At 41.7% G+C, this 144,179-nt stretch overlaps 1 protein-coding gene across 1 annotated transcript; it reads right to left on the reverse strand.

The window, feature by feature from the left end:
- Positions 1 to 18,043: 18,043 nt before the first annotated feature.
- Positions 18,044 to 80,668, reverse strand: Plcl1 (phospholipase C like 1 (inactive)). The gene is made up of 5 exons (XM_059278470.1): positions 78,200 to 80,668; positions 75,297 to 75,500; positions 62,691 to 62,766; positions 60,542 to 60,651; positions 18,044 to 19,837 (listed from the first exon to the last, which is right to left on the reverse strand). The coding sequence occupies exons 1-5, from the start codon at positions 80,618 to 80,620 to the stop codon at positions 19,655 to 19,657; spliced, it is 2,994 nt and encodes a 997-aa protein (XP_059134453.1). The 5' UTR covers positions 80,621 to 80,668; the 3' UTR covers positions 18,044 to 19,654.
- Positions 80,669 to 144,179: the final 63,511 nt, after the last annotated feature.

Raw genomic sequence — 144,179 nt, forward strand, 5'->3', positions numbered from 1 at the left:
TTGCTTGCTTGTCAACTCACCCCTTCTTTCTTCTTCAGATCTCCATCTAAACAAGCTCAAAACTGTAATTTATTTTTACCTTGTATTAAAATATAATCTATCACAAAATTTATCCTTTCAGACAATTGTTACAGTAATTGTGAGCATATTCAGAAAGTAATTATAAGTGATTAGTAATGGGGCATGCGGTTTCACACGGTCTAACTTTAGAGCATTTTTATCTCCCTCCGAAAGATCCTAAATCCATTTCCCTATTGATCATGCCTCATTTCCTCCCTGCCCTATTCCCTGGCAGCCCTACTTCCCAGGTCTATGCTTTAGCCATTTCAGGGCATTTTATGGAAATAGAATCATGGAATATATGTCCTTTGGTGTCTCGCTTTTTCAATTAGAACAATGGTCTTGAGGTTGACCCATGTTGTAGAACCTGTCAGTCATTCATCCTTTATTATAGCTGAAGGAGTTCTGCAGTACTGTGTGCCATGGTTTGTTTATTCAGCAGTTACAGGTGTGTGGGCTCTCCATCTCTCTGAATATATATTTATATACATATATGTCATTAAATAATTGACTTATACGATAATGGAGGCTGACAAGTCCCACCGTCTTCAAAATGAAGCAGCAAACTGGTGATTCAGGAGGGTCAAGTGGTTAGCTCCAGAGACCAGCAACCCAGAGACCCCAGAACAAATGCATGTCTCCAGCAGAAAGAAATCTGAGGTTCCACTTAGAAAGGCATCATTCTGGAATTCTCCTTATTCAATAGAATCATCCATTTTTTTTCTATTCATGTTCTTACTTGTTGCAACACACACACACACACACACACACACACACACACACACACACACACCATGAAAGACAATCTACTTGGCTGAATCTGCCAATTTAAATGTGGATCTCATCTAAAAGCACCTTAGTAGAAACACTCAGAATATCGCTTTACTTAGTTTATGTGACATTAAGTAGTACTGGCTTAATTCCACTGTGTGTCTGTTGTGGACATTCCTGCTGTGGATGGTGTTTTGTGTGTGAACTATGCTCTCGTGTCTCTTGAGTACATATAGCCAGGAGTAGAGTTGCTGGATCACTTGGTGACCCTGTTCGACCCTTTGAGGAAGTGTCAAGCTGTTCCCAAGCAGCTGCTTCAGCTTAGTTTTCCAGTAGTGATCTCAGACAGTTCCAATTACGTCCACAACCTCACCAACACTTGTTATTTCTGTCTTCCGGGTAATGGCCCTGCTGCTGATTGCAAAGCAGTATCTCATTGTGGTTTTGGTTTTAATTTCCCTGATAGCTGATGGATAAGAGCTCTTTCTACGTGCTTCCTTGTCATTTTTTGAGATGTCGATTCAGATGTTTTGCCAACTTTTAAATTAAGTTCCTCTTTCTTTGTTGTCTTATAATAAATAGATCGCTATATATTCATAATTTCTTTATAAACCAATCCTGTAGCCAAACTCCATTTTAGGAACCTCAAGAACAAGCCCTGACCCTTCGGTCCTTCATCCTCAGGTCCTTGCCTGGGTTCTCTTTTTGTGAGATCACTTCCCAGAATTCCTCTACATTAGCTCAAAAAATACCCATGAGCTTGTTGCCATCTTGTGTTTCCTCCATCGTGACATTTAAAAATCCACTGTCGTTATCTATCATGTGCTAAATTATGACATTCATCTTATTTTCTCTGCAGGCTTGTTTTATGAATTTCAAACTCCATTTTCTAGTAAATACGGGATCTAGGATGAGAACCCAGTGAGTCTGATCTTGAGCCTGTGTCTCTTGTGTCCCACCATTTCCTTTCTTGTCTTTCACTAACATACTCTGTCAAGAAGATGTGGAGCAATTGCTGTTCTTAGCTTTCTGTCTCCCCCACCTACTTTATACTGGTCAAGGAATAATTCTTATTTGTTCAGCACTAACTTTCCAGACCTATTCTAATGCTTGTGGGATCCTAGTACCTTAATAAATCATTATTGATTAGCTAATTGATTGCTCAGATAATCAAATCGTGTCACACTCTGCTTAAAGACTCCGCGAGTGGCTTTCTTTGGAATAAGTCTATGTCATTTGCAAGGGGTAAGGTCCTATCTTACCCAAACCAGCACATTCCTGCTTTTCTTTCCCTCACGTGAATAACATGGATCGCATTTTCCAATACTCACCTATTTATCACTGTTTAGAGTTTTTGTGTTGTTTTTCATCACCATGACAAACACTCAGGCAAAACAGCTTAAATGTCAAAGATTCCTTCTCATTTGTGGTTTCCAGAGTTCCAGCCCTTGGTCATCTGTCCCCACTCCGGTGGGATGACTGTAAGACAGACGTCATGGCAGTGGGAGCATGGGACAGAGGAGATTGCTCATCTCACGGCAAATTGGCAGCCAAGAAAGAGACAGACAGGGGTCAGAGTAAGATATAACAAATACACACCCCTATTCACCCACTTCCTCTAGCCAAGCCCTGCCTTCCACAGTTCTTACCATCATGCAACAGTATATTTAATTATGAGAAATCATCAGTGAATTAATCCCCCAATTAAGTCAATGCCTTACTGGAGACCAAGCCTTAAACACTGGTCTTCACTCCTGAACTCTTAAGGGTCCTGCCCATGTCATAAAGCAAAATGCACTGAGTTCATCCCAAGAATCCCCCAAGTCTTTAGCTTCTCGGAAGTCTATGTTCTTGGATTCCTCTGAGACCAAGACAAGCTCTTCACTGTAAGCCTCAAGAAACAAACAACCAACCTTTTACACACTCCCAACACAGAGTGGCACAGGAAATAATCTTGGACTTCATGAAGTTTGAAATATTTAATCCTATATTTGTTTTACCTAAAAATCACTTTTTTGTCCGCTGGAGATAAGTGTCTTTTTCCAGGAACCTTCTCTGACACACACAGAACATTCTCACCACACACGCTATGACAAAGGCAGCCTAATGCATTAGATTTGTGTCATATTAGCTCACTTTTTACAGAGACATGTATACCTCATAGTCCTATATGTTTGTAATAGTTTACTTTTCAGTCATGGAATTAGAAATCTACAAAACTACCCCAGTAGAGATGAAAGATTTCCAGACAGGATCCTCTCGGATCAAGGACACACGCTCTTCCTGGTGCAGTTTCTCTTACTATATCATTGCTTTACCACATTCATGGAGAAGACAGGGCATTTCTTATGTCCGGGCTCTGTGCTAGAATCCAAAGGCAGAGTGATTAATTAGACAGATGAGGTCTCTGCTCTTGTGGTGCTTGTGTTTTCCAGGGAGAGGCTGGTAATAAACAAATCAATCAATAAACAAACAAAATGCTCCAAAAAAAACCAAACAATAAAGACCTGGAGAGTATTTGTGGATATTCCTGGAGAGTAAATGGTCCAGGAAGGTCCTTCTGACGAGATGGTATCTGAAATAACAACAACAACAAAATGACGCTATCAACACGTTACTCCAAGGAAAAAGACCTAGCTAGTACAGGGGCAGCAATGTGGTGATACATTGTGTATCCCAATAAACTTGCCTGGGGATCAGAGGACAAAGCCTGCCCTATATTAAACATAGAGGTCAGGCAATGGTAGCACCCGCCTTTAATCCCAGCATTCTGGAGGCAGAGACCCATGTGGCTCTCTGTGAGTTCAAGGCCATGGTGGCACGTGCCTCTAATCCCAGCGCTAGGAAGGAAGGAAGATGGCAGGCACAGGAAGGTATATAAGGCGTGAGTAGACAGGAAGTCTCACTCTCGAGACTGAGGATTTCATAGAGGTGAGAACTTGTGGCTGGCTTGCTCTGCTTCTCTGATCTTTCAGCTTTCACCCCAATGTCTGGCTCTGGGTTTTCTATTTGTAAGACCATTTAGCAATTCGTGTTACACAGTAATGAGCTTCATGGGCTGGAGGCTAGCCTGTGATTAGACTGAGATAGCAAGGGGCAGCTGAACATTAGCTGCAAGTAGGTGGGAACCAGAGCTTGTCAATCACTGCCATGTCTGAGAATGTGGATTTAAGTACAATATAGACTGTTTAGGGGGTTTCAACAGAAAAAAAAAAAGCATCCCCCATCTACAGTCATGCACACTTGTAGATAGAGAAATACACATACCTTTTAAAATCCAACTTTATTACTGCATAAAAAAATAAATGGATGCTTACTTGGAGGATATTTCAGTACTTCTAACAAGGCGAAGGGGGTATGAGGTGACAGAGCAGGGAGATTCTGGACATATTTGGGAGGAGACATTCTGAGGACTTAGTTACAGATTGGACTTTGGAGAAAACAAGGATGACTGGAAGAGCTGGTTAGGGATGGGGACTCGACCTGAGCTTCGGGGCAACTAGATTCTGTTTAGTCGGAGGCAGATTAGGGTGTGGACAGATCCTGCAGTAGGGGAGGTTAGCATTGAAGGAAGAAAACGGGCCCCTTTTGTTTGTTTGGTTGTTTGGTTGGTTGGTTGGTTGGTTGGTTTTTCGAGACAGGGTTTCTTTGTGTAACAGTCTTGGCTGTCCTGAAACTCTCTTTGCAGATCAGTTTGGCCTCGAACTCACTGAAATCCTCCTGCCTCTGCCTCCCAAGTGCTGGGGTTAAAGGTGTGCGCCAACACCACTTGGCTTTGTTTGTTTGTTTGTTTGTTTCATAATTAGGATGTAAACTTCTCCAGTTTTAAGAGCAGAATCTAGCAATGCATGTATGCGACTTATGAAACACAGCATTACTGTGTAAACAGCACCAGAGGAACTGCCATGTGCTATTGTTTACTTGAACCTCAAGGAAGAACAGAAACTACTCATCGCCTGAAAACTGAGCTCCTGGTTACTCAGGAATTAATTGCTCATGAAGTAGAGTATTAATGAATGAGTATTTTCTGACTCAGATTTATTTTAAACCTCCAAGGTGCTGAAATGTTCTCAGCAAAAAAAGGTGATAAGGAGTCTGATACTATTAACAAATGAGCAAACATATCAACTGATTTCTCAGAAAGCATTTCCTCCTACAATTTGATTTTTTAATAACAATTAACATTCCTTCAGTGACCATGTTAGAATTCTTCCTTCCAACTAAATTAAATGAATGACATAGAGCGAATCAATCAATAGTGACAAAATCCACTGTAGTATTTCCATGGAGAAATAAAGAGCTGATTTGATGTATGTGAACACACAACTTCAACATGAAACCTCTTTGTTTTCCCAGTGGACAGTGACCTACTCTGCAACATCTGGTTCACAGAACAGGCTCAGAAACAGAAACCCATCCTTATAGAAGAATTAACCAGATAAAACTTAGAGGTGGGAATGGTACCTGAGAGTCAAAATGCAATCAGACTGGTGCAAGGCCACAGCACTCTGAGATGAAGGATCATTAACTGGCCTCTGTATATGGGAACTGATAAGCAAGCTTTAGCATTTTTCCAGGGATCTTGGTGTTTGTTTGTTTGTTTGTTTGTTTAGATGAGATCTTGTGCATCCCAAGGTGGCCTCAAATTTACTATGTAACCAAGGATGGCCTAGGACTCCTGGGATTGGAAGTGTACCACCAGGCTGGTTTATGTAATACTAGGAACAAAAGTCCTGCCTTCCTGCGTAATAGGCAACTTGGCTCTAGCTGTAGCCAACTTTTGTATTTATCTTGCTTGAAATGCTGGTTGAAAACTTGAGCACCAGAAGAAATCAACGAGCTAAAGTATAGTGAGATCGGGGTAGGAAGACTGCCGTGTAAAATGAGGAAAAACATCTGAAGATATCACGGTAATTGTGAGTCTGGGTCTTTGACCACGTGTCTCCATATGCTCTGCCAAAGGGCACTGAGGCCTTCAGAGGTGCAGTGACAGGAACTAGCTCCTTGCAAATTCAGTGTATTACTCAGGCTTCTTTACCCAAGCACTATGACTGATTTACTCACCTGCCCATGTCTGACAGGATGATATTTTATGAACAATAATTCAGTTTATATGGATATAGTGAGGAAGGATACTATGTAGGCAACCTCAAATCTGGACCCTTTGTCTTGTAAGATCCAATTACTTACACTCTACATGCTGCCTGGTCATGGCGGTATCATCTCTGTGAAAAAGACAAAGAGAGCTCCGAGAATATGGGATTTTAATATCAGCTACTGAGGAAACATCTCACCACTGAGCGGGTACAATGCCCCCGAGATTGTATTTGAATAACACTCGTTTGCATCCGGCTGGGTCTCATTATCTGCTTTCGCGGTAAGAGGAGTGGCACAATATTCCTGTGGAAGCTATTGTCACCCTTTCCCTTACTGGCAGTTGGTTTTCACCCATCAAGTAATTGTGAATTCCTTGTTGAGAAATTTGTGGTTACAAACATAAAAAAAAAAAAGAAAAAAAGAAAAGACAGAGAAAAAGTCTTCACAGCAGCAATGTGCCTGGAGCTGTGTGTTTGCTCCAGCAGCCTAAAATCTAAATATTGATACGCTTTGCTTTATGAAGCAATTACACAGAGGGAATACGGGGTATGTGATGTGTTTGAAGAGATAGATGCAGGTGCAGAGTGTGTAGAACAACACCTAATAAACCCAACGATAAACAGAGTCTCCCCCATAGATTCTAGCAGGCATTTCCTGGATATTCCAACATACATAATATTTATATATGTTATTTCCAACCAGAGACTCTGGGAATTTAAGGAATTTAGAGCTTTGAAGTCCATTTATACTGAATTCCAGCAAAATACAAAAACAGGCTCATCATGATACAACATTTAAGGAGGTGTAGTGGTGCATCTTTAAAACCACCTTAAATCGAAGTTTTAATCCACTGTGACTACAACATGCTTCAGGTGACTGTTTTGGTTTCCTTATGTAGTTGACAGAATACTGATACCATTTGTCAGTTTCAGGTTCATGAGTGTAACCTCTAGGACCCATTAGATTAATATGCCTTGATTTCCCAACGGCTGAGTGGGGGGCCATAAAACCCACCTTAGAGCATAACATTGCAAAACAAAGCACTAATCAACCGCTCTTGCAGAAATGAAACCTACAAGAGCAAACAAACCATTCCCTTTTATTAGGACGCAGTTGTTGACTCTTTAATAGGAAGCGAATCACTTGAGACTTCCTGCCCCTGAGGCAGCATGATCACCAAAGGAGTAATATCAGAGTTAATCCAGGAGCATTTACTTTTTCAACTAAATTTGAAAATCAGCTTCCACAAAATTCAAGCTCACGGAGGAAAAACTAGCAAGAATAAGCTCATGAAATCCCTTGAGAAACAACAGGTTGTGATTGTTTTTAATTTTATTTTAGTACATTTTAATTGAATAGAATTACATTGATTTCCCCCTTCCCTTTCCTTCCTCGATTACCTCTCATGGCCCCCATTCTCAAATTAAGACTCTTTCTCTTTAATTTAGTGTTACACACACTTACATATATGTATGTATGTACATGCACAAGTATGTATGTATATATATATATATATATATATATATATATATATATATACAACCTGCTGAATCCATTTCTGTTATTTGTATGTTCATGGTACAAGGCTGACCACTTTGTATTGGACAACCAATAAGGGGGGGCTGAGCCCTGGGAAAGACTAACTCTCCCTGTCTCGGGAGTCATTTGTTGCCTGTAATTCTTTGTCTAGGAGTGGGACCCATAGTTTCCCCCCTTTGACATACACACATCTACTGATGTTGCCATTGTTCTGATCTTGTTTACGCAGACATTTCTATGGGAGACGTTCACAGAGTTCCCGGTATTCTGGCTCTCGATCTTCCTGCACCCTCTTCTGAGATGTTCCCTGAGCCATAGATGCAAATACAAAGACATATAGACAGACAGATACACACACACACACACACACACACACACACACACATACACACACACAAGCACATGTGTGTATCTTAAAGGAAGTTATACCATTTGAGCAGACAATGCTCCCCCTAAGACCCAAAGACAAACAAAACCCCCAGTATCAGGCATGAGAGATCTTTCAGATGGCTGGTCAGAGTAGTGCAAAGGGACTCCCCAAACAATGTAGACTACTGATGTAGCCCTTGGTTGCCTCTCAGAGGTTGAAGGCGGGACTCAGCCTCTTCCCTACCGTCTAGCTTCCATGATGCAGGAAAATATTATGCAGGCTGCCAAGGGAGGGAAGAAATTATTAGTCCTACCCAGCTTCAACACCCATGAACCACAACAGGGACCAGTATGGCAGGATATCCATGAAGTTGAAATATATGACACACATACATACTGGTAACCAGCTTGTCTAATCAGACACAGGCCCAGCTCAACAAGTGGGAAACCATGCCGAGTCCTGTAAGCCTAGCCAGCTTCCCAGGGCTAGTGAGGTCATGGACCTTAGGAGAAAATCTACTACCACCACTTTGCCAGAACAGTATAATTCCTTCCTATAGTCTCCATCTTATCCTGACACCGCAGTTAAGTGTGGTTACCATCCTCATCAAAGAAGCTTCTATATACAGCAAATGGAGACCATCACAGAACAACTAGATACAGTGTATATTTAAACTGATTCTATTCACAGCAAATGGAGACCATCACAGAACAACTAGATACAATGTATATTTAAATTGATCATATGGATCCCAGTCCCAGTGGATACATCTGCATCAAACTGGTTTTGACAAGACATTACAAGAGCAAAATGGAAAAAAAATCAGGAAGGATCTTGTGAAAATACATTGTAATATGAAGGCATATACCATGATATACCTCTCCCTATAACATAAGGAAGCACAAAAGAAATGGAAAGTCAAAATTCTAATTTAAGAAAATATTAGATAGCATCTTGCTTATAGTCAATAAAACATAAAACCTCTTTTTTATGAATAAATTCTACTTTAATTATGCAACCTCTGGAAAACTGCTTACTTTACTGATAAAACACAATGGATTCCAAAAGTGGCTAACAGTGATATTTTTGGACAATAGATTCCATATAGATGGCTAACAGTGACATTTCTGGACAATAGATTTCAAAAGTGGTTAACAGTGACATTTCTGGTTTCGAATGCTGTTCCAGAACCTTACAATTCCACATCAGGATTGAAAGAAGCGAAGTCCATCTTGTGGCTGTTTCAATGGATATACTGTGGTGGAAAAGGTATCATGTGACTAGAGGATCCTTAGGTCTCCTGGAATCTACTACCAGGCATGGGTGTGATACCAGTCTCTAGGTGGTTTCAGTCTCTAACCTTCAAATGATCCCACCTGTTGTCAGAATAGTCAGTTGAAAACCCCGTTGAGTTTCTAACTAAATAGGAGTTCTATATCATACTTATGAATAAAATAGATGGGCTTGGGTTTGGGGATGTTTGCTACTCAATAATGCCGAGATCAAATGCTCTTTCGGCCTTAGCTTCCTCTTCTAAAATGAGTGTGATTGTTTTGAGAAATAATAGATTTTTGCATTTGGTACAGCGTTGGGTACGGAGAAGACACAAAACACATTAAATGTTAAAAATGCTGCCAGGAATACTTCAAAGGTAAAAGGCAGTGAGCAGAGTGTAGAAGAAATGCTGTGAAATGAAAAAGTGCCCAAACATTTAAAATCAAAATCTACAACATATACAATTGAATTTCTATCTCAAGTAAGAGTATAAGAAAATCTCCTAGGGTATAGAGGAAGATGAAAAAAGTCACGTGAGTGGAGAAAAGAGATGGGGAAAGGCCATGGTGTTGATGATGCTGTGAACCACTGTTCCCAAGAACAGGGTAGCCATAGCAGAAGCACACAAGTCTCTACATACAAACAGATGAAAACAATAATACAAAAAAAGAAAGCTTATATAGACTTTAAAATCCTAACTCTCCACATACACTGGTGCCAAGATCAAAAAACAAACAAACAAAAAACAAAACAAAACAAAACAAAACCCTGAACTATACCGAGGTGAGATCTCCAACATCAAAGGGAAGGTGTAGATGTGCAGGCAGGAGAGATGATTACTTATGAATGAAAATATCTTGTCAACATACAGCATTACTGCTGTAGGATGGTCTCTATGTTAAATTGCTCTGATTGGTCAATAAATAAAACACTGATTGGCCAGTGGCCAGGCAGGAAGTAGGCGGGACAAGGAGAGAGGAGAATTCTGGGAAGTGGAAGGCTGAGTGACAGAGAAACTGCCAGCCACCACAATGACAAGCAGCATGTGAAGATGCTGGTAAGCCATGAGCCACGTGGCAGGTATAGATTTATAGAAATGGATTAATTTAAGATATAAGAACAGTTAGCAAGATGCCTGCCACGGCCATACAGTTTGCAAACAATATAAGTCTCTGTGTTTACTTTGTTGGGTCTGAGTGGCTGTGGGACTGGCGGGTGACAGATTTGTCCTGACTGTGGGCCAGGCAGGAAAACTCTAGCTACACATTACTATGCATTTACAGAGCTTTCTTGAGCTATAACTCCATGTAATAAACTATGCATATTTAAAATATACAATTTAAGCTTTAATGTAAATATGACATATAAAATTATCCCCAAACCAAGGTTAGAAACAGCATGATCAGCCCTTGGCATGTCCTGGGGCTGGGCTCACTCCCTCTGCTCGTCACTGTCCCCAGGCAACCACTGATTGATTGGGTTTCTGTCACTCTTCACTACTTGGCATTTCTAAAAAATGTGCAAGACCTGCAGTGTATAATTTGACTCTGCTTTCTTTATTCTTCATTACTTTTAGATTTGGTACTCTTTGTCCTTCAAGGAATTTTACTCTATTTTGTTGACGTTATGCACCGAGTCTGCATAATGCAGCCTTATTATCCTTCTAATATTAGTATAATCTAAATTGATGTCTCTTTCTCACTCAACATTGGTAATTTGCGCCTTTTCTTTTTTTCCTCATCTCTGTTCGATTAGAAGCTTATAATTCTATTGAGTTTTTCCAGAGAACTAACTTCGGGTCTCATTGGTTTGTCCCACTCAATGTCAACTCTCATTTCACCACTTTCAGTTCTGATCTTTCCTTTTCCACTAAGTTCAGTCTCCAGTTGTTGTAGTTTCTGAAAACTAGAAGCCGTTTATAAACATAATTAACTTTAACTTACCCTCAAAATAACTCCCATTTTATTCTGATTCTCCTTTAATTAATGAGATATTTATAAATAACTTGCGTGATTTGTTTCTTCTTCTTTCTTTTCCTAACTGAAATCAGGAATGTAAAAGGGCACAGCTGCAGGTTGGGGAACAGTGGGGGGGGGGGAATAGCAGCTTACAGTCCATTACTGGGGAAATGGACAAAATGGAGGCTTTCATGTGGGGGGGGAATGGAGATAAATACAGAAGAAGCAGAGTAAAATGACAGTTAGGATGTCTGGAAAGGTCATAAGGAATCATACTATTTACCATCTGCCTAAAAATATCTACAACACATGTAATTTGATATAAACATATACATCAATAGTTTAAATGAGATTTTCCCATCTGGCCTGGCAAATCTCTCTCCAAGAGGCAAGACCATCTAACAAAAACCCTAACACCAGGCATGGGAAGAAACCTTCTTGTCACTTGTTGGTCAAGGTTGTCCAAGAGATTCCCCAAAATACTACAGGCTGTTTCTATTGACCTTGGTTGGCCCCAGAGGTGGAAGGTAAGTCCCTATTTCTGGAAATACCAGGCACTTCAGACCCAGGGCCCAGATACCCCTGAGCTTGGATAGACTTGAAAGCTTCCTTCCTCCCTGAGGACTAGCTTTCGTGGACAAGAAGGAGCCGTGCAAGCTTCCAAAGGAGTGAATAAACCATTAGTCCTACCCAGCTATGATGCCTATGAACCACAACAATGACCAACATGGCATGATTGGAAGCAATCATCAACTTCTAACAGGGGTGAAGACCCATTCAACAAGAGGGAAACGCTGCCTGGTCCTGGAACCCTAGCTAACTACCCAGGGCTAGAAACATCACAGATCTTGAAGGAGAACCACAGCTGCCATGCTACTAACCCAACATAATCCCTACCTGCCTTCTAAATATTTGTCATAATACCCACAAGTAAGTGTAGACCTCACACTTCATCAAGGAAATGTGGATGAGCAAAGCCCATGAGGCTTCAACCCTTCGTAAAGAATTGCAGACAACTAAGAAATGCTGAGAGCAGGAGAAATGGGAGCACACCGGGGGGAGCACACCAATCAATTACCCATTTAACATACATAGAAGTAACATTGTACAGAATGAGCAGGTTGTGTTTATGTATTTAAGAATAAGTAAGTGTGCAAGTGTGTAAGTGTGTGTGTGTGTGTGTGTGTGTGTGTGTGTAAAACAACAATTAATGAAAAAGAGACCATGGATTTGAAAGAGAGTAAGGCGAGGTATATGGAAGGGTCTTGAGGGAGGGAAAGGGAAAGGGAAAATGATGTAATAATATCAAAACTAAGATATATAATTAAAATATATTGTATTCTGACAAAATAAATCATTCAGCTGAATGATACATGGAGATTTGATTAATAACTTACTAAAAGTACATAAAATAGTTTAAACTTTATTTCATATTTCATAATAGCATATTGAATTCACTTACTGATCCATATGCTTTGATATATATAAGGAAAATAGATGTAGCTGATAATGTATAACATACATTGTAGACTGGTGAAAATTTGATTATATATGTGTCTCTGTCATTTATGTCAGAATGGATGATATATAGTCCAAGCACAAAATAATTTAGGCTCTTTAATTTTTCTTTCTCACCCCCTCTTATTTAAAAATATCAATAATATCTATTATAACAGACTCCAAGCTATAGTTCAATATAGCAAACATATTAATGATCAAACTGATGGATACTAGAAATCTCTTTAAATTTTACCATTTCTTCATATATTCAGTATTACATGGCAATTCAGAATGTATTCCTCCTATAGCTGTCCATGTAAGTCACCATTAGTACACTCTACTCATTCCTGTGGAGCCAAAGACTTCCCATACAGAGAGCAGCTGGCACATGGGCCCTGACATTACAGAGGGCAGTGGCCCCTGGCTCTGGATCAGTGGTTATGACAATTTGCTATTTGACTTATTAGATTCAATTATCCCTCACTCTAGTCATGCAGGTGACTGGAAAGCTGAGGATCTGACCTGGATTTGTTTTAACAGTTTTCATTGTTGAGAACTTACACATGAGCATCTACATCTCTCCCACCTTACTTCTCCCATCTAATCACCCTGTGTACCCTCCCCTAATTCATCATCTCTTCTTCAACTATTATTGTTGCATGTAGAGTTAGATTTAAATAAAAATAAGAAATTTTGTTTGGGCTTGCAGTGTTTAAATGATCATCATGGAATGTATTCATTTGCCTGCTAACTGAAACACCCTACTTGCTTGTTGAAATTCCTTCTTGCATGTCTATAAAATTGAACTCCTTTTTTTCCCCTAATACCTGGAAGAGTCTGGAAGAAGGAAAGGAAGTGGGGAAAGTGATGTAATTCTATTTCAATTAAAAACATAATTTAAAAAAACTAATAAAGATCCATTAAAAGTCCATTTTATGAATACATGGTTTTTGTCTCTTATCAGTTGATATTACATACATTTTTACAGTTTCTTCTTTTTGACTATTATGGAATAACAGTGCTAAGAACATTTGTGTGTCCCTTTTTGTAGACATGTTTTCATTCTTTTAACATAAACCTATCAGTCATATGGTCAGTACATTTAATTTTTTGAGGAACTATCAAGCAGTGTTTCAAAGCAGCTGCACCATTGTCTATTCTCAGTTCAGTGCGGGATGGTCCCAGGCTCTGTACATGCTACCTAGCCCTTGTTAGGACCTTTCCCATTACAGCTCATTTGGCTGGTATGAGGTCATGTCTCACTGTGGCTTTGAGTATCCTGGGTGGTTGATGATGTTGAACATCACCCCATGTGCTCATCTGTGTATCTTCCTTGAAGTGAAGCCTTTAAAGGCGTTACACCCATTTTTAACGTTGGGTTTAGTTGTAGTAGTTCCTTAAATACTATAGATCCAACGTCTCTTATGAGATGTATAGCTTCCAAACCCAAACTGTGAGTCTTTCTGTTTGTTCTCGGTGCCCTTTGGAATACAAATCTCTATATTTTAAATTTTTGATGAGACTATAATAAATATAAAACTATAATAAAACATTTGTGTTATTAAATTTCTCTAGAAACCGAAGAGAAAAAATTTCATAATGCACTGCAGGGATAAAATTAGAAAAAGACAATATAGCATCAACAAACATTTGAGCACTCATAAAATCTTTGTAGAAACTTAAATTAGGAAGTTGTCCTAAGACTATTTGGTAACTTATCTCAAAATTGAAAATACCTTAGGTCTGAAGTATCCCTTGACCCAACCACACCACTTCTAGAAATTTTTTCTAAGGGAAAAGTTAAATAACTTTATAATAGATTTTATCACTGTAATGTTTGCATTTCAAAAAAATAAAACAAAATTAAAGAAAGTCTAACAATAGGATATTAGCTAAATATATTATGATATATCACACTCAAGATATAGTATAATAATTATAAATTATATGGGCCAAAGATCACCACTTAGATGTCCAATGTCACCAGAAATAGCATCATGAGTAATGAGGGTCTCTGACTAATGGGGCAGTATGTGTCCTTTTTAGAGAGGTATCTTCAACTGATGCCAAGCAGCACTCTGTGTGTGTGTGTGTGTGTGTGTGTGTGTGTGTGTGTGTCCCTGTGTGTGCCTCTATGTGTGTGTGTATGTGTGTGGGGTGTGTGTGTGTGTGTGTATGTGTGCATGTGTGTGTGGGGTGTGTGTCCCTGTGTTTGTCTATGGGTATGTGTGTGCATCTGTGTGTATGTGCCTGTGTGTCTCTGTGTGTGTGTATGTGTGTTTGTGTCTGTGTCTGTGTGTGTGTGTTACGGTGAGGAAGGGAAGGTGTGTTAGGTTATTAAAATAGCCAAGATTTTTTTTTTAATTTTTACTTTGCAATACAATTCAGTTCTACATATCAGCCACGGATTCCCGTGTTCTCCCCCCAGCCCGCCCCCCATTCCCATCTCCTCCAGGGCAAAGCCTTCCCTGCAGACTGAGATCAACCTGGTAGACTCAGTCCAGGTAGGTCCAGTCCCCTCCTCCCAGGCCGAGCCAAGCGACCCTGCATAGGCCCCAGGTTTCAAACAGGCAACTCATGCAATGAGCACAGGACCCGGTCCCACTGCCTAGATGCCTCCCAAACAGATCAAGCCAATCAACTGTCTTACCCATTTAGAGGGCCTGATCCAGTTGGGGACCCCTCAGCCATTGGTTCATAGTTCATGTGTTTCCATTCATTTGGCTATTTGTCCCTGTGCTTTATCCAACCTTGGTCTCAACAATTCTCGCTCATATAAACCCTCTTCTTTCTCACTAATTGGACTCCCAGAGATCCACCCGGGGCCTAGTCATGGATCTCTGCATCCAGATCCCTCAGTAGTTGGATGAGGTTTCTAGCACGACAATTAGGGTGTTTGGCCATCCCATCACCAGAGTAGGTCAGTTCAGGCTGTCTCTCGACCATTGCCAGCAGTCTGTTGTGGGGGTATCTTTGTGGATTTCTGTGGGCCTCTGCAGCACTTTGCTTCTTCCTATTCTCATGTGGTCTTCATTTACCATGGTCTCTTATTCCTTGTTCTCCCTCTCTGTTGTTAATCCAGCTGGGATCTCCCGCTCCCCCAAGCTCTCTTTCCCTCAACCCTCACCCTTCACTACCCCCACTCATGTCCAGGCTGTTCATGTAGATCTCATTCCCTTTCTCTGTCATTGGGTGATCCCCGTGTCTTTCTTGGGGTCCTGTTTTCCAGGTAGCCTCCCTGGTGATGTGAGTAGCAGTCCAGTCATCCTTGTTCCACATCTAGTATCCTACTATGAGTGAGTACATACCATGTTTGTCTTTCTGAGTCTGGGTTACCTCACTCAGGATGATTTTTTCTAGATCCATCCATTTGTCTGCAAACCTCATGATGTCATTGTTTTCCTCTGCTGAGTAGTATTCCATTGTGTATATGTACCACATTTTGTTTATCCATTCTTCAGTTGAAGGGCATCTAGGTTGTTTCCATGTTCTGGCTATTACAAACAATGCTGATATGAACATAGCTGAACAAGTGCTCTTGTGGTGTGGTTGAGCATTCCCTGGGTATATGCCCAAGAGTGGTATAGCTGGATCTTGGGGGAGATGGATTCCCAATTTTCTAAGAAAGCGCCATATTGATTTCCAAAGTGGTTGTACAAGCTTGCATTCCCACCAGCAGTGGAGGAGAGTTCCCCTAGCTCCACATCCTCTCCAGCATAAGGTGTCTTCAGTGTTTTTGATCTTAGCCCTTCTGACAGGCGTAAGGTGGTATCTCAGAGTTGTTTTGATTTGCATTTCCCTGATGATTAGGGATGTTGAGCAATTCCTTAAATGTCTTTCAGCCATTTGAGTTTCCTCTGTTGAGAATTCTCTGTTTAGTTCTATAGCCCATTTCTTAATTGGACTGTTGGGCATTTTGATGTCTAATTTCTTGAGTTCCTTATATATTCTGGATATCAGTCCTCTGTCAGATGTGGGGTTGGTGAAGATCTTTTCCCATTCTGTAGGCTGTCGCTTTGCATTGTTGACCGTATCCTTTGCTCTACAAAAGCTTCTCAGTTTCAAGAAGTCCCATTGATTGATTGTTTCTCTCAGTGTCTGTGCTACTGGTGTTCTATTTAGGAAGTTGTCTCCTATGCCAATGAGTTCAAGACTACTTCCTACTTTCTCTTCTAGCAGGTTCAGAGTAGCTGGATTTATGTTGAGGTCCTTGATCCACTTGGACTTAAGTTTTGTGCACGGTGATAGATATGGATCTATTTGCAGCCTTCTACATGTTGATATCCAGTTTTGCCAGCACCATAAAATAGCCAAGATTTTAAACAAATAAATTAAATTTAATATGAAATTTCTTCATTTCTCAAAATTCTATTCCTTACCCATTTTTGAAAGACATTCAATGACTAAATAAAATAAATCAATTTTATTAAGATGACACGTACACTTACATACAATGTCTGAGGAAATATAAGTCAAAATGCTAATTAGTGATAGTTTTTATTTTTATTTTATACACTCATCTGTTTTTGAGCTTTCATATCCATTGCTAATGTTTTCTTTTCAGAGGAAAGACTATATATCTTTTTGTGGTGACAAAAGGGTTGTGAATCCAGTTAAATATTTGAGAATAAAATTAAAATCAAAATCACTGAATAAATATTCTTGTGCATAATATCAGACAGGTATGAGTTCAAATTCAGTTTTTCCTTTGGTTACTTTAGTACCATGACTTCTCATCTACAGATGTCAGTGGCTATACTTACCATCCCTCCCTCAAACTCCATTCATGATATAAAAACAAGTAAAAAGAGAATTGATAACTAATATACTACTGGCATGCATTACCGAAAGTTAGTGGATAGAATTGGCTTTCTGTATGGTGGTTCAAGACTACGATGGAGGTAGGCATTTGTATATTGTAGAAAATGTGGCGTATGAATACCAACAAGGCTTGTCTGTCTCTGTGCATTTGCCAGTCTGTCCAAAGGCGATGCTGTCATAGGGCATTCTCTTGGCAACTCAAAAGCGCCTTCCTAAACTGTGCCCTACTTCCTGACTAGCAGAGCTGCCCAGAGAATGGATTAAAAGGTGCTAACAATTGCCAGAAGAATATAGGAGAGTGCGGAATCCCCAGCATGTTCTCCAGAAGATGTAGAAAGATACTGAGTATGAATGGAGCTTAAGGATGAATGGAATGCAGGAGAGACTACTTCTAAAGACTAGGTTTGACCCAAAGCAAAGCAAAAAAAAAAAAAAAAAAAACTATAAATATTCTCTATGCTTTTACCACCCAACTTTATTACCTGCAAGGCATGGATTGATCCAAGTGGAACTGGGGACATTGAGGAAGCCTCCAGCTGGCTGATGTACAGTAGCTCTTGTTTCTGTCGATTAGATTTATCTTTCATCATACAGAATCACAGCAACTCTCCTTCGTTACTCCTCTCCCAGTGGGTTAAGTGTAACAGAGGGCAGAGAGAGACTTCCAGGTGGCCATAGCTCGGTTGGAAATTTGTCACCTCCCCCAAGTGTCTGGTTTTAGCCCAGTGAGTAATTTTATCGTATCTGGTCTGTGGAAACAGTACATCCTCTAACATTTTTACATAACAGAAGAACTTGGTTTTTTTCAATAAATTCACAAGAAAAGAGGACAAGAAATCTGTTTTTGATATCTTTACTCTTTCAGTAATGTGCAACAGGAACAGAGCAGTATTAAGAAAAAGTCAGAAATAACACAGTCGCTATAGAGGACGTTTATATTTGCAAAATTTCAACAATTATCTTCTCTAGGCTCCCCCAAATTAGCATATTTGTTAATCAAATTAATTAAGAAGCTTTTCAAAATAAAAGCAATGTTTTAAATAAATATATTCTTTCATAACCATAGAACATTTAGTTCTGTTGGTGGCGATGAATGAACACTACATTTAAGAAGTTTGTATTAGGGTAAAATTATCTAGATATAATTATAAATGTACCCTAATTAGACATTTTCTTCATGTGTTTTACTGTATGCATTAAAATTATCCCATACATGCTGTCTACTTAGTTAGTTCTCAAGTCATCATAAAGATGTTATCTGACTTACAGAATTTATGTCAGCTCAACATGATGATATGATATTGTTTGAACGTCTTTAACTTTAAATTTCGTACCCTATACTAAATCCAATCCTTGCCAAGCACGTGTATCTGCCCACTTCTGGTAATAGAATGCCACACTCCCACCTCAGGAGAATGAGTTCTCCCTGCAAACCTTGAAATTTCACAACCGAATTCCTGTCACATCAACAGTCCAGTTACAACACACATCTGGTGTGTTTCCGAGTACCGGCTGGTGGCTACAAATGCACTGTGGTCAGCTCTTCTACTGAAGCCACACGCTTGGTAAACACTACAGAAACTAAATCCTAAATTTGATTTGATTTAATAAATATTTTTGAAGACTTTGATAAATGAAGAAATGAATTTGTTTATCTTTCCAGAATTCTGATTTGAAAATTTTTTTATTCACTTTCATGTCTACTGGAATTTTTAAATCTATATTTAAAATCTACAAAACACCTTTGCTTTGATAAATTTGGCTTTTTTTCAATAATAAGTTGTGCTAAGATCTCCAAATGAAATGGCTAAGACAGAGAGGTACAACTAACCTAGCAATGGATTACAATAAGCACTCATTAGAATTTCAGATTATCAACTGTCCCCAAATGGTCATAAAGAAAAAAGAATAACTTACTAAAACCAGTAATGTGACAGAGAATCTCTCTCCCTCTCTTTCTTACACACACACACACACACACACACACACACACACACACACACACGTGTGCACATGCGCACAGGCAGCCACATGTAGGTCTATACTCACAGCTCAGAGTTTAAACACTGCCACTGAAAGTTTTAACTTAGATAAATTAACTACAGGAAAATACTGACACTGTGAAAATATATGTTTATGTACAACACCCTAGAGAGGGCACCATTTCTGTGAACATCTAAAGAATGTAAAAACGAAACGAAAAGACAAGAATGAGAAGCCGGAGTCCTGGACGAGGGCATGCACGCTGCCTCGGCGGTCACGGTCACAGCTTCCCATTCTCTTCGCTGCTCTCCTTCTCCTCTATGGCTTCCAGGCTGCGCTTGCCCTTGGCCTCGGCACCACCGCTGGGGCCTTTACTCAGTCCACAAGACAAGCAGGCCAGCTGGATCTGCTTCATGTTCTCTATAGCTTCATTCTTGGCGTTCTTCAGCAGGTCTCCTTGTCCCTACAAACAGGTAGAAACAGCAAAGAAGAAGATTATGGCCAGGCTCACGCAGCAAGGTTGCTCTGTTTCCTGCCAGATGCTGACGAAGGATGAAACAGACCCAGACCTATGCGCTCATTTTTCCAGGGATATACCCAAAGTTATTTTCCGGCATGATTGGAGGACTTGGCTCTTCAGTTCTAGAACCTCAGACCTAGCCTCCTCAGCTCATTGCATGCTTGATGGCTGCTCCTTGTGATCCCTGGAGGGGGGAACTCATGTGGACACATTGAGGGCACTTGAACCTTCCACACTGTGGTCTGAGACTTTGCTCATTATTACAGTTCCCCGTCCAGTCAGACCAAGATTTCTAGATTCTGGAGAAGATGAGGAAAGATGTTCTTCCATAAAACTGAAAATTAAACTGGCTTGTCGGATTAAAAAGCACAAAGCTAAGCATCCTGTGATGGAAAGCAGAACCTCGTGCCTGCTGTGCTGGTTTTAACACACCGGGTTATCCCCACAAGCTTCCGTTGGTGCATTTCAGGATCCTGAGGACAATGTCCTTGTGGGGCTAATGGAGAGACATTTCTCAAGGCACCACACATCCATCAAAATAAAAAGCACAAAAGGATTGCTGGGACACACTGGCTGTCGTTGGCATCAATGTGTCAGAGAAAACCTTTCCCACTAGTTTTATTTTGGGCATGAGTTTATCATTACAGTGTTTGAGTGCGTGCACTGATACTGGCCCAGGGCCTGAGGGATTACAGAAGTGTTCAAGAGTGGGAATGAGTGTCTGGGGGGCACACATGGAAGAGGAAGTAACGCCCCCCTTCACCCCCACTTCTCACAGCAGTGGGGGCCAGTGTGACCCTGAAGTGCTGAGGGGTGATATGGGAGGATGTGGGGGCTGCTATGACTGAGGAGCATTCTCTGAAGCACAGGCTCACTCAGAGAGGGGACCATAGCCTGCTAGACGAAGTATTCCATGAAGACATGCAAACTTTCTTTAAATTTTATCAATGTCATTTTCTTAAAGTGTGGATAGACTACCTGCTAAAAGTGCCTCAGAATTTATAAAATCAGTACCTGATTCTAACCTGTTGTAGTGACAGCTAAGTCCCTCTTCAACCTCCCATGATAAGGACTGGCCACTTTGCCTACTGTTTGTGCTAAAATGGACTGTCTTCAGTCGCCCCAACCATGGTCCAGGGCTTTAGAAGCATGCTTGGAGGCTGTATAGGTGGAGCCTTCTTGTGAGGAGAAATGAGTCTGAGCATGATGAGGTTCCATGCCTGGCCCAAGGCCACAGCCATCTAGGAGCAGAGATGGATCTCAAATCTTGACTTTCCCTCTAGGCCCAGAGCCCCTTCCCACACACCATGAGATTAAGACTTCTGAAGACAGTAAGCAGAGGCTGCAGCCTGAGCCTGTCAGTCAGGGATGCATTTCCTGAGGGGAAAATATTCACAACATCCCTGGAACTGGATAATTCTCTAAACAGAATAATGGATGAAGGCCGGCCCCAGACCCTGAATATTGAAGCCACGTATAACTTGTAAAATGCAATTATTAAGTCAAGATAATAGAACACATAAAAGGCCTACTCCAGGCAGGTAATATTCTACTCTGAACATAATCATTCATTCAGTTGTCACATCATTCCAGGTGATAGGTGTTGCCATTAGACTCAGTTTACCCATTATAAAAGAGCATCAGAGTGACCACATTTCCCGGAGTCACATAGCCGCTCAGTGGTAGATCTGCACTTTGTTCAAGGGCCTGTGGTCTTCACCACTTCAAGATCTGGCCTCTTTCAAGAGCAAATGACACCCTCTTCGATTTACACAACCACACAGTGAAGCCACCTGTTCACTGTTTCCCACGCAACAACAGAGACAGGGAAGAAAATGACCGCCCACATGACACTGACTGACAGAATCTAGAGATGGATGCGGGGCCAAGGACCCAGGGTACAGTAAGAACACCCAGGCAGGGACGAATGTCAGTGTGCCTCCCACCAGTTGCACTGTGGGCCATTTTCTCATCTGTGAAGAGAATCGGAATGACTTTTGGGCTTCCACACAGTTCTAAGATTGAAGAACACAGGTTGAAAAGCTGTTTATGATTTAATGATCACAAATAAACTGCTATAAATTGATCTGCAAAGCAGGTAAGCTTTTCTACTGCCACCATAAATAACTTGCAACTGTCTTGTAATAGACTTGAGGAGCACGTTTAAAATACACCTGCAGAGTGTTTTGCAAGGGTATACATATGGATAGCATTTTTAAAAATGGAAAAATTCCCTTATAACCAAGCTATATTAATGATGTGACTATATCTAAGATCATTTCCAGAGTTCTACTTTAGACTCAGTTTTGAAATGATCATCAAACATTTTTAAAGCCAATTGGCCTATTTTGCAGTTGTAAGAGAAGAATAAAAGACAGGGTGTTATCGGCCTGGGTGGTGTGAATGCATAACACACTCTCACGCCTTTTCCTACAGCAGGTTATGAAGCGAGTTTTAATCAGCCCACTGTTACTGCATCAGTTCTGAGAAGTGGCATCCAAGCCTAAAGGCCAGACTGTGCCAGTTCTGGTGAACAGAAGCCAGTCTCTCTGGAAAACAATGGCCAATCGGAGTGAACAGTTTGTACCAGCACACAAGAACAGAGCTACCTCATCTCCCGATAACCCAGGCGACGGCACACCCTGGCAGAAGAAAACAAGTTAAACCACTAACTAATGAAGGAGGAAAAAGAAAGCTCTGAAGATCTTACATAGAAAGCGTGGGTTTAACTGTTTACAGAAGCTGGAATTAGGGTTCCTTTCCATTCTGTGCTTTAAGGAACCACACACTGTCTTTCCTTTGGATCTTCCCATTTAAGACACCGGAACCCGAAGAGAAATTCAGTTTCTTATTCTAGAAAATTGCACAGAGCTGATGTGCATTACTAAGGACCCCTCCCCACCCCCATTCAGGCATGCCTCCTTAGTGATTTTTCCCATTTTGTGCTCAGCAATTTCCCCTAACCAGCTGGCTGCCCCTCTCTCCACTCTGTCAAAAACACTAACCAGCTCAACCAGATCTCCTTGCTTCCAACATCTCTGTCCTTGGGGCATCTCCTTCAAAGGGTATCAGGCAAAAGAGTCTTGTATAGTGTGTATTTAAGGCACATCCAAAAAAAAAAAAAAGCATTTAAAAGAATGTTTTGATGCTATTCTCTTCAAACAGGGGTCTCAGAGGAGGAAGAGAGCGTGAAGCCTAGCGAATTTTATTTTCTCAGTGGCATATAAATTGAAACGCTTCTTGTACACTAAAATTATCTGGGGTTGTCATGGTATATAATGCAAAATTAATGCACAATTTGACCACAGAGTACTCAACTTGAAAGAAATGTCAAGTGGCCACTCCTTTTCTGTCAGAAAGCCTGTGGGAATTCACAGCTCAGAGGGGAAAATGGAGACACTTTAGTCCAAAGGAACGGAAGAGTACCCCAGAGTACCCCAGCACACTGATGCTGATGGGACACGGAGAACAGCTGTGAGAGGCGCGCACCGCTCACCCTTCATGGTTATTTGGCTCCTGTCTATAAGGTCGCATAGCAATTCCAACACATTGAGAAAGTAACAGTTGGAAACGTGGATAATCATAATAGATCATTATAAGAAGTGGAAGCTAAAAAATAATGACAGTTAATGCATATCTAAAGACAAAAGATAAATATTCCTTGCCAAATGAATACCTTTAACTATATTAATTGAAGTTAAAGTACATTGCCTCTAAATAAGGAAATACCCAACAGGATTCGGACTGTAAACATGGCTGCTGTCTCACAGCGTTACCACTTTGATTAATTCTAAGAAGTTAGTCCATATGACGTCTTCCTGATCTTTCATACGCTAATATCTCAGAAGTTTGGGGCTCGCAAGCTGATTACTGTCAATAAAATACTATCAGGATATCAATATGACTGAGTATACTAAGCATGAAGTGTTGTCTCATTATCTCATGATACCATATACACGAAAGAAATCAGAATTCTAAATACAAATCGTCAACTAGTCTGTTTTATAATCTATCAGAAGATACTTAGGATTTTTGTTTTTTCTACCTCTCTTACCAAAACATGCAGTCTCCTCCAAAGTTTGAGAATAGTTTTTGGCTGCGATGTGGCAGTCACCCTCAGGAGGCATCCATGGTTCTTTCACACCCGCCTTGCCCATGAGTATCCTCCCTTCCAGTTAGGAAAAGAGAGTGGCCTGTGTCTTTGTCACATGGGAAGGAAATGTGTGGGCTGTCCCAGAGCACACCACATATATGTAAAGCAGCTAATTGGTATTCTGGGAATGGAAAGACCTTTACATGTATACACAATCACACATATACACAGCGACGCTTATCTCTAAGCTGTATGACGATCTCTGAGTGTACACTCAGTTGCAGGCAGATTGAATCTCCTGGTGTTCTGTCCACGGAGGAGTACACATGCACAACTAGGGTTCCCCTACCCCCCAGATAACACTGGTGAAAAAGCTGGCCATAGAGACCAAGGTAGCATGAACAATACTTTTTATTTCATCTCCTGTGTGGTGGCTAGATCATGGTGGGCTTGTATAGCCATTACTAATTCAAAATTCATAGATCAGGGAGTCTCCATATTACTTTAAAAAAAGGTTAAAAGATCAGGAGATGGGAGGAATTCTCTGAGTTAATGGTTTAAATGAGGATCCAGGGACTCTCCCTGTGGGCCAACTCATAGTGCCTGAAGGTGCTAACTGTGCCACGGGGGAAGAAAAGATATCGGCGGTCTTGCCAAGTGTTGGCCGCTGCATACTACAATACTGACCTACCTGCAAGATGGGCCTGCAGATACAACAGTGGCGTGGTAGTTATGAGTGTAACCTGATTTCTGCTTGGACAGGAGGCCTGCTCTACAGGGGTGATTTCATGTCTGGTTCTATATACCTGGTCAGAAGCCCAGGGCCGAGGAGACCACAAGCCCTAGAGACTAACCTGCTGTTGCTAGTTTACTAAATGCTCTTGCTTGTCAAGCTGTAGTTATGTTTCTGCCCACAGATTTGTGCTGCTCTCAACCTTGGTCAAAGGAGCTTCTTTGTGTAGTGGGTCATGGTTAATGCAGAGATTAATAACGGGTCAAAGTATGAAGTGTAAATAACTCTCAGTGCTCAACAGCTGGTGCATCATCCATATCAACATCTCCCATCCAAGGTTCAGATAGGAAGAATATGAGAGCTGGCAGATGGGGAGGAGAGTGAGGAAATGCAGATGTCTGAACATGACATGGATGTTGCATACATCAACTCACAGCAGCGGTAGTTACCTGCACATGAGCTGCCCAGGATAAACCCTGTCAAAACCCCAGCATGACTAGAAGAGGAGCTACTGGCATCTGATGGCTCCTGAATGAACAAGAGTCAACTCTCCTTGGGAGACATGGCTGCTCGGTGGTTTCTCATGTACCAGTGGATGGTCCCACACCCGTGTGCATACGGACAGCACTAATTGGACTCAAGGGGTTATTAATAACATGAAAAAGGAGGACATGAGGTTGGGAGAGGAGAGAGATGGAGCACTAGGAAGTCAGAGGGAGGTAATGGTGGATGTATACAATCAAAATATATTATAAAATGTATGAACTTCACAAAGAATGAAAGCTACTATTAAAAGTAAGCCAATTTATCAATTTATCAATGACCTTCATGTGAGAAACTAAAACAGCATATAAAAATGTTTTGATATCAGAATAGAGGTTTTTCTCTTGATGGCACACTCCTAGTATGTTGCTGTATTTGGAATATTGCATGAAACTATTCAAACATGACCTGGGACTGTTGTTCCCTGGAATGAAATCTTAACTGTGTAGGGAATGAAGAAGATGTTTACAATAGCTACAGGGCACAAAGGTCTGATTATTAGAATATGTATAAAATAACTTAATTGCACTACAAATTCAAGTTTTTATTTAATTAAGTTATCAATGTTCAGGTTACTTTTCAGCACCATGGTAGCATAATATCTTAGGGGCATTCTACTTGCCACTGGAAAAGTTGAAATATGTGTGAGTCCCTGGTTCCATATGTATCAGTGTGATGACAAGAAGGTTGAAGTTTTAACTCAGTGAGCGCTGGAGAACTACAGGCCGGTCATAGTAGAGAAGGTGTGTGATCAGTTTCAGCTTAACACAGCTTTGACTGTTTTCTTCTGAACTCTGAGCCCCAAACAAATAAAACATTGATTTTTAAAACCATTATGCTAAAATGTAATTTATATACTTATAAAAAACAAAAAGATAATTACATGTTTAGTGACCCATTAGAGTTTTAGATATTTTTTAATTTAATTTGTTCTTTGACAATTTCACGTGTGTATAATACATACTGATTACTCGCCATCACATGGCTTCTTTTATCTCTCTACTCCTCATCTTGCCCCCTTCTCTATAAATCTTTTCCTCGTAGTCCTGTCCATTTGTTTTGTTTTGTGACCGACTGAAGGCTATCTGTGCGGCCGTAGATCTGAAGCTGTAACATTGGACCCTAATGGGCCCCGCAGAAGACATACAATTGAAGACAACTTCCCCTTTCTTGGAGTGAACAGCCAACAGTTTAGCAGTCAGGAACAGGATCCCATGAGCTCTTGCCCCATCCATGACTAGTTGTTGACCAGTCTTGCCCGGGCCCACTGCAAGTAACCACAGCTACTTTGAGTTTATGATCAGAATGCTTGTGTTGTGCCTAGATGGTGGCATTTCGCAGTTATTATCCCCATATTCTAGCTCTCACATTCCTTCTACCCCTATTCACAATGTTCTTTGAACCTTAGGCCATCTTATTTAGCCACAGTCTCTATATTTACTACCATTCACTAAAAAGAGAAGAATCCCTGATTAGGGACGAGAGTAGCTTTTGTCTACAGGTATAAACATAGAGACACACAAAGGGAAATTTTGTGCTGTGTCAATTTTGTTAAACAACAGTAGCAAGCTCTCCACCTCCTCCATAACCTCCTCAGGCACGGGTTGTTGACTGCATTTACAATACTACTCATAGGATTCCTTCCATAGTTAGGGCCTCAAATGCAATTAGAAGATGTTGGCTGCACTCATAATAGTTATGCTACTCTTTTACATATGGGCACATCATGCCTGGAAGGTTGGTTCCATAACTCACAATGCTCATAGCTGGGTAAGACCATTAATGTCCTTTCTCTTCGACCTGCCTGTATCGAATCTTCTCACACTTGGAAAGTTAACCAGCAGAGAGGACATTTCCTGCTCAGGTCCAGCCCGCTTCCTCTGTATCTTGCAACTGAGCTGTGCAGTGTCCTTAGCAGTGGGGTCTGTCCTCCAGTTCTTGCTGAGAGCAAGAGAACTGGCCAGAGCCTGCATTGTTTGGGGGCCTCTGAAGTCTCCCTGACCAGCAACTCCCATGGAGGAATCCCACATCCAGCAGCACGAGGTTGTTTGTTTAATAGCCCGCTGCTCTAGACACAGGACCATGTATCCACTGAGGACCCCCTCTATCTCTGTTTCCGTAGTTTGGTAAGTGATGCAATGTTTTGTTGTTAACAATAACAGTGCCACCCACTTCCTAAAATGTGAGGAAACCGAGGACTCTGACACGGGGCATTATGTCATCATGTCACAATCCTTTTCACAGTAAAGGACTTCCAGCATTTCTGCTGCTTCCCATTCAATGTTTCCCCATTTTTCCAAAGCTCCCCTGAGGGGGCAGTACTGTGCTTTGGGAGAACACCCAGACCAGACTTGGTGGGGGGATCGGTGACAGTGACCGCAGATGCTGTTTCTGTCCCTACAGAACTTAAGTTTAATGAGAGACGCAGGCATGTATCAAATAACCACCAAGGCTAAGGTGTGCACAGTGCTGACGGAAAGCGATGCACGGCTGTGCTACAGGGGACCAGACAAAGCCACCAGAGAAGGTGACGGCTCAGGAGCGGTCTGGAGACTAGCAGAGTCTGCTCTTCTTTCCTGACATCAGTGAAAAATAGTCTAAGGGGCTTCTGATGTGTGCCTGGGGTCCTCAGTCTGTACAGTCTGTGGACACACAGATGCACGGCACAGGAGAAAGTTCTGGAAGGATGCAATCTCTATGCCACAGAACCAAACTTGCCCAACACATCCCATTGTCCTTATATTTTCTCTATTTAGAATTGATTTTATTTCCTTGGAATTTATAACGGAAAGGCTAAAAGTAGAAAAAGAGTAAGTAACATGACATTTAGTGACAATATCACTTAGTTCTTTCAAATGTTTGAGACTTTGGAAGTCTGCCTTCATGATTTAAGAAATAGACCAAAGAAAACAAACACGCACGCGCACGCGCGCGCACACACACACACACACACACACACACACACACACACACACACATTTTCCAGACTTACACAGGAACTAACTGAAAAAAGAAAACAACATTTCCTGGTTCCCAGGCTTATAGGCATTTTTCACTGCTGTATTGTATTTCTATTAAGATTCTGCTATGGTTTCAATATGGGTTGAACTTGTAACCAAAAGTGTTGTGTGGTGATATTGTGTTCCCCAAAATATTGTGTACCCTAGTAAACTTATCTGGGGTCAGAGAACAGAACAGCCACTGGATATAGAGGCCAGAAAATGGTGGCACACATGCCTTTAATCCTAGCATTCCAGAGGCAGAGATCCGCCTGAATCTCTGTGAGTTCAAGGCCACACTGGAAACAGCCAGGAGTGGTAACAAGAGCCTTTAATCCCAGGAAGTGATGGAAGAAAGCTGAAAGGTATTTAAGGCAGGCGTGAGGACCAGGAACTAGCCTGGTTAAACTTTTAAGCTTTTGAGAAGCAGTTCAGCTGGGATCCATTTGGAAAGAACACAGAGGCCTCCAGTCTGAGGAAACAGGATCAGCTGAGGAATTGGCAAGGTGAGGTGGCTGTGGCTTGTTCTGCTTCTCTGATCTTCCAGCATTCATCCCAATACCTGGCTCCGGGTTTGATTTTATTAATAAGACCTTTTAGGATTCATGCTACAGTGTTGTATATTGGAAGTTTGGTCCCTAGCAGCAATGTTAAAGACATGGCTGGTGCTTTAAGAAGTGAGGGCTAGCAGGAAGATGCTAAGTTATTAAGGAATAAACCTTGGGAGGAATTAATACAGTTCTTGTGGGACCTCATTTAATTTGCAAAAGAGAATTGCTATAAAAGGTCAAGACAAGGGGCTGGATGAAAAGATGGCTCAGTGGTTAAGAGCACTGGCTGCTCTTCCAGAGGTCCTGAGTTCAAGTCCCAGCAACACATGGTGGCTCACAACCATCTATGATAAGATCTGATGCCCTCTTCTGGCATGCAGGTGTATATACACAACACTCATAAATAAATAAAAACTTAAAATTTTAAAAAAAGGTCAAGACAAGCTAGCTCCCCCTCCCCCATCTCTATGGCTTCCTGTCTTGCTATGTGATATCACTGGCTCCTGCCAATGCTGAATGTCATGTCCTGAAGCAGTCATACTAGAACTATGCCCATGAATTTTCAAGATCATAAACTAAATGGACTTGTTTTCTTTGTACAATACTTTGCCTTGGGTATTTTGTTAAGGCAATGGAACACAGACCAATATAGACAGAGTATATGATATTAAGCACATGTCATGTAATAAGACTTAGCAATGCACAGAAGAAAAAAATAGCTTAAGAGAGCCTTTTAGTTTATACAAGAAAAAAATTGGCAGATTTCCATGACATTCATACTATCTTTATGCTTATACTTTAAGTTCTGACCTTTCTTTCCAATATAGGTATGGAGTTTGGAAGGATTTATTAATTTTTTGAAACAAGGACTTGCTATAAAGCCCAGTGTGGCCTTAAATTTGCTATACAGTTCAGAATAGCCTCAAACTCACAATCTTTCATCCTCAGACCCCAGAGTCCTAGAACTGCAGGCACCATGCACCACAACACATGGTATACTTATTAATTTTAATCTCAGCTAATTTTACAGGAAACTGAAATATGAAAGTAACGGTACTAAACTTACAAATCAGGAATATGTTAGAGAAAATTACTGGTCTTAAATTAATGGGGTGTCAGGGCTCAAGAGAAGGCTTGTGGCTAAGAGTATTTGTTGCTCTTGCAGAAGAGCTGGGTTCAGTTCCTAGTACCCACAGACAGTTAACAACCGTTTCTAAATTTCAGTTCCAGGAGGTCCAACACCCTCTTCTAGCCTCTACATGCACTGCTACACACGGCGCACAGACATACGTGCAGGTAAAACACTCCAAACATAAAATAAAAATAAATCTCAGAAAAAGATGCCATCATACACCCTAATAGATCAGTTCCAAAGAGATCATTAAAGAATTTGATTCATGATGGAGCTCAGCTAAAGACTTGGAAGGATGCTATTAATGTGAAGACTCATCACTTAATTCTCAGATGGGATTCCTCCTTGCAGTAGCAATGAGCCCAAATTACCTGCCCCCCACCATGCGAGTTGATCACCAAAAATGGCAGCTAACATAATTTGAGAAGAACCAGAACTCAAAGAATGATGAACCTTGAAACTTGAAGACCTTTTGGCAGTGATACACAGAATTCAGGGGGGATTGGGAATAAGATGTTCCTAAGAAACAAGCCAGGATTTCAACACTTCTTCATCCTGGAAAGGACACACACTGTTTTTAAGATGTACCTGCACTAATGTGGAAATTTTCCTTGGATCCCCAGGATGAGTCACCATCCCCCACCTCCACCAGCCGATTATCTTGTCACTTCAAGGCTGTAGAATTGTGTAATACACAGAAGGGTTGCTCAATCATGGAATAAACATTTTTAAACAGCTGCTTCTTTTAAAACAGAGGAGAAAGTACAAATGAACCTGAGTTGTCTGTCGGCGGCAAAAGAAGTCAATGGTGAACACTGTCTTCTGTGACAGAACTATTATCATTCTCTAAATTCCCTGCCAGGGGCTCCTTCAAGGGTGCAGCATTTGAAAGGCCATCTGTCTGCCATGGGCAATGATTGCAAGCCTAATCCACTTACAGAAAATGTCAACAAAATTGCTTCAACACCAGTGAGCTGAATAATAGAAAACCTTGAGCTAAACTTGAAAAATATGACTCTGAAAGCCTTATGAATTTCAGTTCCTCTGAGGATCTGTGTCCTGAGAATCCTTGCCACTGTTTTGACAAAGGAGCCATTCAACATGACAACCAAAACCACGGCTTGTTGACTCCCTGCTCCCTACCCTGCCTCACATGCTTACACTCCTCGCCTCTTTGTTAACAGATCTAAGAAAAGACGGAAGATTGATATTCACCTCTGCTGTGTTGCTCATGTAAGTAACTGCTTTTCAAATAAAACTTGGACAAAGAAGCATTATTTAAAAGATTACCTTCCACTGCAAAAAAAAAAAGTGACCTTGAAATCTAAGTTCATACAATCCTTACAGTTGTCATCTGACATCACAAGAAGACCTGGAGAAACCCCTATTACAGAAGACTCTAGCAGCTCAGACCATTTCCATCTCCAAGGGCTCACTTACAACAACTTCAAAGATGGAGGATGCTCCAAAGGCCAGAGAAGACATAAGCTGGGAAGGTCATTACCTTAGAAGAGTATATTTTAGTATCACCATCCCTGATTTCAAGCTCTACTACAGAGCTATAGTAATAAAAAACCAATGGTAGTGGCATTAAAACAAACAGATGAATGGAATCAAATCAAAGACCCAGACATAAATCCACATACCTATGGACACCTGATAATTAGACAAAAAAAGCCAAAATTATATAAGAGAATAAAGAAAACATCTTCAACAAATGGTGCTGGTATAACTGGATGTCAACATGTAGAAGAATGCAAATAGATCTATATCTATCACCCTGCACAAAACTCAAGTCCAAGAGGATCAAAGACCTCAACATAAAACCAGATACACGGAACCTGATAGAAGAGAAAGTATGAATAGCCTTGAGCACATGGGCAAAGGAGACAACTTCTTAAACAGGACAGCGATAGTGCAGGCACTAAGATCAACACTTAGTAAATGGGACCTCATGATACTGAAAAGCTTCTGTAAGACAAAGGACACCATCAATAGGACAAAACGGCAGCCTACAGAATAGAAAAAGATCTTCACCAACTCCACATCTGACAGAGGACTGATCTCCAAATTATATAAAGAGCCCAAGAAACTAGACATCAACAATCCAAATAATCCAACTGAAAAATGGAGTACAGATCTAAACAGAGAATTTGCAACAGAAGAATCTCAAACGGCTGAGAAACATTTAAGAAAATATTAAATGTCCTTAGCCATCAGGGAAATGAAAATCAAAATGACTCTGAGATTCCATCTTATACCTTTCAGAATGGCTAAGATCCAAACCACAAGTAACAGCTCATGCTGTGAAGCAAGAGGAACACTCCTCCATTGCTGGTGGGAGTACAAATTTGTAGAGCTACTACGGAAGTCAGTGCAGTGGTTCTTCAGAAAACTGGGAATCAATCTTCCTCAAGACCCAGGTACACCACTCTTGGGCATATACCCAAAGGACGCTCAATCATACAACAAGGACACATGTTCAACAATGTCCATAGCAGCATTATTCATAATAGCCAGAACCTGGAAACAACCTAGATGCCCCTCAACCAAGGAATGGATAAAGAAAATGTGGTTCATTTACACAATGGAGTATTACCCAGCTGTTTAAAACTAGGACACCAGGATATTTGAAGTCAAATGCATAGAACTAGAAAAAAAATCATCCTGAGTGAGGCAACCCAGACCAAGGAAGACAAACATGGTATGTACTCACTCATATGTGGATATTAGCTGTAAAATAAAGAATAACTGTGCTACAATCCACAGACACAGAGACTAGGTAACAAGGAAGGTTCAAGGGGGGACATCTGGATCTCCCTGGGAAGGGGAAATAGAAGAAATTTTGTGAGTGGACTGAGGGCAGGTGGGCATAGGAACATGAGTGATCAGGTTGGAAGGGACAGAGGCGGAGAGTACTGAAAGAGACTACTGGAAAGGGGGTATTTTGGGGTCAGGTAAAAACCTGGTACAAGAGAATCCCCCAGAAATATACAAGGATGACCCCAGCTAAGAATCCTAGCAATAGTGGATACATAGCCAGAACTGGCCATCTCCTATGACTAGGCAAGTAGAAGGAGTGGGAAACCAACCCAGCCACACAACCTTCAACCTATAGTCTTTCCTGCCCATGGGATGTGCTGGGGTAAGGGTGGCCGAGAGATTGAATGAGTGACTGTTTTAGCCTAAAACTCATGCCAGGAGAGTAAACCTACCCCTGATACTGCGTGAAGCACCAGGACCCACAGGCTGGATGACCCAGAGACCTAGAATAGAATCAAACATGACTGGAGGGGGAAAATGTCAATGTAATGATACCTAATGATATTCTGCTATACACATGGCTGGTACCTAGCCCTTGTCATCAGAGAGGCTTCATCCAGAAACTGATGGAAACAGATGCAGACCCACAGCCAAACACTAGGAGGAACTTGGGTAATCCTGCTGAAGAGGGGGAGGAAGGACTGTAGGAGCCAGAGGAGTCAAGGATACCACCAGAAAACTCACAGAATCAACTAACCTGGGCTCATGGGGGCTCACAGAGAGTGAACCAACAACCAGGGAGCCTGCCTGGGACTGACCTAGGCCCTCCGAATATATGTTACAGTTGTGTAGCTTGGTCCTCTTTGGGACTCCTAACAGCGGGAACAGGGGCTGTCTCAGACTCTTTTACTGGCTTTTGGGATGCCGTTCCTCTTACTGGATTGTCTTGCCCAACCTTAATACATGGGGAGGTGCTTAGTCTTACTACAATTTTTATGCCATGTTTTGTTGATACTTATGGGAGACCTGCCTTTTCCTGAACAGAAATGAAGGAGGAGTGAATTGGTGGACGGAAATGGGACAGGGGGGGGGGTATTGGGAGGAGAGGAGGGAGGGGAAACTGCAGCTGGGCTGTAAAATAAATAAATAAATTTATTTTTAAAAAGAGTAGATTTTAAAAATGCAATCTGATATTTTCTGGGTAAGGTTTCTTTTTACGAAGTTTCTGATTACAGGGCTCCAATGATTGGTTACATGACTGGTCATCAAAAAGCAATTTTGCAAAAGTGCTAGAATAAATGGAAATAAAACTGACACTCCCAACCAAGGGGACCTGACCTCAAAACAGCTTCCGCCGCTTCACCCCAGCACAGCACCATAGCTTCCAACAGCAAATGGGTTTTTGTAATACCCGGTCCCTTGTTCTACAACTCCAAAGACATGTCCCGTGCCACTTTCCAGGGCTGGCATCCTAGAGCCCTAGTGGCACTACTGTGCCTGGTGTAAACATGTCCTTTCACCATGTCGTTCATCCTTCAGTCTCTACAACTGATGTTTAAGTACACTCAATGGAGCACATCTAGCCCGGGCCTATTCCCAGAGCTGATAGGCACCTGGGCCTATTCCCAGAGCTGGTAAGCACCCCTTCGTGCTGGCCTGAGTCCCAGTTATGTATAAATCGGAGAGAATAGCTGCCAGGAAGACTTGTCTGAGGGATGACTGCAATGTCCTGTCCACCCAAGGAGCGAGGCCAGTGCAGCTCCTGGTGAGTGTTCTGCTTCTTCCTGATGATGGCCAACTTGTCTTCCATATCCATGGCTGGTTGGAGGTCCACATTGTGAGTGTTTATTCTGCTGTCTCAGCCCCACTAGAGCATTTGGTTAAACACCAAACCAATGGCTACTCCAAGGAACAGCCTCTACCTACTCTCTATAATCCGAGACCTATTCAAGTTACAAATCTGACACTCAAGGTGTGTTCCACACAAACTGATATCACACAGACAACATGTGTGTACATTAAATCAACCCTATACAAACGTGGGGAGTCCAGCAAGTTTCCTTTCCAGTTGTCCATTCAGGGCCACCCTGGCTTGATAATTCATCTATCCCTACGTGTGTTTATACCACTCAACATTTCTCTATATGAACACAATACTTTTACTAATTAATACTGGTGAGTAGATTCTACTATTCATTTCGTGTTAATATCTCCTCTACAGCATATATTGAACTGGACGAAGTTTCCAGTAACAACTTTCACTGTTATTTTTTAAATCTAGAACCCAAATCAAAGTTCACATATCACTAACACCTTTGAAGAGAATGTCTTCATCCTGCGGACTTGGCAAAAGTAAAAGTGACAGATAGTGTCATGGGAAACAGGGAGGTCACAGCAGTGAGTGCCATCTCTGAGGAGACTTACATTTCCCCAGCCTTGCTCCTGCAGACTTTATGGAATTCCACCACTAACTCATCTATATGTGTCAAAACACTTCTTCCAAATGTCAAATACCATCATTCTTACCTTTTTATTTTTAAACCAACTTATAAATATATATGACTGGAGGGGAAACTACCATACATTCACAAAACCTACTCAGTTCTGTGTCGTGCCAACGCCTCCCTAATCCTTCTTTCTCTCTGGGCCTCAGATTTCTTCCCAGAATAGATTGCTGTGAAAATGAAGTTAGCAGCATGCAGTGGAAGAATGTTAACATCCGACTCTTTAATACGACAATAGTTGATATTCCTTAGAACTTAGATGTTTGAACTAAGAAAACAAAGCGAAAGGTAAGAGGAACTTTCAGTTAGCCCTGTTGAAAACTGGGAACTATCTGACAAGGCTAGATGACATTTTCTGTAGCCAAGGATCAATAATAAAAAAAGAGACCCATGACTCCTCTTCCTCCTCCTCTTCTACATACTCAGGAGCATCAATGCTAAGGATGTTTGAAAAGCCATATGAAATCATCCAATTTTATATTTACCTAAAATTACACATAATATACGTAAGTGCATGAATATATATGGTTTAAATATATCTGTTTATAGTTTAAATGAAGTTAGATCACTTGGGGTCATAACATTCCCCTCAAAAGCCATAGACTAAGAAAACTCCAGTACCAAGCATGAGAATCCCCCTTTCCAGTATTTGTCCAGGGAGTCCAAAAACTCCAAAAATAATAGACTCAATTGATGTTGCTCTTGACCTCCCAGAAGACCCTATTGCTGAAGACACCAGAGACTTTAGACCCAGGATTCAGAGGAATTAAGCTGAATATGACCAGAAACTCCCTCCATGAGGACTAGCCTTCACGGTATTAAAAAGTGCTGTTGTAAGCTGCCAAGGGAGGACAGTACCTAACTAACAGTCCTATCCAACTGTGATGCCTGTGAATCACAACAATGACCAGCACAGCAAGCTATCCTTTAGGATGCACCAGGGGCATTTCTATCTTGTCAGTAACCAACAACTATTTCACTGGGCTTAGAGCATACTCAACAGGAGGGAAATCGTGTCTGGCCCTGTAAATCTAGCCAACCACCCTTGGCTGGTGAGGTCACAGATTTCAAAGGAGAACCTATCATCGCCAATTTCCTAAGCCAGTATAAGACCTAACTGCATTCTAAACACTTATCCTTATGCCCACAGTTAAGCGCACCTCCCGCCCCCTCATCAAAGAACACTCTTTTCTCAGCAGACAGAGACCATTACTGAAAGCCACAACTAGTGAAAATGCAGAGGACAACCGACCGTGAGTACCCAACTCCAATGGATGCATCCACAACACATCTCCTACACTGAAAGCCCAGGGAACATGGAGGAAGACGGGCAGAAAGATTGTAAGAGCCAGAGAACCAGAAAGTCTGCTACAAGATTGTCTTTTAGACATTTCAGGGAAGCCTCACTCATGCAGTCTCAGTAATATGGCTGCCTAGACAAGACCTAAACAAGATTCCAACACCAGGTGACATCCCAGGGGAGGATGCCCCGCCCCTGGATCGAGAGCTGTAATCAATTAACAACAGCTGAGAGAGGGAGAATTAGTCTTCCCTAGAGATGAGTCCCCTAAATGGCCACCCAATCTCAAGTGGTTAGCAACACTGAACAGAGTCCCCAGGTTGCATTTATATATTTCTTTGCACAAATATCTGGAGCTGTATGTAAAAATAATTAGAGGATAAGAGACCATGAATTTGAAAAGGAGTGTGGGAGTTAACATGGGAGGCATAGGATGGGGGGAAAGGGGGAAATCATGTAATTCTATTTTAATTAAATAAAAATCAGAAAAAAGCAACACAAAGTGACCTTCAGCTGGGCTGGAGCTGTGCCCCATGAGCAGAGCCTCTCTGGACACATTCACAGGCGGCCAATCAGTACCTGGCCAGTGACCTATGAGATGGTCTCACAGCAGCCAGGGATTGGAAAAACCAATCCGATGAGCCCTTTCAGAGACTGGAAGTGGGAAGTTTCCAGAACCGTCGCCAGTTGTGGAGTGACAGAGTCACACAGAATTGAAGGAAAGAGAGAAGCGTGGAGCTGAGTCCTCTCAAGGCCAGAGACCCAGAGAGAAACCCACTGGCTTCCCCTCCCAAGGGAGAGGAAAAGAGCAGTATGAGGTCTCCAGGCTCCACCCAGGAGATGGGCTCCGTGCATTGCCATGGTGTCTACGCAAAGAAGCTGGGTTCCGTGCTCCTATAACTCAAGCAGAAATGTTTTAGGAGAGAAAGGACACGCCTTTTTGCTCACACCCCTTAAATAGTCTATAACAAAGGGAAAATAGGCTTTTAACTATGCTGCTGCCACGTTGTAAGCCTTCCTAGGCTTCTTGCGGGGAAAAAATCAACATACTGAACAGGACGGAAAGAATGGAGAAGGACCTGCTGGCAGCTCTGGGAAGAACCGTTAATACTTTCTGAATAGGCTCAGTGACCTCAGGAATGCCACTCACTCCCCTTCTCTGGGAAACATGGGATTGAATAAAAGCTTCAGTTTATTAATTAGAGCTTGGTTCAAATGGACTGTGTTAAAATTCACTTAATTGTGTGAAATAGGAAGGCATACAGGACAGAGAAGGAGATAAGAAAGTAATTAAGTGGGAAAGAACAGGATCCTGTGGGAACACACAGTGAGGACACCTGACTGAGTGTGGACGGATGGTAGGAGGGAGATGCCCGTGAAAGCATCCTGAAGACATGTGTGTGACAACTGAAGCTCGGAGGAGGAGGGTAGAGGGTAGGGTGGGCTTCTCAGGTGTAGAAATATAAGATCGTGTGTGTGCTCACACGCATGCTTGCTCACATTGTGCAGAAGTGTCTCTCTCACTTATCTGGTTAAATTGGCAACTGATAAGTCCTATGGATTCTCTTATCACCTCAGTACTGGGATTACGGATGCCCACTTCCAGGTCTGGGGTTTTACAGATCCTCATGCAATTTCCTGGCTGAGTCATCTCCCCAGCTCCACAGACACACTAGAGGCATCGAGGACAGCATGATCACATGTCCATGGCCTGGATGAACAGGAAGAGGTTCAGTGTAACTATAGCAGAGCCTGGAAGAAATGATGAGAGAAGGAACTGGAAAGGAGGTGGAGGGGATGGCAGGCCCCAGGCTTGTACAGAGGAACTCTGGGAACAATAGGGAGGGCCGAAAGAGTTTGTAGAGGCTGTAAGGTGCTCATGGCCATTTTTATAACAAAAATGTCGCCCCATCTGCTGTGCTATAAAAGAGGCAGGCGCATGTAAAGAGAATTAACAAGCATGTAGTAAAGAAAGGCAACCACAATGGTGGGAGCCAAGAGAAGAGACGGTTCTCAAAGAGATGACCAGGAGACTGGTCCAACAGAATGGGGATCAGAAAAAGATCTCCCTCCCAGAATCCCAGCTGCCTACCTGGGATAATTCAGGCTTCATTTTTTCATCCAGGTGGGGATCTCCCTAGGGCAGGTGGGAGATGCACTGGCTTGGCTGTAGCGTGGAGTCCATTGGGTATCGGGACATATGAAGTGTGTGGGAGTGAGTAGGGATCATCGCAAGATAAGAAGCGATACTTCAGCAACAGAGACACGTGAGGCATCAAAACCATCTCAACAGATAGTCACCATCCAGATAGCCAAGAGAGGGGCTGAGAACCTACCTCCAACCCACAGAAACACCAGCATTTAACAGGAGGGAAGCGGGAAGGAGACGCGCAAAGGCTTCTGGGAGAAGGGCTGGAGACCCGAGCAGCGTGCAACAATGCGAACTGGGGGATGCTCCCGAGAGAGTCAAGCCAGAGAAAAGCTGAAAAGTCTTCACAGTATTGCACAGTGGGTTTCTGGTGACCCTGAAGAGGATGATTTAATGGAGCATCGCGGGAGAAAAACAGGTAAAGTTGGCTAAGGGTGAGTGGGAGGCAAGGAGGTGGATGCAGCGCGTATAAACAACTGTGTTAAGTTTGGACGTGGCTGAGGACAGGGAGGAAGTGCGCTGGAGGGGCCAAATTTATTTCTAAGAGCTTTTTATGTGCCTAAGAAATACACATATAAATTCAGTTAAGCCGAACAATGAGTAACTGAACAATGAATTGTGAAAGGAAAAAGGCAAAATGAGAAACGGAATAGACAAGCCTCAACTTGAGGGTTGTTTCTCAAGCGGGATTTATCCCAGTAGCCTAACGTTCTTTTTCTCCTTATTTCAGAGCCCCATATTTGTGTGAAGTGGAAAATCTATTCAAGACATAAAGATATGAGTCACATTAATGTGAGTATACGTACATCTACCTAAAGTTAAAAGTAAAAGCGGAGATTTCACATGCTCCATGCAGGTCTAGCGCCGTACAATGGGAAATTCTCACATTGTCCAGCAGGGGGCACCCCTGCTTTGGGCTTGGGTAGAGAGAGTGCATCAATCCACACACATCACTTGTGCTCCAGGGGTGAGAAACATCCTGGGGAAGCCATTTGGTTCTTTCTGCTTCAGTGTAGAGCTGCAAGTAAATTCTGATAGCTTCCAAAGTCATCCAACACACGGATATGTCACTAACCTGTATGAATCATCATTGCTATTCTAAGTGAACACGCCAGTCACAGATTTCAGGTGGAAAATAACCTTAGAGAATCCTAAAACTGTCCTGTGTCTCCAAGGGCCTACCATTTATACTGCTACTTATTTCCCACAATGATGCAACACACACACACACACACACACACACACACACACACACACACACACACACACACTTTTTTTTTTCCAATACAAGTTAAAACCAGTTTTCTCATCCGCCAGTCAGCTCAGGAAATGGTTCCATATTTTTAACTTGTTAACAGTGTAAAATGAAGGTTAGCAGTCCAAGTTTATAAGCCAACAGAGAGAACAAGACCAATGAATGATAGAGATGCCAAGGGCCTTTCCCCAAGGTCAAGGACAACAATATGTTTGATCTCTTACTCGCCTATGGTTCCTTGCTTTCTTAAAATTTATAATTCTGGGTACAATTCCTTTTTGAGGATACATCTGGAGCTGAGCCTTATAGACTGTGGAGAGGTTGTGATAAGGAGCCAAAGGGCAAAGGCATGGGCAGGCGTACAAACAGCTCCCTGCAGAACTACAAAGGGACAGCCATGGATGGCACACACAGTGAAAATGGAAATGACCAGGAGAAAAAAAGGAAGGGTGTCATTAAGTGAAATTCCCTTCTGATCGAGAGGCAGCAACCTTTCTAGAAACAAATTTAAGGTACTATGTACACCTCCTACACAGGATTCTGTAACTGTGTTATCTAGAGACTCAGGAAGCTGTATGCATTCGTGAACATGTAAGTTTATGAACATGTATGTACTCCATGGGGTCATGTTTGTGATACTGCCACAGCGAACGTTGATAGAGCACCCTAAACAGTGTATAGTGGGGTCCCTTGAGCCACTCAACTCTGACTTTCCAACTTACTCAGACAGGCTGACACCTGCCAGAGGACATCTCAATATTAGCAAGCAATCAGTGGATCCTTGAACAGCTCAGCTCTCTTCAAGGTGACCTTGAGATGCGGTAGAAAAAATGGCCCTTTATCCCCGACACAGTCTTTTTCATAATCCGTGGCTTCTGAGTGTACCTTTTAATAAATGAATGTTAACCTCAAGGGCACTGAGCGATCACAACCAGACTCCTTATTCCACACCATATAGTGTTTACTTTTCATTTTTGTTTGTTTTGTTTTTTTTCTTTCTTGTGCTTGGAAAAAAAATACAGATTGGCCCACACTGCATTTGTATTCAGTGCTAAACCACTTTACAATAAAGGTCAAAAGCTCCTCCTCTGTACATTCACATGATGTTTATTGTATGGGGTCAGGAAAATGTAAAGAAGTCCTTAGTAGGAATAAATCCCTTACACACATACAAAGAACAAACTCAGAATAAGAAAAACTCAACATTCAGAATACTAAGAGAAGAGGAAATCCATCTCAATTTTAAGATCAAACCTCACCCATCATTCTGAAGGCCAGATGAAAGTGAGATTTATACTGGGACCTGCTGACAAAAACATGTCATTTAAGTAGGTGTGCCCATCTCCACTCTCCCAAGAATTAACAGTCCAGGGTTCTCTCATTTTGCTTTATAATTCTGGTGTGACTCAACAGCCAAGACAGTGTTCTCAATGAAAATCATGCGAGACACCAGGCACGTGTGGCCACTGAGCACTCATAATACCACTCGTCCCACTGAGGAACAGAATGAGAACTTCATTTAATTTTAATGACACACTGCACGCTTTAATAGGCTAGCATTTCCACGGGGCAGCATAGAGGGAGTTGGTGCCAACGTCCAGCAATATTGTGAATGAAGAGACATTATTTTCACTCCAGCCTCTTTCCTGTTGGCAACTGCCACAGCTACAACCCAATAGCCAATCACACTGCACTCTGATAACCTGCCTCTCCCACGTGAACATAAGCCACTGTGTGCGGCCGCTGCTTCTGTCCTGGTGGCCATGGGTGTAGCCCAGCGGTTAGCACAGGGCTTTGTCCAAAGCAAGGCTCCACAGCATTTGTTGAGTGAAAGAATAAAGTGGATGACACGACGCATCTTCCAGTCAGCCTAGAGTTTTTCAGGACTACTGCAGCCACCTCCACTCTCATTTTCCAGCTTCTCAGTTCCAACCTAGAATGGTTGGCTCATTCAAAATGGAGCCTATCTGCTTATCACGACTATGCTGCCCCTTGCCTGTTACTTGGGCAGTTTGTAGGATAATCTTTTGAAGAAAATTATCGAGGGACTGACCACCATGCTCGCTGGCAATATCAACACTGGGTGAAGTAACAGGTATTCCTCGGAGGACCCTGGGGCCAGCAACGTAACAAGAGGAAGATGAGCACATGGGATCGATCTTATGACTCTACTGGCCTGTCTGCTCGCCCTGAAAGCCGGTCAGAAGACCAAAGCGCCCTCTTTAGCACAAAAATGCATTGGAGTTAAATTACATTTTTATCCAAAGATCAAGATAAGATGATGGGGTTTTAATTTTTTGTCCTGATGGTTTTATATCAAAACTTAGTCTTGTCCTTGTTCTTTCTCCTCCTGGGTCGACATCCTAATGTAAAGGTTGCCATAGCGAAGGACCATTGATGGAGTGGCTTAGACAGCATCAAACCATTATCTCACAGTTCAGAAGGCTGGAAGTCTCACATCAAGATGCCAAACAGAGCTGCTTTGCCTGAAGCCTCTCTCCTTAGCCTACAAATGTCACCTTCCTGGTTTCTCCTCACACAGTCTTTCCTCTGTAAGGCAATATTCCAGAGGTCGGCATGTCCAGATATCTCCTTAGAAGGACACAGCACACACTATATTTTGGGGCCCACTTTATGACTTTAAGGAAACTTAACTATCTCTTTAAGGGTCCCGCCTCCAAAACCAGTTAAAATCTGAGGTACTTGGGACTGTACTGCAACACATGAATCTATGGGCGACAGCACCCGGTCTATAACATCACTCCCTGTCCTCCAGTCGAACACTAACTTACTCTCTCCATTCAACCACACTAGACTCCTCTGTGTTTAAAGCATGGTTGCCTACTTGACTATGAGGAGCAAGCCCTGCCTGTCCCTCTGAACACGGGGCTTATTCTCTGTGTTTGCACGCCTGCTGAGGAGCTCCATCTGATCATACGGTGCAGCTTTCCAGTGGAAAAGCTGGTCTGCTTTTTCACGTGCTGGGTTGGAAATGGCCAGGTAGCAGGTGGGGAGCCTTGTCAGGCTATATCAAAGACCCAGGTCTCGATGGCTTGGCTCTCAGTCATGGTCTAACCTTCATGACTAGATGAAAATGATGATTTGGGTTCTTCTAGAAGCGTAGGAGAGAGGAAGCAGGGAGGATGGCCAGCTTGGAGTCTAGGTGAACTCTGGGAAAGGGTGCATTACCTGTAAGCATCCTTATGTATTTTACACACTGTGTATGGGGAGCTCTGGGTAAATATTTAAGGAGTAACAGTGATAGAGATGGTGATAATTCACAAAGGGGGAAGAAATTCAAAGAAAAAAAGTCACCCAGGCATTTAAAAAGATTATGTGAAAGCACCTGATGTATTATTAATAATGGGACCTTACTGTAATAAGCCAAAAATCTGAAGAGGGTTGGAGTATCCTTCCCAATCCTCTTACCAGCAACCAATGACAACAGCTTCTAAAGTCTCCTTGCACTGGGGCAATGCTCTATATTCTTTTATAGGTTTATATCCACATAAGTCAATTCAACAAACACATCACGAAGACATATCCCTCATTCCCTCGTTTGTAACATGAAAAATGCAATATGAACATTAGAATGATAAAATAAGGACTAAAGTCAACAAGAAAATCCTTATAAAGTACAGTCTGCTCAACTGGGTACTCTGCATACACCAGGAAAAATGGGTGCAGGGAGACAGAGCGCTCGCTGCTGGGGGGAACTGTGGGGCCATCAGCAATCACCCCAAGAACAGTGACAGGTGCCACCAGGCAAGAGGCAACCACCACCCCACCAAGAGGAAAAGAAAACTAAAGCTGGGCTCTGGGCCTACTGCAAAACATTAAGACCAAATTACCAGTCCAGTGTGTAAGGGAGCCTATCTGTAGTCTACAAAGATAGGATACCGTGGGGGAAAGGATTGACTTACACAGAGGTGAAAGAAGGAACGTTCCAAAAAGTGCAGAAACAGCTGGATTCCCCAAGAGACACAGAGGCTTTGAGTCGGTGGATGTTAAGGACAGGTTCGGCCCAGTAGTGTCACACTGGGATGATGACACCCTGAATGAGGTTGTGAACAGACTTTGCAGTCACACAGAACAAGGGTTTTAACCCTTCTGCTAACTACTTTGTCATGTTGTCTGGAGCCCACCTACCGGCCTCTGTACACCAGTTCTCCTCAAGTTCATCTCTATGCTCACCTTCAGGCCTGCCCCTAAGGGGCTGACTCCGAATTTTCAAAGGAACAAACCGTGACAGGACAGCGACTGAGCAGAACTCGGGGATGACACTGTGTAAGCCACAAATATTTTTCATGAGAAGGGGTGTGAATGTTGGGGGTCTAGAAGCTTCCCAGGAATGTGAAAAGAGGGGCTTGTGTAGGTTTGAGTGGCACAGCAGCTGAGTCAGGGGACAAGGGGAGGGCAGGAGTGTACCCAGAAGGGAGTGGTCCTGAAGCTGCAGGGACCTGGGAATAGGGGAGGTCCTCTGTGAGCTGGAACTCTGGAACTCTGGGCAGGTGCAGGTAGACAAGATGACAGCTGAGCCCAGTGAAGGTCTCCTGACAGTGGACATTTCCAAGCCAAGAACATGAAAGTTTTTTCTTCCATTTGAAAGACAAACAGCAAATCATTGCTCCCATACAAGTATCCTTGGATTATTTATAAAGGTGTTTTTATTTTAATGTCCTTAAATAAATTCAGAGCCTTCGTTTATTCAGGAGATGAAGGTCTTTTCTTTGAGTTTTCGCTTAGCAGGACATTATCCTAGACTTGAAAAGAGGACTGAATGTCCTAAAAATATGAGCTTTAGCAAAAAATTCTAATTTTCCTTCATTGTAGAGTTAGATATTAAACCATGTTCACTGGTCAAGTTCACCTAAGGTTAAGGTCTAGCTGAACAGCAACTGAAATTTCCTCATCTGACATTCTTCGGTCTTTACGCTTCTCTATTGTGCTTCGATGCACGATAAACAAACAAGTAAATAAACAAAGCAGTTCCACAAGGGTACATTTGAACCCTTATGAAATGATGAAAGTTCCCTCCGAGTATAATCTTCATAAGGAAAAAAAATCACTATATTCTACAGTAATTACAATGAACATGAATGAATGTTAACGGCACTCAAAACTTCACAGTGAACAGAAACCAGAGGGGAAAAAAATGTAGACTGACAGCTTCATATCCACTATACGACAAATGTACAAAGCACCATTCACACAGATCCCATGTAAATGGTATCCCAAGGGTTTACTCAGTACAAAACTCACATAGTGGAATGTACAAGTCTGCCCAGCTCCAGGGTTAGCTGGTAGACCTCTTGTGCAAGAAAGGGAGACGGCACTGTAATGGACATTTCCAACAAGATAATTCTGGTTGTACTAATGTTTCACTCCACTGAAATTCATGAACTCTCATGTGACTAATTGTCAAGGCCAGCCCAGGTCAAGGATCGCTCTGCAAACAGCTACTGGGTATCCTTGACGAAGAATTCAGAGGAACTGACTTTCCCAGGAGCAGCTGTCCAAACATTAAAGACATTTAAAAAGGAAGGACAGTATTAATCTTCTCACTTTTTGCTCTCCCTTTCTGACCAGAGAAGAATTACTAGAACAGAATGACACTTATTGGGATGAAACCAACACTTTCCAAGTAGTAATCACTAAGTATTGCAGAAATGATTGCATCCAGTTGCCGCCACCGTGATTTAGAGGTGAAGAAAACATTTTTCTGGAGTCGGGGATGAGAAAGAGCACGTGGGTGGTGCTTGTAGTTGTTGTACTAATTCTCCAATCTCTTGTTTGTCCTGGGGACACACTGACACAGCCCAGAGGATGCTGTCACTCCGCTAGCACCTGCCACCACTACCCCCATTTATTCTGGCACAGCTTACGTGAGCGGGATCAGTAAGTGACTCGGTAAAGAACCAGAGACACCCCACGTACACAAAGTACATATGTTCCTGCAATCCATAGTTCTTTCCAATGGGATCCAGTCTCTCCCAGGCTAAGTGGTATGATTACCTACAGGAGAACAGGAAGGAAGTTGCTGTCTTTCCCCCATTCTGATTTCAGCTCACAAGGACTCACAATGAGTCAGGACACACCATGTCCATTGTCAAGAGGCTTTAGTTCCACTAACTCACTGCGGTTACTGCTAATGTATACTTTCTTCATATACAAGAATTCACAGGCTGGCTTCATTTTTAGCAATCACAGGCAGCTGCTTCTTGACTATATCAAGGCCACAATAAGCATGAGCCGGTTTCCTGCGACACGTGTAGTAAGAGCACGAGGACACTGTGTAAACACCATGTTCTCACCAGCAGGTAAGCAATTATTTCAGCATAAATTCAAATTACAAGCTCTTCAGCAGATTGGGAGAATAAAATGCCAGTTTGGTAATGTGCTCCCATAGGCCGCGAGTTATTCTAAAGCAGTTAAATTTCTTTATCTGTGGATTTTTCTCTTAAGACAAAAAGAAAAAAGCCTGATTTAATCAGGGGTTGTGGGGGTGGGGACAAATTTAGAGTAAACCAGACCCCTATCTCTGACTCAAAGCAACTGGGGTTTCTGCTGAAGTTCATACTTTTAGTCCATACAGTTTGTGTTCTGTCACAAAGCCAGAGAGCAATGACTTTTTACAAAAGAAAAATGCATTTGCCCTTATGACTTCTGAGGCTTTAGTCCATGAACACTGGACCGGGCCTTGTTACTTCTGGGCCTTTGGCAGCAGTGGGAGCCCCAGGAAGGAAAATGCTCTCACCTGATGGGGAGGAAGAATCAAAGAAAGAAAAAGGAGGGGGCAGTCTCCATAGCCCCCTTAAGGCCAATGTCAATGAAGTAACCACACACACACACACACACACACACACACACTCGCAGTGACTCCACAGGCTGACAGCCGAGCCTTAAGCACTGCTGGAGACGCATTAAGAGCCACCAATGCCAGGCAGTGTGGTAGCACACGCCTTTAATACCAGCACTCGGATCTCTGTGAGGCCAGCCTGGTCTACAGAGCAAGATCCAGGAAAGGCGCAAAGCTATACAGAGAAACCCTGTCTCGAAAAACCAAAAAAAAAAAAAAAAAAAAAAAGCCATCTTTGATGGTCATAAGTTTTACATGTGTGTGAGAAATATATTGTTTAGCAAAGGCAGTTCAACCTTCTAATACGGAAGTCATTTTCATTGATTAGGAACTCCCAGACAAAAGGACTCATAAACCACTTTTGTTCTAGGTGATTCCTGGTAGAACTGCTAGTAGAACACAACAGTTGATTAAGGGATACTTATGAAAGATTTGGGTGGCAATCTTTTTATTCATGAGTGAATTGTATAAGTCTTCCATCCGGAGAACAATTAAATCAGAAGTCCATTGAGAATAGTGTTCTTAAAATAAAAGAGTTTCAGTATTTTTAGGACAAATAACTTTATCCTGGCCAGCTTACAAATTATGAGGTGTTAATGTGTTTACCTCCACAGAAAGGACTCACTGCAGCTACAAAGAGCCTATACATCATCTGTGAAAGCCTGCAACATGACTGCTTAATAAGCTTTCTACAGAATCATCTTGCAAAATTCAAGCCTATGACTCAGCCATCAATATTTTGTGGTGTCCTGCTTAGATTTTTGTCAAATTGATATAAGCTGGGGTTGTATGGGAAGAAGGGACATCAATTGAGAGAAGCCTGTCTTACAAGAAAGTTGCTGCCCTTTTGCCAAGGTCAAATACTTTGACAAAAGGAGCTTAAGGAAGAAAATGTTTATTTCATTCAGCTCACAGTTGATACATCACAGGGATGCGGTCCATTGTGGTTGGGAAGACCCAGGAAGGGGAGAAAAGGAAGTTCATCTGAGCTCTAAAACCCCAGGGTCCATTCCCAGTGACCCGCTTCCGCAGAGGCTCTGATTCCTGAAGGTTCCACAACTGCCTAAGCAACATCCCCAGCAGAGAAGTGTTCAAACAAGCTGGAACACTTCACATTCAGACCCCAACACCACCTGACCTTCAAGATGCTTGAGGAACATATGATGGGAGAGTCATTTCACAACAGCTCCTGCCACATTAGCCCTTAGCGCTCTGTGCAATAATCCCTCCTTCAAGTTAAGTCCTCAGAGTGCTTTACATCTAGATTTGGCTTGTTTGAGTGTGTATGTGTGTGTATACATGTGTGTTACCTATGTTATATATACAGTACACATATTTATTAATTCAGAGATGTGAGCTCATTTTGCATCCATTTTTTTCCTCCAGTGACTAACAAGGTCAGAGGAGATCCTCATCCATAAAACTTAAAATGAAAATCATTTTATTACTGACGTTCTTTCTCCTTAGGTCACTGTAGGGAATAGTTACATTACCTCTAACTTACCTTAGCTACAACTCAGCACTATCTGCCTGTGTGTAAAAGTAGGTTTCTATAAAGAAAGTTTAACAGTGAGGAAAGAGACCTTCAATAACCTCACAAGCTGGAGCTGAACCCTTTGGTCTGTGATGCATGTATTCATTAGGATCATGCCACTTCTGAATTATTCAGAATCATTATAAAATGCAGCTTTCATTTGAAAAAAAAAAGTGTACCTCTGAGAGACTAAATTTAGTTCTACTAGAGATAAAGTAAAGCAGTGTGCTCTTCCATAATCATGTCAACAGCCCAGCTTTTATCTCCACTAAACTCCAGAGCAGCGCAGCTGGGATGCAGCCACCCAAGGCAGAAATCCGGACACCATGTAACCAGCCTGCTTAATGCTAAGAAGCATTAATATTCTATCTTATCTGAACTGGCCTACATTGTTGGTGAGCTGTTTAAAATAAAACAATGTTTTAAATATGTGACTTTAAAAAGTATTTGCCCCTTTTTATGATATAAATATATATATAAATATATATATATATATATATATATATATATATAATGAAGTCCCCTTCTCCTTTATCAGCTTTAAATGATGTAAGTCTCTCAAAAAAGAACTGTACAATATCTCCCTCCACAATTAAAAGGTGTCAATAAATTTTATGACTTGAGAATATAAAATTTTTCCATAGATCACTTCCAAGAAGGTAGGTGATTGACAATAAGACTCGTGACCAGATTTCCTCCAATAACAGATTAACTGTGAGGCTAATGAATGCCGATTAAAGGATCAGGCAGAAGTTTTAGAACACCTCACGACACACTGAGACATCCCGCCATATCTTCATTTTTGGATTTGTTTTCTCTCTACTATTTTTCATGTTAGCAACCACTGTCCAGTATTAAGACATAAGTGGGTTCTGGAACCCTTGAAAACTTAAGATGCTTACTCTGGGCTTCCAACGGAAGTCTTCCCTGACCTCTCCAATAAAGTCAAATCTCACAGTATATTCTCTCTTCCTTTTAGTTTTCTTTTTTCTTTTTTTGTTTAAGACAAGGTATATAGCCCAAATGGGCCTGAAATTTACCATGCAGCCCAGACTGGCCTCAGACTCAGGCAATTCTTTTTCCTCAGCCTCTCAAAGGCTAGGATTACAGCTGTGCACTGCCAGACCCTCTTCTACTAGCACATTCTCACAGCGTCCCACCGTCCTCCTGCAAGGCACTCCCAATGGTGGCAAAGTCAGCATTCACTTCATGCCTAGGAACTGCCACCACACTATCAGCTCCGTGAGACTAAAGGGCTAGGTTGGATTTCCTACCACATTCCCAGTTGCAAGCATAGTTCCCACAAGACTTAAAAACACACTCACTGAATGGGTAGATTTGGTTTCCCCAACAAAACCAGACAAAAAGCCTAGTTCTCAGTCCCTGTTTGCTCTCTGGGCATCAGTGGGGCACACTGATAGCAGGACACTCGAGAGGCAGAGGGAAGAGACTTGCAACCTCGAGACATAACAGACTATTCAGCAAGATCATCTCAAAAAATTTGCTAACGTGTGGATTAGAAGCCACTATTATGCCTAGCACTGCCTTGTCTATACATGTTGAAATAGAAGTAAATCAATATCTTGAGGTGTGAGACAGAGATTTTTATTTTATATTGATAAGCCAAACACTAACCAGGTTTTAAGCATCTGTGAGGGAGTGACTTTTTAAACACTGAGTCTGAGGATAACTACACCAGGCCCACATTTGCCTTTTAGATGGACACTCTTTACTTTCTGAAGCTTAAAAATATTTTCTTTGCTATATAATGAAAATGGTACTGGTACATGAGATTCAGTTGTTGTTGTTGTTGTTGTTGTTGTTGTTGTGTGTGTGTGTGTGTATGTATGCACACGTGAGTATATATGTATGTGAGTGTGTGTATGTGTGTGCATGTAAGTGTGTGTGTGTGTTTTCCTAGAAGTATCTATCCATTCTCTCTCTTACTACCCATCTACTTCCTGGTGGTCAGTGGCATGCTTTAGGAGGCAGCTGGCTGAGATCCCATGAGCCTGAGATTATTAGGTTGAATGAGACTGAGCCAGCTACCCCTAGACTCAGACCTTTAACTCCAGCCTAGGGATTGCTTGGCTGCAGTCACTAAAAACTTCCAACATGACAAAAATTACAACCACCAAAACTCAAACATTACCTTTAAAACTGGTGAATGTCAAAAATCTAATTTTATTTAAAATGAGAAGAATGTAAGTAAATGTAGCACAGAGAAGATACAGACCAATATACAACATTACTTCTACTAGCTATTAACCCCATTCGACCTATAAAATCTGAAGCTATTTAGGTTGGTAGGTGAATTTTTGAGCAGCTAGGTGGCCAGTATAGGTGAGTAGATAAGCAGAAATGTTCTATGGTGGTTGTTATTCTCGTGTTCTGTTCTGAACAAATTGTTCTCACTGTAGAGCACTTAGCCCATAGAGTTTAGTTCACTGTTGTCTGTATTTCCAGGGTAGAAGGCTGTGAGCTGTAAGCTGACTTCAACTACCAGAACTACTACAGTGTCATGTAAGTGTCTTCAGTGTAATTCAGCCTTGTAGGAGGAACACATAGACATCAGTTTGTTTGCAAGATTCCCAGTAGGGTAGAATGGCAACCACAGACCATGTTCACACTTAGAAATTGCAATCTGGAAAAGACAGTAATGGGGACCACAATGGAAGACTGTCAACAGTTGACCTTAATGCTTGTTAGTGCCTTGTGGTGCTGTGGGAAAGGAAATAAAATGGCAGATGCCAGAAGTAAAAGAAAGAATTGATAAGTAGAGAGATCTACACAATTGATGAATTTAGTGATAAGAAGTCTAATGTATTTAAGAAAGGAAATGGAGTTAAATCATAGAAAGAAGTCTAATGTATTTAAGAAAGGAAATGGATTTAAATCATAGAAAAGGGTTGAAAATAAAGTATTTTATGCTATCATAAAATATAAAAAGTTATAAGGATGTTAGCAATCATAAAGAGTGATCTTGGTTTGAGTTAAGAAAACCCAGCCCCAAAGAGGCAAGAGAGTTTGAACTCCCCCTGAATATGGCAAGTTGTAGATGTATAGACTCATGGCCCCAGGGATGTATTATATGGCCTCTCATGTGTCTAAAATTTTAGATAATCCTAGATAAGGCAGAAGGGAACTTGGGGCCCAGGACTTCATTCTGCATGTATATTGGGAAATGTTTCCTTCAGACATAGTGGGATTCAAAGCTTTGTTTAAACCCTCTTAATGTTCACCTGTCAAGGCCAGTGACTTAAGGGCTCATCAACCGTAATCCTAAGAAGGCTCCTTTCTTCTCATGAGCCTGCTGAGGGACGCCTGGGAAACTCACTCACCTCTCATTTATAAACCAGCTCAGGTTTGCTATTCAAAGGAAAAGATCCCAGGATTCTGCTCTAAGAGCTTAGGTCATAGAGGACACCTTAGGTCTCTGAGCCACAGAATGGAAGCTATGGAAGGATGAGTCTGAAGGAGAGACCCCAAAGCAACTATGGCTTGGAAAGCTTGTGCTTGAGACACAGCTCTGGAACTTCCTATGTTTCTTCAAGAAGTGGCAGCTGGCAGGGCTGGAGAGATGGCTCCGTGGATATAGCACTGGCTCTCAAACAGGAAGACTCAAGTTTGAATCCTCAGAACCCCTGGAGGCTGTCTCTGCAGCAGTGAGCATCTGTGACCCCGTTTTCTAGAGTGAGATGGGAAGCTGAGACAGAAGAGTTCCCAGAATCTAGCCAGCTAGCTAGCCTGGTATACACAACACCAAACAACAAAAAGAGACCCTGTCTCAAGCTGAAGGACAACATCCAAAGCTGTCCACTGACTTCCACATGTGCAATGGTGACCTGTGCAGGTCTGTATTCACACACATGCATGTACAAGCCACAGTGTGGAGTATTATTTTAAGATGTGTTACATTTGTTTATGCTATGGACCATTTACTTTAATGATGCAAAGATGTGTTGCATTCTTTTATGTTGCATTTGTTTAACTCTGTGAAGCTGTGTTACTTTGTCGATCTAAAACACCTGATGGTCTAGTAAAGAGCTGAATGGCCAATAGTGAGGCAGGAGAAAGAATAGACAGGGCTGGCAGGCAGAGAGAATAAATGGGAGGAGAAATCTGGGAGGAGAGGAAGGAGAAGTGAGAGAACAAGGAGAGAAGGATGCTAGGGGCCAGCCACCCAGCCACCCAGCCACCCAGCCAGCCATGAAGTAAGAGTGAAGGTAAGATACACAGAAGCAAGAAAAGAAAAAAGCCCAGAGGCAAAAGGCAGATGGGATAATTTAAAGTTAAGGAAAGCTGGCTAGAAATAAGCCAAACTAAGGCTGGGCATTTATAAGTAATGATTTATTTGGGAGCTGAGTAGTGAGCCCCCAAAGAGTAAAGAGTAATAAAACAGCCAACAACAGGTCACATGCATCAGATACATATCATACACAAATGCAACACACACATATTACAGACAAACACAACAGATACACACTCACATACATGCACCTGGTTGCACAATCTTGGCTGGCCATGCATGGTTGCTCACGCCTATAATCCTAATCCCAGCTACTGGTGAGGCTAAGGCAGAATATTACCAAGTTTGAGGTCAACTTGTACAACAGGGGTGAGATTTTTGTCTTAAAATAAAATTTACTAAGAGCCAAGGCTTGCCTAACATAATGTAAGGTTATGGTTTGATTCCCAAAGCCATAAAATAATAATAACAATAATGATAATGGTAGTAATAATAATTTTTATTAATAAAATGACAACTTGTGGCTGGGAACATGGACTAAAAGCCAGTGAAGAACAACACTGGCCAAGAGACACAGAAGGAGCTGGCCGTGCGCTCAAGGACCTGGGGTCTGGCCCTTCATTTTTTAATGTTTTTATTGTTTTCTTGACTTCCTCATTTTGAGGGCATCTTTCCGAAAGTTCAGCTGCATCCATTCACTCACATGTGAGGACAGGGAGGTGATGTGTACTCATAGGGGTGGCTATGGAGGTAGACCATTAAAAGACAAAGTAACTACCCCACTTATAAGAGAAATGTGACCACTGGGCCGATGGGATTGGTCATGTCACTTGACCTCTGCATCCTATTTCCACTAGAGGATATACTTGTGAAAACAGGGTGAGTGAGCTCCTTGGCACAGATAGTGTTAGATGAGAGTGATGGGTGGTCTGTGGTCTTTGTACACTGTAGGAATATGCTGTCGCGGTATAGGGACTACTCCCTTGATGCAGAAAGAACTCAGTTAGCACAAGCTTTTATTACTAGAGTGCTGCTCTGATGATACAGCACAGTTACTGGCTGTGTGGGCTTTGGGGTGAAATCCTTACTCCATCACTTAACTAGTGCGATGCCAATGTGAAAAGTACTTAGCCTTGTGATCCCCAGTCCCTCTAGCTGTAAAGTGACAGTAATAGCAAGACCTTTGTGGAATTATTCTTAAAATTAGTTAGGATGCAATGTGAAAACCATCTCTTCACTGTAAGCACTCGATGCCCAGTACCAACTGCAAGAGAAATGTGTACCCCACTTCACACACAACCAACACCACTTTAAATATACTAACTCATTCAGTTCTTAGACCACAGGTGTGTGATGGCTATTCTTGGTTGTCAACTTGACTACATCTGGAATTAACTAAAAACCCAAGCTGCTGGGCACAGCTGGGAGGGATGTTTAGTTAACTGCTCCACTAGAAGACCTACCATAAGTCTGGATCATTGTCGACCAGAAGACTCACCCTGAATCTGGGTCCACCTTTGGGTGGAAGCCTATATAAAGGAACTAGAAGGAAGAAGAAAGGTTTTGCATTTTGTCTGCTTGCCCTGGCAAGTTCATCTATCCTGATATTGAGGTATTCCTTCACTGGTATTAGAGCCTACTTCTTTGGGGGTTTGATGTATACCAAAGACCAGCTAAGACATCCAGCCTCATGGATTGAATGACTAGCAAATAACACATCCCCCATATGTATAAATGGCTTCCATAGGAGTCCAGAACCCTCCCCTGTCTAACACCCTTTACATACATACACATATGTATGTATATGCATACCTACCTACCTACATACATACATATAGTATTTTATGGAATGATGTGAAGTACCTGTACTTCTCACCCTCACTCAATCTTTCAGAAGTAGATCAATCCTCCCCTCCAACTTCTTTTCCATTAACCTACCATCTTGTTTCCCTTCTTTTACTTCTCAACAATGACCAAAAACCTTTACTCTATTTTCTGGATCTGTTAAAAAGCATCTTACAATACTGATATCCATGTAGTCTCCCTCATGTAGGGAGATTCTCCAGAGCTTTGAGGGCCTGAAATCCTGGGACTCTAAGTAAGAGAATCTGTCTGAGTTAGGAGCCAAGTAGCCACGCTGAAGGCAGGAGAGACATCAGCTCCTACTCTTCCCAAGCAAAAGTGAAAATGCTGTTAAGACCATGTAGGAGCTCACTGTGACAAAACCAGGAAGCTGGGCCGAAAGATGAGTCACACCTCCTTAACCGGAATCTATAAAACAGGCCCACTTTATGGTGCACACTGACATGCGTTAAAACATAGGATGGAAATCTATTCAGAGAAAAATAAATGTGTAAGAGGAGACCCAACTAACAAGGCTACAGTTTGATTTATTTTTTTTTTTTTTTATTTCCCACCACTCATTCAACTAGAGGCCAATGGAATTTACGGCTAGGAAGGCAGCCGCTTTCTAGCCCTTCCCTTCTCCTGCCACTGATTTTCTTTTATGATAAAATATTTGTCTTAGGTTTAGACAGCTCTACTTTATCCTTCCCAGCCTGATAAAAAATTCATAGATGGTTTAAAATGAAAACATAGTAAAATTTAGTTTCTTAAAGGAACTAGCAGCCCAGCAGCAACAACAAACAGATACTGGAAAGGCTCAGTCTGGTTCCCGTTTAGGCCTCTGATTTTAGTGTTCTAGCCTGTGAGTCTCTGATTTTAGTGTTCTAGCCTGTGAGTCTCTAATTTTAGTGTTCTAGACTGTGAGTCTCTGATTTTAGTGTTCTAGCCTGTGAGTCTCTGATTTTAGTGTTCTAGCCTGTAAGCCTCTGATTTTAGTGTTCTAGCCTGTAAGCCTCTGATTTTAGTGTTCTAGACTGTAAGCCTCTGATTTTAGTGTTCTAGACTGTGAGTCTCTGATTTTAGTGTTCTAGACTGTAAGTCTCTGATTTTAGTGTTCTAGACTGTGAGTCTCTGATTTTGGTGTTCTAGGCATGACATGAATTTGAAGAAGACATTTTCATTTTCAAGAGTCAGATCACTCTGAATGGAGTCCAGGCCTTTGACTCAATTCTACCCCATAGCAAACTTCCCTTATGGATGATAAGAACTTTTGTGATTGACAGTCTTCCAAAATTCAGAACAGTATGCTGGCTCTGTAAGTAAAACTATATTTGACTTTGGGAAATCTTAAGGAACAACAGAAAAGTTCCCACTGTGATAGTTTAATATTCCACTGATAACGAGAGTGCTGTGGTTAGAATGCTTGTCTCGCCTCCCAAACCGATGCTGACAAGTTGGTTCCCGATACAATATTAAGATGTGAGGCTTTAGAAGCTGGCTAGGTCATGAGGACTTGACTCTCCCGGACAGGATCAGTGCCTTGTAAAGGGTCTGAGGGACTAGCTGTAACTTTCTGTCCATCCTGCCTGCCTGCCATTTAACACAGCATTTACCACTACCTGGCCAGAGGACACAATAGCCAAATACCACCTCGGAATCCCATACAGGGCTCTGACCAGATCCCAAACCTGATGGTGCCTTAATCTTGGACTACATGGCCTCCAGAACTAAAATAAAAAAATAGCATTTATAATATAAATTATCCAGTCTCAGGTATTTTAATACAGCAGTACAAACTAAGACACAAAACTTATTTCCAAAGGACACCAAGGAGAAGTGACAGATGGAAGAGACTGCTAACGTGTGAGGGGAGAACAGGACAGAGTCACTGTGGTCCACTGGTTATCATGAGGATAAGTCAGGGCTGAAACACGGGACACTCATCATTGTATCATCGCAATGAACACAGTCCTGGTTAAGGAATTCAGTGTTGTGTACAAATAGTAAGGGGAAAAAAGAGGAAGTTGACTTTTGGTTTCATATATGCACGTTATAAAAGTGTCGGGAAATGTATAGAAACGTAGGTCAGACAGGCAGGCCCCTCCTCTAGGTTCATGTGTGGTGCCAGAAACAGGAATTAAGAATGTGTATATGAATTTTCAGGGCCATCTTGATTTCAGCTCCATGTTAGTTAGAGTCTAAGTATGATATCTGAGCAAATTTGATCATTGTAATTATAATCCATTTATTATATTGTAGAGCTTCTCTCTGTGTGTAAATTACTATTTAACTTTCTTATCATTTATTATTAAATTATATATATATACTGAAATACAGAAAACATAAACTCAGGAATTTATTTTTTTTTTAGTCCAAAATCAATTTTCTCTAAAGCCAATGTCCCAATCCACCACTCCATGTTGGCAACCCACCATCACTGGGCAGATTTCTCATTTTCTCCTGTTTTACTCTGACTTGGTAATGACACTGAGATTAAGTGTCCTTAGAAACATGAACCCACATATGGAACTGGTATTGATAAAGTCCCACCCCATCCCCTAGATACTGGAGAGGACCTGACCTAAAGAAGTAGAAGGAATTTTATAGGTGAGCCCCACCCACCACTGATAAATGATTATCAATGATTATGATTATGTCTTGTCGAGGTGCTTATTACTGATTTACCCAAGTAAACTGACTGAAATGAACTCCAATATAAAACAATAATTTATTAAAACTTAGAGAATTTATAACAAGACTGGAAAGCCGTCAGCAGCTAAGCTCTGTGTGTGTGTGTATACGAGAGCTCAAGAAAGGTTTCCAGGGAATGCTGCCTGCCCAGAGCAGAGCCAATGGGAAAACATCTCCTCCAGAGCCCAGGCTTCCTTTTCTTACCCAATAATTCACATTCCTGAGACCTAACTTTTCTAGCTCTAGGACATGTGATTAATAAGCTCACTAAGCCCAATGGGAGACATTCTGAAATATTTCCAATGCAATAATTGACCACTCGGAAAACTCCACCATTCTTGCATAGGATTCTGATCTCAGGCTGCAACGCTAGCAGCCAGTGCACAAGCTGTAATTACAGAAGATCAATTCTGTTTTAAAAGATCTGTCTCAGAGTGATTTACACAACATTTGCTTGGTCACATCTAGAAATCGGCTCCTGTCATTAACGCAAACAAACACACAAGTAAACCTTAGAAAACTAGGTGGGCCCAAGACAGAAGTTAATAACAAAACAAAAATAACCACCGCAAGCCTGCTCTGCGAGGAGAAGTCTCACCTAGAGTAATGGTGACAGCTGAAACACAATACCATCCAGTTTTGTGCACTGAGAATCGGCTCTTTTCATATATTATTTCACCTAACTCCTCATGGAATCACAGTCATAGGCATTATTACCACCGTGCTTAGAGAAACTGAAATCTCACCACTATCCAGCAGTCCACACATATATGTGCTCATCCCCGCATGAGGCTACCTGGAAACATGGATGGACTTTTATAGGAGGTAGTTCAAGGTTACAGTCAAGATTATGGGTAACCAGTTAAAAATCTCCACTTTGCCATTTGCTAGCTAAATGACTCAGTAATAAATGTATACCTCCCTCAGCCTCAATTTCTTCATCTACAAGATATAGAAAGTCTATCAAGGTGACATGGGATGTTGCCAGACCACACAGCTGGTATAGGGCAATGGAGGAGATATATACATATATATGCATATACATCACTTTTGTATCATATATATGCACATATGTGTTATAAATATGTGCATTCATTATATATATACTAGAGTACCTAGCTGTGAGAGCTGGTCTCAAATGCTGAATCATTAAGTGTACATTATAACCATTAGTAGTTCTATGACCATCTACCCTTTGCAGCCTAGTAGTCCTGGAGGCCCAGGTGATACATTCTTGATTTGCAGATCTCTAAGCAACTTTCGTGATGACTGGCCCTTCAACGAACCAAAAGAAACATCTGCTGCTCAAAAATAGTTAATATTAAACTTGGGGTTCTGTGTTATGCCCTGGAGCCCAATTTGTTCAACTTTGGGTCACAATGTTTGTGTAAGGCTACCTAATGGTATGTGGGCATTGCAATCTGAGTGAACAACAACCAAAGATGAATAAAAACCTCAAACCCATAACGGACTGATGTGTTTCTGGCAGCACCTGGCTGTGTCACCTGGCTTCCTAGCAGCCTTGGTTCTGAACACAGGACATGCATGCTTGCACTGTGCATGCCGTCACATTAGCAAACACTGCCTAAAGACCTCAGCCTTTATGTGAGGCTATATTGTTTTTACTGTAGGCACCAAATGTTCTATCCTTATGGAAACAGACAGCCTACATAGCAAAAACAAAGACTGGGTGTTTCTATTGTCTTTCTTCAGCGTGTAAATAGCAAATCAGTACACTTTGGGATCGTTTTGTTTTAGAATTGTTGATTTTTAAAATTGCTGTTTGAATTGATAACTTGGATTCATAAAACAATCATTACATGAATTATAGCTTGGGATTAGAACAGAGTTTTCTACAGCTTCTGAAATGGCCCGAATCATGCTTCCACCTTTTGTACAAAACAAAGCGTCTGCCTTAGCGTTGGTGATAATAAAATCAAAATATCAGAAACACTGAAGATGCTCAGATCCTCAGCCAAGATTTGATTCTTTATGTAAAGGCAAATAAGGACACCCACCTCAGTAGTGTGAACATTTGGTTTTGTCTTTAATAAATGGTGCAATTATATGTTTTGTAATCATTTTAAAATAAACACCTTTAGGTTTATTATCAGTAAATGGTTTATATGCCTATTTCACATACCTATATGCCTGGGGTTGCATAAAAATTTTCCCTGAGAAAACATACAAGTGGAAAAGGCTTAAGAATCTTATGCTAAAGTTCTAGTATCCTCTTCTTCTAATGCTGCAGCCCAAGCCCACCCCCTGGGCAAACGATGCCCATCTCTACCACAGCCGCAGGCTGCTAACTTAATGAGGCCTAAGTCTATAACTTGTATTATCTGTGTTCTGTCAGTGCCTACCACTCATCTCACACAGTCGGAGCTAAAAAGCACATATGGACTGAATTTTTAAGAGACACGCGGAATATGTCTTCCAGCTCACTTCACACTTTCACAGAGATATGCAGCAGCTCTGTCGAACAGGTGGGACCCTGGGTTCAAACTTCAGCTGGACCATTAACTGCTGAGGGACCTTAGATAATATATAAGATCTCAGTGCCTCTATCTCCTTGCCTGTAAAGTGATAGTGATAGGGTGTTGTACTAAAGTAGTATTCCATCTAACTGCCATTAAATGACACCGGCCACAATAGGCATTCTCTAACTGTGAGCAATTATTAACTTTTGTTAACAGTTGTCTTTTCCCAACACAATTCCAGAGTAAGTTTTTCTAATCACCTAAGTTGTTTCTCCTTTCATGTAAGAAAACATAAAACATGGCATCCTCACTTCAAAGTCCAAAACTAATTTGCAGCAGAAAGCAAATTACAATCTCAAAAAACTGACTTCCAAAACATTTTCAAGAGAGATGTATTTATAGTGAATATTCTTACAATAAAAATCCAGAGTGGCCCAGATATTCTGTAGTACAAGAATGTTCCAAATGTCTTACAATAAAAATCCAGAGTGGCCCAGATATTCTGTGGTATAAGAATGTTCCAAATGTCTTACAATAAAAATCCAGAGTGGCCCAGATATTCTGTAGTATAAATGTTCCAAATGTCTTACGTTGGAACTCTTCCTGTGGCATTAGGCATGGCTTTACACAAATGAGAACAGCCATACTGACTTGCAGAAGTGTTCTCATAACACACACACACACACACACACACACACACACACACACACACACACACGGCAATAAAATCAGGTCTCACTCATGTGATGCCCTCAGCGTCCATCATAAACCTCATTGCTCAATTAAGAAAAAATAAAAGCAAATTCTACCCAGGCTTTGCCTTCCCCTCACTTAGAGCTGAGCCTGACAATTAGGCCCCTGTGGCTTAAAATTCCAATCACTGGCTTTAGCTGATGATGCTTCCCTCTCTGCTGGAGAGGAGAGGACAGAAATACAGGGAAACGGGGCAGCGAGGGAGCTCATGTACCTTCAGCACTGTAATGTTCCAAGCAAAGCTCTCAATTGCCTTGTTGAGCTTCCTTCCTTTCAAGCCTTCCTTGGCCCCCAGATTGTGAAGTTCTTCGTGGAACTCCATCCCTTTGAAAAGAACACACATTAAAAAGTGTTATAGTAGATTTCAGGAAAACATGCGTTTTTTACCATGAAAATATTGTCAGCAAAATACAAATTCGCATTCTTGTTCCCTCTCGTAATTTCTAAACCCCTAAACTGAATTCTTTCCATTTTATTCATCCCATGGAGAAGGCATCTAAGAGTAGTAAGTGATACAGGGGCAAAATTTCATTTTAAGCAGCATGGATGCATAGATAAACACAAGAGGAAATAAGCAAACTTCCTAGCAGATGTTACTGACCTTACGTGTCCTTTTCCAGGTTTTGTGCGGAAGGGTATGGAGTGCAGAGGTAACCTCAGGTGAGTGTGTACATCTCTTGCTTTTGTTAATGAATCAGCTCTGTGGCTTAAAAGCAGGGCCTGGATCCCATACAGGTAAAACAGTAATTCGCAGATTTGATCCCAAATAAAAGACTTTAAAAGACAACAATCTAGGAACAGCCATGTGTTTCCTATTTGGGAGTGGCCTTCCATGTGCTCTTTGCTCCATCATTCAGTGAAGGTTGAATGCCACAAACAACATCACCATCATCTGTTTTTGCAGCCTTTCCCTTACAACTTCAGGATGAAAAATCACATTCTTTTATAGACCATTGGTTCCATCTTTGGAGGGCTGGGACTAAGACTGAGCCAAGATTTCCTTTCCCAGAGCCTATAGTCCTCAGTGCTAGCTGGCCTCAGACCGAGGAGGTCTGATCTCTTATCCACAGTCTAGCCCTTCACACATCTAAAGAAAGATATTGGACCAAATGCCCTTGGATCCTCTGCTCTGTAGTGAGCATTCTAACACAGGTCTTCTTACTGGTGACTCATCTTTGTGGATGGTATCCAGACAGGGCCAACTTTCTGGATCAGTGTAGACAGCTGCATCTCAGAACGGACAGTGTCCTAACTGGGCTTGAAGCAGCTCAAACTGGTAAGTATTTGCTGTCATTCACCTTGTTCTAGTGGCCTTACTTTTATTACTGTAGCCTAAAACCACGTTGACTTGCCAGGTGCTCGTATAACAGATATAGCCGATTAGAACCAGCAGGAGCACAGAGCCGAGGCTTACATTCCAGCTCACCCACTCATTAGGTGTTTGAGAACTCACGGGGCTTCCCTCTCCTCGCTGATGAAATGGTGGGAGTGTCACTGAACGGGACTGTGGCAAAGATCAGATGGGCCAATGCATATAGAGCTTGCAAAGCAACGGCTGAGCTCCTGTGTGCATTGGGTATTTTGATTTTTCTGTTTTCTGTCAGTTAAAATGTCTAAGGTTGCTTGCTGGTCAGTCTAGTACAGAGCACCAATTTGCTAGTCTGTGTCCGTAAGTCAACTCTATTGTGTGTTGATACTGAGACCTTGGATCCTTCACCAGCTTCTTACATGTCCCATCTGTAATTGGGACATCATGCCTCGTTGTCATGACGACCAGGTAAGATGGTGCATGTACTGCAAACATGAGCAGACTGAGAAAGCAACTGTCAGCACCGTCCTGTCTCTCCTCCTCGTCATCACTGTGCGTGTGGACGGAGGAGCCCCTGAACCCGAGATGCGAAAGCTCAGTGGTGTGGAGTAAAGCGGCATAAACAAATGCAGGTGATACTCACAGATCTGTGACCCCACCCATCCTTAAAGAAAGAACACATCCAAGATGAGAACAAGGAAGACGGGCAAAAACCCGGAAGTAAATAGGACTAAGTCAGGTTCGAATCATAACTGTGAAGTTATGATTAAAGAGCCGCATGAAGCCACAGCTTGCCCACTAGCAACGAAAGGCTCTAAAGAATCCGAACCACAGGAGTTTATTCATAAACCCTCATCCCTTGACATCTTCGCCCACCACCCTCCCAAACACAAATGTAACCTGCCATCGCCGAAGCTCTCCTTTACCGGACAAAGACGAGTGTAACTTAAACTACAAATGCTGCCATGAACTATCTTAAGTGGAAGAACAGACACTTTTTGAAGCTGCTAGGACTTGTCATTGTGGTTTCTAAACAAAGTAGAAAAAAAGTTACCTGCTTTCTGACACTGTACGATCTTTTCCTGGACTGTGTCTGCCGTTTCTATGAGGACCCGGCTTTCTTGAATCATCTGTCACAAAACATCAAACAGCAGCTGTTAGAAACCCTTACCCTGGCTCACTGGGAAGACAGGTGTAGAGAGTCTCTCAGAATACACCCAGGAACACAGGACCAGCGTGAGAGTTGGAGAGAGATGGGAAAGTCTCTGTCCCAGCTCTCAACCAGACACTGAGACGAGAGTCACTTTCTTTACCATTGTCCCAGCTGTGTAACATACCAGACATGCAGTGGGTACAAAATAATAATCGTCGAATAAATGAATACAAATTACAAATTAGTAATCAACACCGTCAAACGTGCAAAGGTTTAGACTTAATCAAACTGTTGATTTACATTAACACCTTCAATTTCCAAGGAGTGGTGCCCAGTGTAATGAACAGTTCATGACTCTAACCATGGCATGTGGAAATCAGGGCCAAGAGAGTGACTGCAAGTTCAAAGCCGCCTGTTTACCTAGCAAAGGTCAATCAGGACTACACAGTGAGTTTTGGGCCAGCCAGGGCTAAATAGCAAGAAAGAAGATGAGAGAATATTCAGGCAAGAGAAACATTCACGGAGGTTGGACAAACCCCACATTTAACACAGCCAAAGCATGTCACCGCTGCTGTCTGGATCTTAACTGTCCCCCAAGGCCCGTGGATTAAAGGCTGGATCCCCAGGAAGGTGCTCATAGCAGGCGGGGGAAGCCACCTGGGATGTCTTCAGGACACTGGAGTATGATCTCAATGGGACTGTTGGATGGAACCCCCTCCTGGGATGTCTTCAGGACACTGGAGTATGACCTCAATGGGACTGTCGGATGGAACCCCCTCCTGGGATGTCTTCAGGACACTGGAATATGACCTCAATGGGACTGTCGGAGGGAACCTTCCTCTCTTTCACCTCCAGCCGTGAGGTCGACGGTTGACGCTGGCACATGCCCTGACTGTTGCCATGCAGCACTCCACTAGAGACCAGGAATCACTGTGCCTGCCTCACCATGCACCAGAACCTCTGAAATTGTGAGCCCCAACAGACCATCTCTCTTCCTAAATCCATCTCAGGGATGTGCTATAGTAATCCAACTAATATATTTACATACTTTCAAAAATATGGATTTTTAAGGTGCAAGGAATCTTAGCTATCAAAACCAACCCCTTTATTTTGTAGGTACAGAAACTATAAGGTTAAAGCTCCTAACCAGTGAAATGGAATTAATTAGTGATGGAGCTACACTCAGAACCCCCATTCCTGGCACGTACAGCCTGTTTCCATTTCTGACTGCCACCCCTGTGATTTTGCCTGTCCTCATGCCCACACAAGAGTGCACAGGCTCACACACGAGAGCAAACCTGCTCTAGCCCACAGGCACAAACAAGGCCATATGCATGATCCCTTACAACCAGATTCAATCTGTTCTTTGGGGGAAAAAAAAACCTTTAAAAAAGATGACTGATGTAGCATGAATCTCAAATGTTCTTATTAATAAAAACAAGCCCGGAGCCAGGTATTGGGGTGAGTGCTGAAAGATCAGAGAAACAGAACAAGCCACATCTTCACCTTGCTAGTTCCTCAGGTGATCCTGTTTCCTCAGACTGAAAGCCTCTGAATCCTCATCCAAATGGATCTCAGCTGAACTGCTGCTAAAAGCTTATAAAGGCTCTAGTTCCTGGTCCTCACACCTTACATACCTTTCTGCTTCCTGCCATCACTTCCTGGGATTAAAGGTGTGTGTCACCATGCCTGGCTGTTTCCCATGTGGCTTTGAACTCACAGAGATTCAGACGGATCTCTGCCTCCTGAATGCTAGGATTAAAGTCGTGTGCTACCACCGCCTAAACCTATGTTTAATATCGTGGCTATTCTGTTCTCTGACCCCCCCAGATAAGTTTATTGGGGTGCACAATATATCAACCACACAGACCGATAAGTTCCTTTGCTAGTATCATAACTGAGATAACTTTCATCTGTGTGGGTCTTACACTCAAACAAGAAAGCATGGTATCATTCTCTAGTAAGAAGCCCTATCCATTGATTTGTGGCTGGTTTTCTTTGAAGCATTTTACTAATGATCCCCTTTGTGTTTAAGAAGAGAGGACATTTCCTGCATTCCATAATGCCACTGCCTCCATAACAAGCTGAGATGAAGAGTCCTCTTCACCAACTCTAATTCTCCTATCCAGACTGTCAATATCATTTCTTATTATGGCTCATGGAGACCTTTCTAATGATGCTCCTATCTTCCTTTAAATATTCTACCTTTCTCTAGTCCCATCCTCTCTTAACTTATCTGACAAAACCACTAATGAAATGTTGCAACCATTGTTCCCATTTCCTAAGAAAGCCCGCTGACACTCGTTGCTTTGACCCTGGGTAGGACTCACCGTGACTGTCAAACGCTAGCCTTGGCCATCATCCGTTTATCCCTGGCCAATTCTCAGTCTTGATTCTCCCCAGCTCAGCATTAACACACCTTACTATCCTCCTTCTTGAGTTCCCTGGCTCTGCTTCTTACTGCCTTTCCATCTCCACACTTCTAGGAAAGAGCCTGGCCTCCATTCTCTTTTCTCCTCTCCGTTAATCACTCCTCTTGGGATAAAGATACCTTATTCCAAGTCTGTACCTTACTCCAAACATTCTGTACCCATTACTGTCACTTCATAGCTAACAAAAGTCCCAAAGGTCCACAATTGTGGTTTTCAAGGTAGGAGGTTCATAGTCCCTATGGCATGAAGTGGGGGTGCAAACATAGATATTTGATATGTGAGGTGAAACAAGACACTTTTACATTTATTTTATCTCGAAAAATGAAAAAGATTGATTGGGCTACCTCACTAAATTAAAGCCTTGTGTTCCCAATATGGTAGCCAGGGTATCGTGGGGAAATAAATTAACTTCATGCTGGAAAGAAGCTGATAGGCAGCTGCCACTCGAATATTTCTTCCAGAGTATTTCAACTTGCAAATGGCTGTAGAGCAGGAAAGTGGGGTCCCGTTTATACTATACTATTCTAGGCTGCATGGACTCCAACAGAGGCAATGAAAACGACCTCACAAGCTCGGGTAAACAGCAACCTCACTCTACACTCTCTGTGATTACTTCCCCAGCCACAACATGAGCTGCAGAATAATGATGGCTTTGATCTGCCAGGCACACGCACAGAACACAAGGAAATGCTACACTCGTTTCTCCTTCCGATATCTTTTATTATGTGTGTGCTATCATATTGTATGCCTGTACAGCTTATGATGAGAATGTTCTCCCAATTTACAGTGAACGCTAAGTACTATTTGTGCTGAGTACTCTGCTTGCCCTTCCCAATCACTCTCGGGCTCAGGCTCAGGTTCAGGTTAGGGAGGCTATTTACTGTGGGCAGCATCATGCATGCTCTCCCACCTTCTGACTTTTCTTGAGATCACCCAAGGAGCCACCAACAAGGATCAAGAGCGGGAGGCAGCAGAGCCGAGGGTTCACATAGCTGCCTCTGCATGGTCCCTTTCTGCTGGTCTATGGTTCCAGAACTTCCTCTCTGCGAGGCAACAGCTCCAGACAGGGGCAGATATAGAGAAGCACTAAGTGCTAGAAATAGCCGCCCCTTACTTCCGCAGGCCTGGGTGTCACCACAGCTTTCCACCGTTGCTAACTGCTGGCTGCTCACCACCCGCTGTAGCCAAGCCCCCTTCTGTCTGCTGACCTTACCCATTTGCTGTGTCTACAACCTCCAGGCCCAGCCCAGCCTGCACATCCTGAGACGTGCAGATCTCAGCCGTCAACAAAGGAGTTTCTTTTTGTAGCAGAAGACCATGATGGGAAGCTACTGCTCATTAAAGCAGAGGAGAACTGGTTGTCGGGTGCCCGTCCCCCATTGACATATCCACAGCACAGTTTCTATATGTAATGCTCAGGAAATATCACAGAAGAGGGGGCAGAAATATTGTAAGAGCTAGACGACCAGGAAGCCTGCTGCGAGACTGTGTCTCCTAGATCCGACAGAGAAGCTGAACCGATGAATGGTAAGTTTCCATCCTATCATGACTCAAAAGCCCTCCACAGACACCAGCTTTCTCTGTAATTCCATTTAAATTCATAGTCACACATAACTTTCTATTTAGAGTCATTTTAAGCACAGTTTATCATGGACAATACTACTTTGTAGACAAAAATAAAACATAAAATAAACCCAAGCTGAGAGCTGACTTGCCCAAAAGCCCAGAGTTCAAGAGATCATTGAGACTAGAACACAGGCATTAAGAGCAGCATACCCAAGCTTACAAGTTACCCTGCAGTCGGTGTTAATGGTTGGGTTTCTACTTCAAGAACAAGTTGGCGATCATCACTTAGCAGCACCTATCAGAATCATGAGACCGTGACACACACCAGTCATTATAAACAGTCTTCCTATGCAATCTAGTTAGAAGTGCTTTTACTCACATCCCTGCCTTTTTAGGAAGGAACTAGAACTTTGGACAGGTTGTTTCTTGAGACTGTTTGAGAAACTATGCAGACCTATTGCTGTTCTTTCGCCCTTAAGTTCCATATACCTGTTGCCTTCCTTCTAGCCAAAAGCTAGGTCTCGGGTCTCCAGTTGTACAGTGGCTCATCTGTTTGAATTGTGGAAAGTCAGGATTGAGCTCTATCAACCTCAGCACATCTGTAATTGGGACTGCTGCTACATGTGTTTTTGCTAACTAGACGAGGACAGGTCTAAAAGGGACATAACAAGCATCATTTGTAGACTGGCATCTTTTTATTTTAAACATTCAACCCTGTGAAGACGGCCAACTCTCCATGAAGTATAAACAAATATACTATTCAGAACACCTGCCAGCTACCCAGAAGCCCATGCCACCTCCCGTGTTGGCAACGATGTGCTCCCGGTACTGGGACTGGCCTCGAGTCACACTCGCAGCCTGATTTATGATGGTGCAGAGCAGCAGAACCTCAGCAGAGCAGACCGAAGGACTGTGTCTCCTCATTTGTGGTGGTGACCATTCTCCTGCCATGCCTGACTTCTACATAAAGGGACATCGTGTTATCTCCGTTGCTCTATTTCTAAAGCAGCTGCCAACTAATCTTGAGAAATTGCTTGAAATATTAGTTTTGACCCAACTCTTATTACAATTTATGTCATTCATAAAAATGGCCAGGCCAGGCGAGGAGATTTTATGAACTGCGCTGGTTTGATGTGAGCCAATACCTGGCAAAAAGTAACTAAAGAAGGGGAGTTTGTTTTGTCTCGTGTTGAGGAGGACAGCCTGTCGTGGAAGGGAAGCACTGTGGCAGGATCGTGAGGATGCTGGCGCCCCTCCTGGGAGACCAGAAAGCCGAAGAGGGAGATGCTGGCACTAGCCAGCATTATTCCTTTTCCTCTTTTATTCAGTTTGGGACCCCAACTTAAGAACAGTGCCACCCACAAGTGGATTTTCACCTTTAATTAATCTTCTTTGAAAAAAAAAAAAAAAAACTCCTTACAGATATATTCAAAGTTGTACCTCATTCCTGCCCTGGGTGTTCCTTGCTCCATTCAAACTGACTAACAATCAAAATTCATCATCACGTGAAAGCTCTCTACCATTTTCAGGCCAGTCTGACTACCTTGCTGCTGTTAACTAAAGTGTTACAAGAATTTGAAGAGTAAAGAGCACAAGGTCAAATGAGGATGCATGTGTGTTAGACCAAATAAACATCCTGAAGCAGTTGCTGGTTGATGCATCCTTGATATCCAAAGTTGTGAAGAACCTGGTACCAGGTAGAAAGTGTCACCCCTCAAGGTGACAGCAATTATTCCATTATACAACACCCCCCAATGTGTCAGAAGGCATTACCAAGAGTGAGGAGGTTTCTATGCACTGAGCTTATTATTCTAAAATAGCTAGCTCTAGCTGAGCACACACAAGTGCATATCTATTTTTCCTAAGTTCTATCGCTGTGTAAACCAATAGACTTTTTGAATTTCAAAATAATAGAAAATTTACATCAACTTTACAATGAGACAATGATGGGAGAAGAATAACTTTGATTGACTGATTGGTTTCAACTTAAATTGCTTTCAATAAGCAAAATTATATTGTGGGGAGAGGAGAGCTGGAGAGCTGGCTCAGCAATTTAGAGGACGCGATGCTCCCTTCAAATGTGGATTCCAGCACCCAAGTCAGACCGCTCCCAGCCTCCTGTAACTCCAGCTCCAGAAGACCCAACACCCTCTTCTGACCTCTGCAAGCATATGCACTCATGTATACAGATACACACACCAGAGAGAGGAAGAGAGAGACAGACAGAAAGACAGAGATAGAGACAGAGACAGACAGAGACTACTTTAGGAAACTGCAGACAACCTTTTTCCATCTTGAGGCTATCTTTTGGCACTAACACTAACATAAGAGAGCATAGTTAATCCAACACGTTATTCTTGGCTCAATTGCAATACTCTCCACTAGTTCATTTGCCAGATATGATTAGATGGCAGTTCATTCCTTTTTGCCACATTCCTTCTTGTGCCAGCACAACCAGCTGCTTTCCATATCACAACCCAACCGACTTAGTCAACGATTAATCCTCCACTCATGCTCTGGGTTGTCTGACATCCTCATCATCAAAAAATCTGTTCCTTTGACCAGAGTAAAGCTTTAACTTTTATGCTAATGTTAAAATAATTCAGCCCAGAAGTCACCTTTGAAGAATGCTCTGGTTTGCATTTTTCAGTTGCAATCCTCTATAGCTAATCCACCTCTGAATGGTGCATTCAGAACACAAACTACCCCAAAAGCTCCCATGTTAATTTAAAACACATAAAATGTTAGAACATATTAAACAAATACTTCTTGACTATGCATGAAAAATCAGGCTGGTGAAACAGTAGGAAAGTAAAAACTCAGCCATCCAAAGAGAAAAGCACACAAAGCATTTTCCTTTCCAAATTATTTGCAAACGCAATTGTGCCAAGGGCCAGAGAAGCCAGGGTAGGATGGATGAGGAGTGTGGAAGGTGCACTGTGGGTCCCCTTGAAGTCTCATCGGTCTTGAGAGCTCATCTCAAAACATAAAGTAATAGGTGATGACTCTCAGCTGAGTATCACTATTCTTTCCCCTCTACATTGTAAGTTTTACCCTCCCATTAGAACTACCCACTCTGTTAGGAAAAATCCTAGCACTTCACACAGCACCTTACATAGGACAGGCGTCCGAAATGTGTTCGTTCCTTGACTAACAGAAAGGCTAAGGACATGGACACACACAGGTCCAAAGAGAAAGTCCTGATGCTGTGCGTAAAGTCAATAAATGAATGCTTTCTTAATAAAACCAGCTTTGCAAAAGGTAAAGACCAGAAGCTGGACTTGCACCGCTAGAGAAGGAAGACTAGGAAGTTTCTACAAGTGGTGTGGAGCAGAAATCAAAGGGTGGAGAGTGAGAAGGTGGTGGGAAGGAAGTCGGAGTGACTGAAGGAAGGCATGGGAATAGTAAACAAGGCTGGCAAAATGGTCCTTCTGCCTGAGTCTGCAGGAAAGGGAGTAACTCACCCAGGCTGGCATTGAAGAGATAAAACAGAAGTGGGATGCTCCATCACCAGCTAAAACTACATTGTTTGCATTAGTAACAGATGCCTGCAGCTCTTGTTTAATAAACTAAAATTGATTGTAACATATTGCATGCTAACATTGTTTTAAAGAGAGCAGTATGGAGCAAACAAGGTCTCCATCCTCATGGAGCACACATTCAAATTGAGGGATTAAGAGAAGATAAAGGAAATTATTTTTTAAAGCTTGAGTAGATTACTACTCAACATTTCTGAGTAGTGTGGTGTGTTGTGGAATATTACTTGAATTATGTAAAGATGTGTTACATTTGTTTATGCTGCAGAATATTACTTTAACTATGTAAAGATGCGTTGCATTTGTTTATGCTGCATTTGTTTAACTATGTAAAGATGTGTTACATTTGTTTATGCTGCATTTGTTTAACTATGTAAAGATGTGTTGCATTTGTTTCACCTTGCCTGCCTAAGGCACCTGATTGGCCTAATAAAAAGCTGAATGGTCAATTATTAGGCAGTCGATGGATATGCGGGGCTGGTGGGCAGAGGAGGAATCTAGGTGAGGGGGTGGGGAGAAAGAGAGGGAGACACCATGGGCCAGCCAGCCAGGCAGCTGCCAGTCAGCCAGACACAGAGGAAACAAGAAAGTAGGGCATACAGACTGAATAAAAAGTAAAAAGCCCCGAGGCAAAACACTAATGAAGAGAAACAGGTTAAAATAAGTTATAAGAGCTAGTGGGACAAGCGTAAGATAAGATCAAGCATTCATAACTGATAATAAGTCTCCATGTCATAGTTTGGGGGCTAGTGGTCGCAGAAAGCCTGCTACAGTGGTGGGAAACACCTAGGATGAGACAGACTGACTGGGACTGGGGGAAGGGGCTTAGTAGTTGGCGAAGGGTCTCTCAGGAAATGACTGGCTAACAATTAAGAGATAAGATGCAACCTTCCAGGCAATAAAAGAACATTCCAGGAACAAAATGCAGTGTGATTCATAATGGCCTGGAGGCCAGAACCAGTTTGGTCTGCGGGAGAGTGAGGAGGGAGGTAAGGCTGCAGAGGTATTAGATCACAGAGCTCCCTATGACGTGTCAGTAAGCACTTTCCAACTTATTTCAATCTGAAGCCACAACAGAATTCGATGAAGTGTTGTGACATGATCAAGTCCATGTTTTTACATGATTACTCTGGGTCTGCACATTATCTCAGGAAACTTCTTCAAAATAAACACAAACACTAATGAACAGCAGAAAAGATGCCCACCAGTACAGCACAGCCCTGCAAAATGAAAAAAAAAAATGTTTCCTTTTTCAGGGTCAACGGCATCATAGGTACATCCCTCCTCACCCTTTGAAGCATCAAAAGATGTAAAGACATTGATAGTGTTCTCAATCACTTGTAGTGTACCGGTTGCACAATTTGGAGCTGGTTATTTTCATTCAATTTCCTACCAAAATGAGCAGTCATTTCCACAGGGAATTATAACTGAACTCCATTTAAGTATTTCTGCTTTTAATGGTAAACTATTTCAGATTTCGTGAAAATCTAGCTTTGCCTATAATTATAAGCTGTGTTTTAAAAACAGACAAGAGAAAGGCTGATACTAAGATTTTGACTTATTGGGTAAAACAGAAAGGACAAAATGCCATCAGACACTTAGGATGTGGAGCAGACACTGTCCAACCACAGCCCAGGAGCCATTCTGCTCGATGCAGACCCAGCTCCCAGGGCTGGCTGCCCTCACAATGGATTATTTTCCTTTCTTAGCTTACAAGGGAATAAGTGATGTCTACTGTCTGTCTCTATGGCAACTGGTACCCTAATTTCACCTCTTAGATGGCAATTATACCTATTCACTGAACAGCTTTCAATCCCCACTTTTATGATGAAAAAATTGATTTCACAGAAGACTGTGACACAGGCAGTAGGTGAGCCTCCCCAGGCAGGCCCCATCCAAGCGTTTGTGTGCAGACTGCATTCAGTGGGGGTTTTTCCATTTCATTTAGAAAATGTTTATACCAGATGCTTTTCTCCTAGTTATTTTTAATGGTAAGATATTAGCATTTTCCTCACTGACAGTTATTTTATTCTATTATCAATTCATCCTGTTTGTTAAAAAGAATTTGGTAAACACAGGAAGCATATAGAAAAGAAGAAATACAAAAATAAAATTCACTTATGACAAACAAAAGTAATCACTGTTAATGTCTTCCTAGCATTACATGTGATTTGTATGTACATGTGCATACAAATGCAATTTAAGTTGCACTGCATGTGCATATACATACAAATGCAACTTGAATCTCACTGTACATTGCTGTGGGATGTCCTGTATGGCAAATGTTTTGGTCTGATTGGTTAGTAAATAAAACACTGATTGGCCATTAGTCAGTCAGGAGGAAGTATAGGTGGGACAAGGAGGAGGAGAATTCTGGGAAGTGGAAGGCTGAGTCAGAGAGACACTGCCAGCCGCCGCCATGACAAGCCGCATGTGAAGATGTTGGTAAGCCATGAGCTATGTGGCAAGGTATAGATTTATAGAAATGGGTTAATTTAAAATATAAGAACAGTTAGCAAGAAGCCTGCCACGGCCATATAGTTTGTAAGCAATATAAGTCTCTGTGTTTACTTGGTTGGGTCTGAGCGGCTGTGGGACTGGCAGGTGAGAGAGATTTGTCCTGACTGTGGGCCAGGCAGGAAACCTCTAGCCACAGTACATACATTATTTGCACATGCATATGCATACAAATATAATTTAAATCTCACTGCACACACATGATTACAACCAGACTGCTTCACAAAACATATTGAATTATCCTCCACACCATTACTATTCCTCTAAACAACTGATTTTGACAGCTTCAAAGGAGTCCATTTGGTGGATTCCTATCTTTTAAAAAATGATTTTATTTTTATCTGTGTATCTGTATGAATTTATGCCACATGTGTGCAGGTGCCCATGGAGGCTGGAAGAGAAAGTGGGATCCCCTGGAGCCTGAGTTACAAACAGATGAGTTTCCATGGATGAGCTGGGAATGGAACCTGGCTCCTGGGCAAAGGCAACCACAGCTCTGAAGGACTGCCGAGCCATCTCTCCAGTTCCCGGGTTCCTGTCTGGAATTTAGCTAATCCCTCCATATCGACATTTTGAAAATCCAATATTTATGCAGATATAAATCCTAACAATAAATCTAAAAAAAATGCATAGATCAAATGAACAAGGATTTTAAGTTGTTTCATCCAACTTTTCTCCAACAATGTATATAGCATTTATTTTGCACTATAGGCAGAGAAATAAAAGTATTGATCTTCTTAAATTCCCCGTGTGTGTGTGTGTGTGTGTGTGTGTATGTGTGTGTGTGTGTTCACAAGTGTGTGAATATGCACATCCTTGCATACATAAGCAAGGGCTGCAGATTAACATTGTTCTCTACTGTATTTTGAAGTGTGGGCATATCTTTTATGGAACCTGGAGCTCACTGTTTGGGCTAAAGGGCAGACCAGAATGCTCCAGGGACCCACTTGTCTCTACTCCCCAGCACTGTGACCACGTGTAGTATGTTATGTGGGCACCAGGGATTCAAACTCAGGTCTCCAGGCTTGCACAGTAAACACTTTGCCCACTGAGCCATCTCCCCAGCCCTTTGTTTTCTCACATTTCTGATTAGAAGCACCATGATTAAAGGGGCAGGGCATAGCCAATCATTTGATGGAAGGGGGAATATCTGATTACATGACTTTCAAGATATAGGGTCTCATTATTTTATCAAGACTGGATCGGTCTTGGTCTTTGGGGCTCAAACAACTGCCTTGCCTCAATCTCCTGGAGCAGTTGAGACTATGAGGGCATACCACCATGCTTAATTTAATATATTAACTTAACTAATTGGAAACTTATTTTAAAGGTAAATGTACTCTATATTTCATTGATAGTCTTTTAGGGGGAAAGGGTTGTCAATCAACTTCTGTAGTGGAGTCTGTGCTGTCCCCTGGTGTCCAGTCTCTCCTACTTCTTAATAATAGAAGAGACAACTTTTAGTCCCCTTGAAATGACATTTTACATTGCTTTTTGCAATTAACTGTGGCTATGTATCAACTCCAGGCTAATGAACAGGAAGAAAAAGTAATATTTTTCTTGTCTATAATTCCAGAAAATAATATCTTAAAAGAAGGAGGATGTGTCCTTTCCATCATCCCTGGTGGGTGGACTGCAGAAGTTACAAGTACAGTATAGGCAGCCATTTTGGACCTTGACGATAAGGACCATACTCCCATACTCTAGTAATAGTAGAACAGATAATTAGAAGGAGCCTGGGAGCCTAAGAACTTGGCAAAAGAACTCCCCCATATAATTGCTGTCTAAATTTCTGAATGAAAGTTTGCATTTTAAAGCTATAATTGGGTTGCTGTTTAAAAGATACAGTATTTTATTTTTTATTTTTCTTTATTCTCTGAAAATTTCATATATCACGTGTGGGAGAACTTATTCTTGATTGATATAAGAAGTCTCCACATCTTTCTACTCTTACTGGTTTGCAAGCACTCTTCTAGTTAAATATGTTTATTTATTTATACCTAATTAGGTATGTTATACACTTTGTCATTTGCTTTTTAATTTTGTTTATACTATGAAACACAAAAATAAAGTTATCCCCAAATCTAATCACTACATAAATTCTATTATATAGTCAGAATAAAATCAGATAGCATCATTAGCTTCGAAATGCTTACAGGCACGTCTTTTGTCTCATCCACCACTGAGAGCTGAGTCTCTCCCTGCCAGGAGCCATCATCCAGAAGAAAAGGAGGCATGCTTCTGAGGACTGGAGAAATCACTCTTTGTCAAAGCAAAGACTGTTCTATCTGCCACGTCCTCAGAGACACTGAGTGATGAGCTCTGGCTGCCACCTCCACCAACGTTCTACAGGCAGTAACTGTTCTAGTCATCGGCATTCTACCCAAGAGCCTCGGCTTTTAGGGCTTTCCACGCACACAGGTAAGAGATGGGAAATTGCAACTGCAATAGCCTACCAGATCGTACGCAGCCAGCATCTTCTTCTGCACATCTGGCATTGCACCCAGAGGCTCAAGGTAAGGAAAGCTGTCCTTCATCACAAGAGACACGGAAGGAACACTGTCGCTGGTGATGAGACGAGAGGACAGGGTTAACAGGCACTGTTTCAGACTGGCAATTGGAGGGAGTCCACACAGCTCCTTAACAGACACTATGGCGTTCTACGGGGAGAAAACACAGAGTCACATGTCTGACCACATGGCACCACACCCCAGTTTACACTCAAGCAAATTCACCAAATTATACCCTTAGACACATGTGCAGTGAAGGGCAGCCTGGCTCACAGCCAACCCAAGCTGCTAGACATGCAGAGATAACACAGATAGCTGGACTCGCAGCCTGAACCATTGGTCTCAGTGTTTACCAACGGCCACAGATACCCATCAAAAAAACAAAGGAGATTATGGCTTGAGGCCGCTCAGTGCTTTTCAAACATAGCAACTGAATCCACACACACAGTAGCAGTGCCTGAATATGAATGCTTCATTCAAATTCAGAAAAAAACATCATGCCATGGTATTAAATGACATCTCTGTTAGCATCTCGAGGCTCTGAGCTATCATTGCTCACCAGCCTCCATCTGATCAGCCCACAAGGCTGCCTGATCACCCCATCAGAAATGCCCCTCGCACACAGAAAATGAATTGTATGGGCATCTTATTCATTGGCTTACAATCTTTAACAAAACTGCGACATTATAATATTATTAAAATATCTCTTACATTCAAAAAGCCTGGCCCTGAGAGCCAGAGTTAGTAATACACCTTGAGACCAGGTAGGACTGATGCCCTTCTGTGTACCCTGCTTCTAAGAAAGCAGTGTCACAACCATCCTTTCTTGCTGTGGATTTCCCATATAATCAACTTTTACATCTAAGCTAATTCATAGTTTAATCTGAGATTGTCTTCTCTCCCATGCTCCCAAGGGTAATGCATGTATGGTATGGTAATACATGCTGGAAATAGCAAATAGGTCGAAGGCAACCTTACAAAATGAATATCTGCCATACATGTTGAAGACAACCTATGGACATTGCTTGTTTGCTCTCTGGGTCGGCCGGGGTCAGATGGAGCCAGTGACTTAATCCCTTGTAAAGCTCTATTAAAGGTTTCTGTTAAGTATCCACCCATGTGATGCTTTTCTGTGCTATTCAATTATCACACAGCAAAAGCTCTTTGTTGGGGGCACACAGGGACAGACATACACAGGGGCGCGCGCGCACACACACACACACACACACACACACACACACACACACACACGGGGCAGGGGGGGGAAGATTCACAAGACAGACAGGCTAAGAGTTAAGGTCCTATGATGGACAGACAGGAGTGACAGAAAACAGAGGGAGAAGAAGTCGATGATTCAAGTCTGGGCTCACTCTTGGTTAAACTGCACCATGGGAAGTACTTTTTAATTTTTTTTCCTTAATGAGACAGTGACATGCTTTGGTTACTCTAGGGCTATTATTAATGTACTCAAACTGATGCTAAAGTAATAACTTGGAATAGAAATCATGGCTGCTTTACATTTATTAATAATGATCATCACCTAACCTCCTGAATGTCTCATGAATTTATTAATTACCATGGTATTTTTATTTTTTTTACCAACTATCCTTTACCCAAATGACTTTGTTAGGGAGCCATGAATTATTAACACTGCCTGCAAAAGCCTTATAAACTGCTCTTCTTCCTGTGTATGTGCATGTGGTGGGCATACATGTGTGTTTGTGCATGTGTGTTTCTATGTGTAAGCACATATGTTGTATGCACGTGTACATGTGGGGGGCATGAATGCAGGGACTTGGGTGTCTTCTCAGATCATCCTTTATATATTGAGGCAGGGTCTCCTACTGGACCCAGAAATCCTGGGTTTAGGGAACCTAGCTCACCATCCTGTTCCAGTGACCCCGTCTTGACCTCTTGCCTGCACTGGGCTTACAGAAGGGTCATCACATGCACCCACCTTCTAGGTGGGTTCTAGGGATCCAAACTCCAGGCCTTGTGCCTGTTCAGTAAGTGCTCTTCTGGCTGAGCCCGCACCCCAGCCAAATACCTTCCTCAAGATGTACTCTAAAACTGTGAGATAGACGCTGTTTAAGAATTACACAGAAACAGGGTCGACTCTAATACAGTGAGGTATAGAAGGGCTTTACGACAATGTCAGCTTTACGTAAGAGAAGATTGCATAGAGATAACAGCACATTTGGAGCCTATTTTTAACGAAGTGGTTAAGCGACCCACTTGGAATCAAATACATACGTAATCTGACTACAGGTACTCATGTGAGAGTTTTCATTGCACTATTTCCCTCCATTTGGCTATTTGAAGAACTTCTCTGTGGGTTAATATTAATATTTCCCTAAGTCACGGATTGGTGGTTCTGCTTCACGTGAATTATAATGGGTTTTGGCATCAGGCACTCTCGGATTTAAAGTCTAACTCTGTTGCTTATTAACTGCATGATTTGATGTGTCTTTTAATGTGTCTGCTTCCCTCATGGCAAAGCTCCTGGATGGGTTAATATTACTGTAAAAATGGTAGCTAAAGGAATAAAATAAACCGAATGACTTTCACTTTGCAACGTAAGATCTTAGTGAATACCTGTCTGTTCGTGTCTTTAAAATGCTACCCAGCATTTTGCACCACTAAGTGGCCAAACTCGGTCTTGCATTCACAATTAGAAACACCTGCTTCATCACGGGTGACAGGCAGCACGATTCACTGGTGCATAGATCAGCACAGTATTTCTGAACATTTACAAGCCAACCATTAGTAAACCCCAACAGTCACTAGTTTAAATGGGTGGGAATAGCAGAGGCTGCGGGGGGGGGGGGAAGGTGGGGCTGCTTTCCTACCTGCATGTTTTCTCTCAAGTCTATGGCTTCTCGTAAAGGATGAACTGCTATTTTGAAGATGTCATCTATGGTTTTAAGACCAATATTCCTGAGCATGGTATATTCTCGAACTTTCTTCCCCATCCGCACAGAAAGGCTGCGCTTCTGTGCTTTTCCTCCTCCACTTCGATTGGTTATTGCTATGTGGACAAAAAGGGTCACGTGCTCCATGATATCCCCCACAAAGGAGCGCAGGGGGACATGCCGATATCCGGGCTGCAGACATTCGAACGGTATCGTGTATTGTCCTATGAACTCATCCCCAATGTAGTCATCATCCAAGACAACAAAACGGACCATGGTCAGCTCAGGAAGGTTGACTTGAAACTCGAAAGTTTCATCAAAAATGGGATTATCGCTGTTCTGTTGTACAGTCTTAGTTCTTTGTTCGGAGCAATCAGCCGGAATCCCGTGAATCTCTACACAAACATAGGGGTCTATGACATCCCCTTTGGCACAAGCTCCCTTGGGCTTTGGGAAGTTCTGTCCACTGATGATCTTGATGTGAAGGACCAGGGGAGACACCCCGGGTACAATGCCTTTTGTATTGGCGCTGAAGTATGAAACTTCGTCTCGCATGATAGATGGCCTCAGGACATAGCCACACCCTCCGTTTTGAAGAAACCAGCCAGTGTGGAGGTCCATCATTGGACCCGGAGTCTGAAAATTCATTGCAACAATCTGACAGCCACAATTCCAGAAGTCCTGTGGGTTCAAATTACTGGAATCTATCCGCATGGCACTAGGGTAGATCCTTGATAAGAACTTCTTGTTGTAATTCACAAAATCCTCGGGGTATTCATTTGCGATTCGGCTGGCCTCTGTTTCACTAAATGAACAAATTTCCCAGTAATTTTGGGTTTTCATAGACAGTTCGAAATCCCTGTACTGGACAGATTTACAGATGGATACCAAATCAGAGAGCTCCCGGCAGAGCCAAATATGCTTCTGCTCACCATTGTAATCCCCCGACATCCTCCGAGACATTTCAGCCTCTTCATCCTCATCGGTGACTTCCCCTTCCAAGAGATCTGACTCCGGAGGCAATTTCTTTCCTTTCACAATGATCATATTTTTTAGTTTTTCGGGTGATGGGAGGTAGGATTCCGACGACAAAGGAGCCTCTGTATAGAGTTTACTGCCGAACACCTTTCTTATCTGCTGAACCATGACTTTCTGCTGTGGCAGAGAACAGTGATTCCCCAAGCAGAGAATGAGCGGGTACTCCGAAGCAACGAAGGCAAACTTATTTATCACCTCTAGCACGCTTCGGAAGGAAAGGTGCATGGCCATGTTGTTTCTGTTACAAAGGATGGGCTCGTTATCTGAACCATCACTCACATCAAGCTCAATGCTTCGACAGCCCATTTTCAAAGCCCTCACATACCCGTTGATATCAGCCGGTCCCCTGAACTGATCTTCTATCAGGTAGGTATTATGTGACGCATTGATGTAGTAGTGAGATAAGGGTTGGGTCATATCTTGGGCAACCTTCTTTTGTTCTGGATCAAAAATGTCACACTCTGGAGATAATAAATACTGGGTAAAGCCATCAATTGCGAGAAACCCTTTCTGACGGCCCTCTTCAGAAAGTTCATATCTCCTAATGATGTCCAAGCACATATCCTCGGTGATGTGGCTGACCCCTTGCTCAGCTTCTAAAAAGAGCATGAGGTCATTGGCATCTAGATATTCTTTGTTCTTAGATATCTGCACAAGTAAGAAATACACTTCCGGCCGGGTGCAGAGTTCACAAAAAGCTTCACAAAATTCCTCTTCTGTCACCCGGGTAGTTAGTTTTTCTTTGCTCTTCTGGATTTCTTTAAACTTTAACCTGATCTTAGATTCCTTCAGAGTAGGGTTGAGTTGTTTTATTAACTCCACGGAAGTGTCTTCTAACATTATCCCATTCCCATCAACATCCGCGGCCTCAAACACCGTTTTCAGCCACATGAACCGTGGTGTGTTCTGGTTACCCTCCATAAAATCAAGTGGTTGCTTACTGCGCGAGACCAGGTACCGTAGCCCTGACACCCAGATGTTTGCTACATCTGCCGAATTGGCAACTAGGTCCAGGGGCTCATAATTTTCCCCATGGAGTATAGAGAAGGCGCAGTCTTCACAGATCTGGTCAGCAAGGCCATTGTTTCTGAATGTCTCCGTATTCTTCCCCAGCCTGATCTCCTTGATGGCAGAAATGTCCAGCTTGGCTTTTTCAAGGTCTTTCTTGGAAGGTTCCCAGCGGAGCGCCTGGAGGTCTGTGTCTAGGGTGAAAAATCGGTTGTAGATGCGGGAGTTTGGCCGTACTTTCTTCAGCTCACAGCCAGCCTGCATGAAGCTGATGCAGTCATGGGCGCTGCTAATCTTCTTCTCCGAAGGCATGCTGCTGAAAGACACTGTCTTCTTTCTTCCTCCACATTTTTGGTTCGAAGGATCCTAGAAAACAATCAGAAAAGAATGATCAATTCAGTGACACTCTACAGAGACTTCTCAAACTCTGTACAGATTGTCTGGTTATCTGCACAGAAGCTTGCCTGAAATTGACCTTTGCACTGTTTCAGAAGACAGATTACTGAGAGAATGCCTATCATTGGGCTCCAAAAGAAACGTAGCTTACAAACCCATGTGTGCCCTCCAAATTAAGATAAATGTTAAGAATAAAACCCAGCTTCAGCTCATCTGAAGCCATGCTAGGTACAGTTTCTTAAGAACGTCTACCAACAGCACACCAGACAGCGTCTACCAGGCTGTGGTCAGCAGGTGACATGTGTCCTAAGGCTCTTTCCTTTTCACTTATCATCCCTCCTAAACTGAGGGTCCTGTCCTCTGAATACTCACAATTGCAAGATGATGGATTTCATCTTAATCTTGGACTGTCTACTGTACCTGTTGCTGCCAAACTCATTTGCACTGAGCATATGACCTCTTCCACTTAAAACTGGATAATTCTTCATTTTAATGAAGTTTAATAAAGTTCCCAACTACTATTCTCCCAGGAACATATTTCTAAAATGAATGTTTAATGTGCTTAGAGTACTGGATCTCATAAGCACACCAGCAAAGTAGGAGTATGGATGCTTCATAAGACATTGTCCTCAAGGCGGGAGAAAAAAAAAAAGTAGTCCTTGAGTTTTTTTATTCAACTCACTATATATATTATCTGGGACAAGTCACTTAACCTCTATGGATTTTAGTTTCCACTCCTCAAATAAGGTTTGAATGCATAATGTTTATATTATTATTCAGTGTTATCAGGATACTCAAAAGAGGAAATCCCATGCCTGTTTGGTTCATAATTGGTAAATCCTTATAAAGATTATCTTCTGGAGATTATGTTTCTTTACCTGCTGTGCCGGTAGGAACGTTCACAGGCATCCACTGGAATACTGGGAATCAGCAAGAAGTTAACTCATGCTTGACTCCTCAGTGTTTAAGAGAAATCTTCAACAGTAAGTTGAAAATATCTTGAGACATCCTGTGATGTCATCACTTTCAGCACTGAAAAGCATAACCAAGGCAATCCAGGATGTCTCATTGCCAGCACCTTTTAAAAGAGAATTTGCTCTCTGGGGCAATAGCATCATCAATCCATCCAGCCCACATAAGCCTGTCTACCCTATATTCTGTAAAGGCAGGGTGATTTATTATTTAATTGGCTAAAACTCTGCAGGCAAAAGGAAAATAAATTTTGCTTTAGTTATGGTATGCCAGTGGGATGATTCATGGACTCAACTTCATATCAGATCTCCAAGTGACACAGATATAAACTACCCAATTTGGGCTACAGAATACTGCCCCCATGGTTCTGTGGCATTTGAAAACTTGGCTTCTGCTTTCCCAGAGAGTTACTATTTTTAATTATCCTATAGTGATCAATTTCCTCCATTCTTAAGTTTAAAAAACAATGATAAATCTTCAGCTGTTTCAACACAAATACTCCACTAAAACACATTTAATTCACAGCTCACGTGCTCAGAAATATCAGATGCTTGTGTGTATTTTTTCCACCCCATCAAAGCAGGAGCCTAATGGTACTGTTAAATGAGATTAATCTATCAAGTAAAATAAAGAGGAAACCGAACTGTGGGATAAATTAGACTGTTACTCAGCTTTCAAGCTAACCATTTGACTAGCCTCTTAGACTAAGGAGAGCTTCACATTAAAAATATTTTATATGAGATCATGTTCCAGATATAATTGTTGTCAACAGAGTCATAGAACCTGCAACAGTTCCCAGGAAACTGAAAATGGGGAATCAGAGTTCCTCTCAGTGTACATTTGGTTCTTCAACACTGTGTGTGCAATTGCAGTAATCCATTTTGTGGCCTGACACTCTGCTCCTGACTTAAGACGCCGCTTATCCATGAGCACAAACTGCCATTGTCAGAATGCTTTCTTGTATAAGCCTCTCTCCCCTGTAACGATAGCTCCTTAAATCAAGTCTACGCCACTAGAAAGACAAGAGTTCAAGAGAGGAATGCTTCCTATCAAGTCTACAAAAGAACCCACCTGCTCCATAATGCTAGGTTCTTGCCTGGACTTGAAAATCATATGTGATTATAAAACATATCCCAAAGTGCCTTAAAACTCGGACTCTGAAGAAGATGTGATTCCCATGTTGTCATCGCACAAAAGATAAAATCCAGTTATTATAAGTCCCCAAGTGAGCTAAAAACTGGCCCTGCATGTGTGAACCATTAATTAGTATGTCTACTGATGGCTAGAGCCAAGATTATCTATATTAAAATATGCTGGAAAAGATTCAGGATGCTGATTATTTCTCTAGTGCTGCCATAGAAAAAGAAAATGGCTGGCCCTGGACAGCAATCCTCAGACTGTCACTGTTCATGCCTGGGCAGGCTGGGAGAAGGAGTAGGGACATCATCTGATGTCTTGCTGGACAGGGAGACTCAAGTTTCCTTTGGAACCACTTGACTCTCCAGGCCTCCTGGACAGTGCCCTACACCCCATACTTGTATCCACCGCAATAATCCAATTGCAGATTGGTTCTAGAGAAGAGGAAAGGTTAAGGTGAATAGCCTGATAAGCATGGAAGTGTTGGTTATGAGACTTCCCTGTTGATAAATCTCCAGACAGCTATTACACAGTTATATGTGTATTGTGAAGTCCAGTCCTACCAGCACTTGGCCAGGTCCCAAGAAGAGCCAAGCTTGGTCCAAGTGCGCTCTTTCCAGCTTCCACCCAATTAGATGAGGAAAAGGACTCCATCACCCAGAACATGGCTCTAAGGGATTCTGATAGAGCAAGTAAATTTTGATTCTTCCCCAAACTAACTTTCCTCACTCTGAGTAAAGCCGAAAGACTGAGGTCTACCAGTACAAAATAACACATCGTGATGCTGTTGCCTCCTAAGTCAAAAGCTGCCCTCACAGTCCCGGAGCACATAAGAATCAGATGGTGAGCACAATCCCTTTGATGTCCTGGAATTCTCATTGAAGTTTCCAGATGATCATTTTCTGTGAAGCAATCACATTTAAACAAGCTAGACGATAAAAACAAATAGGCCAAATTGGGTTTATATGGTCCCTGAATGGCTCTAAGCACTGTTTCATGTTTTCTATCTACGGTCTTTGTAAATAAAGCCAATAACTTAGAAAGGATTTAACCATCAGCATCAGAAGAGCTTTAAGTTCTTGAAGTATGAGATAAATAGTCCACTCTTTAGATAAAATAATGTATTTGTTTGCCTAACACTATTCATAGTCATTCACATCATAAAGAAAGCTTCCACGCAATCTCACGCCATTAGCACTAATTTTTGATCTAGAAATAATTTTGAAATGCTAGGGGGAAGTAATGTGATACCATTTTCATTGTTTTTCTTTGTTTCCTACATTGTTTTTTAATCTATGGTAAGGAAAAGAAAACCAATCATGACCAAATGAGAATCCTGCTAATACAACAGTAAAAGATTTACATCTCTTTAAACATATTTCATTAAATGAAGATTGGGAACAGGGCAGGAGGGAGTTCACACAAGCGAAATTAATAAAACTGCTTCTGTAAATTCCCACTGACATTTACTCTTTTGTTTTCCATCTAGCAAAATTAGTATGCAGCAACACACAGGAAAATAACTTCCTCACGATACACGGAGAAGACCCAGAAAAAGAGTCTATCTGCTGAAGCGTGGCCTTAAATCTTGTTCATGAGAATATTATTTCAGTGGGATAACTTCGGGGAAAAGCTATTCTGACACAGAGGCAATGGGAGTGTCATCAAGCCTGATGACCTGAGTTTGATCCCTGGGTCCTGCATGGTAAAAGAAGGGACCCGACACCTGCAAGTTGTCCTCTGACATCCACACATGTGCCATAGTACATGAGTCACACACACACACACACACACACAAATAGATAAATACAATGAACATTTTGAAAAAACAAGAGGTAAAACAACAAGTAGTTTTCTTGGTGTCAGACAATTTGTAGGTTGCTAGCTTGAGTGAGAGGCAAATATAAATGCTACTACATGAATTATGGAATACAAGGGAAATAACATTAAAGAGAAAACGTTTGCTCTGGGATAGTTTGGACTGTAGATGACTGTGGATGGTCTAGATGGACATATCCAGAGGACAGTTAGCTCCAGGGGCTGATCTTCAAGGAAGCTTCCCAGTTGGGAGTTACACCTGAAGAGATTAAAGGCTCACCAACTAACAACATCCAGACATGGCCTGACCCACAGGATCACTCAAAACTGAGCAAATAAAGCAACTAAAATGAGGAGGAGGAGAAAGGATGGAGGGTAAGAGGATGGGGGCGGGAAACAAAGATGTGAGAGCTCTCACAGAAGCCAAGACCTGAAGAAAGTGCTGTAAAATGTGATTCATGAGAGTTCCCTGGACGCCGCAGCTAACATGTTGCAACTAACTTTAACCAGAAAAGACGTTATATTTCATTCAAAACGGTGAAGACCAAACTGCAGCCATGAGAAATGATGAGAACGAAGATCTGAGGCGAGAAAAGCAGGCACCGAGGTCCCGTGATGGGAACAAAGACCAGGCGGGATGCTACAGCATAATACAGAAGGCTGGACGAGCCCCAAAGGAGACTGGAGCAACAGGAAGAGACAGTAAGGTGAACCTTGGCTTTCTCCACTCTCGTGGTGATCATCCAGTGGAATTCAGTTCTCATGCACACATTTCCCTCACCCACCCAGGTACACATCAATGTTAGCCAATCAAATAGTCAAGAGAAAACCTTAACTCTCCCATACAAGGCCTAACTCTTCACATCAATCTCCAAAGGTGAGGGAAGTGAGATCATCACCACACTCCTGAAAGGGAGGTGGCAACTCTAGATTATACCACTAATTCCACATTAAAACTTCCAAAGTTATGCTTTCATTAACACAAATTACTTAAAGCACAGTCACACATGGCTAATATGCATGGGTTACTCTTAACAGCACGTGGTCAAAGCTGTGTGCCATGACGATGAAGTCCAGATACTCACTAGTATCAAGTAGCTAGAGTTTGGCGAGGTTCATGAACCATGAGCTTTCCCTGATGGCTCTCTTAGTCAAATTACTAAACAGATGAACACTACTTTATTGTCCCAAAACAACACACTCATTCTATCCCTCGTTCCAAGTCAACAGGAATTAAGGCAATGCTCAGTGCGTGCATGCCCAGGTGTCCTTCCAAATTAACTTTCATGGCTCTGTTTAATCACACATTTCATTATTAAATACAATCCGTTTAATGAAATCCACTGAAGGTTTCTCCTCCCAGAAACATCATAGGAGACAGGGATGAATACAAATTAAAATGTAGAGTGCAGTCGGTGAGGTGCTTTCTACAAACTAAAATGCATGCAGCTGGTGACTCTGGCATTTGCATATCCTCTCTTCAATGATTCTCACTTGGAAGCAAAACCGATTGATGTTCTACAGGTGAATCAGTGTATAGCAGGTCCATTTCATCATGGTTTCTCAGGACTTTTGATTTGTTAGGAGGAGGAAGCTTCCCCCATGCTCCACGGGAGTCCTCAGGAGATGACACTCTAAATAGAATGGTTAACCCAAGCTCTTCTTCCGTGTACTTTCAATCCAGCTATGTATGGTTTTCCTACAAGGATGACGCTGATCCTGTACCCCTTGTGTTGTTATTTCAAACCAAGGTATGTTTTCACGAAGATTCCCTCTGCATCTACCATGGGCTGTGTGTTGTGCAGTGATTTTTTTTAAATCATTAATTGTTCTTGAATTGTCCTTTAAGATGACTAGAATAGCAAAATCAGTTACAGGTCATCACTTCAGTGGCGCACACCTTTAATTCCAGCACTCAGGAGGCAGAGCCACGTGGATCTCTGTAAGTTAGAAGCCAGTCTGGTCTACAGAGTGAGTTCCAGGACAGGCACCAAAACTACACAGAGAAACCCTATCTCAAAAAACCAAAAAAAAAAAAAAAAGAAAGAAAGAAAGAAAAGGAAAAAGATGCACTCTGATCTGTAGCTGGAAAATGTAATTTATTAAATATCTGAAAAGTCCTCTAGCACTTATCCACTAACACAGAGGAAAAGCAAAGTGGTATCCCTCCTTGCACTTTCTCTAGAGCTCTTCATTTCTCTCACACATTTAAGAAACAAAAGTAGTAAAATCCACCAAAAAAAATCATCCAATTTTCATTGTCCCGCAGTTCTCACACGTAAAACCATACCTGTCACTCTTTTGGAATTTAAAAAAAATCTTTTTACTAAGAAAATTAAACTTGATGGACATGAGGGGACCTGGCTAGAGGAAACCAGGAAAATAACGGCTTTAGAGACTCCCATCTCCAGACATCCAGTTTATTTCATTTTCCATCGATCCCTGCCATTTCTGTCTCCCCACAGCATCAGGACCCAAAGCCTGCAGTAGTTTACTGCAAAACCTCCCTGACCAACTGGTTTGCTAGTCTCGGTTCAATTTCCCATCAAGTCCACAGCACACGTGCTCCTGTAACTGCCTTCCGAGGGCTTGATTCTCACTTCAGCCTTCCCGCTCGCCTCTCGCATCCCCCACTCTACACACAATTGTCGAGGGCATTTCTATGCCGCATTTAGCCAACATGACCTTTTCAGAAATCCAGCTGCTGATACACCCACCAATGAGAACCAAAGCAGGGAGCTGCCAAGGAAGGTCACCTGACCATCACTCAACATCCTCGGAGGAATGGTTTGTGGCTATCAGTCCTGCTCCTCCAGGATGGGGAGAGGTCTGCCTCACGCTCAAATGCACTGCATGTAAAATTCATCAGAAGCCTGTATGACTCCTAAGTAGAGATGCCAAGAACTAAGTGGGCTTGGAGACTGAGATACGATTGTACTCTTCCCCAAGAGACCCCTGCACAGCAGGACAGGGGAATTCTGGCTGACCTTTGTTGTTTCTCATGTGAGGATTAACTTGAGGCTATCTTTATGGAAAATAGGATGTTCTGTTTCCTTCAAAGCCCATACTGATGGGCGTCTAAATGTATATGTTGTATATGCACATACATTACAAATGTATATCTTTCAATGAATCACTGCAGAGATTAAATATAATAACCACAGTCATTTTTTAGACATAAGCAGATAGCATGGTGCTTCATTGGGGCCTTCATCAAGTACCTAAGGATTATTAGGTGCTCCTTCAAATCTATGCATAATTTTGCTTTTATCATTCTAACTAATGTTGCACATTGGCTTAAAATACTTGATTTGAAATTTAAAATATTAACAAGAATGGAACATTATGAAATAGAACTCGTTTCACAAATGTTCCTAACAATAGTTCCCTTTTATTTTTTTCATGTCCTAAACAGACAAGTCACAAAATAGTGCTTCCTTCATTGTGGCGTTTCTATTTTAATTGGAATATTTATCCTCAAATATGAGAAACAATACTGTTTGCATTAAGGTCAGTCACTATAAAATTTAGATGTATTCTCTAGTCACCTACCTTTGAATAAGATATGTTTAAAACTGAAAGGAGAATGGTCAGTATGTTCCAGCACTATGTGAATTCCACCCTGGGTTAACAGTGCCCATTACTGGGGCTGAGTGTCAGAAACAGACGCAATAAAAGTAAGCAAATCAATTGCCGTTGGACTAGCTTAAGTGGCAATAAGAAATGAAATAGCCTGGCTTAGAACATAAAGTTTTTATTAATAAGGCAGAGCTTGAAGAATGATCGACTTCAGGAACTCGTGGCTTCCTAGTACAACAATCGAAAAGAAAAAGATTCTAGATTATATGTTTCACTTATAATTCCAATCAAAGAATAAAACATGACACTATCAGCCTGTTGCTTAGAGACAGAATTGGTGCCATGTGAGAATAAACACATGGCTTTCATTTTAGAAAAAAGTCACAGAATATTTTAAAACAAGGAATTCACTTAAAAATATTTTGTATCTCTGAGTTGAGATAAAGATGTTCTATTTCAGTGATATGCACACAAAATCTTATTCAAACTTCAAAAATAACAGAACAACCTGAGCTCATCTTTCTGTAGACTCAGAGAAGTCCAGTCTACTCTAATAAATAGGTGTGAATCTTTATATAGACCAGCTTTATAAAGTCTTTCGATGCAACAGTTCTGATTGATTTAAATCTTTAATAAAAATATGTCTAGCTTTCTACATCATAGCTTTCTGAATCATGCAGAAAATAGCAGACCAATTCTCTTGACTCAAATACTATGTGTAAACGTAGTCTTATTTTTTTCTCCTACAATGAAAACAGAATATGTTCTTTGGCATTAGTTATTACGTGGTACAAATTCTTTGGATCAAACAGTCAACTTGACTTGACCATCAAGATGAATCTGATCAAAGGTTTCAAGTTTGACACAAAGCTTCCGGGATGGGTTAAGACCATGTCACACTTTAATCCTGATGGCATTACCTTTGATTAACTGAACATCCACACCTGCCCATGGGCAGGGAACAGATGGCTGATCACAGGCAGTGAGCGTTCTGGACCACAGAGACCACTTTCTGGTGAACTCTGCCTTCTCCCTCTCAGTGAAGGCTCCACACTTAAAGTAGCAACAAATCCACTCCCTCAAGGTAGAAACAAGGAAAAGGAAACAGTGTAAAGATAGTTTTTCTTTGAGATAACAAAACTCATAGCCTATAAATGCTGAGCTGATAGAAATTACTGAAATAGTTAAGTTTCTTCTCCCCTTCTCCCTGAGTTCCCCTAGTTGGAGAATTAATGTATTTTACTCAACAGCATCTCTCATTTTGTGTGACTTTGGGTCAAGCAAAGTTCTATGTCTTTTGTTTTTCTTTTGTTGAAAATAATACAAAAATTCCTGACCTAATTTAGAGACCATGTTAAGGGAAAAAGAACAGGCCACTATTTTACCAAAAGCAGAGACCACCATGGGATAGGATACAGAACTGGTAGATCTGTCTCATTCCTGAATAGAGTCAGCTATGTATGTAATCAGCAACAAGTCAGGTTTACTCCAGGAAAGTAAGCCAGGGCAACAGTAGGCAATTCATTAATGTAATTCAATAGAGAGTTTAAAAGACACAGTAAGTCAAAGAGAACAGTTACAGAGTAACTCTAGCTCCCATTAGACATTTACTAAAACACATCAGTTCCCAGCAAAACTCTCAGAAAACTTTGAAAAGATGATGACTTCCTCAACACAATCAAAATACTTTCAGAACTGCGAAGAAAACAACAGCTAGTGAAGATTTAGACACATTCTCATTTGAGTAAAAAAAACAAAACGGGGCACAGTTTACTCTCTGTTGGATCAGAAGTTTGAACAGTGAAACCAAAGCAGTGGGTGGGACCAGGAAATTCATCATAAAATCAGATGAGATGACAGGTGGATTAGGAGTGCCAGGTCATCTTTGGTTGCATGATGAGTTGAGGCCAGCCTGGGCTATATAAGACTGGCTTGGGCTATATAAGACATTATCTCCAAGCATACACACACACACACACACACACACACACACACACACACACGAGAGAGAGAGAGAGAGAGAGAGAGAGAGAGAGAGAGAGAGAGAGAGAGAATTTAATAGTGAAATATCGTAAAGGAGGTGTCAGATACTTATTATTAGCAAATAACAGATTATCAAAAAAAAAACTCAAAACATCAACTAAAAAGCTAATTGGGACCAATAAAAGTAGTGGGGCAAAATGCAGCATACAGGCAAATGAGCACTTGCCTTACACGCCACCCTTTCAGGAGTAGAAGGGCAGAGGGGACGTCTATTCAAATCAACACCATATCCTAATAATGAGAGACGTGTATATATCAAAGGCATGGAAAAGTCTATTTCATATAAAATTTGAAAAGGAAGGACTGAATAAGTAAATATACAAATACTACTAGAGACATCATGGAAACCATTAAGGATGAAATTAGGTTTGAGCATACATGAAAACAACAACAACAAAAAAAAAAAACCTTAAAACTAGGGCAGGTGTGCATTATGGATAATACAGGTTCATGAATTAAAATTTGGTTACAAGCTAATTTTGAATAAAGAGAAAAAATCCCAAAATTATTGAACTGTTTAGAAAATATGTTCAACCATAAGTTTTATACACACACACACACACACACACACACACACACACACACACACACACACAATTATTTGTCCAAGAATATTTAAAATGTGAGATGGAAGGGATAATGTGACGTGACAATGTGTTTGAAACATTAATGATACATTTACTTATATCCAGTAATACCAAAATGGGAGAGAGGTAAGTGGCTGAGGGTTTGCTACCACTTAAGAAGTTACACACCCATCCCCAGTAAGAACCGGCAAAATGAATTATGGCACATTAATGAAACAGTGTCACATGCCTTTTTGATGATACCTAGCATAGTTCCACAAACTGTGTGTGCATGTGTGTATCTGTGTACCCTCATTTATCCATGTAAGACAAATCTAAGAGGATGCATTCTAATTCATAATGGGCTTATCTCTAGGGGAAAGAAAGTAAAAGTATGGGATTTGTAGGAAATTATTTTTAAATTAGCATATATTAGCATATGTTATAAGAAAACATTAAAGATACTGCCATATTAAAGATAATTCTTAAATGTTAGTCCTGTAATTACCTCATTAATTATCAGATGGATGAACTTTATAAAGATAATTAACAATATCTGTGCTTTTATGGCTTGAGATTTAATTTTAAAACTTTCAAAGTAGATAGGAATTGTTATTAATTACACTGAGTTTTTAATCAAATGCTATTTCTTAAACATGAGTGTTCTTAGGAATGACCAATGTACTCATGATACACTATGGCAAAATAGCTCTCAAAAATGACAAAATCTTTGATTTATAAATTATTTTAAAATTTTCTACATCAGGACTCCAGACTTCAGCTAGTCTTGGTAAAAGGAATGTCCAAAGCACAATTAATTTTTATAATATACCAGCACAATTAGTCTGGTCAGTATTTAATCAATTAAAATGATTGCAAGTTATACCATTTCTCCTTAAGTCAAACTCTTTCTACCCCAGAGCCTTGAGAGCAGACGTAAGTAGATAAACATTCCCAGAAGAGAAGATTAAACTGACATTTGTTCACTGATTGTTCAAATCTATTTGATTTCTATTAATGCACTCCACTGATGATGAGATTCAAATCTGTTGTATTAAATTAGGACTTAAATATATCTCAGAGAAATCGGACCCGCATGAATCCCATCTGGACTGGAGGCTCTTCAATCCTCCCACGTCCTAAAGGTAAACTTCAGACCATAAGTCTCAAATGTAGGGGCGTTCTCCATCAGGTGACTTCACAAGTTTCTTTGTGCATATCATCCTCCTGAACACACACACACACACACACACACACACACACACACAAGTCTTCAGAATCTTTCTTGGTATTCTCACCTACATTCCTTTATTATAGCCACACATTCTCTACTATAATAATTCCTGACCTAAACTCAATTCACCCCAGTGCACACACACAATTCTGTCCTTTCCTCTCACTTAACCCACTCTGCTACGAGCTGACCTCCCCTTACATTTGCTGTGTGAAGCTGAGGGTACTCACCTAACGCAACTAATGCTCTGCCTGGAATGTCATTTCAAACAGCAAATATTTTCCTAAATCACCCTGGGGAAAGAAAGGGCCACTACAATATTAATCACACGAAATGTGTTCATTTACCATCAGGACTGCTGCCTCAGAATTCAGTCAAAGGAAAGAATTTTCAAAATGCAACTGAGGCCTTGAGGTCCTCAGAGCCAGGTGGGCCAGGGTGCACACCCTTGGAGACATGCATTGTGAGCTTGAGGCTCCCAGGCCAAGATCTACAGCTCGAGGAGAAGCTAGAATATGCGTTCCCCTGATGTCAGAACACCTGTGGCAAGGAGACTCCCCAGATCACCAGGCTCTGTAAAGTGACAGTAGCCAAGGGGATTCCTCAGGTGACAGGGCTCTGTGAAGTGATAATTGCCAATGGGACTCCCCTGGTCACAGGGCTCTGTGAAGGACAGTAGCCCAAAAGGTGTTCCACTTTAATAAGAGAGGTGAAGGCCACATGGGTATGCAAGCAAGTTTAGGAAACAGGTGATAACCATCAAGCCACTCACTCTGGCTCATTGCCCTGAGGGAAAGGTCCTAAGACCTGGCTGCTTCCTCATGGAATCACTTCATGACAGGAAGGACTGAAATGTCATTGAGATGTGTGGCCTTTCCTTTATGTTTCTGCCATCTCCAACTCAGGGCAAGATCCCTGCCTGTGGTCTCTGTGAGGGGATGTGTCTTCCCCAGAATGCACCTTGGCACTCACCCCTCTCCTGCCCTCTCCACCTCTCCTGCCCTCTCCACCTCTCCTGCCCTCTCCACCTCTCCTGCCCTCTCCACCTCTCCTGCCCTCTCCACCTCTCCTGCTCTCTCCACCTCCCCCTGAAGCCTCCATGTCTCTTCTCCAGCCCCTGCCTTGGTTTCTCTTCTCTGGCTGAAGCTGCAGGCAGGCAGTATGGGAGGCCTTTGTAGTGCTGGCAACAGTTCCCCGTTGAATAAGGTTGGATGGGTTTAACAGCAGGGAGGGGAAAAAAGCAACTGCAACAAAACTGCCCTCACATCTCACACATATCAAAGCCCAATTCAGTTGATACACTGTCACTTCTGATACATATTCTTACACATTGGTTCATTTAAAAAATAATCATCATGTCAGGCGGCTTGCTTTCTTGGCACCACGGAAGGTTACAAAACTATATGAAGCCTACAACGGTTACGCTTGCTCATCTTAGTGGTGTTTAGAATGAGCATCACAACCGTTATCAGTAGAGCAAGTCAACTATGACCTAGGCATCCTAATCACCAGACTATCAGCTTGGCAGAACACAGAGACATCCAATACCCAATCAGAGCTGTGAATTTTCACTGATGCCTTCTAAGGTGTCAGTTTTGTCACAGGTCTATCTGAGCTGCTCTTTGTGGATGAGACTGATCAGCAGAACTTGTGAGAGGATGGCATTCTAATACATTCACCAGTGTCCGCTGCAAAGAGAGCTTCTTTCCAAAGGCAAATTTGTCCCCTAGTGTAGACATAAAGAACAATCCTCATGTAACAAATTCTTCTCTGGTACTTAATCATAAAACTATCACGGGCAGTAAGGATCCCAAGCCATGCTGGGTCCATTAAATTAAGCTTGTTTCAAAATAATGTTTCATCTTTTGGATCTCATTTAAATTATCAGTAAAAAGAATATTAAAGTCATTTATTACTATAGACCTGGGAGAGTGGCAGGGAAATGAAGTACTTAATGAAACCATTTATAATCTATAATCATTTTCCTAAACAGCATTCCCACTAAACACTTAAGAATGAAAAAGTACAGTCATTTACAATTAGCTCAGAGACTAACCTCTAATTAATCTCTTAGAAAAAGAGGCTTGACACCTCAACACAGTTAAACTCGATTAGCACTGCTAGCAAGGAACTAAACCAGGAATGCTTCATGAATTTGCTACATTTACTTAGTTTCTCATTGCCATCCGGAGGTAGTTTCTCAACAATAACTTGTATGAACTGAGAGAAAGCGACAGTCTATCCTATCCACGACAGTGACTGGGTCCATTACCCACTTTAAGAGCCTCCAAGCAAAATCACGTCACATTTACAACTGAAAGACAGAGCATTGAAAGCAGGAGCAGCTCACATTTCTGAGAAATTCTATACCTTTCCAAGTGCTTCTATATTTGTTTCCTGGTGAAATCTCGGTAGGATTTTAAAGATCCTAGTCATTAGGAGACTAAATGACGTGCCAAAAGCATAAAATTCAGCAGCAGAGCTGGCTGCTGGCTGCCGCACCCACAGAGTCCTAGTCCTGGGTGACATCTTTTCTACAGGCATACTTGGCCTCCTCATTCCTCATCCCAGTGTGTTTGCTTACCCTTCGTGGTGGTAAGGATTGCATGTGTTACAGTTATTCTGCAACACATACAGAGGAGGGAGAGAAAGGAGAGACACACACATACATGCACACACAGACACACACATACAGATACACCCACATGCATGCAGACACACACACACAGATACACACATATGCATACATGCACACACACATATATATATATACATGAATATAGAATGAAAGAAGTTATCACTGGCATTAGTTATTACCTACTAAGAAAAATGCTGCCTCCAAACAAGGTATGATGTGGAAAACTTGGGATTTAGAATGTTTGGACTCTTCCTTTGTGTATTAGTGGGATATACAGAGGATACAAGGCAACAACATTTATAATAAATCCATGGACAGAACTGGATATAGAGGTACACACTAGTAATGTAAGACCTTTGAAGGTGAAGACAGGAGGATCAGGAACTTAAGGCCAGTCTCAACTATGTAGTATTTCAAGGTCAGCCAAGACTATATGAGACTTCATACTATAATCATTATAATCATCATCATCATCATCATCATCATCATCATCTCCCCTGAAAGAAAATATAAGCTACTGTAGATAAGGAAAGCTACTTTAGACTGAGGCAGTGTCCTAGGGGTTCAGACCAATAACCAGACTAACAGTGTGGGGAAATTTCAGGCAGAAGAACTTGGAGGTGACGACCCTAGCAACGGCCATGCAACACGTGCAAGAAGAGGAGGAGGAGGGAGAAGAGGAGGAGGAAGAGAAAGAAAAGAAGGAAAGAAGAAAAAAAAGAAAAGAAGAAGAAAGAGGAGGAGGAGGAAGAGATAGAAAAGAAGGAAAGAAGAAAAAGAAAGAAGGAAGAGGAGGAGGAAGAAGAAGAGAAGAAGGAGGAGGAGGAAGAAGGAGGCGGGGACGACAACAATGACCAAAGTGAAGCCAGAGGCTGTAGGAGAAAGCATTTAGCAGGGGTTTGGGGGCTCAAGAGTCACTTTAAAGAACTCTGGGATTTATTTTACAGCACTTTTAAGGAAGAAGGATGACAATTTTAATAAAATACATATATGTTTAGCTGTCTGTTTGGGGATACAAAACTTCCAAAGAGTCCACACATTACTGCAGAAGAGATTGCTGAACTGGGGTGAGAGCAGCAAGCAGTGGGCTTCTTGATGACGTAGAGAAACTGGCATGTGGCAACAGGAGATGAAGAAGGGGCTACCATGGACCATCCTGACCTGTGTGGTTTGAGCAGCTGAGAGACTGGAGGAACCGCTGATAAATGTGGAGAAAGAGGGGGAACACGTAGCTTTGTGAATGGTCCCATGCCCCCAGAGCATTCCAAGGAACTTGATCTCGGGGTAGATATCTGGTTCAATATAAATGTGTGAATTAGGAACTAGCAGGCTATCAGTGGTATAGAAAATCACAGGTCTGGCTATGACAATTAAGGAGAGAAGGAATGACAGGAGCACTCAGCCCTGGCTTTGGGAAGGGTTAACACTTGAGTTTGATAAGAAGAAAAGTCAACAAAAGAAATGGCATGTTAACAGAGAATTGATAGGAAGAAACTAGAAATGAATGCTGTGACAGTTCTAAAAGACAGCGCAATGTATCTAGAGAGACATAAATTAGTAGAGGTTAATGGTCTCCTGTGTGTTTGTCAGTCTAAGACAGGAAAGGGAGAGCAGCTTAGATAAAGCTGCCCAGGAGGTTAGAGGGGAGCGAGAGGTGTTCCCTGCTTATCTATCTGTGAGAACAGAAATTACTCCTCTGCTCTAACCGAAGAAGAAGGCTGGTAGAAAGGAAGTGGGTGATAGATTGGTGGTGGCAAAGTGATGGACTTCGCTGGTGACACCTGTTTGGTCTCTCAAGAGTAAGACAAAGTCACTTGTTCAGAGTAGAAGGTAAAATGACCCTGAGGTCTGCCGAGTAGAGTGGAGGTGATCCTCAGCTATTCCTGCTGGTTCAGTCCCATCCACAATACTCATTTTCCCTGGGGCATTGTCTTTTCCTCATGATGGTGTATAATCTAAAATGGAGCTGAGGAGAATCTGCCACCTCTGAAGGTCAGTGATGTAGTCACTAGGGTGGGCATGCACAGGCTGACCAACCAAGTATTTTCTGCCTTCTGATGCTAGGGCTCCAGCCTAGTGAAACTTACTGGCTCCCATCATGCTCTCATCTGGAAGCGACTGAGAAGCACTGAGCGGAGCTATGAACAGAGAAGGGGCCCTGATAAACTCCTCTTACCCTAGATTCAGCTCCGTACTCCTGGACTTAGCAGAGATTGAGCCAATAACTTCTGCTCGAGATAATGTGAACTTAGTGGCTGTCACTTGCACGCAAAAGCACCCTGACAGGACCATTTTGTATAATCCTTGTGGACAGCAGAAGAGAGGCTTTCTATAGAAAACAGTGGCTGGCACTGTGGAGAGTCTATTTGTCACTGGTTATTGCACATTCATAGTGACATAAACCTCAGAATTTCCACTAAATAAATCATATTCTTTAAAATTTGTGCCATAAAATATAACTCGAGCTATAGTAGTAATTTAATATTACTATTATATAAGCAAAAGTTGTTAATAATATCTTCCATTTTCTCAAGTTTAAAGAGACACTTAAATGTAAAAATGACAGGATAAAAAGTCACTTGCTGTCTAACTGCTTAGGTTGGCAAATGGCAAATTAAAAGATGCCTGTCTTCTCTACCTGTTTGTGAGCATGGCAAGCTACATGACAGCCAGCAGCTACTTCTTTACCATCAAATGAAGAAAAGACCCCATAAATCCTATTAAATCATTGAAGAGCTACAAACAGATGCAATAATCCATTGTTGGTGAAACAAATCATTTCCTCTCTTCCCTTCCGATGCATTAAGACAAACATTCACAGGCACTAAATCAGCATCTTCATGAAAGCCCAGATAACGGGACCCTCTCGTGAATCACAAAAAAAGGCACATACACAGGGCAGCAAAATGAGTCCCTGACACATCAACTATTTGGAGAAGACAGAAAACTACTTTGAAAGATATCACAAAAAATATTGTTGCCACGATTCAAATGTAAAAGTCATTTCACTGTATTGGCATTTACCAACTAACTGGAATGAAGATGGTAAGAATTAGATTATCAAGATTTCTCCCGTAAACGTCCCTATTCTCTTGGACTATTCTGGGCTGGGAATCCTTCCAGACCACACAGATTCTCTAGCCAAAGATTTCCTAATGACTTTTCTTGTCTCTCACAAGGTGACGCTACACCTGTCGAGAAAAGAAAACCAACCCAGATGCAGATGCTCTCTGTATGTCATCCTGCCTTGCCAAACATTCCCGATCCTACATGACTGACGTCTTTCTAGTCTAGTCTGAGGATACAGAGCCGGCTTATCTTTTGAGACAGGGTATTTTATCACTGAGCCTCGCACTGAATACCCTGACTGGGTGGTCCCTGTGCTCCAGAGATCTGTCTGTCTGTCTCCCACATCCCCAACTCTACTCCTGTGTTAGGGTTACAGATGTTCAGGACCACATCCCACTTTTAAAATACATGTATTTTATGAAGAATTTCATACAATATATTTTGATCTTACTCATCTCCTATTCCTCACCCAAGTCCCCCCAGGCTCCCTCCCTCCTCCCAATCCCCCAGCTTTGTTTTGTTTATTTCATCTCAATATTTAGGTGTCATCCTCCATGCTTTGAAAGTCTAAATCTCTGTGGCCTCTCAGTACTATCTTGCCTTTCAGAAATCTTAGTGTTCTTTATTCTTTATAAATTTTCTTTTCTGGAACTTAAATCATGTGCATAGATACAAGCATAGAACCAAGCATCCTCCTTCCCTGGACAAATCATTACCATCCAGACCAGGACTCTTGCATCGGAAAAAAAATGCATTAAGTAAACTTCCTAAGACTAGTAGCTTGCAGACCCCATATGAACTGCTTTTGTATATCAGTCATATGATGTGTTGCTCCAGTGATCACTGTAACCCTAGGTTACTGTCTGTGAGATTTTTCATATCTCCACTAGGCTTTAAAGTTTCTTGTGCTGTATTTTTTTTTTTTTTTTGCTATCACATTTTTGCTTTTGTAGAGCTCTGGCAGTTCTCAACACATGCAAATCTGTGCCTCTAAAATATGCTCCAGGTACTAAAATCTTCCAGGTAGGTTGACTCCAGAGCAGGAATAATGTTATAATGTCTCCTGTGTGTCACAAAAAGAAAGCCACTCAGCCCATTCAAGTTCTTGCCTTATGCCAAATGTCCTACTGAAACTATTTCAATAACTCATTTACCTGAGAATAAATAAATGCTTTTTTGTATGCAAAAGGTAATTTCATCTAATTTTTGCTTTAAATTAGTTTTAAAGCAGAAAGTTAAATCATAGTCAATAACTAATATAATTTCAGCACATTTTAGTAAGACTAAAATCATGGTCCCCTTTGAGCTTAGGAAATTATTTTACTTAAAATTTCAAGCATAAGATGACAAAATGGTGGGGTTCTAGGAATCAATAGCTTCCTAAATTTTGTAGTCATCAACAAAATGAAAATTACTAATCTGCAAAAAGTAGATAATTCCTATTATCATGGAAATAAATACCTTTTAATTGTGGCCATTTAAAATTAAAACTTTATCAAACCGAGAGGTTTTTTTTTTTTTTTAACTGATATGAACAAATCTATTTTGGTTTTGTTTTTTGAGTTGCAAACTGACATGTTAAACCAGTAAACTTGGGGGTACAGTTAAAGAAGGAACTCTGGGCAAAAGAATCTAAGTTACAGCTACTTGTAACTAACATCATATTGTGAACACATTTGGCCTTAAGGCAGCTTACTGGAACGGACTTTTTGCTTTATTAATTGCTTATGTAGCAGCTAGTGCTATTGTGTGACTCCTTATTCACAGGTTTCCTGCCACCCGACTCCCAGAGCTTACAGAAGGCAGATGTCCCTAGCACCTGTGACTGCGCACGACACCACTAGGCACTGGATACATATTTGAACAAGTCCCCTGTGTTCTATAATCATTTGTTTTGGAGCATCATTGTGGCCTAGGCAATGAGCAAGGAATGCTAAGTGGTGAAAGCCAGATCTGCGTTCATGTCTGTGAGTCCTGAGTTCTTGTTTTCAACCAATAGTCTAAGAGTTCCATGTATATGTCCCTATGTAACATAGTGTTATATGGTTGGATGTTTACACCAAAATCGGCTTTTAAGGAGAAGCATACTCTTAGATGTTTGGCTTCCATGAAAAGCTAATGGTAAAAAATGCACATCTATTGAATAATAGTTTTAATTCCTCGATACGACAGCTATACTTCTTTCTTAAACCACAGCTAAAGTTGCAAATATGGCATTAGTCATCTGCATAAGGAGCAGGTGGGGATGATTTTTATCCTCAAATGACGCGGGAAACAGCTCTCACATAGATGGTTTCTCTGTGGCACGGTTGTTTTCTTCTCTTCTGTATCTGGGCTTTCAGAATCTTGACGGAAATGATTCAGGCAAAGCATTGACATCAATCAATGTTATCGTACTCCAGCAGCCAAGGGCCCTTTCTCTTCTCACAAAGTTAGGTTACATTGACTTGTAATAAGTTCACCTTGGATTCTCCAGTTGCCTTCGGATTGGGTTGTTTTCCTGGAATTCTGTTCTTGGAGAAGAGCTGTTATCTGGTGACCACTCACCCACCCTGGCATGAAGTAGCCATGTCCCCCTTGCTGTCATTTCTACCTTTTCCTTCCCAGAGTCTCTCTGTCCTGCACTTCATCCAGCAAAGACTTCACGACATTTCCTGAGCAGAACAGATTCCTCAGGGCCCCTCCAACTTACCGCATCAGCTGGGAAGGACCAAAAAATTCGCAATTTTATAAACCATCTTTACAAGGTATAGGTGATCTTTACTATTGGGACCACTGCTGTTGTGCTGTAAGACTTCGGGGTGCAGCCGCCCTTGTCTTATGACACCCCCAGTTTCTAAACCCTTAAGCATAACATATACATATATGCATATAAATTTTGTGGAAAAAAATGAAAAGAGAGAGAGAGTGAGAGATAAACACTCAAGGTTGCTAAGCAACTATTCTGAAGCTTCCCCAAGGAAAAATGGGGTCAGGATCCAGATGTGTACTAATGCCAACTTTCCCCAGCATCAGGAGGTCCTGCACTGAGAGCTGACAGGCAGCAGTACTGACAGAATCCTTACAGAGACATTTTTGAGTAAATTCAGATATTTGAGGGTTTGTAAGACAAGGGTGACGCTTATGAGTTTTAGAGCACCATCTTGCTGCCTCAATTGTGCATTATCGCTAAAATCTCCTGAGATGGCTGCTTAAGATAATGTATTTCCAGTCCTCTCTCTCAAATTCAGTAACTTAGAGGGAAAGATTCAGGAATATATATTTTTGCAAAGTGTGAACTTCCCCACCATTCACGTATCTGGGAAGATCCGAAAACACTGACGATCAGAATGTTTTGTATAGTTTATGTGTTTACCCTGAGAAAACAAATACTACATTCAATTACGTGATATTTAGCTCCAAGTCAGGAGCATCTATATATTGAAAGTGGCTTTTTAGGAATTTTAATTTTAATTCTATTATTAGTTCAATAAGAAGGAAGGGTATGACAAAAATCAAGCATATGGTGTTGGCATTGCTATTGAAAACTATCAAGCAATATGTAGCTTTAGAGAAATTGTTCCAGAGCAGTGGTTTTCAACCTGTGGGTCAGAACTCCTTTGGGGTCAAAAGACCCTTTCACAGGGGTCACCTAAGACCATCAGAAAACACAGATATTTGCATTATGATTCATCACAGTAGCAAAATTAGAGTTATGAAGTAACAACAAAAATAATCTTATGGTTGGGGGTCACCACAACATGAGGAACTGTATTAAAGGGTCACAGCATTAGGAAGGTTGAGAACCACTGCCCTAGAGAATTCATACAATCCCAACATTATGGAGATTAGGATAACTAAGCAGTGTTTTCAAGCTTAGATAAAAGTCCAATATCCACACAGTGAAGTGGGGTTGCTAAGAAGTCTATTTGCGTTACAAAGGAATCTTCTTCAGAGAAAGAAGTCTTCACAAATTCTTACATAAACCTGAACTCTCCCAGTATAACTAACACTTGGTTTTTAATTTACAAAATTTATCAAGAAGATCATCATTGCCACTTCTAAAAGTCAGTTACATGTAAGCAAGGCAAACTTTGAAGTTCTGGTTTGAAGCAGTTTGGGACCTCCTTTTAATCTCCACTTTTAAGAGCAATTGGCTTACCTGGGTTCTAGAGAATTCAAATTTGCAGTTAATGGATTGCAGTGTTCGGTGTGTTCAGATGAAGAGGAGGGGGCCTCTCTTATATCAAAGTCCAACAAATGTCAAGCTAGATGGGGTGAAATATCACACATTCTCTCACAGTGCCATGCAAAGTGTATGGAGTGGGGAAGTAAGAACAGCATCAGCTATTGTTCTGGGGGTATTTTTGTGTGTACTGTGTGTGCATGTCAGCACATGTGTTGGGGGGGGGGGATATGCTGACCATTGTGGGTACATATAGAGGCCAGAGGTTGAGGACATGATGTCTTGTCAATCACTTCTCTGCCTTGCTTTGTGAGACAAGGATCTCTCACTAATCCTGAAGCTCGCCATTTCAGCTAAGCTGATTGGTCGGTGAGCCATGGGTTCCACTTGTCTCCATCACCGCTGTCCCTCAGCACCAGCATTACAGCAACTGTTGTCAAACCCCGTGTTTTATGCAAGTGCTGGGGATCTGAACTAAGGTCTCAGGCTTGCACAGCAAACACTCGGCCCACTGAGCCATCTCTCCAGCTCCACTCCTGTTGCTAACAACGCATTCACAGAGAGCCTGCGGGATGACTGCTGAGCCTAAGCTTCCTACCCTCTCACACCATATTTCAGTGACACCGACTTCACCCACACCTCTGCCTTGCTTCTCAGCCTTCACCGTGTTGGTAACAGCTGCTCCTCTGGGTCTACCCTCCTTCGCTGTTGGGGGCTGTTACAGTATTGGAATGGCTAATGAATGTCTCTTCAGGGTGTAGACAGGTCACATTATACTGGAAAATGAACTTGCTACCCAAGCATCTTCTAGCATTCAAAAAGCTGTTGAAACTCTACCTGAAGGATGTAAGTATACTGAAAGTTGCTAATTAACCAAGTGCAGGTTCTAGATAAAATTTTCACCTCACAACCATGATCAGTGGCTTTCAGCAAGCAATCATTCCTTCTGCTTCTAATTCACTCCACACACTGCATTCTTAATTATAATTAATACACGTGATCTTCTTCAGGGGCAGATGGAGCTGGAGTTCCGCAATGGGACATTTCCATTGCTAATCGTTACACTCGACTGCATTAAATTTGCAGTCCTTACTCCTGCTCACCCGCAAAGTAGGGTGCTAAGAAAGTTTCTATTGAAGTTCCACAGAGTTGCTGAATTATTAAGGTCAATAAACACTTTGTGCAAATAACCACAATATCAGTTAACTGATCTAAGTCGGTGCCATTAACATTCCTGATGTTCATTTGCCTTAATGGTACTTCAGAGGAAGTTTGACAGGAGATAGATACTTGTCAAGTCAGCTCAGGAATGAAACCTACTCCTACTCTTTTATAACAAAGAATTCAACATGATCTTAAGACCAAATCACTGTACAAAGATAGAAATCTGGGCTCCGTGAGTTAATTATTTACAAAGCATAGATCTGAAATTATTTCATCAAAACATTTTATACTAAAGTTTTGGGAGATGGGCTAAGAAGGGAAAGGAAGGAATCCATTAAGGTTTGGGGAGCAGGTGTCTGAATCTTGCTACTCCCATATACTGTCTCTGTAGACACACCGACAGCAGGGTGAACTAGGGGTCCCCACTCATCCGCAACTGCCGTGGCAGCTCAGTCTGGAAACCATCTGGGCCAGTTCAATGGCGGCTCAGGTGGGACTGTTGAACATCACAGCATCCAGAAGTCCACACACAGGCATCTGTACCACTGTGCTAAATGTAACAGCTGGAGTGACTCATCGTGGAAGCAGCTTCCACCCATGGGCAAATTCATGTGCTTTAATCAAAATTACGTTTTCCCGTAAGAAAGACGGTACAATTGGACTGTATATCAAAGGCTTTCTTTCTATGCATTTTAAGTGGAATGGTACTTTCTGGTTTCTTCATTTTTAAGGTAAGTGGGGGGTTGGTGGTAAGAAAAGACAACTAATAGTCATTTTTAATTTTTTCATTTTCTTATTTGTTGGTTTTGTTTTGTTTTTTGTTTTTTGTTTTTGTTTTTTGTTTTTGTTTTTTGTTTTTGTTTTTAGATATGGTCCCCTACAGTCCAGACTGATCTCTATCTGTGCAGATGAGGACAACTTCAAACTCCTGATCCTCCTCCTTCCATTTCCCAAATGCTGGTTTTACAAGTATGAACTACCACACCTGACTATTTTAAAGGATTCTAGAAGGATATCAGAATCTTGTAAACAGTGAGCATCACGTCTCTTCTATATGTGGATACAGATAAAGGCACCCATTGATCACAACACTATATGGAGCCAGAGGTTGTTAGTGGCCAAGCCTAGAACCCTCAGAGATGGGGAACAGTGTGGTATGACTCCACATCCACAGCCTGTGACAGCTCAGCCTCCCCTGGACCACACGCTGCTCTGGAGTCCCTGCAACATGAAGGCTATCTGATGGTCTTCTGCCTCCTCTCCTTTCTGTAGACTACTTCTGTGGGTCCCGTGATGAAAATATAGCATTCGGGATGTTTCCACATTTCCTTAGAAACCCACACATAATAAACTTCATAGTTTCACTTAGGACTCCGTGAATCCAGAAAGAGAGAGGCAGCCATTTTCTTTGCGGCTGCCTCTCCGATCTGGTCTCCTCTCTGTTTCTCCCCACTCAATATGAAAACTCCGTTTATCCTAGCTGCATCCATACCCCTCAGGGTCTCTTCATTCTCCAGGAACAATGTATTCCTTTTTCTCCCCAATGAAACACCTCACCCAACCCAAGTAAAACAGACAATGTCTTTCAAACATCGTTCGTCCTACCTCAAAATCAATTTTACTGCTACTATATAGAAACGAAGCAGCTGGATTTTCCAGGGGGGGAAAAAAAACTTACGGCTCATATATTCTAATAAACTAAATTTGTTAAATGTGCTTGATTTTTATTTTTAGAAACTCTGTAACTACACACTAATCATTCCACAGATGAGGGAGAATTTGCTTGAGCATGTTGTCATGCTCATAGCCATGTGTTCAAAGACCAGAGCTTGCTGAAGCCTGGAAGCATCACTTATTAATGATGGATAAATTCAGACAGGGGTGGAGGAGAGCATTCCAGATCAGGGAACACACTTCTCCAAGGGGGGTAAATGTTCAGGGGCTGTTAATTGTTGGGGAGGCAATTATTATAGCAGTCAGCCAGAGCTTTGGATCTGTGCAGATGAAACAGCATATATTCATGAAGCCTCCAGAGAGAATGCAGTCAGGGTTCTCTTCTGTGAGGTTCTTAGAAATCAAAAAGAAGGAGGCAAGAAAAGAAAGCTGGCTGCTGTTCTATTATCTGTTTCTACATGAATGTAAAATCCAGTGTCTTTCTTCTTCCTGACTATAAGGGGGTAGATACCAAAATGAAATAGAATGAAGTGATCACGTTTTAAAGGTTATTTTTTTTAAAAAAATCTAAAGAAAATGGAGAATTTTAAAACTAAGCTGTAAAAGCTGTAAAAGACATCTTTTCTTTCTTTATTTTATTTTATTTTATTTTTTGAGACAGAGTTTCTCTGTGTAGCTCTGGCTGTTCTGGAACCCACTCTGTCAAACAGCTGGCTTCGAACTTAGAGAGATCCGCCTGCCTCTGCCTCTCTGAGTGCTGGGATTAAAGGTGTGTGCCACCACCACCTGGCTAAGATTAATGTAGCTAGAGTTTTCCTGCCTGGCCCACAGTCAGGACAAATCTCTGACACCCGCCAGTCCCACAGCTGCTCAGACCCAACCAAGTAAACACAGAGACTTATATTGCTTACAAACTGTATGGCCGTGGCAGGCTTCTTGCTAACTGTTCTTATATTTTAAACTAATTCATTTCTATAAATCTATACCTTGCCACATGGCTCGTGGCTTACCGACATCTTTTTTTTTTTTTTTTTTTTTTTTTTTTTTGGTTTTTCGAGACAGGGTTTCTCTGTGTAGCTTTGCGCCTTTTCCTGGAACTCACTTGGTAGCCCAGGCTGGCCTCGAACTCACAGAGATCCGCCTGGCTCTGCCTCCCAAGTGCTGGGATTAAAGGCGTGCGCCACCACCGCCCAGCTTACTGACATCTTTACATGCTGCTTGTCCTGGTGGCGGCTGGCAGTGTCTCTCTCTGTCTTCTTGTTCTTTCTTTTCTCCTCTCTGTTAGTCCCGCCTATACTGCCTGCCTAGCCACTGGCCAATCAGTGTTTTATTTATTGACCAATCAGAGTAATTTGACATACAGACCATCCCACAGCAGTTGAATGTTTTGATAAGTAGACAGCTGCATTTTAGATTGCTGTGGGGTCTGCTAAGTAGAGTCAGAACAACCTGCTTACATACATGCTAACTAAAATATTTTATCATTTTTAATATTGTAAACTATTTCCCTCATAATATTTGTTTTGAGATGTGTAAAGAAGCTGAGCAGTCTGGTGACTGCATGTGTTTGAACTTATCTCTAAAAATGTTTCCTTGGGATTTATATTCTAAAGTAATATACATAATATTATTTTAATGAGTCAAAGAATTCTACTTTAAAATGAGCCTTCCTCCTGCATGGAAGGAACCTTGAGAAGGCATAGGCTGAATTCAGAATGCAGCTTTTTTTCTTGTAAGCATTTTTGTTTTTACTAAAAATAAAATTATATGTATAGAATTGTAGGGAAACAATTTCAAGCAATACAGAAAGGGAATTGAAAGTCAACCAGTATCGCAAACTATAGAGATACAACTATTAATACCTTATCACATCTTCCCAGGGATTTATTTATGTAAAACATACTATACAAGCAACAATCATAAAGTGTCATGATACATGTGTGAAATCCCATGACCATTTCTACCTCATATAGTCATGACTTTATCATAAGTATCATTCAAGGTGGATTATTTAAACCATATGGTATCCATTTATTGAATCATATTTTCTCACAATTGTTCAATATTATACACAATTCTGCAGCAAGCTTAAATTGTTTTCAGGATTTGGGAACACTTTGGGATCTTCTGAGACTCACACATATACAGCCTCCATCAAGTCTTCAAAATCAGATCTAGTCAATTGGAGAAGCTCCTGTTGCCACACCTGGCTGGGGCTGGTGAGAAAAGTTCCTCATAAATCACTCTGGAATTCTTTGAAGTCAGGACACCATGGAAAGAGGCACAGACATCAAGTTTGGAGAATGTGTTTGTTTCTATGAATATTTTTATAGACGTGTAAACAGAAAAGTATATAACTTTTGCAAATGGACTTTCACAAAATATACCAAATACCCAAAGTTGGTGTTTTTATTCCCCTTTTAATAATGCTTTTCTCTCCCCTGTGGAATGTTGGACAAAGCATCCCTTGAAGCCTATGAATGGGTATGATGATACATGCCCCAGAGGTGTGCTGGGAGAAACAAATGGAACAATGTACCCGAAGCCAGTTCACGGTAACCAGGACACTCTCCTGCCCACACCGCAATCAATGCCTCTCCTCCTATCCCGGTACACTGAGAGCTTGGAACACCTCCTTCCCCATATTGTTCCTACTGTGAACCTCTCCACTGGAAAGTGAGTAGTTTATAATGCTTGAGAGGAAGTACAATCACATTAAGGATCCAAATTTAGGACCACAAAGTATTAACTCTAAAGAGACAGAGCCTCATCTCCATTAAGAAAAGTGGTTATTGAAATGATTCACAAGTTTGGTCTTCTACATGCTAAGTACTGTTGAAATTATAATGAAATGCAAAGGCCCTCGGGTTTTCATCGGGGCGCCCACACATGCCAGGTGTGGGTTCAGCCGGCAGCTCAATGTGTGTCATGTTCTCAAGCGTGAAACTCCATCCAAACTGCCAGAATTAAAGACCGCAGAAGCACTGATGGAAACGAGATGTGTGATTTGCCATTGCTCTTAAGCTGTGCAGGTGCAGAATGTGGTACCCAGGGGTCGAGGGAGCATCAGCAGCACTCAGCCCCTCAGCATATCTATCTAAACTGTGAAGTCTCAACTAGTATCTGGCAACTTCTCTATGAAGACAACATTCAATAATGTAATGAAGCAGACTGTTGAGTACTAATAGTTACAAAGCAAAGAATGCAATACTATTTTTTTTAAAGAAACAGTACTATTATCTGTGTGCCAGACTTTCTGGTCTGCAGCTCTGCACACATTTTCTCATTTGCTTCCACAAAAGTTCCTTATAAGGGTTCCATTATCCCTATTTCACATATGACACTGAGGCTTAGAGAAATCAAGGATAATTGCCTTTGTCTCCACTAATGTTTATATACAATTCATTACACTTGCCCCTGCTGTCTACAGTAATTTTTTTCAGAGCTAATCAGTCACTTTTGAGTAAGAGCAGCCTTGCATTATAAGCACAAGACAAACCTCCTAAACTGAAACACTTCCCCTGGTAAAATTCTTTGCTTCTAGAATTTTCCATTATTTTGTTTTGCATAATTAATAATGGGATACAGGACACAAAGATGCAGAAATGTTATTGAAATGGTTGTGGCTGTAGGTAACAGAGGTCTCTATTTCTTTGGATGCATTCGTTTCAAAATTGAAACAGAAGCATCTTAATATAACTACCTAAATCCGAAGCCAAGCAATGGAGGAAATTTCACATGGAAATTTTAATAACCCCCTTCTTTCTGGGGCCAATTGTTTCTTTCTTTCTTTCTTCTCCTGTCTGCTTGGAACCAGCCCACCACATTTGACTTGCAGCCATGAGCCTGGAGGGTGGTGGAAGCAGTAATGAGCGGCGGCTGCCAGCATGTCAGGTCCCATTGTGTTTGTGTGACTGCAGGTCAGGGTGATGAAGCAAGAATTAGCTTCATCCCCATCACTGCAAATAAATGCAATTTATGACAGCACCAGAGGTTCCGCGTTTATTAAAAAAGGAAAGAAGAGATGTAAATATGGCTGTACAATCATTACCGCAGAACTCTGCTTGCTCCTGAGGTCAGCTGTTGATGTTAATTTCATGTTATCTTCATTGTTGTAAGATAAAAGGTGTTATTAATGTAAACATCAATGCAAGGAGATCCATGTTTCACCTTATCATACTTCTCAGGATATAAGAGAAATGGTTTCCTCCAACCAAATCAAATTCACTGAGGCAGAGAAAGGGGGACAGAAACGGGGGATAAGAAGCTGCTGAATATTGATGCATTCAAAATTCAAATAATCAGTTATTCAATTAACTGCAGATAAGTTACACAAAATGTGACACTCCAGGACATATGGAGTAGATCCATGTCTTTCCCAATCTGTGTGCATGTCTGTCTCTCTGTCTCTGTTTCTTTCACACACACACACACACACACACACACACACGCACGCACGCACGCACGCGCACACACACACACACACACACACACAGGCTTTAACCAGCAGTCCTTGAGGTCTGCGAAAATCAGGAGTCTATGAACCGAAGTCAACTGTTTTGCACATGTTCACCCCCAGTTCTGACAAAACAGGAAACATTATATTTGCAGAAGGCAAGGCAGAGAACTAGCTGTTTCTTCCCAGAACCTTCGACCTGGACAACGTGACTGGAAAGCATCTGGGAAGAGAGTAGAGGAAGAGCTTCCTGTTTGTCTTCGTTCACTGGCCTCATCCTCTCTTTCCCAACATATATAATACATCACGAATGCCACATAACGTGCTCTCTCTGAGTTGCTAAGATGTTTTCGCTTTTCATCTGAGGTCATGTCTTAATATATCTAGATGCTCTTCCCAAAGACCCAGAATCATTTCTCTCCCTCAGTAAACCAAGAAAGTGAACTCCAGGCTGCTGCCCTCCACTGACCTCCTCAACCTACCCTCACCCACTGAGAGATCAAAACCTCTCATTTCTGCTCGGGGTATTTTTTGGTTTTAGTTTTGTTTTCCTAAGTCTGGACCCAAAAGTGTGTGTGGATTTCCACAGGCCATGTGGGGGTCAATTTTATCTCCTCCCACAGCACTCCTCTTGCAAATGTTGCACAGGCTAGAGGCACAGCCGCTCATCTTGATCTCTCAATAAAGACCTGCTGCCCACCAGGCAATGAAAGGCTCCCCCTCAGCAGCCAGCACCTCCCCTGCTCCCTGAAATGACTCCAGACTGGCCTGTAGTTCAGGACATTGGAGAAGTGTGTTCCAGCCCCTCAGGCTGCTACAGGGCATTCCCTCTGGCCGCCGTTTCTCGGTCTGTCTCTGTCTCAGTGTGTGTGTGTGTGTGTGTGTGTGTGTGTGTGTGTGTGTGTGTGTGTCTCCCCTTCCCAGGAGAGAACAGCAACTCCAGAAAGGCTCACACAGCCGCAGCACACCGGGGAAGGCAGTGAATGAAGACATGGAAACCGAACGCAACCTTCTCTTGACATGCTTACACCAAACCCTTGCCTTCATTCCGACCAGCTTCTCTCCCAGAGCCTGTCACCCACAACAGAAGTCACTGTCGTCAGCATCATCACGGAGAACGGTCTCATTTGTTAACTTGGTCCCTCTATAGATTAATTGGGACTCTGCCCCGCCCGTCCACGTAAGCACCTCCCTCCCTGCTAACCCTCTTCCGACCTGATTGAAGATCTCCTCACATCACAAGGTCATACTGAAAGGAAATGCATCAAGAAGGGCCCAGGGAGAGCAACAGAAATCACCCCTGTGTGTTGAAGAGATTGAACTTAATACACGTGACTGTGTGTGCACGGGCTGTAAAAGCTAAAAAGCCAGGAAAGAGCTCCGAGGCAACCCAACAATCACGAGCTAGATGAAGGAGGCATCACTTGCCCCTACAGTCAGCTGCAGTGGATCTGTCTTAGACAAACTGGGACCCTAAAGCAAGCCCAGCTGCTGTATCATTCCATTTCTCACCAGTGCCCACTATCAGCCAAATCCAGCCCAAAAGCCAAGTTTTGAAATCAGCCTGCGTGGACTAGGCCCTCAGCCATGCAACCATGGAGAAGGAAATGGAGGGGCAGACCTTAGAGCAGAGTATGCAATGTGAGCAGATCACTCATGCCTGTAATCTCAGCACCCACGAGGGTGAGACAGGAAGGTAACAGCAAGTTCAAAGCCAGTGTGGGCTACACAGCAAGACTGTCTCAAAAAAATGACAACAAAACCTGTTCAATGGCCAATACTCAAGCTACATAGTAACACTGATAACTCTCGTTTTGCACACTAAGAAATTGAGACTCAAGAACATAACAATTAGACCTGAGGAGAAACAGCACACTGGGACTTCAACTCCGATCTCTCAGAATCTATGCACAGCTTGCTCCCCAAGTCTCCACCTCCTCCTCTGCCAGCTACATCTTCATCTCCAACATTGACACCATCATGAGACAGGACATTTCGTCACTTCTAAATCATACACAGGGACCGGTACTTTAACCCCAGCACTCCAGTCTTCTGCTGAGCCTTGCTGAGCACTGAGTAAAAAGTGAAATACATCACCTTGTCAGAGACCCCCCAGCACCATGAGATGGTTGACTAAACCCTTTTCCTCTCCTGGGACAAGGTCTAGAACCCAAGGAAATGATCAGCACAGCACAGCTTATCTGACTTGCTGGTCACTCCACAGGCAGACTTTAGGGGTGCAAGAAAGACTCAATATTCAAAATAAAGCTCCATCCTTTCATTATAACTTAACACATTCATCAAATGCTGAAATGCACATATTCAGTAACTAGTGCAGGAGTGTTAACTGGACACTGAGTATGTCCACAATTCTTTTATATACACTCAAAATGATAGCTGAACTCTAAAATTATAGAGAAGTTGTGCTGATTGATTCTATCATTTCACTCGAAAGTTTATAGTCATGTGTATAGGACTGTGGTTTTTTTGTTTTGGTTTGGTTTGGTTTGGTTTTGACCTGAATAGTCATAGCAAGGCAAGTAGCATGAACTCACACTATAGGGAATACACAGTCCCAGAGACTACTAAAGATTCTCATTTTAAAGGAAATCTTAGTTTCAGATACACATATTTTATATTATGCTCTAAAATAATGTGTATTTTAATGTGAGAATAATAAGATTTGCCAATGGAGGGTCCAGGAGAAGGTGTGCCCAGTAAGATTTCTAACTTGAGGAAGCCTGGGCCTAAAGTTTTCAAGATCTGAGGAGATATCAACAGAGAAGGACAGTTTCTGTAAACGATTGTTTTTGAGTTTGAGTCTTGCTGTTCTCCTGGTATGGACACATCTTGGAGTTTCTCAAAAGTGGATTGGAACAGTACGGGAGAACGGGGGTGAGAGCATAGCTAACTGTGGAGGGGAGGAGAATTGTAAAAAGAGGGGCCAGGACTGCAAAACAGGCTTTTACTCACTGTGTTCTTGTACACAGAAGTGCAGGGGTGATTTTTCTCAGGCTAGAAAAGGGGATTCTCCCTCTTGGAATTGCACGACCCATGCCTCATAGGAACTAGGAGCTCCAGAAGATGCCCCACCACCATAAAATGTAAAATCATAAAATTCCAGGTAGAATACTCATTCTTCCTCATTTTATTTTATTACTATAAGAAAAGAGGTGGACTCCAGGGCTCCCCTGGCTCTTTCCAGCCACCCCTTCCTTCCTTTTCTTCCAGCCTAGCTCCATTCCTCTGTGTCATTGGCCAACCAGCAGAAACATTTCTATCAGGGACCCCACAGTAGCCACACTAGGCTGAGACTCGGATCAGTGCCTCATTCAGCCCTCATCCGGAAGCTTCCTCCTGCAAGAGATGGGAACTCACACAACTGGACAGTGGTCAGAGAGTGAGAGACTTCGGAGCACTCAGCCCTAATGGGGTGTCTTCATCAAACTCCTCCCCTCAAGGCGTGGGTATCTATGCGGAAGAGGGGGCAGAAAGATTGTAAGAGCCAAAAGTGATAGATGACTCCAAGGAAACCCAACAGGATTGATGCACATGAGCACACAGAGGCTGCACAGATCAAACTAAAGGGGGTCCCCAGCACTGCAAGGGGGAAGTGGACATGGGGTCCCACCATAACCAAGAAGATATCTGCAACCGATGCCCACTGCAAGTGGAAAATCAGTTTGTTTTTCTGCCCAATGGAGTGTCACTGGGTATATCAACCACATGCCTAAGCCCCATGCCCAGGATGAGTTGGCCAACACAAAATGAGCTTGATGGGGGTTTGTGTGGTATTTTTTTTTCCATTTTGTTTTGCTTTTTTCATTGCTTTGGTTTTCATTTCAGTGTTTTTGTGGGTTCCTCTGGAAAGAGAGAACATAAAGTTGAGTATGTATGGAACATCTGGGAGGAGTTGGGGGAGGGGAAAACATGATCAAAATACATTGCATGAAAAAAAATTTAAACAAAAGTTAAAAACGGTAAGATATATATAAACCAGAGGCTCACATTTATAGCAATCTCAAGCCTATAAAAATCTAAGATGTTACTATGAGAGGAACCTGGCAAAGGTTTTTCAGAAATAATGCTATCTCTACAAATTTTTATTAATATAAAATTACAGAAATATGAAAGCTTAATTTTAAAATGCGTTGCATGTTTCAAGTCCCATTAGAACCTGGGAACATTTTCCCGGTGAAACAGGAAATCTCTGATTGGGTTTGCCAGTTTTCGGTCCCCTTTCTGATAACTCTGTTCTCATTATAACCTTGTCATCCCCGACCTTTTAATTTTCTATCATTTTGTACTCAAGCCAGGAAAATCCGGCAATTTGAACTTGAAAGAGACAGAGCTGACTCGGCTTAATTTCAATTTTATATACCGTGACTGTATTGTACTAAAATGTTTCCCCTTCAAATAGTAATTCTGCATAGCATTTTCAAACGTGACTTTTCCTAGAAAACCAATTTCCAGACATCAGAAACTGCTCACAAGGTGTTGACTGGGAGACAGACTACATGGCAAACTGCTTAATTCGGGATCACAGAAGCCTCTCAAGAGATCATTGCGAGGTGTTCTCGAATCTGAGAGAAAATGAAGAAAGAATTAGCCAAGAAGAGGCAATGAAGAAACAGGACATATAGGGAGATGGATATTTTTAGGGGGGGGGGAAAGCTAAGAAGAACAATTTTTAATTCTAAATAATATTGTCATCAGTCAAACTAACTAGCTATATCAACTGTACACAAGCCTCAAAGGCTAGCCTAAAGGAAGGCTATGAGGCACAAATTTAAAATCTCTCCCATTATACATGACACATAGTAATGTTTTAGGTACAGCTCTGAACTGCAAGGGTTAAATTGTCTCTATGCCTTAAAATTCTTTCATTTTGTTCTTAGGTGACATACAATAATTGTACGTATTTATATAGCACAGTGTAATGTTTCCAATCATGTATATACTATGTAATAATCAAATTACAGTAATTAGCATAGCCATCATTTCATACACTTTCCATTTCTTTGTGACAGCAACATTCAATATCCTCTCTCCTAACTACCTGGAAATAGTTGGCATAGCATTGTTTACTCCAGTCACCCTAAATATGTAATAGAACTACAGAGAGCATCCTCCAGGCTAAACATAGTTTGGTTCCTGTTGAGAAATCTCTTCCTATTGCCCTCTTCTGTTGATCATTCTCAGTGGTCCCCCCCCCCAAAAAAAACCCTTTACTATGTCAAATAGAAGACAAACCTCATTCTTTCCTCTTTTTTTTCCATCTACTCTTCCCCATCACCTACCTTCCTGGGACAGCCACAAGCACCCTCAAATGTCTATTAATCATGTTATTATATTATTATCATATTACGCTGAAAAGTGATGTTCTTATAATGTTGATTTTCCTTAAGTTTATTTTTTTCCAAATCGCAACAATACAGTATTAATCATCACACCAAAAAAGGAGGGGAAAAGAAAAGAAAAGACAAGCCGTAGAGGACAGATGTCCTGAATATTACTAATCCAGAATCATTTTATGCCCAACCAGGAAAGTGTGAGTTAAAACTCGCTGTATTAGGCCAGAGGAGGCCTGTCCAGGTCCCAAAGCCTTGCCTATGGACCAGGCAGGCTGCAGAAACCCCACTCTCTTTGTGGTGCTCGCTGAAGTTTCTCAAAGCTTCCTCACAAGTTCTTCCAAGATGCAGTAGCACCGGGTGATAGATGTACCCGTAACTCTTCACATTTACTCATCTTTGAGTTGGAAAAGGATAGGCTACCTTAGCAGCCTCCTGCTGTCTTTCCGCTTCCCAATCCATCATTCCTGGCACAGTCCCACCAGTTTTATTGTTTGGTAGAGGGTACCATCTATTCACATTATAAAAGTGAAGGACAGTGTGACCATCACACAGGAGTAAGCTGGAGGTGCCAAGTTTCCCTCAAAAGGCGTGAAAATGCTATTATCTGAGAAAGTCCTAATGAGATGGATGTTGCTGGGCCTCTCTCTCTCAGCACCTGCTGCTTCTGCAGATTCTGCCAGCTCCATTGTCCTCCTTGGGGTACGGCACACCCCACCCTACCCAGGAGACTACGATGAAGTTGCACTGAATAGATTCTCATCCATTCACTTTCATGAAAAAGCAGGAAAGTCCATTTGAGGACATAAGGGAAGGAGTCCTATTACTTTTTTCTTTCCTTCTGTGGCCACTCTCAAAAGGATATCTCCAACCAGCTCTATAGTGCAATGCAATCAAGGCCATCTCATTTCCTACTTACATCCCATGTGGGAGGTATTGCCTTACTCTCTGTGTGTTCCATCACCCTGCTGACTCCCTGTCTCTCCTCACACCACCTCCTGGGCTACCCAGCTGATAGAAGCATGAAGCATCAGCCATTTTTCTTTCTCACCAGCCTCTTCTTCTGCACAAGCAACGCTGAACGTTGTGATAAATATACTTGTCTCACACTAAAATTCATGTGGACACTGAATTCCCCAGGCACTGACACTGAGGGATGGGTATCCGGGAGCTGAGGGGTGGTTTTAAGAGGCCTGAGATAATTTATGCATTCCCTTGGCCATGCAAAGACACATAGAAAAGCAACTTCCATGAGGATCAGCCCCAAATCAGACATCAAACCTCCTGGTACCTTGACCTTGGGCTGTCCGGCCTCTAGACCTAAACAACAAATGCCTTTGCCATCAACTACTCGATAAGAACTGTTTAACCATGACAGCACCACAGGATTGGGATGTTTATTAAAAGCCTGTGTTGATTAGTTCCCGTTGACTTGATACAAGCTAGAGTCATTTGAGAGGAAGGAACTGCAACGGAGAAGATGAACCATCTGAGGTGCATCTCATTTATTAATGATTGACGTGGAAGGGCTCGGCTCACTGTGGGTGGTGCCACCCCCCGGGTAGGTGGTCCTGGAGGGTACCCGAAGGCAGACTGAGCAAACCATGAGGAGCGAGCCAGCAAGCAGCAATCCTCCACAGCTTCTGCTTCAGGGGTTGTCTCCGGGTTTCTACCTTGAGCTCCGGCTCTGACCTCCTTCAATAGTGAACTTGGATATAGGACTAAAAGTAGAAAGGGACTATTTTCTCCCCAAGTTGCCTTTTTCCCACAGTGTTTCTCACAGCAATGGAAAAGTGACTGAGACAACCTCCCTGAGTTGTATTTCTCCAGGAAGCTGATTTAATACTTTACAGAAAAGCCAAGGTCGAATCTAGTGCTCTCTATGAACCTTCCCCGTTTGTCCAAACCAACAACTAACTGCCTTAAGCTCTCTTTTCTTTGACTCTATGGAACTTTGTAGCTGATACAGTGAGACAAAATGGTGCTCCGACAGGAGGCCCTTCTTCCACTGTCTGCGAAGGAGCCGTCCCATTAGAGTAACTGCCCAGCGCTCCTGCTGTGATCGTCTTGCTCTCTGGAGGCCATGCCAAGAAGGAGCAGAGAGGTTTTACTCCACTGAGTAAAGCCAGGATCTGCGTTAGCATCAAGGTATAAGATCAACAACATAACGAAGCAAAGTGCTGCACGCCGCTTATGTTAGCCAGGGGATCACACTCATTTTTAATTAAGTTGACCCTTTCCCCGACTCATGCTCGGTCCTTTGGTTGTGATTTGTCCCAAATCTACATCTTCTTCATCCTTGAAAACATAATCTTCCTACATTCTCATCCCAAGCCTTTCCACATAGGTTTTTGTTTTGTTTTTGTTTTTGGTTTTGGTTTTGGTTTTTCAAGACAAGGTTTCTCTATGTAGCTTTGCACCTTTCCTGGAACTCACTTGGTAGCCCAGGCTGGCCTCGAACTCAAAGAGATCCGCCTGGCTCTGCCTCCCAAGTGCTGTGATTAAAGGCGTGCGCCACTACCACCTGGCTTTTCACATAGGTCTTACTAAAACGTGTTCATATACAGATGTGCTGGTCCCCGAATTATTGTAAGATGGTATCTCTTTTCCAGTCTGTACTTTAGAAAGCCCAGGACAGCACCCTTTCTGATCCCACAATTTCTAGAAAAGCCCTAGGTTCCTTTAAAAAACGGGTTGACATGTAAACTAATCTGACTGAATGATAAAAAGTTGACACTCCTATTCCCAAGTGAAAGAGCCCAAACACAGCCTAATAATCAGTACATTCATGTTATAACTTGTAGACAATGGCTCTAATCTAACAGAAGTAGCTGTTAAATACTACATGCCCTCAATGTAGAATGTACGAAAGGTTGTTTTCCAAGGTCACATAGTTTGGTTCTAGATTATAAAGCGGTGTTTTGTCTATGACTTTATCATTTATTTATGTGTGTCTGGTCTGCAAAGTTGTCTGAGACAAAAACAGGTCTCTTGCTTTTCTGTTTATGTGTCTGTATGTGCATGTTCATATGTATATGTCAGTGCATGTGCATCTGTGCAGGTACACATGTGTGCGCGTGTCTGTGGATACATCAGTGCATGTTACATGTGTGCATATGTACACACATGTATATGTAAATGTTTAGGTGCATATATGGGTGCATTGCATTTGTGTAGGTGTGTGTGTGTGTGTGTGTGTGTGTGTGTGTGTGTGTATGCCAGAGGACAACATCACATATTACTCTTCAGGTGCCATTCACCTTGTGTCTTGAGACACAGTTTCTCCTTGGCCTAGAACTTTCTAAGTAGGCTGGGCTGGCTGCCAGTGAACCCCAAGAATCCACCTGTCTCTATCTCCTCATCACTTAAATGACATCCACACAGCATCTCACCTGGCTCCTTTACAAGGGTTCTAGGAACCAAACTCAGGTCCCAGGCTTGAGAGGTAAGTACTTTACTGGTGGCTATCTCCCAAGTCTGCTTTCTCGCTTTTCTGCATCTAGCATTTTGGTAATTCGGTTTCAGACCGGCAGGTAAGCAACAATGTGCTATCAGGTTTAAAAACTACTAAAAAAGAAAAGTTTATGCACACTAAAAGTTTCTCAATAAAGAACAAGGTGGTTAAGATTTCAGGCTTCGAAGTCTGTGTAGCTCTGCTGCAGTCACAGAACACTGCTCAATAGCCCAAAAGCAACTGTGAGGCAATACACAGACAAACAGATGTGTCTGCGATCCAATAAAACTGGTCGGAAAAGTGAGGAATAGGAAGATTTAAGTGAGGGGGAAATGGAAGGGTAGGACAGAGGAAGGGAAGGGATAAGAAACACTAAGGATGTTTCAAAGAACCATACGGAAATCTGTAAGTTTCCTAAAACGTTATATATATATGTGAGTCTGTGTCAGTGTGTTTAATTTGAATTACCGTCCACAAAAGGTCAATGCTTCCCAGAGGACAGAGGTTATCTACCAAAAATTCAGTGCTAGGTATAGAATACTCCTTCAAGTTTTTGGTCATGAGAGTCTGATAGACTCCTAAAACAATACAGGCTATTGCCATGGCTCTTGGTTACCCACTAGAACTTGCTGGTAAGACCATACTGTGGAAGACCACGCATACTTTGATCACAGAACATAGAGAAATATGGCTGGTACTGACTTGGAAGCTTTCCTGGTTGGCTTTCTTAGTACAGGTGCTTTGCAGGCTTTGGGGTTGGGGAAGCACCAACAACCCATCTCTGAGCTCTGCGGACTTCAATAATGACTGGCTTAGCAAGGAAGGCACATTGGTACGACAGTGGCATGGACGTTGTAGGGTAACCAATAGCTCTTTAATAGACTTAGACCTGCTACACAAAAGAGAACTCATACCTGTAAGCTGGACCAAGAACCCACGCCTGGGGAGGTCCCCAGGGGAGAATCAATTACTATTACTTTGCTAAAGGAACATAGAATCAAACTGCCTTCTAAATGCTTGTTCTTAATTTCTGTAGATTAGCACATCTCTCACCCCTCATCAGAGCTTCTTTATGTAACATATGGCAATGAAAAGAGACTCCCAGCTGGTAAAGCACAAAGCCTAAGTGACTGCGGAGAGCTTGGCTTTAACTGAGACAGCTATATCACACCTCTTCCTCACTTGAGGCTCAGAGAACTTTGCAGAAGAGAAATGCAAAGACCATAAGAGCCACAAGCTGGGAGTGCTGCTTCAAATATTGTCTTAGGAACATTACATGGCCATTGCTCCCATTAACTCATAGCAGCTGGGGCTGTCTGCACACGGCCAAGCCAGTCGGTACTCATGCGTGAAGAACCAAGGAGTTTGTGAGGACCTCCCCACCCTAGCTGAGGAGATTTTCATCAGGTGATGGCTGTTGAGGGATGGGTGATCAGTTTTCTTCAGTAGTATGGCCCATGATAGGTTGCCCATGCTCTGGCAGACATCCCTACATAGATGAGCAAATGGGTAACATTAATTGCATTCTGTGTGGAAGAAGAAGGAGAAAGGGAGAGGGAAGTGGAAGTAGTAGTTGTCGTGATAGGAGGATGTGGGAGAGGCTCAGGGGGCGATGAGGAAACGTGGACAGAAATAGTCTAAAGATATCCCACTTGTGTATGGTATATATACCAAAGTATATATAAAAAATGGAATGAAAGGATGGTTGAGGCCCACAGGTCATAGTTTGCTAATCTCTTTAAAGAAACATTGACTGTTTGGGAATTTCCTATATGAACAGTAGTGTGCTAATCTTAAACTGTGAAAGCATCAAAAGGGAAATCCTCATCTTTCATGTTGACATTAGCATGTACCATCTGCACATGATGATACCTCCATGCACATCATCTGTAACATACTGTGATCATGTTCAGCCCCTACTATGCTCCCATTTCCGCCATCTTTACCCTCTTCTTCTCAACCCTGTACCATGCCTCTTCCAGTCACCATCTTAACTCTAACCCAGTTAACGAGCAACTCTCAACCGCTGGGCAAACGGAAGTTAAGTTAGACAACCATGTCTAGCGAATTAAGTGCTGCATGTGTATCCTGTCTGAACTCACTCCCAAGCGTCCCGTGCCCCCTTAAGATTCTTGTGTCCTGGGGCTGGAGAGATGGCTCAGAGGTTAAAAGCACTGGCTGCTCTTCCAGAGGTCCTGAGTTCAATTCCCAGCAACCACATGGTGGCTCACAACCATCTGTAATGAGATCTGGCGCCCTCTTCTGGCCTGCAGGCATACATGCAGACAGAACACTGTATACATAATAAATAAATAAATCTTTAAAAAAAAAGATTCTTGTGTCCTTAAGGATTCTGTTCTAAAGATTGTAATAGCAAAACTCATAAAGGTGTCCTATGCTGCTTTTCCTTGTTTCCATGTTTCATTTGAGACTTCAAAAGTCAATTACTCAATAAATACATATTTATTACAGACTAAAATGTAACTCATTGGCTGATTTATTGTTTCTCAACAATTAAAATTCATCACTCTAGAACGCATACTTGGGATTGCCTTCCTCCTCTACCTCACTCTTGGTTATATCTCTAGTGTTTATGTTAAATATAAATTACATAAATCAAAATGAACCAACACAAAAATGTGCCTACACTTGAAAGAATGATAAGATCGTCTATGTACTAAAATTAGGACAATATATCAAAGTTTAATGTAACTTTCCACCTAGAATAATGCAATGTGTTTTCTATTATCTAGACTGCTGTGATTCATAACTCTGATAAAATAACATTAAATAAAACTAAATAAACATTAAAAAGATCAGAGCAAATAAAGCTTGAATTGTCAGTTGACTCCATCTGAGCTCCATTAGAAAATAAAATGCAAGAACACACACATTAATGTTCAAAGGAAAATAACCTGACAACATAAAACAGTTAAAAACCCCAAATTAATTCCTGTGTCCTGGTCTGTGAATAAGCAATTATAATCATGGTGTAAGACAAAAATTGTCTGTGGATGGAGTTAATCATATAAAAAATATAGTATAAACCACAATAAAGCTAAGCCATTATTTTATATACATAAAATTGGTATTATAAGGCATATATTATATTTGATCCTAATATATACAAATTGTCCCTACAAATAAATGCAAAGTTGAGTTTCACAGGATTCCTCCTGAACTGAGAGCAAAGTTCTTTATATGGTTCAATTACAGTGTGGAAGTAACACCAGCTAGGAACTCATGCAACACACCATCTGCCATCTTGTTAAAGTGCCATGCTATTTAAAGAGTGCCTGATGGGCATCGCTAGGAGAAGCCTCTGTGAATGGATGGCTGCTTCTGAAACACTGAAGGATGCCCAAGGCTGGGACCAGCAAGAATACAGTTGAATCTATTAAAAGGCAAGATATTGGCACTATCAGAGCATTGAGAGATCTTTAGTTACTATTTAGAAAATGTATTAGTTAACTTTTCTGTTACTGTGATAAAACACTATGACCAAGGCAACTTATAGAAGGAAGGGCTTATATGGGCTTTTCCCAGAGAAAGGAGTCCATCATCATCACTGTAGAGAGCATGGCAGCCGGCAGGCACAGCAGCAGGAGCAGCAGGCTGAGAGCAAGCATCTCAAGCCACAAAGGGGAAGCAGAGAGTAAACGGCATGTTTTAAAATCACAATGCCTGCCCCAGGGACATACTTCCTCCAGCAAAGCCAGACTAATTAAGCATAACTCTAAGAGTAAATGAACTGGGGACCAAGAATTCCAGCATCTGAGTCTGTCAGGGACATTCTCACGCAAGTCAACACAGGAAGCCTTGTCAAATTGGGATGAAACTTGTTAGCTTTGTACCAAATTCATATTCAGTCTAAATCGCATTTCTAAATAAACAATGCACCAGTATGTTTTTAATATATATCCTAGAACTTTACCCAAGTTTTTTTTTCTTTTATGAACAGAGAAGAGAGAAACACTACAGAATGAAACATATTACATGATAAAGTTGATAAGTTATATAAACATTCATTACTCTGATTTGATTATTTTACATTGTGTTGTTGTCATGTAACATATAAACATAGAATTAAAACTGAGACATTCAGGTAAGTTATTAATTATGTAAAATACAATCAATTAAAGAAATTTTAAAAGGAACAAGAATAAATCTCTTATAATAAGTCACCCCAGCTTTAGTGCTACAGGTGGTGACTGGGCCTCACCATTCCCGGATCTAATCCACATTTGAGAATTGGATTTACCCTATGCAGGCCCTACAACTCCCTAGCATACTTTCTCGGTCTACTTTTTATCTTCTGGGCAATTTTCCTCTCTCCTTGAACATGAACCTCTTCCTAAGTACAAGCATTTCTCCTCCTCCTGCCTCTCCAGCAACATTCTAGAGCCCCTGCTCTTCTTAGCAAGGGCCTTAGTTACTTTGCTACTGTTGGGACCAAACACCATGAGCAAGGAGACTTACTGATGGGGGGATTTATATGGGTTGACTTGTTGACTGGTGAGTCTCCCCTTAGTTCCTAGCCTGTTACCACCCTGTCTGAGGAAATGCAAGGCTATATAGCGTTCCCTTTCTAGGTTCCCACCATCTAACTTAAGATAGGCCCCATGATCTTCGCAAGGATGCCTCTGTGACACACATCCTCACAACACATGCTCCAGAATTTCTCTTTCCCATAGGTCCCTTGGCATGTATCCCTGCTACAGTCCAGCGCCTAACATATGACTTTACCCATCCTGTGAAGACTAGCCTGTATCTGCTTCTATGTTTTAGTTTTCTGACTGACCTTTTCATCTCTACTTCAGCCTGGGAGGAACAGCTAAACCTCCCTAAAATGAAATTGTCTCTGTGGTACCATCCATTTCCCTAACTTTCTCTACATGTTTGGACAACTCCAAACTCCTTCAAGGAACGACCTTTCTTTACCACTCTGAGCCTCTGCTCTCTTTCCTCTCCACCAACTTCCTCATCCTCTTCTCAGATATCATCAGCTGTTTCATGACTTTCAAGTCTGTAGAAACTTCTCTCTCAGAAATCATTGCTCTCCTAAATTTTTTTCTAGATATTCCCCCCAGCTCCATCAGATTTCTTCTCTCCTCGGTCTTTATCTTCCTTGATCTCTCCATCATCTGACACTGAGGATGACTTTATTCACCTTTGTGTTGTGAGACATTTGTGCAGCGTGTGAAGATATATGGCTGTGATTGGTTTAATAAAGAGCTGAATGGCCAATAGCTAGGCAGGAGGCAGAGACAGGACTTCCAGGCAGAGACGAGAAGTAGGAGGAGGAATCTAGGCATGTGGTAGAGGCCAGGAGACATGAAGAGGAAACAGGAAGCACAAGATGGAAGAGAAAATGTCACGTGGCAGGATGTAGATTAATAGCAATGGGTTAATTTAAGTTCTAAGGGCTAGTTATGAACAAGCCTAAGCTATAGGCCAAGCTTTCATAATTAATGATAAGTCTCTGTATCATTATTTCCAGGTTGGCAGCCGACGAGAAACTATGTCTACATCCTTGTAGCATGCACTTGTTCATGTCTCACCCTTTGCTTTTGGTGATATTGATCTGTTGCACCCTCCAGTCTTGTGTTATTTTCTTTCTTTCTCCATAAGTGTATGCCTGTCCTGTTTTGTTCTCCTCAACTTAAACCAGAGGCAGTAATGTGAACACGAGGTCACGATGTAGTTCCAGACTCCACACCTTCACTCACGAACTGGAGGGGGTGAAAAAGGCTCCAACACTTTATCAAGAGAACAATGACATTTCTATAATTGCTATCACTAGTCCTCAGATTGACCAGGATGAGCACATGTAGCTGCCCTAAATCAGAGAATGGCGGGGGAATAGGAGATGGAATCGTTGTGAGGACATCAGACCAAATGATCCATCACTTAGAGAGAGGAGAGAAGCCACTTATCAAGGAAGGGGCACGTCTAACCACTGTTTTCATTCCCTGCATCCTGTTTTGCCATCTGGCCTCTTCTCCCCCTGCTCCAAACCATGCCAGGCTCAGTTCTGTCTTTCCACCTTTGATCTCCGTATGTGGACAATATCTCCTCAACACCTCCTTTTATCAAACATTGTTTCCCTTTTATGGTTCTCGTTTATACCCAATCAATTTAATGACATATTCCAGCCTAAGATGTCTATCCATTTATTCACCCCTGCTCAGTGTTCACCTCCAGATGGTTCCTACAGTAAAGCATGGCCACACTGAGGATTTACCTCCTCGTTCTTTGTTTATTCTAGAAGTACTATGATCTACATAAGGCATCAGAATGCATCAGATTCCCTCTGTATGCCTCAGTTTCTTGTAATTACTGAAAATGTAATGTATGCTTAGTAAGTTACTAACTTCAAATCCCTATAATTACTTAGAAAGAACAATTTATCAAATGCTGAGTGGTAAAAAATTATTTTGAAAACAGCATATTATCTGATTTATTTTGATCAAAATATACTCCATAAGATAGGACAATAACACTGATTATATTTGTACATTAGTAGCAAAGATACCAAAAATTAATTCATTTCCTTTGAGAAAGCTAATAAAACCAATGAAGTAAAACTCGGGGCAAACAGAGAAGCCATTTTCAAACCTTTCAGATCCCACAGTTCGTCTCCTAATCTGTCCCCTGCAAGTTTGGCAGGAAAAGTCAAGTGATTGAATTTAAAGGGACATTGATCAGTGCAGGGATTAAGAGGCCTCAATTTGGTAGCACTATCAGCCAGAGAGCAGCATTAGAAAGTGCTAAGAAGATTTCAGATGGGAACAACTAATCCAAAAGAGTCAATTCCTAGCCTCCTTACAGGAGGGGTTTAAACAGCCCTGTGATGTTCTCGTTGTCTCTTCCTTGACCTATCTATTCAGGAGAGACAATACATCCCCACAGTTGTGTGGCCCACACATCTGGATACAGTTGTTCCATCAATGTGAAACTCTTGGAGACAATCAGATGAAGACTCACTTCAACCCACGCATCTCAGCCATTTCTCAGATAAAAATGTACAATGCATGGAAACATGTTTACCCCAACAAGAAAGCCTGTAGGAGCGTAAGCACTCAGCTCACAGGACCACGGGATAGCCCAGCTTTACAGGGTTTGATCCTTATTTTGGGAGATGAATGAGAATAATCTTTCACACAGTGGAAAAAAGAAAACCTTTGAGAAGTTCAGAGGCCTGGTCAGTTATACTTCCCCTCACCCCCAGAGAGCTTCTCCACTGCCTGCCACTGGGTCACTACCTGGCATTACTCTGTTGTCTATTTAAAAAAACAAAAAGGAAAGACCCAGTGGCGGCTCCTGGGGAAAAGCAGAAAACAAGAAAGTCTCTCTCAGTGAGTAAAAGTGACAAATAATAGCTCCTGTGAAATGATGACTGAGCAAGACTTCTATGCCAATTGCTCGAAACGTGAAGCCTACAAGTCAGTTTCTCAGCGGAGCCAGCACCCATCTGAGAGGATGCTCTCTCTGCCTGCTTTCTCTTTGCTTTCCTCAACTCAGCCTCTGCTGGGTACAGCCGTGTTTTCTTGTTTCATCCTCTGGCTTTCAGGATAAAGTAAGCGTCCACAAGGGAGGTACCTGAAAGAATGAAAGCTGCAGCCATCTCAGTCTCAGATTTGGATATTAAATCCTACTTAAGACACCACACACTGTACTGCTGTTTGGGGCACAGCACTCATTTGCTGTCTGTTTTCATTCCTTAACTCCAATCTCAGTATCAGGCCTTCATGGGTCAAGAGGAACCTTTATGTCATTCCAGTAAATAACTTATGTTCTCCATTTCAACTGTGTTTTCAGATGATTTATCTCATCTACCACATCTCTAGTTCTTTGTAGGGTTCTGACACCAGTCATTCAATGAGAAAAGTCATGACCTATGGAAATTGCATCACATACAGCATAAAAAGGTTCCTAAACCAGTGTGAACAATGGCCTCTGCTTGACTTATGGCTGGACCACTATAAACTCTACAGATAAAGATCCCTAAGGTTGAACTAACTCTTTTTGCTGTTGTTGCTGATTCCAGAAAAATCACATGCAGATCCTGAAACATGCATGGCAATTCCTCTTCTTGGGAATAAGAGCCACGCCATTGTCCTATGCCATGTCCTTCCTCAGGCCCGCTGCATCTGGCCATGCTGAGCCTCCCAAAAGATGCCAAAAGAATCTGTCAAGGGGAAGCACATGGGAATTGCTGCTTTAAAGCATCATTCAATTATTACCATAACAGGAGTGCTTTTATGACTTCGAAGCACAGTATTATACTGGGTAGAAATATTCTTTTCTTGCTCAAATTTATTATGCACAGCTCTGCTTCTGGTATTTGTGAAAAACAAGACCAAAAACGTCAAGTGAACTCCCAGTTTCTCTAAGGGGTCCTTTTTCCCCTTTAGTAAAAAGATCAAGGCAGTGTTTTTTGCTGTTTGTTCTATGTGGTGCCTGACAGGGCTTTTCTTGTTTCACCATTTCTTTAAACTGTGCATCTTCTGTCCAAACAGACTTAACTAAGACTAAGAAATGACGGTTACATGATGCATTTCAAAAGAAAGCATCTGGCTCCACAGTAGAATCATCGCTTTGTTTAGACGGCGCATGTGAGTAGAGAGGCTAAATAGCACGTTAACCCTAACCTTGAACCTGAACTTGAAGCCCATCATGGAGCCTAACAGGGTCCAGATAGAAATCAGACACTGTTTAGTGCACATTCTTTCAAAATCTTCTGCTACAAAACAACACTAAAAGAAAATATACTAGTAATAAATGAAATTCCTCCCTAACCACAAAACAAAACACAGAGGGGCGGACTAAACGAGATGAATATGTGAATATTCATGGTCCAGATGTAAACTAGGATTGCAGCACTCACCTTTTGACACTGAAAATTATAATTCACGTGAACTTAGGAAGAAGCCAGGAAAGTCAAGAATGGCAAAGCTTCAGAAGAAGCTGAGCCCGATTTGATGAGACAGTGACAAGAGCTGTGTAGAGTAATTTGAGACATACCACAGAGTATACATGCATGATATTTATGATACTTCCGCCTCACATATTTACTCCCCCCCTTCCTCTTCCTCCCTCTCTCTGTTCTGTTCTCTCTCTCTTCCTTTCCCTTTCCTTCTCGCTTTCTCTCTTCCTCCCCCACTCATTATCTGATATCCACAAGAACAATGACTGGCCACTTCAGTTCAGTCAAAGCAGGAGATAATATATTTTTACTTTAATTACTTTATTTAAACATTATTTAATACCTTATTTAAACATAAGACTTTAAGTACGGCCTCACTCATTAAAGTTGCTACACTGAACTTTTATAGAATGATGATATATTCAAGCTTTTATTATTATTATTATTATCATCATTGTCATTATTATTTATGAGTATGTGAATGTATGTCACCTGTGTATGTGCCTACGGATTCCAGATGAGATAATCAGATCCTCTGGAGTGGCAAGAGGTTGTGAGCCACCCCATGTGGGTCCTGGGAATTGAACTTGCGTCCTCTGGAAGAGGAATCCATGCTCTTAACCACTGAGTAACCTCTCTAGCCCCTCAAGATTCTTTAACATGAATAACTTTAAAAACAGACACAAAGACATTGAGTTTTCCTTTTTTTTTTTTTTTTACAATTTCCCTCAAATCATTGGCAGGTATCCTGCTTCACCTATTTTAATAACACTTTTTCATTTGCCTTCCTTTGCTGAGCAGTCAACTGATTCTCCAAGGAAACAATAACTCTTTCTGTTTACACTCAAAAGTCACAGGATTGTGTAACATTTAATTAGGTTATGTAATTGTAATTACCAGTACAAATGGGATAAACAGGTTTTAGGAAAATCTCAATTGTCTCTTTGTAAGCACAAGTGATGGGGAGCCCAGCAGAAAGGAGCCATTGCCTGAAGTTTGACTAAGGGATTGCTGGGAGGTGGACAAGCAGATGCTGGTTAAGAAAGCTCTCCCATAATCTCTATAAAGCATGTTGCAGGGAAAACTAATTCCAAGCACACCATGAAAAGAACTCCAGTCAACTGAGTCTGGGAAATCCAGGTTGAACAAAAGTAAGCCCAATCCATTTACCACAAGGTATTAACATCTAAAGCTCATGTGCCTGTTCAGTTTCCAACATAGTATTATAGCATGTCACTTTCTCAATATATTTGACCAGGGACTTTTGATCTCATGGTACCAAGATTCCAAGGTACAATAGCACTATTGATTTCCTAGTCCCCGATTCCATTGTTATTTCCCTAATTTACTTTCAAAAGCTTCAACATGGACACTGTGATTTTATGTTCAAGCTTGAACTCTGGGGGCATTTCCATCCCCCTAATCAACACTGTGCATGGTATTTATTTATGTATTTTATCAGAAAGGCAGTACTATAGATGCAACAACTGTATATACTTATTGTCTGTGCTTTTATTAACCTCTAGGCTTTAAAAATATTTAAGTGGATACTGGAAATGGATTTTAACTGGTGAAACCAGTGGCTTATTAACATGAAGAATCTAGAAATGGACTGTCATGAGTAAAATTAAAAATAGTGAAAATGTAGAGTCATGAAAATATTTTAGAGACACCCTTCACCCTGTGCAGATGGAGAATAGGATTCAGAAAGGCAGCCTCCACATGTACAGACCTGAGGCTTGCTTCCCAGATGGCCCTGTATTAAGAAGACTTGGGGTCTAACGGAACTACATCACTAGCAATCCATAGGATCTGCTTAATGGGCAAAGGAATTTACTTGTGAAAGAAAAACTCATAAGACAAGATAGAGGAATTTGCTGCAGGATCCTGGAAGGGTGAGGCACAGTCCAACACTATTCTCTGGCGAGATCTGCCCTGGTCCCTGGTCTGTTCCAACATCTAAAACCACGAGGTAGTGAAGAGAGAGCTGTGTATGTGCATCCCAGGTCTTAAGGGTCCCCAAGCGGCCATGCCCCAGGGGCATGTACTTCAAGGTCATAGGCAGGTGTAACAGTTACCTGCTACCTCACTAGGGATGGTGCTTCAGGGCATGGCGAGAACAGCTGCCCACTACAGGGGGCTCCTGATGTCTACCAAAAGAGTTAAAGAATCCAACATGTGGAATGTTGCTGAGTCTGCCCTGGAGGAATTCCATGCAAAGCAAGGGAACGGGGCATCCTAACAACTGGAATAAAAAGCTGTGTGAGCTCCTTTTACTTGGTTGCTATTGTATTTCTTTAATAACTGTCTCTGTGTACAGTGAGTTTTCTGGCTTGGTTTTCATTACCAAGTACATAGTAACAAAGTTTGTGATGGTAGGTATGGTCACCACAAACCTATTCTGAATTACAAATGAAGGAAAAAGAAACAAACCCACTAAACCCAAAATCAGCTTGATGGGTCCTCAATAGCCACTTCCAGGGCAGTAGGCACTGTCAATCTACTCCATGACGAAGGAGACACTGGAAACCTTACCTGACAACAGGCTCCCTTTGGCCTACTTCCCAGGCAGGTGCCTTCTTCTTACCTACCCATCGTTTACCAACAGTGTGTTTGAGAACAAGTTCACGTTAGCTGAGGAGGAAGGATGCTTCCAAGGAGTAGATTGACAGCCTCTCCCCTCTTCCTTCATACACTAAAGAAAGCCAGGCTGTCCCTCAGAAAGACTGAAGTGTCCCATTAGATGACATCAGATTTCCCAATAGCGGGAAAGATGGTATTCCTTGGTCTTAGAAACTGAGTCACATGTCAAAAGGGTGGGGTTCAGGCCAGCTTAAGAACAACTTGACCAAGAGAATTTTGTGTTGAATGCTGGAGAGTGAATGTCTGGAAGCGGCGAGTCAGGAAAGGCAATCCAATGTTATTAAAATTGGAAAGAACTCACCGATGGCCCTTACCTCCATACAATCAATAATATAAAATCCAACATGATTTTCAATCATTCCTTCTATATTTATGTGCTATGATTATAAGGTCATTTTCTTTATATATTTTATATAATTATGTATTGCAATATGGCCTCCAAAAATTCTTATTTTATTCCAGCTGTTATTAGCATTTACATCTGTATTCAGGCTATCCTGTGATTCCTATTGGGAACACCTTTAAACTAGTTCCAGAATCCTTTTGTTACTGAGATATTAATGCTTCTCTCAGTAGAGCTAGAAGAGAGATACATACATGATAGAAAGCAAACATCCATATCTACATAAAATAAAAGCCAGGAGCTCATATCAATATCTCTAACCCAAACCCAACATCACATGTTTTCATTCTATTTCATGAATAGATAGATGTTTGTCTAGTCACATTCAAAATTCTCTTCTGTAACAATAAGAAACCTGATACTTTCAGAAGGTGTAAGTTGGAAGATATGAAGAAGAGATGTGAAATGGTATCTTCAGAGCATGGCATAGCCTGTGGTTCCTACAGGGGGCCTGCACAAGATGGGCAAAGGCCTGTTGATAGTGTATGACTGTCAATAACCAATCATGGATCAGGGATGGGCTCCTGGGACTCTAGCTCTTCCTGCTGAACTAGTCTGGCCCCTGACAGATTCTGGAGGAAAGCCAGCTGCTACCCTCAGTGATTTACCAAACGATGTACTCATCAGGCTCCAAGGGATGGCTCCAAACCCACGGCCCAAAACAACAGTCTCAGTTAAAATCAGAAGGTCACGAAACAAAAAGGTATGAATGTGAGACAAGCACATGTATGGAGAAGTGGGGGTAACAGGGATGAGAGGGGCATAAAAAAAAGGTGAGATAAACAGAATCCACCAACTAAATGAAAGGACCCCCTCTCATTGTCTGTAATAAATGTGTTTATTTCCATAACCTCAAAGTAGCCCCCAAGTTAGTTACTAACTACCCAGGAAAACAGTAACTATGATCTAGAAATGTGGCACGTTACACACGAATTCGGTGAGCACGTGTCCTAGCACCAGCACACAACTCTGCCCTGATGTGAGACACTAAAAATAACACACATCTTCTCTCTGGCATTCATTCTTGCCAAAAAATATATAATCTAAATCTAATCATTAGGAAACATCAGACAAACCCAAAATAACTGTCCTGTACACTTCAGAAATGCCAAGGTCATGGAAAACAAAGAAATACTGAGCAACTGTTTCAGATTAAAGAGCGACTTAAAAAAAAATGACAGCAAAATGCAACTTGCTATCCAGGGTTGATTTCTGAGAGGATAAATGCTGGATTTCTCCTTTGCTGTAGAAGATGCCAACGACACAAGTGGAAACGTCTGAGTGAACTGACTGTATTGTTGCTGTTCATTTGGATCACTGAATTATAATTGTTACAAGAGAATGCCCTTGTGACTCAAATACACACTGAGTTATAAGGAAATGCTGACTTTGTAACACTCAAATATTTCCAGTAAGTGTGTGTCTGTGTGTGAGTGTGTGTGTGTCTGTGCATGTGTGTGTGTCTGTGTGTATGTGTATGTGTCTGTGCATGTGTGTCTGTGTGTGAGTGCGTGTGTGTCTGTGTGTATGTGTGTGTACATATAGGGAAAGAGAAAGAGAGTGGACCTCCAGGCAATTCTAATCCTCAGCCAGAGACGAGTGCACAGAAAAGGATGAAAACCAACCTAAGAAGAAGCCTGCCCAAGGGAAAGGAGGCTGAGACTCACAGGAAGAACCAGGGTGAATCTATCACGTTAAAGGAAAATTAGGAAATTTAAGGAAAGTGTCCAGTATGAGAGGGACCCAGTGATTTCCAAAGTTGCATGAAGTTGAGCAGGATATGGTTTCCAGGGGCATGACTTACAAGTCGTACCTCCCCTTGCTCCTGTCTAGCCTTCTCTCTGCTTCCTGCCTCCCACTATATAAATAAGACACCATGCGCCTTCTCCCTTCAACCAAAATCCCCGAAACAGTGAGCACAAGTTAACCTTTCTCTCTTGTTTCTCTTTGGTATTTCGGCAACAACAACATGAAAGTTACTACAAGAATACTTCATCAACAACACATAGGTTGTGAGTAAGTGGACTGTGGGTACATGTGATAGAAACACATGGGGTCATGTAGTGGTCTTACACTATACTGGTCAGTATAGTGACACTCAAAATATCAGTAAATTGTCCCACTAGATACATGATATTTCCAAATCCCCATCATCTCAGACCATTCTGAACCAGCTCCTCCAGTAAAAGAGACATTCTTTGGAAAATGAGGCTTCTCCTGGGAGAATGGGGCCTTTTGTGAGGAGAACCTGCACTCACCAAGTCATTTCATCTGAGTGGGTTTAATTAAGATAGATCTCAAAGAGAAGTTACCTTGGCTCCTGATACTTTCATAGGTTATATACACAGACAAGATCCTAGTGCTTCTCTGGTTGTGTTTTATCTTCCCAGTGCCTATTCTGGGTTTGTCTTCATGCAAATTCTCTTGTGGTCTACGTACCACAAGAGTCAAACATTACAGATATCACAACAAAACACGTTTGCAACTTGGTGTGGAGGCTGGAAGGAAACAGAACATCACGCGAAGGTCCTGTTTGATTTTATAAAGTTTGGGAAAGCTCCATTTCCAATTCTTTCAATGGATGAAGCAAAATAAACTCCAAATTTCCTAATATACCAATTGAGGTCCAAGAGAAGAAGTGAATTAGTACACACACTCACTTTGTTGTCAAGATAACGATGATGAAGATGATGAGTAACATTTTAGATTGTACAAACTCTTTGAAGTGGGTCTTTATTTGATCTCACAACCTTGGGTGGACTAGAGTAATGGAAATTTCAAATAAAAAGCCATTGACAAAAATCATTTCAATCTTGAGATTCTGTCATGACTGTGACAGTGTGGCATTCAAGCACACAGCAGATCAAGTCCCCAAACGAGGACAGTACAGCTACACGCTAGACTTGAAAATGCACCCACCCAAAGAAAATTGTGTTACTCGACCAATATTTGGTTCACTTTCTTAGCAAACTGTTTTTTTTTTTTTAAAGCAGTAGCAATATTATCTGGCTGTTCTGCTGCACACTTCTTTTGCTTCTCTAGAAATCAAAGGCAGACACAACCTTACTCTGACTTCCCCAGCAATCTCCTGCCACTGAGACATGGGGGTTTTAATTAAAATGATGATTAGCATAATGATTGGAAGGAGATTTGTAAAAAAAAAAAAAAAAAACCTCATTGATTTTGAGCCTTCTATGGAAATGTTAATGCCAGTGTTTGCCTAGCAGAGTAGTATTTCAGAGAAAAAATGTCCAAATATTTAAAATCTGACTTCTTTTGACTTTTGATTTTTAAAAAAAGAAAAAAAAATTGATAGGTTTTCACAGTCTGTTAGCACACAAGTGGATGTGTTCTTAGAAAATGATTAGGTTTTTTTTTTTTTTTTTGGTTTTTTTTGGAGGTATATATGATAAAACTACCATAACGACCACAAAGAAATATCACTCATTAACTTTTCCATTTTTCAAGGACAAACTCAGTATTTTCTCTCTCTCTAAACACATACACAGAAATATCTTTCCAGTCACTGATTATGGATTCTTTTCTACCTGCCAACAAATTAAAGATAACCTGAGTCTGCAGATAAACCTTCCTTGTCAAGGAAATGGGAACTGTTTTCTTAAGCTATATTTGATACTATAATTATCTTCCATCTTTAAATTGTCATCCAAAGCATTTAGAGGTACAAGTGTTACTGGAACACATAATACTCAGTTATTTCTAGTAAAAGGACTTATTGAGGGTCTATGAAATGAAAAACACTCAATGAGAATAAGATATACATGGAATAATGAAAACCCAAAAAAATGATGTGAAGAAAGGAAATAAGACCAGGTATATATGTGATGAAAAGTCCTTATCTGGCAGGTGTGAAGGCCTGATCCTAGCAGAGGAAAGGAGGAAAGGAGTGAGGGAAAGAGGGAGAGAGGGAGGGAGGAAGGGAGGGACAGAGGGAGGGAGGGAGGGAGGGAGAGAGGGAGGGAGAGAGGGAGAGAAGGAGCGAGAGATGGAGGGGAAAAGAAATGATTATGAGACCGAATTGTTGTTTCCTATAGTCATAAACATAAAACTACTTCTTTGCCTTTAATACTGCTGATATTTATACATAAAGCGAATGTAATCATAACTTACTTTCACACTGAAGCACTGTTACAGGCTGAAATTCTAACTTCTTCAAGATGTCAGTACCTGCACCCCAGATGAGCCAATTCCCAAATCTATACTGATCATCATGAAAAATAACACACTATATTTTTAAAAAACAAATAATGAGGTAACCACAAAAAGTAGAAGATACTTATCACCACAGAACTCAAGCAACTCGGGCTCAGGAACGTGCTTAAATGTTTTTAAGATGTTTTCATGAAGCCTACCAAATTTACACCCTTGAATAAAACCTAAAAAGAAACAATACAGGGAAACTTTGGTTGGCCTCATGCTTACATGATAATAATGCTCTGCATTACAAAACTGACTCGCTTAGCTGGAAACTTGCCATGTCCATGACAATGAAGTAGAGAGTATATTTGTTTAGAATTCTGCTTCTCTCTTGCATTACCTGTGTTAACTTGGCTAACTGCCCCCCCCCACCAGGCCAAGTTCACTAAATTACAGTTGTCTTAGTCAAAAAAAACAATAAGAAAGCATTTACCTCACAGTGCGGTTAAGACAACACCACAGGAAATACAAAGCAGATACATGACATCAAGCACGCAGTGCTCGGTAAATGGCCACCAGCACTAACACCACCATAGAACAATTGGTAGGTGGTGAAATTACGCACAAATTCAGTCAGTACACCAAATCCATTCAAAGAGGAGATAGCCATTAAAGACCCCATGGCCACCTTCTCTGCTTTCAAAACTCCGTCTTTCTTCTCCAAAACGGAAGAAAACCGTTTACTTGGCAGTCATTGGGGATGTGAAAGTGTGCAATGACTGAATGATCTAAGAATACTGTTGTCAGTTTCTCCGTTAATTCCCATCTACTACAAAAAGAAGCTTCCCTAATGAAGGTTGAGCAATACACTGATCTATGGCTATAGGAATGTCATTACGAGTCATTTTATGTTCATTTAGCAGAATAATAGTAATAGATTTTCCTCTAGGGACCATGAACTGGTCAATAGGCACAGAATAAGAGACTTTTAAAAACTCAACCCTCAAGGGGGTGTCTATATCATAGCATCCCCCTCAAGGCTTAGAGGTCTGTGTGGAAGAGGGAGTAGAAAGGCTGTAAGAGCCAGAGGTGGCAGATGACCCAAGGAAAGAATTTTCTTGACCCAGCAGGGTAGATGCACATATGAACACATGGTGATCCTGAGGGCACACACAAGTCCTGCACAAGACAGACAAAATCCCAGCATGGAGAATGGGAAGTAGACACCAAGTCTCGCCCCTAGCCAAGGAGCTATTGACATTCAAGTGCTGCTGGGCAAGGGAAATCAGTTTTCTTCAATAGAGCGAAGAAATGGCCACACTCCAGAGCAACTCCCATGCCAAGAAGTAGTCAGCCAGCCCAAGCTTAACTTCACTGACTTTTTTTTTAAGAGAGAAAGGGAGAAAGCATCAAGTTGGTGGATAAGGAGAGGAAAGATCTTGGAAGAACTGGGGAAGAGAAACAAATATGATCAAAATATGTTGTATGAAATTCTTAAAAGTTCATAAAAACATATAAAAGTGGCCCACCCATACTCCTTGCTTATAATTTGGCAACAGCAAGAAAGAAAGGAACATGGATGAAAGAACTCAGCCCCTCCAGCAGGGCCTCTGAGGTTTCCACCAATTTCAAGCTCAGCCATAAGATATAACATAACCCTATATCATTTGCCTAAAATATTGCTTTTTCTGTGCTCTGGTAGTTCCTCGGTGGAACACAGATAACAATACCAAAAACTCCTGTTACTGTAGCAACTTATACCGAACAATGTAATTCTCACACATTTGTTTACACTGTGTGAAGATGTATTGCTGTGATTGATTTAATAAAAAGCTGAACTGCCCATAGCTAGGCAGGAGAGGTTAGGCAGGACTTCCTGGCAGAGAGAGGAACTCAGGAAAATGATTGTAGGCCCACAAGAGACTCCAAAGAGACACTGAAGAACTTGGACATACAGAATGGAGGAGAGGTAAGGGGCCACGTGGCAAATGTAAATTAACAGAAATGGGTTAATTTAAGATATAAGAGCTAGTGGGACAAGCCTAAGCTAAGGCCAATTCATAATTCATTGATAATTAACAATAAGTCTCTGCCTCATTATTTGGGGGCTGGCAGTCTAAAGAAAATCCAGCAAGAAAGACTCACTATACATTCCCACTACAAAAAAATATATAATTTTTAACAATGAGCCTTAAGAAAACTTCTAGTTGGAAATGACTGATGCTACAGTGGATACCCCACACTTATGGAGTATGTGGGCAACACAATCTGCACTCACGGGTTATTTTAAAAAAGACACAAAAGTGGGAGGAAATGGAAGTCGGGGTGATAGATCTGGGAAGAGTTATGGGGAGGAATGAGGGATGAGTATGACTAAAATACACTATATACATGTATGAACTTCTCTAAGAATTAACAAAAATATCATTATATGTAATTTTTAAATATGTTAACCATATTGCCATGCATAAAGTGTGGTTCTAAATTTTTAAGTGGTTGTCAAGATGACATAAAAAAAAAATCTTGGATCTCTCTCTAATTGGGTTAGTTTTAATGGTCCACTTGACACAACCTTATGGTCATCTTGGAAGAAAAAGCCTCATTTGAAAGCTTGCCTCCATCAGACCTGCGGCCCTGTTTATACGAGACTGTCTTGGCTGATAATTGATGTAGGAATGCCCAGCCCACTGATGTGGTCTTATGCAGGTGGGGCTGGGCTACATAAGAGAGGTAGCTGAGCAAGCCAGAGAGAGGGTCAGGAAGTAGCGTTCCTCCACGGTTTCTGCTTCAGTTCCTGCTTGAGTTCCTCAATAATAAAATGTGACATGGAAATGTAAGCTGATATAAACCTTTTCCTCCCCAAGTTGTTTTTTATCACGGTGTTTATCACAGCAACAGAAAAGAAAACTAGAACACGCTCGCAAACAGTTATGTTTTTTAAGTTTGATAAAGCAGACAAAAATAAACCTGAGACTTGAGTGTTGCATGTACACATGGCTAAAAGCAATGAGGCATTCCAAAATTAATTGAGTTATAGATCCATTAGAAAAGCTTTAGGACCTATCACCTCCCAGAAGACAGAAAGTCTTTTTAACGATCAAGCACTCTCTGCCTCGGCATCAGAAAGTTCTGGAACACTTATGAAGCTCATGAGTCCACTGTGAATAATGAAGTCAACCTGATCACTCCTTTCCTGATGAGCTGTGAATATACCAAGTGAATAACTGTCCCCCATTTGTGTGTCCATGCATTATATTCAATTTCAGAATGTTTAGAAATCGGGGTATATTTGCTTGAAATATCTTCTCTTTGGACTGAAAATGTATGTTCTGTAAAAGGCAAGGAGAGAGGAATCCAACATCAAACAAATGGTATGAACTTCCTTTTGTAACTGCTCTCAACACCAAAATCTGGAGAGCCTGGTAAGAAAGAAGGCGATTATACCCGTTCTCCTTGGGCAGAGAAAGGTCAACAGTGGCAGAGTCACAAGGAAGCTGGTGTGGCAAAATCTTAGTGATCTCTCTCTTCCCTTCCCATGTCAAATGAAAGATAACTAGTTTTATCCTTGTAGGGGAGGAAAACAGCTCAAGGAAGAGGCATTACCAAGAAAAGGTAAACATTCCTTTTTCCTATTTAGCTGAAAACAGAATAAATCTTCCTGTGGGGATTCTGGTTGCAAGAGCCCTGACACTAAGAAGTTGCCATCTGGAACCATCGCTCAGGACACACCTCCAGGAGGGTAGGGGCCAGCGGCAAGACAATCTCTATTCCTGCTGAAATTGTACCTCACCTAGAAGATGACTGTGGTGGTTTGAATAAGAATGGCCCCCATAGGATCACAGATTTGAATGCTTGGTCACTAGAGAGTAGCACTGTTAGGAGGTGTGGCCTTGTTGGGGTAGGTGTGGTCTTGTTGGAGAAAATGTGTCACTGGCCAGAAGCTTTTGGATCTCAAAAGCTCAAGCCAGAACCAGTGTTTCCTTCTGCCTATTCCCTGCCAATCCATGTAGAACTCTCAGCTCCTCCCCAGCACCATGTCTGCCGACATGTACCCATGCTTCCCACCACGACAATAATGGACTAAACCTCTGAACCTGTAAGCCAGCCCCAGTTAAATGGTTTCCTTTATAAGAGTTGCCATGGTCATGGTGTCTCTGCACAGCAATAGGAGAGTGACTAAGATAATGACTTTCTCCTTAAAAGTCATTAAAAATCCTAATGACGCCAGGGGGATTTTACCTCAGATAAAGTAATTGATAGTTTTCTGTATAATGTGTGCATCTCTGTGCCTTTCATGTTTGTGAGTATAATTTCTTTTACCTGGAGCTTTTTGTTTTGTAATAGTTGTTTCCAATTAGCCTTCCTCCAGCTTTCTTGATGTTTACATTTCTACATAAACACACTAAAACCATTAGAACCAGGCCAGTGGAAGTGGATTACCACAAACTAAATCATAGACATTATTTAGATAGTTGGATTATACAGTGTTCTCTACTAATATTCATTTTGCCCTTTTATTAACTTTTAATGACTGATAAAATTGTGTACACAAACATATGGTATATAATGTGATGTTTTAAAAAGTGTATATATTTTTCAATGGCTAAATTGAGCTAATAAACATGCATGAGAATATACTTATCATTTTGTAGGGGAAAACCCTAAAAGTCTACTTGTTGTGGAATATTAGTTGAAGATGTGTTACATTTGTTTATGCTGTGGAACATTTGTTTAATGATGCAAAGATGTGTTGCATTTTTATGTTGTGTTTGTTTACTCTATAAAGCTGTGTTATTTTGCCTGCCTAAAATACTTGATTGGTCTAATAAAGAGCTGAATGGTCAATAGCAAGGCAGGAGAAAGGATAGAGGAGATGGCAGGCAGAGAGAATAAATAGAAGATAGAGGAGAGAGGAGTGAGAAAAGGAGGAGAGGAGGATGCCAGGGACAAGCCACCCAGATGGCAATAGAATAAATAGTAAGGGAAGACATAGAGAACAGAGAAAGGTAAAAGTCCAGAGGCAAAAGGTAGATGGGATAATTTAAGTTAAGAAAAGCTGTCTAGAAACAAGCCAAGCTAAGGCCAGGCATTCATAAGTAAGAATAAGTCTCTGTGTATTTATTTGAGAGTTGAGTGGCAGGCCCCCAAAAAGCAAAGAGTAAAATAGCCAACCTCACCTACTCTCTTGGAGATTTTCAAGTATATATTATATTGCTATTAACTTAGGCATCATGTTATATCAGATTAATCCCTCCATTAATTTTGTGTTCTTTGGACCACAGATTCCCAATTCCCCTGGTCCCACCCCCTGGTAACAAGCAACCTTTCTACTGTCACCTTCTTTACTTATAGATAAAACTCTCTATATATAAAAAAGCATGCAAATTTGCCATTCTGTGCCTAGCTTATTTCACTTAGCATAATGCCCTCTAGTTAGGAATGATGGGCTTTCCTTCTTTTTAAAAGCTAAATGCTATTGCATTGTGTAACATTTCACTTTGTCAGGACACACCCATCCCTGGATAGACACTTAGACTGGTTCTGTATCTTGACCATTGTGAACAGTTCTGCAATAGACACTGAAGTCAGACTACCTCTTGGACACACCGATTTTATTTCTCTTGCACATGCATTCAGCAGTAGACTTCCTGGAGAGCACGGCAGTTTTATCTTCCAGTTCTTCAGAAACACACACGCTATTTTCTGTAATGGCTTCGCTAGCTGACTAGTTTAATCCTTCTCCCGCCAACCCACTCTCTAAATCATTCAAAATCACACACATAAAAAAATAACCATTATATCCACCTTCCCCAAAATAAGCTCCATGAAAAACAGGCTTCATAAAAAAAGGTCTATACGGAAACCAGCAATTTTTATGCACTCACCTTGAGAAGTTACTTGCACAGGGTTTGAGAAATCTTACAATCAGTGAACTTTTTAGTAGACTTTTTCCAAATATATTTGCTAACACAATTCTTTGTTCCCAAGAGAACATTATAGTAAATACTGCATGAAGCCATGAAACCAATAATATATACCACTTGATGGCCTTTCCAAGACTTCAAACAGTGTTCAGGAATTTAAAAATAAATGTCCTTTAAAAGCCTCTCAAATGCCAACCTTGTAACCAAAAAGAAACAACAAATAACTCCACTGCTAACTAAAATTTCATTTTCAGAAAGCATACGGGATCATTCTCACTTCCTAAACACTCACATTTCTGGGTTCTTAAAGTTTACATAGGAGTTTTCTCAGGTGATACAGGATATGGGAAATGAAGGGCATTATCCTGGCAGTAGAGGCCACTGCTATAATTTTTATGTTGAAAGTACCTATAAAAGCCCATGTTTAATAGTTTGGTGCTCAGGGTGGAAGTGTGGAAGAATCTTCATGAGGTTGGGCTCAGTGAAGGCTGCCTCTGATGATGGGACACCGACCCTACCTCTCCCTCTCTCTCTTCCTCTCTTGTTTCCTAGCTTTGAGGTACATGGTGTCACCATGCAATGCCCTCCTTACCATGATGCACTGCTTGAACACCAAAGGCTCAAGGCAACCAATCACGGTCTAGAATCTCAAACATTAGGAGCCAAAGCCTTTCTCCTTTATAAGTCAACTCCAGCGCTTCGCTAGAGTGGCAGGACACCGCAGCCGCACTGAACGCAGAAGTGTGGAATGTCACTGCTTTCCTCGGAACTGGGCCCAAGTTGCAAAGGTGACAGTTATACTCAGAAAGCTGCTTTGTCTTAGGGGTGAGTCTGCATTGAGACATTACAGCAGCAATAAAGTAGAAATCAGCTCAGTTACCCGCCCGTTTTCCTCCCCAGTTGAAGAATAGTGTTTACAGTCTGATATGAGAAACCATTTGTCTACCAATGGACAATCTAATTAATACAATATTAGATAACCACAGAGTGTGGGGTAATGCAGCTAATAAAAGAAGCAGAGTGAACTTAGCATCTATAATTACACGAAAAAGGAAAAGTCCTGGAACAACGTGTCTGCTGTTTACATTTACATAAAACAAAGAAGTGATTTATGAATAAGCATAGGCATGAATATTCATATGCTTATTTAATATATTTGCTTCTACTTTAAAAAACCTAACAGAATAAAATTAATTTTTGAAATACAGTTTTAAATCCAAGTAGAAGATGGACAGGAATGAATTCTCCAAATAAATTTATATTTTAGTTTTAATTTCGAAGCCATATCAAGTTTCAGGTTATTAAAAAGAAAAAGCTAAAACAACCCTAAAGTAAAACTTTAAAAACCTGAAACAAATGAAACTAATTATACATCAAGTTGAATTTAAAACATCAAATGTTAACTGCACCTCTCAGTGGAAAATAGCCTAAGGACAGAAGAGTTCCAAAGGGGCTGGAGAATGGGGCTTAGCTGGTAATGCATTTGCCTAGTGTGTGCAAGACCCTTGGCTCATCACCAGTATCTCACACATACACAGATGCACACACACACATACACATGTGCACACATGCATACACACATACACATACACACACACACACACACACACACACACACACACACGGAGTTCTTCCACTGGAGAGACTGTTCAGTGGTTAAGATGTTTTCTGCTCTTCCAGATGATGGAGGTTCAGTTCTCAGCACACACCTTCTCAGTAACAGTGGTTAAGGATGTTTTCTGCTCTTCCAGATGATGGAGGTTCAGTTCTCAGCAACCACATTCTCAGTAACTGCTTGTAACTCCAGCTACAGGGTACCCTACTCTCTCCTGGCCCTCAAGGGCATTCAGGCATACATGGCATATACTCACACATACACATAAATAAAAAGAAATCTTAAAAACTGTATTTAGTGGTCCTAGAACTATGACACTATCGTTAGGAGTTATGTTAAATAGTACGATTAAGCTAATTAATAACATTTATTTGTCTAGAATTTCTCACAATGCCACATTAAAGAAGTATTAATATAAAATATTTGATCTCTTTAGTAAGTGTTTAAGAAATAAAGTACCCATGTAACAGGTAATTGAAGGCAAAGGCAGACTCTCGCTTGTCTTTGAAATGTACAGTCCACAGCAGCATTCAGCACACATGTGAATAAATGTTTACCATTGGATATTTTCCCAGTGTTGCTTGGGGAATGCATATAAACTTGCTAAAAATATGCTTCACATTAGAATTTCTCAGAACAGAGTTTAGCTTTCTGAACAACAACATTATTCACAATGCATTAGGAGCAATATTGCCAGAAGCAAAGAATCCTTGGAGCTGAAAAATCAATACGCCAAATATGATTACTGCAAGTATACAGCTAGTTCAAATCTTATGTTAGGAGAAGGCTAAATGTTGGCTTGGAAATCTTAGGATTATGCAAAGATACAGAAAGAGCATTTCTGGGTTCCCTCCCTTCTTCCATTCATTAAGTACTGTTTATAAGGTGGAAGACACTACTTTGGCTCCTCTGTATTTTATTATTTTATTTCACAGTGTGTGTGTCTATGCGCAAGCATGTTCATGTGGGTGCATGTGGGGTAGGGATTGTACATGAGCACCTGTCTACATGTGAAAGTGCAAGGTCAAAGTTGGGTGGCATTCCAAAGGAGCCATCTACCTGGTTTTTTGAGACAGTCTTTCATCAACTTGTGGGTGACAGATTTGGCTGGACTAACTGTCTAGTGAGCTCCAGGTATCCATTTATCTCTGCATTCTCGATTCTGGAATTAAAGTACGCCCACCTGCCCTTCTTTGTGGGTTGGGAGCATCAAATTCAAGTCCTCACACTGTCCCAGCAGGCACTTTACCAAATGAGCCATCTTCTCAGGCCGGATTCCTCTTTTATGGTAGGCAAGTAGCAGGGATTCTGTAAGCATCCATCACAGGATGGAACACAGCCTTTGAGATTTAGTGACCCCAAAAGAACAGCCTTCCACACTCTGCCAGCCTGGACCCGATTGGTGCTGTAACATAAACATGTGCTCTACTTTTTAGTACAGTTTGAAGACTAAAATAATTCTAGGCTCCTTCAAGGGGCGGCTGTTTAGATGTGGCCAGAATCCAAGGTCCCCAAACACCTGGTCTTGCTGAGGTGAATTCGCATTGTGTTTAGGCACGTGCCAAATGGGCATTGCACAAGTTGTCAGTATAAAAACATTGCTTCGTGTCCTCCAGGATTCCTAATTTTAAGGAACATTGGTGCTGGGGTTCAACAGAGTGAAATGGAATATATAAACAGCCCTGTGAAATGTGTCTTGCCTTTAAGACTCTCATCAAAGCCTGAAAAATGAGACTTTCAAAAGAAACAACCAAAGAAGGGCCTGGTGCTGAGGTTCATAAACAGTGGAGCTTTCAGAGTTGAGTCTGCAGAGCTGCTTACATGCCGGGCACTGGACGATGTGCAAGGTGGCGATCTTACTAACTACATTATCGAACTAATGCAGACTGACTTCAGAAGAAAGGAATCTGGATGTAAATCATAGGAGTCAAACTAACTCACTCTGGCCAATCAATTAAAGAGTCACAGCCTGGATTTGAATTCAGAACTACCGTTACTACAAAACAGCCCTTCAGGGCCAAGGGTGCAGCCTCTGTAGAGCTGCCCAGAACATGGCAGCTGGCAAGTGGCCTTCTTAGAAGAGAGGAGACCACATGGGACCAAAGGCGGAGTGTCAAAGGAAGCTCACTGTTGGTGCTTTCGAGCTGGAAGAAAATCAAAAAATCGTTTTCTCACACAAAACCCGTTTGCCTTTGGTGAACCGCGCAAGTCGAGTGAGTCTCCAGATCTTCCACTCTTCCTCCAGCCTGCTCTCCTATTAATGGGCTGTTAGCACCTTGACCCTGGAAGTGAAAGGCTCCATTGATCAGCCAGGACTTCAAAGGCAGTGCTGCCAGCCAGAGCCGCTCATCTGTCGCTGGGCAGCAGCTGCCTCCCTCCCCCAGAACAGGCATCCAGTCACTGTTTTACACATATCTAAGGCATATCATCAGCGCATTGGAGGGCTTTAAAAATCTACCTGTCAAACTGTAACACATTTACAA

This window comes from Peromyscus eremicus, chromosome 13 (genome assembly GCF_949786415.1).
Source record: "Peromyscus eremicus chromosome 13, PerEre_H2_v1, whole genome shotgun sequence".
Taxonomy (NCBI): Eukaryota; Metazoa; Chordata; class Mammalia; order Rodentia; family Cricetidae; genus Peromyscus; species Peromyscus eremicus.

Coding starts and splice junctions, on each gene's coding strand:
- Plcl1 (XM_059278470.1), bottom strand. CDS start 80,620: ATGCCTTCGGAGAAGAAGATTAGCAGCGCCCATGACTGCATCAGCTTC. Junction 75,501..78,199: donor ACTTGAGAGAAAACATGCAG/GTAGGAAAGCAG, acceptor TTCTCCCCGTAG/AACGCCATAGTGTCTGTTAA. Junction 62,767..75,296: donor TGCTGGCTGCGTACGATCTG/GTAGGCTATTGC, acceptor GTTTTGTGACAG/ATGATTCAAGAAAGCCGGGT.